The 124,684-nt window shown below is 45.9% G+C and overlaps 1 protein-coding gene across 1 annotated transcript; it reads left to right on the forward strand.

Moving 5' to 3' along the window:
- The first annotated feature begins 55,655 nt into the window (after window positions 1-55,655).
- LOC115458288 (TSC22 domain family protein 1-like) lies at window positions 55,656-121,637 on the forward strand. The gene is made up of 4 exons (XM_030188151.1): window positions 55,656-55,778; window positions 58,198-59,494; window positions 114,949-115,118; window positions 121,280-121,637. The coding sequence occupies exons 2-4, from the start codon at window positions 58,223-58,225 to the stop codon at window positions 121,635-121,637; spliced, it is 1,800 nt and encodes a 599-aa protein (XP_030044011.1). The 5' UTR covers window positions 55,656-55,778; window positions 58,198-58,222.
- The last annotated feature ends 3,047 nt before the right edge of the window (window positions 121,638-124,684 follow it).

Genomic DNA, 124,684 nt, shown 5'->3' on the forward strand with positions numbered 1-124,684 from the left:
ATCGAAGCCCCTTAAAATGTACACTCCAGCCCATCCCTATCTATTCAGTCACAATCAGGGCATAGACTGTAGAAGTCTGCCCAGCTCCCATTTTGTTCCCCAATTACCGGCGTCGCCACCCAATCTCTGTTAAGATTCCGCGGAACCATTCCCTCTAAACAGGATTCCTTTGTGTTTATCCCACGCATGTTTGAATTCCATTACCGTTTTCATCTCCACCACCTCCCACAGGAGGGAATTCCATATATCCATCACCCTCTCCGTGAAAAAATACTTCCTGACATTAATCCTGAGTCTGCTCCTCTTCAACCTCAATTCATGTCCTCTAGCCTTCATTGGTCTCCTTCTTTGGGCCAGCCCTAGACTATCTGACACCCTAGATTAACTTTTAGCTGTGCATCTCCCTCCCTCCCTCCCTACCACCACCACATGGCAGCTCATGGGTCAAGACCCTGCTCCCTACCATAGTGTCCAGCATCTCTCTCCTTTCCCTTCCCTAACTCTACCCCAGCAGTAGCCAGCATGTCTCTTCTTCCCTTCCTTCTCTCCTCCCCCTGCAGCAACCAACATGTCTCTATTTCCCTAACGTCTCCCTTCCCCTGCAGTGTCCAGTATCTCTTTCTTTCCCTACTTTCCTTCTGCCCCTCTAGCATCTGTCTCTTCCCCCCCCCCCCCCCCCCCACCTCCCACTATGGTCTCCAGCATCTCCTTCCTTCCTTCCACCTCCCATCTCCCTGTAAGATATTCAGAAGCTTATCTCCCTTCCTCCAAGGTGATGATGCAGCAGTCAACATCTACAGAAGATGCATCACAGCCTTCCAAACTTCAGAGGGGGCAGGAGCCGGCAGGCCTTCAGCATACGTGGATACTCAAGATCCAGCCCCAGCTGCAATGCATCTTCTATAGATGCTGACTACCACAATGCTTCCCTAGCGGAAGGGACTTACGACGCTGAAGATCTTGGGGGTGGAGGAAGGAAAAAAGAAGAGAGATGCTGGAGACCATGGGAAGTGGGGAGAAGTGGGGGAGTGTTGGTGCCATCCTTCCTGCCCCCTAATTGTGCCACCCTTTGTAGCTGCCTAGTTCGCTTAATAAATAGGCTAGCCCTGCTGCTTGCAGAAACCAGGTCATGAAGCAGTTGTGGGCTACAGAATAATCTGAAGGAGTGAAGCAAAAGGACTTAAATGTTTACAGTTTAAGCAGCTGTACTACTGTTTAAGAAAGGTTGGGGGAATAGTCAGTGGGGTTCTAGATCAAGGCAACTCAAAGCCAGCCAGAGAAAGTTACAACTGACCTTGAGCCACAGAAAACCCTGGAGAGACAAAAACATAAATATTTCCCTTAATACATACAGAGATAAAATTAAATTAGAAGGCTCTCAATGCCACAGGGAGAAAGTAGGAGCCCAGATGTGAAAGGGAAGATCTGCCTTCCAGTAGTATAGGTGTGCCCTCTAGTGATAAACAGGAATCATTGCAGTCTGTGGCTCATGTAATCCCTGTCCATATGTACTGTATTCCCAGCTAGGGATGTACATGGCCAAAAACAAGTTCAGTTAGTCTTTGTTTTAAACAACGTTTTTAGTGATCTTCATGTGTTTTTATTTCCTGTTTTTCCACACATTTGTGTTTTTTTAATGCATTGTATGCACGTAAATTCTTTTTTTTTGCACACACAAATCAATTTTACACATTAGTTTGTATTTCTACACATACTCAAGTGATTTGCATGCTCTTAAATTTCTAGATGCCCATACAACCAGAATGGGTGCTCATAAATGTACACCCTTATTCCCTGCAGTACAATAGAGGGAGATAAGCAAGATAGACACATTGGAAATGGTCTGTCGTTTTTATAGTGAGAGAGAAAGGATAGAGGTAACATAGTAACATAGTAAATGACGGCAGAAAAAGACCTGCATGGTCCATCCAGTCTGCCCAACAAGATAAACTCATATGTGCTACTTTTTGTGTATACCTTACCTTGATTTGTACCTGTGTTCTTCAGGGCACAGACCGTATAAGTCTGCCCAGCACTATCCCCGCCTCCCGCCTTGTGGAAGATCTTTATTCTCTACATAAGAACATATAACATGCTGTGATGACGTGATCAATGGACAGACATGGACAGACATGGAAACCTCACAGGCAGAGTTCAGTATAAAGTCAAAAGAAAACGTAATTGGTGAAAAATAATTAAAGCAAGACAATCTGTTCTTTTCACAGGCTCACTTTCTCCTTGGCAACAATCATAATTACTCCCTTCTCTCTTAACACTTCTGGCTTCTTCAGTATAGTTCCAACTACTCGTGCATGGGTTCAGGCCTGGCTCCAGCTAGGACACTCAGGACCTGGGGTCTTCACAGCAAATAAAGACACACTTTTACCTTTTGCAGTCTTCGGGTCCTCTTTCCTGAACTTCCTGGCCTTCTACAGGGGGGCAAACTTCTGAGCTATGGCCACTTTCCTGGGACTTTCCCCAACAGGTACTTCAGCGCAGCCATACTTACATAAGTACATAAGTACCGCCATACTGGGAAAAGACCAAGGGTCCATCAAGCCCAGCATCCTGTCTCCGACAGTGGCCAATCCAGGCTTCAAGAACCCAGCAACCCCCCCCCCCCCCTGCAAAAAAAAAAAAAATTTAATAATGTTCAATGGACTTTTCCCTCAGGAATCTGTCCAAACCCCCTTTAAATTCCGTAAGGCCAGCTGCTGTCACTACATTCTCCGGCAACGAGTTCCAGAGTCTAACTACACGCTGAGTAAAGAAAAACTTTCTCCTATTTGTTTTAAATCTACCATATTCTAGCTTCATCTTGTGTCCCCTGGTTTTGTTGTTGTTTGAAAGTGTAAACAAATGCTTCACAACTGTCCGCTCTAATCCGCTCATTATCTTGTAGACTTCTATCATATCACCCCTCGGCCGCCTTTTCTCCAAGCTGAAGAGCCCTAACCTTCTCAGCTTTTCCTCATAGGGAAGTCGTTCCATTCCCTTTATCATTTTTGTCGCCCTTCTCTTCACCTTCTCTAATTCCTTTATATCTTTTTTGAGATGTGGTGACCAGAATTGGACACAATATTCGAGGTGCGGTCGCACCATGGAGCGATACAATGGCATTATAACATCCTTGTGTTTGTTTTCCATCCCTTTCCTAATAATACTCAACATTCTGTGTGCTTTCTTAGCCGCTGCAGCACACTGAGCAGAAGTTTTTAACGTCTTATCAACGATGACTCCCAGATCCCTTTCTAGGTCCGTGACTCCTAACACAGAACCTTGCATGACATAGCTGTAATTCGGGTTCCTCTTACCCACATGCATCACTTTGCACTTGTTAACATTGAACTTCATCTGCCAATTGCACGCCCAATCCCCCAGTCTCGCGAGGTCCTCCTGTAATCTTTCACACTCCTCCTGCGACTTGACGACCCTGAATAACTTTGTGTCATCTGCGAATTTAATTAGCTCACTAGTTACTCCCATCTCTAGGTCATTTATAAATATGTTATAAAGCAGCTGTCCCAGCACAGACCCCTGAGGGACCCCACTAACTACCCTTCTCCACTGAGAATACTGACCATTCAACCCTACTCTATGCTTCCTATCTTTCAACCAGTTCTTAATCAATAGTAATACCCTACCTCCGATCCCATGACTCTCCAGTTTCCTCAGGAGTCTTTCATGAGGCACTTTGTCAAACGCCTTTTGAAAATCCAGATACACAATATCCACCGGCTCCCCATTGTCCACATGTTTGTTCACCCCCTCAAAAAAATGCAATAGATTGGTAAGGCAAGACTTCCCTTCACTAAATCCTTGCTGACATTGTCTCATCAGCCCATGTTTTTGTATGTGATCAGTAATTTTATTCTTAATAATAGCCTCTACCATTTTGCCCGGTACCGACGTCAGACTCACCGGTCTATAATTTCCCAGATCTCCTCTGGAACCTTTTTTAAAAATCGGCGTTACATTGGCTACCCTCCAGTCCTCCGGTACCACACTCGATTTTAGGGATAGATTGCATATTACTAACAGTAGCTCTACAAGTTCATTTTTCAGTTCTATTAATACTCTGGGATGAATACCATCAGGTCCTGGTGATTTACTACTCTTCAGTTTGCAGAACTGACCCATTACATCCTCCAAGTTTACAGAGAATTCGTTTAGTTTCTCCAACTCGCCTGCTTCAAATACGCTTTCCGGCACTGGTGTCCCTCCCAAATTCTCAGTGAAGACCGAAGCAAAGAATTCATTTAATTTCTCTGCTACGGCTTGGTCTTCCCTGATCGCCCCTTTAACACCATTTTCATCCAGTGGCCCAACCGATTCTTTAGCCGGCTTCCTGCTTTTAATGTATCTAAAAACATTTTTACTATGTATTTTCGCTTCTAACGTTAACTTTTTTTCAAAGTCCTTTTTTGCCCTCCTTATCTCCGCTTTGCATTTGGCTTGGCATTCCTTATGTTTCATCTTGTTACTTTCAGTCGGTTCTCTTCTCCACTTTCTGAAGGATTGTGTTTTGGTTCTAATAACTTATTTATTATTTATTTTGTTGCATTTGTATCCCACATTTTCCCACCTATTTGCGGGTTCAGTGTGGCTTACAATACATTGTAAATGATGGAATTACGATTTGTTACAACTCAGTTATGGATTACATTATGAGAAGTTATGCTGAGACAAAGTCAAAGTATCATTAAGGGAATAGGACAGAGGAAAAGAACAATGGAACAGTGGAAAGAGACAGCGGGAAACTGATAGGGTAATAGTACATTAGCAAAAGAACATTTGGTATAACATTTTCTGTGAGTAACGGTATAGATGTGATAAAATTATGGGGAATGAGAATTCAGAAGAGAATGTATTGGTGTATTTCTGAAACAGTGAGTGTGGACTTCGTGTGTTTTAATCCTTAGAATAAATTTTTCTTTACTTCCTTTACTTTACTGTTCCTTCCCTTGGAGCCTCCCTCCAGAAGATCTGTGCTCTTGGAATCTCTCTCTCCTGAAGACCTTTGTCAGGGCCTTGCTCTTGGAGACCTCTTGCCTCAGAGCCTCTCCCTCTTTTTCTCCCTGCAGGGCATTTAACCACCTCCCGGCCTGAGCTCCACCCCTCTGACTCAGCCTCTGACATAGCAGGTTTAGCGCCACCTGCCATAAGGTGGCTAACCTGCAACTTCAGTGAGGGAGTGTTCTTAGGGACACCTGCTGCTATACCACGCTTTCACATACCCTCCCCCTCAGCTCAACCATATCAGATTGAGCACCTGCCATTATCTAGGCCACCTTGCCTGGGAGGTGAGAGCTATCACACACTAGGGCACCAGGAATTCCTGAGACTGCCCCGGGGACACAACCATCCTAGTCACACCATGCCCTTTGCACCCGCAAATGAACAGGTCAAGGTAACCAGAACAACCACTGGGCCCCATCACACTAATGGTCACAAACTGTCCAAATCTCCTTCATAGGGACATTCAGTCTAGTAGAAAATAGCTGGATTGGAACTCCATCCATCCACAGGCTGCACCACAGTCCTCCTATTCAGCAGGCACCAGCAAACCTTCTTCTTGGAACTGGTTATCATCTTCAGAAGTCAGCATTTCCTCCAACACAGGTGCCTGCCCTCTCCATTCCAACACTGGATCAGTCTTCATCACTTGAGATTTTCTCCTCTGCAAGAGGCTGATACTTTCCTCTTGGGTCTCTGACAACTCCCACAACCGGGTCCCCACAAGCGACTGGGCTTAACTCCAGGATCACTTGATCTCTTGACACTGTCACGACTCTGGTCGTGACTCCACTTTCAGTCTCACCTTGTCTTCCGGTGGTTAGCTTCAGAGGTGGCTCCAATCTGTTCTTTTCCTTTGCATTGTTGCCCCTGCTGCCACTTCCTGTGTGTTCCAAGCCTCTGGTGTTCAGTGTGTATCCTGCCTCTGTCCTGTATTTGTGACATCATCAGTGAGGGCCTTTATAAGGAAGTTGAGGACATTCATTCAGGGCCTTTGCAAAGCCAAAGGTCTCCAGGTTTGCCGGTGTGCTTGTTAGCACTTCTGCCCTGTTTCCCAGTTGGTGTGCTGGTATAGCACTTCTGTCCTGTTTCCTAGTTAGTGTGCCTGTGTGGCACTTCAGTTTTAGTTTTTCTGTTTGTCTGTGTGCTAGGGTTAGCCCTTCTGCTTAGTTCTTCTGTCTGTCTGTGTGCTAGGGTTAGCCCTTCTGCTTAGTTCTTCTGTCTGTCTGTGTGCTAGGGTTAGCCCTTCTGCTTAGTTCTTCTGTCTGTCTGTCTGTCTGTGTGCTAGGGTTAGCATTTCTGCTTCAGTTCTTCTGTTTGTCTGTGTGCAAGGCTTAGCACTCCTGCCTTAGTTCTTCTGCTTGTCTGTGTGTTGGTGTTAGCACTTCTGTCTTGGTTTGCCTATTTGTTCTCTTGTGTGTTTGTGTGGCCTTGTGGCCGAGCCTTGAGCTCTGCCTAGTCTGTCTCTAGTCTGTCCAGCCTTGAGCTCTGCCTAGTCTGTCTCACCTTGAACTCTGCCTAGTCTGTCCAGCCTTGAGCTCAGCCTAGTCTGCCTTGCCTAGAGCTTGTTCCAGTCCTGCCTGCCCTCAGCTTCAACTCCAGTCCTGCTTATTCCTGTCCTGCCTGCCCTCAGCTTCAGCTCCAGTCCTGTTGTTCCAGTCCTGCCTGCCTCCAGCTTCAGCTCCAGTCCTGTTGTTCCAGTCCTGGTTGTTCCAGTCCTGCCTGCCTACAGCTTCAGCTCCAATCCTATTGTTCCAGTCCTGCTTGCCTTCAGTTTCAGTGCCAGTCCTGCTTTTCCAGTCTTGCTTCTTTAGTCCAGTCCTGGTTGGAGAGTTTTGCCTGCTGCTGCCGCTCATCGACAGCAGCCCAAGAGCTCACGTTTTTCCTGAGACCGTGACAGTTTGCTTAGAGCTTAGACCATGACAGACAAATCCACAACTGGGAATAGGAAGAAGAATGTAAGCCTCCAAAGACCTCTTGGACTACCCTGCTTCCCTTTGAGGCGTTCCCATCTTGACAACTTCCATATCCATGGCACTCTACTCTAGGCTTCCTCCTTTGAGTGACCTTACCACATGCTGGGCATCCCTTATTTAAAGTACTGTCGATGTTAACGAGGGAAAGGCCTTGGCAGGTCAACTGATGTTTGTTTCTGATGTTACTGTCCCCCTGACGTGGGGACTATACTTGATAGCACCTCTGTAGTTCTGACAGATGGGTTCCCATTTTCTCATCCTTGTACCCCATTCTTCCTTCAGTACTTTCTTTCAGGCTACTTGCTTCTTCTCATGAAACTCATGTTCCTTCAGCCACTAATTTCATTTATTTTTATTTTATTTTTGTTACATTTGTACCCCGCGCTTTCCCACTCAAGGCAGGCTCAATGCGGCTTACATGGGGCAATGGAGTTACTTCCATAGTCCCTAGACATGGACTCCTCATCTTTGTCCTGTGTACTTGCACCCTGGTTCTTAGGTGCAGGGTAAAACTGAACCACAAAACACAATGAGCAGCCACTGTGAGAATTCCACCATGGTGCTCTTCACCACCCTCTCAGTGGTGGCATTGTATTTTTGTATCAAATCCTACTGCAACTCTGGGTGTCAGATAAATTACCCTCCTTGGTATTGGCCAGTCTTTCCCCCTCATAGCCGTACCTCCCCTTCAGCCCCACCAGGGCATCCTTATGCTGCTTCTCCAAAGCTAGGGTACGTTCCTTCATGGAACCACTAAGCCGGCTAGCCAGTTCCTCCCTCTGTCTCCTTCAGTCAGTCTTCCAGTGTGTGCAGGTTGCCTGCAACCTCAGTGAGGGACTGTTCTTAGGGACACTGCCACTGTACCACTCACTCCCTCACACATGTCATACTGGATCATTAGCCTATTGAGCTCAGCATCCTGTATCCAATAGTGGCTAGCCAGGTCACTTGGAAGACGTACCCAATAGATCCTAAAAGGGTGATCCATTACTTTTTGTTCATGCTCAACTGCCAGCAGTAAGGAGGTGGTTCCCCATGACTACCTAGCTAAGAGATGCTTGCTGCTGAAATGCTGTTTGTCCTGTACAGTAGCAGCAGCCCTGGCCCCTACTCCAAACCCCTGCCTTGACAGGCAAACAGGTTCTGCAGTGGTCCCTCCCTATGAATGGGTTGCCATGGTAACAAGAAGCCCATGCAGGAGGAGAGTGTGGCATGCTGAAGCCCGCCTGCATGTGAGGGCTTGCAAACCCACATTGAATATTCTTCCTGGAGTGGCTGTACATTAGAAGTGGCCAGGGCCACCAAGAGACTGAACCGAGCCCGGGGAAGGGCCACTGCACCCCCCCCCCCCCAACTCTGCCGCAACACAGGATTGAAGTACCTTGGCTGGCGGGGATCCTGAGGCCCCACCACAGAAGATGTCTTCCTCCAGCACTGACTGCTTGCTCCTGTGGCTGCTTTTCCTCTCAGGGCATGCTCGGTTTCAAAACCGAGCACGCGCGCCTGAGAGGAAAAGCAGCCACTCAACAATGGGCAGAAGAGCAGTGCTGGAGGAAGCTCTGGGTCCTCCCTAGCCTCCATGGAGGGCCCGGTGCCGGAGTTTTCTCATCATCATGAGCTGTGCTTGCCATTTTCAGGGCATTTACCATAGACGTCTGGGCTTTAAAAAAAAGGTCTGGGCAAATTCCTTCAGGAAAAGTCCATAACCCATTATTAAGTTAGACCCGGGGAGAGCCACCATTCGTTCCCGGGGTTAAATAACATGGAATCTTGTTATATTTTGGGATTTTAGCAGGTACTTGTGATTTCAACTGACCACTGCTAGAAACAGGATACTGGTCGAGACAAGTCCTTGGTCTGACAGTAGGGCTACTCTTATCTTCTTTTGAAGCGGCACCGGCACATGGCCTAAAGTTAGAGGGAACAGGCTCCTCTTTGGCCTGGGTATTTGGAGCCTTCAAAAATTGGTGTGCTAGGCAGCTGCCTATAATGCATATGCCTATATTTGGACTTGGGGATATGGGGGAATAGGGGTCAGGGACCATATAGGAGTTTTTACATACATCGTCCCAAAGTAGACAAATCACTGCAGGGCAGGCTAGATGGATTACTGTGGCCTTTAGCTGCCGTCATTTAGAATTACTATAAAGAGTAAAGGATCATGGATTTGATATACCGCCTTTCTGTGGTATAACCAAAGCAGTTTACATATATTATATGCAGGTATTTTCCCTGTCCCTACTGGGCTCACAATCTAAGGGGCCATTTTACGAAGCCCTACCGCCAGTTCTGGCTTCCAGCGTGCCTGGTTACCGCTGGGCTTCCACCGGAGCAGAAATGGCCACATGCTAATGCCTTGGCTTAGCACACGTCCATTTCCTTCTGGAATAAAAACTCCTTTTACCGCCAGCAGTAAAAGGGGGCCTCAGTATGTGCATTTGCCTTTTTTTTCACCATTTGGCAAAAGGACCGCTAAGTTTTTGTACCTTATAAAATTATTATTTTCTTTCACCATTTTCCTTCCTTTGGTTTTCCCTGCGGTTGGTCATCTCTTTCTTGTGTGATTCTATTTAAATCTACATGTGCTAAGACTAGGAGAAGCTGCTCTACCATCTCAAAATAGCTGTGGACATAATAATATATTTACAACCCAACAAAGAATTTTCAAGCTGAAAAAGCATGGAGTGCAGGAATAGTCTAGTGGTTAGAAGCACTCGGCTGACAACCAGAGGCCCACTTCAAATCCAGCTGCTGCTCCTTGTGATTTTTGGGCAAATCACTTAACCCTCCATTGCCTCAGGTACAAATTTAGGGGTCCTTTTACTAAAGATTAGCACCTGCTAACGGACATTAGCATGCATTAAATGCTACATGGTCCATAGGCATAACATAGGATCTTTGTCCTAGAAAGAGCTGGAGTTAGAGGTGAGTTTCGCGTTAGGTGGGGAAGCTCCTTGAGACAGCCAGTAGGCAAAACATGGTACATGTTGGACAAATATTCCCCTGGCCGATTTAGACATTTTTTCATTAAGATATGTGAAATGCTTGATTGAGAGGGCGAAGTACTACTACTACTACTACTACTTATTTCTATAGCGCTACTGGATGTACGCAGCGCTGTACATAAAGCTTAGGGTTATGAGAGGACTGAGCCCTGAGTGGTGTTGCTGAGTCATCAAAAGTTGTTATGCAGGGGCGTAGCCAGACCTTGAGGTGGGAAGGGGCCAGAGCCCAAGTTGGGGGGGGGGGCATTTTGGGCCCCTGGTTGACTGGCAGGGGTCCCCAATCCCCAGCAGCTGAAGACTTCATCCAGCGCTGGCCTCCGGCGCTGCCGCATTGCCTGCCCTGCTCTCTCTTCTCCTCATGTCTGGCACACTCCTTTTAGTGAAACTCTCAATTTCACTAAAAGGAGCGTGCTCGACTTGAGGGGAAGAGAGAGCAGAGCAGGCAATGCGGCGCCACCGCCACAGATCAGCGCTGGACAAAGTTTTCAGCTGGTGGGGTTAGGGACCCCTGCCAGTCAACCAGGGGCCCAGAGCAAATTTTGGGGGACCAAGGCCCCCGTGGTCCCAAGCTAGCTACAATTGGATGCAGTATTTAGGGCCTGCTAATGTTCATTAGCACATGCTAATCTTTAGTAAAAGACCTCTAAAAATACAAATAAAAGGGCTCTTTAGATTGTAAGCCCCCAGGGACAGAGAAATATCTAGAATACCTGAATGTAACTTGCCTTGAGTTACTACTGAAAATGGCGTGAGCTAAAGCCCTTCACCTCGGCACACACTCCTATCTTTCTTCCTGAATTATTCCTTACAGCTCCAATCGTTATCTTAGATCTTCAGATGCAAGCCGCCTGACTCTTCCATCACCTTGAATTTATTTATTTATTTGTTTATTTATTTTCAGTGTTTATATACCGCCTAGAACTAAGTGCTGTCTCTAATGGGCTCACAATCTAAGTAGTATATTATATCTGGGGCAATGGAGGGCTAAGTGACTTGCCTAGGGTCATTTATTTATTATTTATTTTATTCATCAAATTTATGTCCCACCTATCCAACATATCTAAGTGGGTTACAACATACACTCATAAAAATAATACATAGACCAAATGAAAACATACTATACAATAAAACATACGTCATCCCCAAAAATGACAGCAGAACACAGCATAGAATTATGTCACATCATCAACAAAATACCTCACCAAACAAAAAAGGCTTCAACTGTTTTTTAAACTTCATCAGTGAGGTAATTTGACGAATCTTCAATGGCAGTGTTTTCCACATACAGTGGGGGAAATAAGTATTTGATCCCTTGCTGATTTTGTAAGTTTGCCCACTGACAAAGACATGAGCAGCCCATAATTGAAGGGTAGGTTATTGCTAACAGTGAGAGATAGCACATCACAAATTAAATCCGGAAAATCACATTGTGGAAAGTATATGAATTTATTTGCATTCTGCAGAGGGAAATAAGTATTTAATCCCTCTGGCAAACAAGACCTAATACTTGGTGGCAAAACCCTTGTTGGCAAGCACAGCGGTCAGACGTCTTCTGTAGTTGATGATGAGGTTTGCACACATGTCAGGAGGAATTTTGGTCCACTCCTCTTTGCAGATCATCTCTAAATCATTAAGAGTTCTGGGCTGTCGCTTGGCAACTCGCAGCTTCAGCTCCCTCCATAAGTTTTCAATGGGATTAAGGTCTGGTGACTGGCTAGGCCACTCCATGACCCTAATGTGCTTCTTCCTGAGCCACTCCTTTGTTGCCTTGGCTGTATGTTTTGGGTCATTGTCGTGCTGGAAGACCCAGCCACGACCCATTTTTAAGGCCCTGGCGGAGGGAAGGAGGTTGTCACTCAGAATTGTACGGTACATGGCCCCATCCATTCTCCCATTGATGCGGTGAAGTAGTCCTGTGCCCTTAGCAGAGAAACACCCCCAAAACATAACATTTCCACCTCCATGCTTGACAGTGGGGACGGTGTTCTTTGGGTCATAGGCAGCATTTCTCTTCCTCCAAACACGGCGAGTTGAGTTCATGCCAAAGAGCTCAATTTTTGTCTCATCTGACCACAGCACCTTCTCCCAATCACTCTCGGCATCATCCAGGTGTTCACTGGCAAACTTCAGACGGGCCGTCACATGTGCCTTCCGGAGCAGGGGGACCTTGCGGGCACTGCAGGATTGCAATCCGTTATGTCGTAATGTGTTACCAATGGTTTTCGTGGTGACAGTGGTCCCAGCTGCCTTGAGATCATTGACAAGTTCCCCCCTTGTAGTTGTAGGCTGATTTCTAACCTTCCTCATGATCAAGGATACCCCACGAGGTGAGATTTTGCGTGGAGCCCCAGATCTTTGTCGATTGACAGTCATTTTGTATTTCTTCCATTTTCTTACTATGGCACCAACAGTTGTCTCCTTCTCGCCCAGCGTCTTACTGATGGTTTTGTAGCCCATTCCAGCCTTGTGCAGGTGTATGATCTTGTCCCTGACATCCTTAGACAGCTCCTTGCTCTTGGCCATTTTGTAGAGGTTAGAGTCTGACTGATTCACTGAGTCTGTGGACAGGTGTCTTTCATACAGGTGACCATTGCCGACAGCTGTCTGTCATGCAGGTAACGAGTTGATTTGGAGCATCTACCTGGTCTGTAGGGGCCAGATCTCTTACTGGTTGGTGGGGGATCAAATACTTATTTCCCTCTGCAGAATGCAAATAAATTCATATACTTTCCACAATGTGATTTTCCGGATTTAATTTGTGATGTGCTATCTCTCACTGTTAGCAATAACCTACCCTTCAATTATGGGCTGCTCATGTCTTTGTCAGTGGGCAAACTTACAAAATCAGCAAGGGATCAAATACTTATTTCCCCCACTGTAACTGGCCCCGCTGCAGAGGGAATTGAACCTGATTCCTCAACCTGTTGTCCATTAGTGATTAAAAAAAAACACAGAAAGTGGAAAGAACACAAAAGATCCCACAGGGTGGCTAAAATAAAAAAAAATCAAAAAGAGAGAACTGGATGAGTCTGTTTTTGAGAGCCTGATCCAGTTCCCACTCTTTGCACTAACCATTAGGCCACTCCTCCATTACAAGATCACACATTCTCCAGCTTTTTTTCTTTACGGCCCCAAAGCTCTGGACTGACCTACCACCGCCAATCAGAATTGAGGCTTCCTTCCCAAATTTAAGCAACTCTTGAAAACTAATTTCTTCCATCTGGCCTTTGGGCACCCATCCCCCCCTTGCCCAATGGGCCCGGACCTGTTTTCACTGGACCAAGCACCCTGCCTTGTTTCCTTACCCCTTCCCTGAGTGAATGACTCCGTCCTATTGAAATTGGCATTCCTTTCCTTTTCTTTTATTGTGATTTGTATTTTCTTAACCACTTTGACCAACTCGGTTGCTATAGCAGTATATCACGTTCCCAAATAAACTATTAATAAGCGAGAAATCAATCAAAGAAGCAGAACAGGAATATTTTCCACGCGTCCATTTCCACACTTCCCTGAGGCGGACTATCACCAAGTGAAGCGCAGCTAAAGATGTGAGGTGTAGTAGTTTCTCTCAAGGGATTGAATATGTTAACACTTGTACCTGTATTAGTCATGAGTGCTGGGGGCATCAGGGTGAACAGTGGCAGCACCTCCCACCTGGCCAAGCAGTAGATGGTGTAAAATCCAGCCTGACTCCCACATGGCTTGCAAAAGAGAGAAAGGTGTGGTCCCCTGAGTCCTGCTTCCCACAGCTCCACCCCATTCCCTCCTAGTGCCCCATGATGATGTGTGTAAAGCTCCGCTTTCTGAGGATGCTCATCCTCTGTGGAGAAATCACAGAGTAAGAATGGAGAAAGTGGTGGGATTTGATTCTGGATCTGAAGGTGCCGCTGCTCTGTGCCGGCAACACTGTAACACAATAAGATTAGGGAAAGTGTTGGGATTTGAATCAGGATCTGCAGGTGCCGCTGCTCTGTGCTGGCAACACGGGGTCACACAGTAAGATTGGGGAAAGTGGTGGGATTTGATTCAGGATCTGCAGGTGCCGCTGCTCTGTGCTGGCAACACGGGGTCACACAGTAAGATTAGGGAAAGTGGTGGGATTTGATTCGGGATCTGCAGGTGCTGTTGCTCTGTGCTGGCAACATGGGGTCACACAGTAAGATTGGGGAAAGTGGTGGGATTTGATTCAGGATCTGCAGGTGCCACTGCTCTGTGCTGGCAACATGGGGTCACACAGTAAGATTAGGGAAAGTGGTGGGATTTGATTCAGGATCTGCAGGTGCCGCTGCTCTGTGCTGGCAACATGGGGTCACACAGTAAGAATAGTGACAAAAATCTGCAGGTGTCACAGCTATGTGTTCCCAACACTGGGATACACAGCAAGGTTGGAGGGAACAGTGCACCTGGGTGAGATCTACACTCTCAGGGGCCAATACAGAAAGCCGCATGATACAGCTGTGTGCCAATGGCTGAGTGCGTGGCTTCTCCCATTCAATAACAATAGTCCACGGCAATCCTAGTAGCCAATGAGATGGAAATTTCAAGTATGAAAACCTTGTGCACTGCTGGGGTGGGTGGGGGGGAGATCTGCCGGACACATGCACTCAAAAGTTCTGTGGTGAGGGCATCTTCACTGTGCACATGTCCAAAGAAAGCAAAAGTGCCATCACATATCTGCACATGACCCAGAATGCTGTTCTGCGCATAAATATTAGCCTCACATGAATTTCTTGCACATACAATTTGTGTGAGGCAGATATTTATCCACAGAATAACATTCCGATTCATGCACGGATGTGTGATGGCACTTCTGTTTTTATCTGGACACAGGCGCAGAGCTGTTACCTCCTGTGTTTTTCTTTTAAAGTTACAGGAAAAAGAAAAATGAGGTGTTTAAATCCCAAAAACTGGCATTAAATATTGTACCTCCAGTAAAAGGCACAGCGTCACTGAAATACTGAGCACCAAAAAAATTAATGTAAAAATATTTAATAATATAGAAAGTAATAATTATGTGTTAAAATTGTGGGTTTAAATAGCGTATGAAAACATAAGTAGGTTCTTAATCCCAAAATATGTTCACACCTCAATATTTTTACTAATTAAATATTGCTGACCATTTCTATGCTGCCCTGGCTCTGAAATCCCTGGTTTACTTCTGAGTTGTACACACCCATGTGTACTGCTGGGTAAACCCCTTTCTGCATCCAGGGCCAGCCATACCAATTGCGGGGCCCTATATGGACCAGTTTGGGGTCCTTCCCCTGGTGGTTTGGTATGTCCCCCTGTCTCCGAACCCCCCTTCCCCCATCTTAAAACTGCATTTCTGCATAGGGGGCTCAGCAGCAACCCCATCTGCTGCCAGCCTGCTCTCTGCTGTGTCCCACCCTGGTGGAAGCAGGAAGTTATGTCAGAAGGAGGCAGGATACAGCAGAGAGAAGGCTCTGTGGTTGGTGGCAGATAGAGAATGACACAGGGACAAAGTCCCCACTCCATCCCCGTGAGTTCTCTCTGTCCGCATACCGTCCCCATGGGCCCTGTCTCCACCCCCACCCCATCCCCGCATGTTCTGTCCCTGTCCCTGCCCCATCCCCATGGGCTCTGTCCTCATCTGCAGAAGCCTCGAACACTTACGATTTTATATTTAAATCTTTTTATTAAAGTATAAAAAGGAACAATATGCTGTGTAACTGTTGTTTATTTATTTATTATTAAAACCAGAATTGTCTTACAACATTTGCTTGTTACACTACTATCATGTTTTATCATTGTCATGTTACCCAAGATCCTTCTGTAATACTAAATGTCTATTTTCTCATATATTTCCACCATTCATGATGTATTGTAAGCCACATTGAGCCTGCAAAGAGGTGGGAAAATGTGGGATACAAATGCAATAAATAAATAATAAAATAATCAGAAATAGAAAACAATAATAAAAACGAGCATCTTGTCTTCTTAGTAGATGTGCTGGTAGCAGGAATGTATAGGATCCTCAATGCAAATTTTGCCGGCTGTGGCCAGCATGTTTGCTTGTTTTTCCAAAAAATCAAAATATCATTGTCTGCATCACTCAAACATAAATAACAGTCCAGTTCATTAACAGGTTTCAAAGTACAAAATGACACGGGGACAAAGTTTGTCCCCATCGCCACGGGTTCTATCCCCATCCCCGTGGGATCTGTCCCTGCAGACGCTGTCCCCGTCCCATCCCTGTGGCCTCTGACCCCACCCCCGTCCCCGTCGTTACCATGGGTCTCCGCCTCCGTGTCATTCTCTACTGGCAGATAGCCTGTGTGAATCACGACCATTGCCCTGAGCCCTCTATGGAGAACCCACGTTTTAAAGTATGTGTGTGTGTGTGTGTGTAGGGGAGGGTATTTGGAGACAGGGGGATATGCTGGGGCCCCTAGAAGCGCGGGGCCCTGTGCGGCCACCCATGATGTCACTGCTTAAGGCCAGCCCTGCCTGCATCATTCAGCTAGTAATGTGTACACTCAACACTCTTTAACCGCACGCTTCTGCCCGTGGTAGCCTCTCAGTCAGAACTAGGAATATAATTGCCATCCATAGCAGTGCATTAACGCAATATTGGTGCAACACTACTTCCTACCAGTCAAAAGAAAAGAAAAACATTAAATGAGACACATGACTACAGGCTGCCTAGCAATTGCAAATCCATTCAGAGCAACACCTTAAGTGCTGATTTCAAAAGGAATTAATTCATTTCAGTCACCACCCTGTCAGCCTACTTGTTAAAATCCAGACCTGCAAGTACTGAGGCCCTGACGCTCACAAGCAAATGCGGGTACTACAGGCCATTAGATGTGGACTAGCACAGAATGCACAGAGGGCGCTAGCGCAGGGAACGACGAGCGCGCCAAAGGATACCGCAAATTGCATGCTAAAATAACATTTAAATTAGGTGATTTCCTATTCCCTTCGATGCTCAACGAAAAGCGCCCTGCCAATGGCGCCCTTACCACCGGGAACATTGTGCCAGCTCGGAGCTGGTGTTAGATGTCTGAAGAGGCCAAGAAGCGACTGCTCCTTTCTTCCATCTTGATGGACGTTTACCTCACACTCGTCAGGAAAGACAGATTTGAGCAGCTCAAGCGTAGTCAGTTTTAGAAAGCAGTTATGAGGCTGGTTCAGAGGAATTTGCTGTGACTCAGTACTAGAAAGGTAAAAATCCCCCCCCCCCCCTTTTTTAATGATAAAGGATAATTCTGAAGTAGCAACATCACCTGTGCTTGATGGGAAGCCAACGCAGAGCTGCTGCCACCTCCCTCTAGCCATGCAGGGTTCCCGCATGAGCACTAGCTGGCAACTGGCACCTCTTCCTCATCCTTCCCTCCTCCCCTCTGGCATTCTGGGCATGCGCTGAAGGCCTGTGCTTTACGCAGAACTCTTGAGCGTATGCGCCAGGCGCCATCCTCTCCTAACTTCTAAACAACTCCCTCATGCTCTACGTTGTGAGCACTCCTATATTTGCATCTCATTAGCATTAGGGAGGTGTTCAGATGTGCTGTTCCGGCTCTGGTGCTGTTCAGTACAGCGCCGGAGTTTTGCGCATCGGGGCCTACAAAAAACCCAACAAAAGTGGAGAAACTAGATCCGCTACGTGGATAAAAATAAAAGAACAGCAAAAAAAAGTAGCGAGATCAACACGACATTTCCAAGACACCGTGGAGGCGAGTAATCAAAATGCTGTATTAAATGAAAGTTAATAAACATCGGGGCCTGACAGACAAGCCATCCAGCTTCCTGCAGAGAGTTCTACCACTCAAACTGGGGAGTGCCGCTAGACACCAGGGATTCAGTATTTGTAAAGTTGGGGGAGGGGGAGTCGGGCAGGGAGAGGTAGGGGGCCACAAGACTGCCAGGGAACCATGCAGAAAGCTATCAGGGGCAGGGGGTTCGGGTTGGGGCTCTCTCCCTAACTCTTCTCCATTGCCTCACACCCTGGTGGTAGATTTCTTGCACTGTAGACATCAGTACACAAGTTAGAAGCTTCTCTGCATTGCTGCTGATTAGCTAATAACTTGTTTATCATGCATTTTAATATGCTGTGCGCTGATGTCTACCACGCGAGTTAATTTGATTGCTGAACTCCTTTCTGAATCGTGCAGCCCATACGAGCAAATAGACTGCTCATTAACTGCATGCTCGCTACATCAGCCCCTGGGTATTGTTGAGGAGGGGAGAGGAAGAGACAAAAGAGAGATAGGAGGTGAAGTGTGATGGAGGCAGGACTCAGGAGACAAGGCAGGAGACAGGGAGGCATGGGTTAGGTGGACCCTGCTCAAAATATCTATAACCTGCCTGCAAAACTTTCTTCATTTATTTTACTTCATGGAGTTCTCACTGGGTCTGCTCAGTCACGGCCGGTCTTAGCAATTGTGGGGCCCTGTGCAGACCAGTTCAGTGGGCACCCCCCCCCCCCCCCGCCCCACCTGCCCCTCCGCTCTGCCTGCCTCCCACCCCACCCGCCACCTGTCAGCTGCTGTGAGCCCAGATCCTCCTCACTGCTGCATCCTGCCCTTGCAGAAGCAGGAAGTGACATCAAAAGGGGGTGGGACACAGCAGTGAGGAGGCTCTGGACTCGGCAGCTGATGGGATATGAAAATCGCTGCCACTTCCTGATGCTTCCCACTGAAATGTGGATGCAAATTAAGGTGTTCCAAGACAGGAGGACAGATGTGCCAGAGATGGGGGGGGGGGGGGGCCCTTGGAGCGCAGGGTCCTGTGCAACCGTCCCTGTTGCCCCTGCCTAAGACCATCCCTGTGGTCAGTCATGCCATAGAAAGAAAGGTATGCCAGTGACTCCAGCAGAACAGTGACCTGTCATGTTTTCATTGCATATAGTGAAGGCATGCTTTATTGCAAACCTATCTCATGCATATTCATTATGGACACCCTTGATAACCAGGCCGGTTAGGTTAGCCTCCAATACAACTCTCAGTATTTCCCAAGCTCCTCCCTCTGAGCCACACCCAGGTCAACAAAATGTAACCTCCAATCACTATTAAAAACGAAATTAAGGTCAACAGGAACCTTCCATGCCCAAAGAGGTGGGATTCACTTGGAGAAGGAGCTGGCTTTTGACAAGTAGAGAGCACACACCTCTTCTTCTCATAAAACAAAAAAAACTGACTATCTGTGGAGAAAAGAAGTAAGGGTCGTCAGAATAAGATGCAGAAATCCTGTGTAAGATGAAAATTCAGCTTTTAGGGAGGTGAAAGAACAAACTCGTTTCCCTGTAGCGGCTCCTCATCCCTCTGAGGTAGCCCCGTTGCCTCCACACAGTCCTGAACACCAGAGCTGGTGTTAGCCATGATTGAGCCCAGGTCAGAAATGTCAACAGGGCCCCAAAAACCACCAGCAGAATGTATCTCTCAGCTTTAAGCAGCCCTCGGTGCCCCCTGTGGTATGGGGTCCAGAGCAAATATCCTGGTTACAGCTCTTCTAGCGCTGCTCTGCTGTATACAGTCTGCCAGATCTCTGATGGATCTTTATCCTAGGTGGGAGGGTGCAGGAGGGATTGTTCCCCAAGGTTGCATGGTGTCATGGCATGCAGAGACCTGTAGCTCTGCAGATCTGGGACGGCAAGAGTCTACATGCAAAATGGACAAAGGCAAGACCGGTTCCTCTGGGTATCTGGTCTGTCAAAGTAGACTGACAACTGTTCACCAGCTGCTAATTTCTAGAAGACAGGCTTATCCAGCTCTGGTTTTACCCCGTGTCTATGTGACTCTATTTAGAAGTTAATTAGAAGCATACAGGATTTGTATCCTTGTTTTCTATCCCTTCGGATATTACATGTCCTGGAGCTGTGCAAGCTTGAAAATAATATATTTGGGGTACCCTTCCTGCTTTACAATCTCTGTTTTCTGCCAAAATGTGCAGGCCACAGCTTCCTTCCCTGACAGGATTAAAACAATATTTCTAAACAACATTCCAGCCTGAGCTGTGGCAGGGCGTGTATGAATCCCACATCAAAGTGTGAAATCTCTGGAGGAATAGGGCTGGTTCCATCTCTCCCAGTAGCGTGTGGTGAGATCCATTATAGGGGATTTGGCTTCCCTATTTCTATGCTCTCTCTCTCCAGCTATCCCCATAATTTCATCTCATGCTCTACACCCTACCACCCCATCATTCCCTTCCCTCTCATTAGCTCTATTTCATTGTCTACCCATCACTCCATCACACTCTACTAACCCTCCCCCACTCCCTTCCTAGAGATGCCTCCCATGGTTCAGGTTAACCAAACAGTCCAGATTTGACTCCAGTATATGCATGGTGTGTTTGCCATGGTAGTCCACTCAAATGTGTGAAAACTGGAAACAAAGGTCAAACAAAAATACAAGGTGACACCTTTCTTTTGGACTAAAGTTCTGACTAGCTTTCTGAACTGTTCCCTTCATCAGCTCAAAAACAGAATTAGCAAGTGAAAGCAAAAGATGGCAGTGCTTCAACATATAAGCAAGTGACAGATTATATTACAATGGTGGTGTGAAAGAGGTGGGGTAGGTGTGGATTCCTGCCTTGGCAGATAACGGGAAGGTGAATAAGAGGCAGCAGAATTATGCCTGATCGTGAGTTAATGGAGGATGGGAAGTTAAAATTCCAAAACTACCGCTGGCGTTAACATGCGGTTTATGCCGGATTTGCTTGCATGTTATAAGCGCCCAATGTTCAGAGGACTTGAGCGCTGGTGTTAATGTGGGCACGAAAGACCACCACAAATTGCACTAAAATTTATTTGGATGTTAATGAGGTCAGGAGATATTTCCAATGCATGCACAGAAGCAAATGATGGCCTATAAAGCCGAAAACGTACCGCCAGAGGTCACATAGAAGGGTTTTGAGGACAGGATGTCTTGGCAAAATCTTACATGGAACTGCAGGTTTTGTCTTGTTTCAGAAGCCAAAGGAAAACCATGGAAGTTTGAAGTGCAGGTACATAAGTACATAAGTAATGCCACACTGGGAAAAGACCAAGGTTCCATTGAGCCCAGCATCCTGTCCATGACAGCGGCCAATCCAGGCCAAGGGCACCTGGCAAGCTTCCCAAACGTACAAACATTCTATACATGTTATTCCTGGAATTGTGGATTTTTCCCAAGTCCATTTAGTAGTGGTTTATGGACTTGTCATTTAGGAAACCGTCTAACCCCTTTTTAAACTCTGCCAAGCTAACCGCCTTCACCACGTTTTCCAGCAACGAATTCCAGAGTTTAATTATGCGTTGGGTGAAGAAACATTTTCTCCGATTTGTTTTAAATTTACTACACTGTAGTTTCATTGCATGCCCCCTAGTCCTAGTATTTTTGGAAAGCGTGAACAGACGCTTCACATCCACCTGTTCCACTCCACTCATTATTTTATATACCTCTATCATGTCTCCCCTCAGCCGTCTCTTCTCCAAGCTGAAAAGCCCTAGCCTCCTTAGTGTTTCTTCATAGGGAAGTCGTCCCATCCCCGCTATCATTTTAGTCGCCCTTCACTGCACCTTTTCCAATTCTACTATATCTTTCTTGAGATGCGGCGACCAGAATTGAACACAATACTCAAGGTGCGGTCGCACCATGGAGCGATACAACGGCATTATAACATCCTCACACCTGTTTTCCATACCTTTCCTAATAATACCCAACATTCTATTCGCTTTCCTAGCCGCAGCAGCACACTGAGCAGGTTTCAGTGTATTATCAACGACGACGACACCCAGATCCCTTTCTTGGTCCATAACTCCTAACGTGGAACCTTGCATGACGTAGCTATAATTCGGGTTCTTTTTTCCCACATGCATCACCTTGCACTTGCTCACATTAAACATCATCTGCCATTTAGCCGCCCAGTCTCCCAGTCTCGTAAGGTCCTTCTGTAATTTTTCACAATCCTGTCACGAGTTAACGACTTTGAATAACTTTGTGTCATCAGCAAATTTAATTACCTCACTAGTTACTCCCATCTCTAAATCATTTATAAATATATTAAAAAGCAGCTTTTTACAAAGCCGTGCTAGCGATTCCCGCACAGAAAAAGAGAGGGAAGCCCATAGGAATTGATTGGGCTTCCTCTCATTTGCCGCACTGAGAATTAGTAGCGCGGCTTTGTAAAAGACCCCTTTAGTGAGATACAAACGTGTGCGTGTGTCCGATCAAAACTGAAAGTGAAAGCACGCATCGGTGCCTGTTTTTCTGCGCCTAAATATGAGCCATTTTCAAAAATTTAAAGTGCAATTTTTAAAAGGCTGAGATATTAAAACCTCAGAAGAACAGCATTGATGTGTACTTGCTCGTTTTTTGTCTGAGCGTGCACACAAGAGCTGTGCTTACCGCTAAAGCTTTCTGAGCATGTGCCAGGCACGTTCCCCCTCCTGCTTTCAGTTTGCTAGCGCAAATTCACCTCGCATCTCATATCTTGATTATTGTAACTCTGTATTGTTAGGCTTCCGTAAACATTTAATGCAAGCCTTACAGATTGCTCAGAATTCAGCAGCCAGATTACTTACTGGACTTCCTTGATCATGTGCTATTTCTCTGGTTTTGAAGGAGCTTCATTGGCTCCCGATGTGTTATTGTGTTTAGTTCAGTCTTGCTTTTAATTCATAAAAATTTTGAATAATGAGGCTCCTTTAGCCCTAGCGACTGCACTAAAAAAATATTGCCCAAGTCGCAGTCTGAGGTCTGCTGATAAACTATTATTGGATGTCTCCAATTTTTGGCATGTTAGACCAGAGACTGACCGAGCCAAGGACAGGGCCGCCGCTGCCGCCCCCCCCCCCCCTCCGCCACGTAGCCAGACCATAAAAATTGGGGGGGGGGGGGGGAGCCGGAGCCCAAATTGGGGTGGGGGGATATTTTGCCCCACCTCCTTGCCTCACGCTGCAACTCTATACACCTTGGCTGGTGCCTGCCCTGCGGCTGCTTTTCCCCTCACTTCACGCAGCAGTCACAGACCAGCCAATGCGGTGGAGAACAGCTCTCGAGGAAAGCTTCTGCTTGTGGGGCTTGGGGACCCCCACCAGCCAAACCAGAGGCCCCAAAACCCTATGTCTGCTCCTCCTAAACGTCTAAGGGGTCCTGGTGCCGCAGTTTTCTCTCTCCTGCTGCTGTCAGGACACGATTACCCAGGTCCCGTCAGGATCAGGCGAGAGACAGACCCCAGCACCAGGCCCCCCCTTGGAGGCCAGGCCTGGGGTAATCTTGCCCCCCCTGCCCCCCTCTCGGCTGCCCTGTGTTAGGCTAGATATATATCGCTCCAGAATGGTCCAGATTGAAGAGGCCCATCTTTGGAACACTCTCCCTTACGAGATCAGAAGTATAAACTCAATCTTATAGTTCAGGAAGCAACTTATGAGTCTCTTATTTGCACAAGTTCATGGACTGTGGTTATATATTTTATATTTGATTGTTTTATTCTTATGTATGCTAAATTTGTTTTTTATTATGTTTTAAAATGTTTCTCTTTTGATTTTGTGTATGTTGGTTTGTCCACTGCCTAGACTTTGCACATAGTGCAGTTTATAAATATTTTAAATAAAATAAATACATCATTTGCATATGTTTTCCTTTGAGTATCACTTACCTATTTTTTGTGCTGTTCTTGCATTATGGGCTGTTGTGTTGTGGGCATTAGCGTCTGGCTTTGAGCATCAGCAACCAAGTCTCTCCTAAGTAGTTAATCAATTAATCAATCAAGTCCCTTTACCTTTATTTTTAAATGTTTTATTATTTTACTTTCCTCAATATTCTTGATTTCCCTTTTAGTATCCTGATCATAAGGTTATTGAGGAGCTCAAGGCATTCTGCTCCTGTATTAGGCAAAAGATAAAATCCTCCCCCCCCCCCAGGCACCAAATAGGGAAGAGTCGTCAGATTCAGAAAGCTGGCCAGGTGGCTGCCCCAAGAAAAAAAATGCAATTTATATTCCCAGGATAGATTAAAAAAAAAAAAAGAAAGAAAGAAAAGAAAACTTTGAAATTGCTGTCTATACTTAGAAAAAAAAGGTTCTGGTAGCCATTTTGAGTCCAGAGCCAGCATGCGCAAGAGTTGCTCCATGCCAAAAGACCATCAGGCTGCCAGGAAAGATGAAGGTAGGCCCAGGCAGGAGGTGGAGGTGCTTTTGGAAGAGATTATGTTCTTTGGGGGGATGTATTTATTTATTGCATTTGTATCCCACATTTTCCCACCTATTTGCAGGCTCAATGTGGCTTACAATACATCATGAATGGTGGAAATATATTAGAAAATAGACATTTAGTGTTGCAGGAGAATCTTGTGTAACATGATAATGATAAAACATGATAGTAATATAACAAGCAGATATTATAAGACAGTTCTGAATATATGTGGAGGAGTTGTGTATGTTCACATTTGTTGATCTTTGTGGTATGCCTTATTAAAGAGATGAGTCTTCAGTAGTTTGCGGAAGTTGGTTAGTTCGTAGATTGTTTTTAAGTTGCACGGCAGTGCGTTCCATAACTGTGTACTCAAGTAGGTGAAGTTTGACGCATGCATTAGTTTGTATTTTAGACCTTTGCAGTTGGGGAAGTGCAGTTGGGATCTGGGAGCAGGTCATGTTCTTTCAGGGGAGTCTGGGAGGAGTCAATGTTTGGGAAGGGAGGAGTCAGAAGAAAGCCATGTTCTTTGCGGGGAGGCTGGGAGGAGGCAGTGTTCTTTGGGAGAGGGGTCAAGGAGGAGGTGATATTCTTTGTGGGGGGGGGGGGGGGAGGCTAAGGAAAGAACACAGGAATCTGCTGGATGTGACCCAGAAGCTATGCATATGCCGGTCGAACCCAGGTTACCAGGATCAAAGCCCGCTGCACTAACCATTAGGCCACTGCTCCATTCCATAACATAATGGGTATAATGTAGCTTAGCATGTTTATGCTGAAAATGCAGCAGCATTTCTGCCAATTAGAACTGAATTAAATTCTGCACTGATGTACAAGATCAACTGTTTAGGCCTATTGCTTGTGGGCTTAGGCAAATAAGCTTGCACTGCATCCCAAGAAGACTGAAGTTACCTTGATATATTGTGATCCTTGAAAATCAATCCCCAAATATTTACTTGGAGATGGGATACTTATACTAATTAACTCAGTGGAACTGGCTACCCTTGAAATCACAGGTTGTGGCCGAGGCAGTCTGCTTTTATAGGTTGCACTTACATCAGCAGAAAACTGTACTTACCACCTACTGATTTTCGAATAATAGAGCAAAACTTGTTTGTGTCCTTGCTGGATGATTATAATTCTTTATAGATGGGTCTTCCGTGCTCTTATCTGAAGGTTTTACAGCCTGTTCAGAACACCACTGGCTAGACGGTCTGTTTTCAGGAAAGAAGTAGCCTAAAGGTTAAAGCAGGGCTGAAAACTGGGGCCCCTTTGCTTAGAACCTAATGCCGGCGTTAAAGGCAATTGGTGCCGGCATTAGAGTGCGCAGAATGTTCAGAGGGCACTAGCGCAGGAAACAACGGGTGTGCGAAGATGGCCCCCACGCTTACACAGTGGAAATCATTACGTATCACTCAGGTGTCCTTAAAAATGATGAGAATTTACATATCTGGACACAAGGCTGGGGAAAAGGTTCTGTACTGTTTGGGAACCCTTTTGGAACACGCCGGGAGCATAGCCAGACCTTGCAGTGGGGGGGGGGGGGGGGGGGGCAGAACCCAAGGTGGGGGGCACTTTTAGAGGGGCATAATCGAAAGGGGCACCCAAGTTTTCCTGAGGACGTCCTCGCAGGACGTCCCGGCGAAGGGGCAGAGAAACCTGTATTATCGAAACAAGATGGGCGTCCATCTTTCCTTTCGATAATACGGTTGGGGACGCCCAAATCTTGACATTTAGGTCATCCTTAGAGATGGTCATCCTTAGACTTGGTCGTTTCTGATTTTCAGCGATAATAGAAACTAAAGACGCCAATCTCAGAAACGACCAAATGCAAGCCCCTCGGTCAGGGGAGGAGCCATCATTCGTAGTGCACTGGTCCCCCTGACATGCCAGGACACCAACCGGGCACCATAGGGGGCACTGCAGTGTACTTCAGAAAAAGCTCCCAGGTACATAGCTCCCTTACCTTGTGTGCTGAGCCCCCCAAAACCCACTTCCCAGAACTGTACACCACTACCATAGCCCTTATGGGTGAAGGGGGGCACCTAGATGTGGGTACAGTGGGTTTCTGGTGGGTTTTGGAGGGCTCACATTTACCACCACAAGTGTAACAGGTAGGGGGGATGGGCCTGGGTCCGACTTCCTGAAGTGCACTGCACCCACAAAAACTGCTCCAGGGATCTGCATACTACTGCGATGTACCTGAGTATGACATTTGAGGCTGGCACAAAATATTTTTAAAGTTCTTTTCTGAGGGTGGGAGGGGGTTAGTGACCACTGGGGAAATAAGGGGAGGTCATCCCCGATTCCCTCTGCTGGTCATCTGGTCAGTTCGGGCACCTTTTGTGCCTTGGTCATAAGAAAAACTGGACCAGGTAAAGTCATCCAAATGCTCATCAGGGACGCCCTTTTTTTTCTATTATGGGTCGAGGATGCCCATGTATTAGGCACGCCCAAGTCCCGCCTTCGCTACACCTCCAACACGCCCCCGGGAACTTTGGTCGCCCGCGCGACGGAAAGCAGTTGGGGACGCCCAAAATTGGCTTTCAATTATGTCAATCTGGACGACCCTGTGAGAAGGATTTGTGTCGAAAGAAGGGCGTCTTTCTCTTTCGAAAATAAGCCTGTTAGTCTGTCGCCCCGCCCCCGCCGCCCTGCCACTTCACATCCACTGCCGCAGCAAATACCTTGACTGGTGGGGGTCCCCAACCCCCACCATCTTAAGTGTTGTCCAGCGCCGGTTTCCGGCGCCACTGTTTTGCCTGCCCTGCTCCGTCTTCCCCTCACGTCCGCCACGCTCCTTTTAGTGAAATTGAGCATGCTCAGTTTCACTAAAAGGAGCACGAAGAACGTAAGGGGAAGATAGAGCAGAGCAGGCAACACGGCGGCAACAGAGACCGGTGCTGGACAACGCTTCAGCTGGCGGAGGTTGGGGACCCCTGCCAGTAAAACCAGGGGCCCACTGGAAATTTTTTTTTGGGGGGGGGGTTAGTCACCTGCTTAATATGTGAGACAGAGGGGCTGTTGTTATTCATAATTCATTTGGTAGGTGTTCTCCAGCTTGGCAGCTGGATGGAATTTTGAAGACTTTCCTCCGTTCTGGTGCTGCTGCTGGGCCTAGAAATCATAATTTCATATCAGAAGCATCAACTGACTTCCCTGTTCTGCTTCTACCCCCCTCCCCCCCCCCCCCCCCCCCCCCCCCAACCATTGTGATCTAATTGGACTGGATTGTTAACTTTGCAGAACAAGGACTCTGTCTGACAGCATTATGTATCCCTGGCAGCCCTTTAGCAAGGGTAAGTTGTATCAGTAGATCTAGAAGCCTGGCTGCTTGCCTCTGGCATACTCACTTTTCTCTCTGCAGCCTCTGGAGTCAGAGAGGGTGAGGACATTTTTTAAGCAGTGCTGCCCAGCCAGGACCGGTCTTAGCAATCGCAGGGCCCTGTGCAGACCAGTTCAGTGGAGGCCCCCCGCCTACGCCCACCCCCCATCGGCGCCCACGCCTGTGCCCTCCTGCCCCCCGCCCACATCCGCCACTATAAGCCATAATTTATCAGAATTTAAAAGGAGGTTTAGAGCTCTCGGAACCCCACCTCACCCCATAACTTGGTGTGCATCCAGCACGTATCAGTAAAGAGCAGCAGGCAGCGGCAGCGAGTTTCATATCCTGTCAGCTGCTGAGCCCAGAGCCTCCTCGCTGCTTCGTCCCATCAAAATGGGCGGGACGCAGCAGCGAGGAGGATCTGGGCTCGGCTGCTGATGGGATATGAAAATTGCTGCCGCAGCCTGGTACTCTCTACTGAAATGTGGATGAACATTAAGGTACGGAGCAGGGAGGTGTTCCGAGACAGGAGGACAGACGTACATAAGTACATAAGTACATAAGTAGTGCCATACTGGGAAAGACCAAAGGTCCATCTAGCCCAGCATCCTGTCACCGACAGTGGCCAATCCAGGTCAAGGGCACCTGGCACGCTCCCCAAACGTAAAAACATTCCAGACAAGTTATACCTAAAAATGCGGAATTTTTCCAAGTCCATTTAATAGCGGTCTATGGACTTGTCCTTTAGGAATCTATCTAACCCCTTTTTAAACTCCGTCAAGCTAACCGCCCGTACCACGTTCTCCGGCAACGAATTCCAGAGTCTAATTACACGTTGGGTGAAGAAACATTTTCTCCGATTCGTTTTAAATTTACCACACTGTAGCTTCAACTCATGCCCTCTAGTCCTAGTATTTTTGGATAGCGTGAACAGTCGCTTCACATCCACCCGATCCATTCCACTCATTATTTTATACACTTCTATCATATCTCCCCTCAGCCGTCTCTTCTCCAAGCTAAAAAGCCCTAGCCTTCTCAGCCTCTCTTCATAGGAAAGTCGTCCCATCCCCACTATCATTTTCGTCGCCCTTCGCTGTACCTTTTCCAATTCTACTATATCTTTTTTGAGATACGGAGACCAGTACTGAACACAATACTCCAGGTGCGGTCGCACCATGGAGCGATACAACGGCATTATAACATCCGCACACCTGGACTCCATACCCTTCCTAATAACACCCAACATTCTATTCGCTTTCCTAGCCGCAGCAGCACACTGAGCAGAAGGTTTCAGCGTATCATCGACGACGACACCCAGATCCCTTTCTTGATCCGTAACTCCTAACGCGGAACCTTGCAAGACGTAGCTATAATTCGGGTTCCTCTTACCCACATGCATCACTTTGCACTTGTCAACATTGAACTTCATCTGCCACTTGCACGCCCAATCTCCCAGTCTCGCAAGGTCCTCCTGTAATCGTTCACATTCCTCCTGCGACTTGACGACCCTGAATAATTTTGTGTCATCGGCGAATTTAATTACCTCACTAGTTATTCCCATCTCTAGGTCATTTATAAATACATTAAAAAGCAACGGACCCAGCACAGACCCCTGCGGGACCCCACTAACTACCCTCCTCCACTGAGAATACTGTCCACGCAATCCTACTCTCTGCTTCCTATCTTTCAACCAGTTCTTAATCCATAATAATACCCTACCTCCGATTCCATGACTCTGCAATTTCTTCAGGAGTCTTTCGTGCGGCACTTTGTCAAACGCCTTCTGAAAATCCAGATATACAATATCAACCGGCTCCCCATTGTCCACATGTTTGCTTACCCCCTCAAAAAAATGCATTAGATTGGTGAGGCAAGACTTCCCTTCACTAAATCCGTGCTGACTTTGTCTCATCAGTCCATGTTTTTGTATATGCTCTGCAATTTTATTCTTAATAATAGCCTCCACCATCTTGCCCGGCACCGACGTCAGACTCACCGGTCTATAATTTCCCGGATCTCCTCTGGAACCCTTCTTAAAAATCGGAGTAACATTGGCTACCCTCCAGTCTTCCGGTACTACACTCGATTTTAGGGACAGATTGCATATTTCTAACAGTAGCTCCGCAAGTTCATTTTTTAGTTCTATTAATACTCTGGGATGAATACCATCAGGTCCCGGTGATTTACTACTCTTCAGCTTGCTGAACTGACCCATTACATCCTCCAAGGTTACAGAGAATTCGTTTAGTTTCTCCGACTCCCCCGCTTCAAATATTCTTTCCGGCACCGGTGTCCCCCCCAAATCCTCCTCGGTGAAGACCGAAGCAAAGAATTCATTTAATTTCTCCGCTACGGCTTTGTCCTCCCTGATCGCCCCTTTAACACCATTTTCGTCCAGTGGCCCAACCGACTCTTTGGCCGGTTTCCTGCTTTTAATGTATCTAAAAAAATTTTTACTATGTATTTTTGCTTCCAACGCTAATTTCTTCTCAAAGTCCTTTTTTGCCCTCCTTATCTCCGCTTTGCATTTGGCTTGGCATTCATTATGATCTATCCTGTTACTTTCAGTTGGTTCTCTTCTCCACTTTCTGAAGGATTGTTTTTTGGCTCTAATGACTTCCTTTATCTTACTGTTTAGCCACGCCGGCTGACGTTTAGTCTTTTTTCCCTTTTTTCTAATACGTGGAATATATTTGTCCTGAACCTCCAGGATGGTGTTTTTAAACAGCATCCACGCCTGACGCAAGTTTTTTACTCTGCGAGCTGCTCCTTTCAGTCTTTTTTTCACCATTTTTCTCATTTTGTCGTAATCACCTTTTCTATAGTTAAACGCTAGCGTACTTGATTTCCTAGTTTCACTTCCTTCAATGCCAATATCAAAACCGATCATATTATGATCACTGTTGTCAAGCGGCCCTCGTACCGTTACCCCCTGCACTAGATCATGAGCACCACTAAGGACTAAGTCTAGTATTTTTCCTTCTCTTGTCGGCTCCTGAACTAGCTGTTCCATGAAGCTGTCCTTGATTTCATCAAGAAATCTTATGTCCCTTGCGTGTACAGATGTTACATTAACCCAGTCTATATGCGGGTAATTGAAATCCCCCATTATTATTGTGTTGCCCAGTTTGTTTGCGTCCCTGATTTCCTTTAACATTTCCGCATCCGTCTGTTCGTCCTGGCCAGGCGGACGGTAGTACACTCCTATCACTATCCTTTTCCCCTTTGCACATGGAATTTCAATCCACAGTGATTCCAAGGAGTGTTTTGTTTCCTGCAGAATTTTCAATCTATTTGATTCAAGGCTCTCGTTAATATACAATGCTACCCCTCCACCAATCCGATTCACCCTATCACTACGATATAATTTGTACCCCGGTATGACAGTGTCCCACTGGTTATCCTCCTTCCACCAGGTCTCAGAGATGCCTATTATATCTAATTTTTCATTTAGTGCAATATATTCTAACTCCCCCATCTTATTTCTTAGGCTCCTGGCATTCGCATATAGACATTTCAAACTATGTTTGTTGTTCCTAAGTACATCATGCTTAGTACTTGACAGTATTAATTGGCAATCTTTTGTCTGATTTTTATTGTTATTTAAGGATACCCGATCTACTACAATCTCTTTTGCAACCTCACTATCAGGATACTCTATCTTCCCTGTTATGGTGATATCTTTGAAAGATACCTTATCCCGAACCATGCTCTTTTGAGCGACTGTCGGCCTTCCCCCCATTTCTAGTTTAAAAGCTGCTCTATCTCCTTCTTAAACGCCGATGCCAGCAGCCTGGTCCCACTCTGGTTAAGATGGAGCCCATCCTTTCGGAATAGGCTCCCCCTTCCCCAGAATGTTGCCCAGTTCCTAACAAATCTAAAGCCCTCCTCCCTGCACCATCGTCTCATCCACGCATTGAGACTCTGGAGCTCTGCCTGTCTCTTGGGCCCTGCGCGTGGCACAGGTAGCATTTCAGAAAATGCTACCCTGGAGGATCTGGATTTCAGCTTTCTACCTAAGAGCCTAAATTTTGCTTCCAGAACCTCTCTCCCACATTTTCCTATGTCATTAGTACCCACATGTACCAAGACAGCCGTCTCCTCCCCAGAGATGTGGGGCTCCTAGGAGCGCCAGGCCTTGTGCGACCGCCCCTGTCACCCCTGCCTAAGACCGGTCCTGTGCCCAGCTATTTCTCAGAGCCCTCTCTCTACTAGTTGTCTCTTACTATTTATTTAGCTCACACTGTTCCAGTGGTAGCTTAAGGTGAGTTACATTCAGGTATTTCCCTGTCCCCAGAGGGCTTACAATCTAAGATTGCATGTGAGGCATTGGAGGGCCCTTTCACTAAGCTGCGAAAGGCCTACCGCATAGGTAGTGCGTGCCAAATAGACCCAACCACTGGGGTAGCGCGGGCACCTAGAGGTAGTTCTGAATTTGGCATGCGTAGTTTCCCACAGCAGGTGTCCCTGACAGTAAGCGGCAGCGCGGCCATATTGCCGCACACTGCCTGATTACTGCATGAGTAGCGCATGAGCCTATACCACCAAGGAAATAGGTGGCAGTAAATAGGCTGCACGCTACTTTTAATATTAGTGCATAGCCATTTACTGCCCTATTTTTATGTTTAAATGATTTTTATTGATGCCACTCAGCATACAAACATGTTTATATATACCATAATACAAATTACAGGCCTTCACATATACGCAGGCAAAACAAATCATCATCATTATTCTTATATTATTATATCCCATCCCCCCCCGGTAGTCAATTGAGAAGAACAATTGCAACAATCTATCTACCCTCCCCCCCCCCCCCCCCCCCCCCCGTCCCATCGATACTGAAAATATTCCTCTGCAATATCGCATCCTAATTAAAAGTTCAGCAAAAAGCTTCTTCCTTTAGAGGGAAAAGTAACCCATAATGGTTCCCACATTGCCCAGAACATAATACCTGGAACACTCTCAAAATCCGAAACCCCACATTAGTCCAGGCGCATCTGGGATATTGACCTCCATACTTGTAATGAGGGTCCTAAAGTAGACCGCCACACTCTCAGAATAGAAGTACATCCCCCAAAATATGGCCACCTTAATAAAACCCTTAAATCCCTCAGGAGGATCCGACGTGAATTTGTAACTATGAAAAAGTAATAAAGGATCATTTACTAAAGTACAGTCCCACAAATGTTCCACGCCCTGTAACAGATCCTTCCAAAATCGCTGTATAAATACTGCCTGCTGCTCTAACCACTAGACAACGAAACAAAGAGGATAATATTAATAATCTTTGCTAGCCTATAATAGCTAAAAGACAGGCAAAGAACAATATATAGTAACATAGTAACATAGTAGATGACGGCAGAAAAAGACCTACAAGGTCCATCCAGTCTGCCCAACAAGATAAACTCACATGTGCCATTTTTTGTGTATACCTTACCTTGATTTGTACCTGTCTTTTTCAGGGCACAGACCGTATAAGTCTGCCCAGCACTATCCCTGCCTCCCAACCACCCTCCCCGCCTCCCACCACCTGCTCTGGCATAGACCGTGTAAGTCTGCCCAGCACTATCCCCACCTCCTAACCACCAGCCCCGCCTCCCACCACCGGCTCTGGCACAGACCGTATAAGTCTGCCCAGCACTATCCCCACCTCCCAACCATCAGCCCTGCCTCCCACCGCTGGCTAAGCTTCTGGGGATCCCTTCCTTCTGAGGAGGATTCCTTTATGTCTATCCCACGCATGTTTGAATTCCGTTACCGTTTTCCTCTCCATCACCTCCCGCGGGAGGGCATTCCAAGCATCCACCACTCTCTCCGTGAAAAAATACTTCCTGACATTTTTCTTGAGTCTGCCCCCCTTCAATCTCATTTCATGTCCTCTAGTTCTACTGCCTTCCCATCTCCGGAAAAGGTTCGTTTGCGGATTAATACCTTTCAAATATTTGAACGTCTGTATCATATCACCCCTGTTTCTCCTTTCCTCCAGGGTATACATGTTTAGGTCAACAAGTCTCTCCTCATACGTCTTGCAATGCAAATCCCATACCATTCTCATAGCTTTTCTTTGCACCGCTTCCATTTTTTTAACATTCTTTGCAAGATACGGCCTCCAAAATTGAACACAATACTCCAGGTGGGGCCTCACCAACGTCTTATACAGGGGTATTAAAACCTCTTTTCTTCTGCTGGTCACACCTCTCTCTATACAGCCTAGCAATCTTCTAGCTACGGCCACCGAAAGGATGGGCTCCATCTTAACCAGAGTGGGACCAGGCTGCTGGCATCGGCGTTTAAGAAGGAGATAGAGCAGCTTTTAAACTAGAAATGGGGGGAAGGCCGACAGTCGCTCAAAAGAGCATGGTTCGGGATAAGGTATCTTTCAAAGATATCACCATAACAGGGAAGATAGAGTATCCTGATAGTGAGGTTGCAAAAGAGATTGTAGTAGATCGGGTATCTTTAAATAACAATAAAAATCAGACAAAAGATTGCCAATTAATACTGTCAAGTACTAAGCATGATGTACTTAGGAACAACAAACATAGTTTGAAATGTCTATATGCGAATGCCAGGAGCCTAAGAAATAAGATGGGGGAGTTAGAATATATTGCACTAAATGAAAAATTAGATATAATAGGCATCTCTGAGACCTGGTGGAAGGAGGATAACCAGTGGGACACTGTCATACCGGGGTACAAATTATATCGTAGTGATAGGGTGAATCGGATTGGTGGAGGGGTAGCATTGTATATTAACGAGAGCCTTGAATCAAATAGATTGAAAATTCTGCAGGAAGCAAAACACTCCTTGGAATCACTGTGGATTGAAATTCCATGTGCAAAGGGGAAAAGGATAGTGATAGGAGTGTACTACCGTCCGCCTGGCCAGGACGAACAGACGGATGCGGAAATGTTAAAGGAAATCAGGGACGCAAACAAACTGGGCAACACAATAATAATGGGGGATTTCAATTACCCGCATATAGACTGGGGTAATGTAACATCTGTACACGCAAGGGACATAAGATTTCTTGATGAAATCAAGGACAGCTTCATGGAACAGCTAGTTCAGGAGCCGACAAGAGAAGGAAAAATACTAGACTTAGTCCTTAGTGGTGCTCATGATCTAGTGCAGGGGGTAACGATACGAGGGCCGCTTGATAACAGTGATCATAATATGATCGGTTTTGATATTGGCATTGAAGGAAGTGAAACTAGGAAATCAAGTACGCTAGCGTTTAACTATAGAAAAGGTGATTACGACAAAATGAGAAAAATGGTGAAAAAAAGACTGAAAGGAGCAGCTCGCAGAGTAAAAAACTTGCATCAGGCGTGGATGCTGTTTAAAAACGCCATCCTGGAGGTTCAGGACAAATATATTCCACGTATTAGAAAAAAGGGAAAAAAGACTAAACGTCAGCCGGCGTGGCTAAACAGTAAGATAAAGGAAATCATTAGAGCCAAAAAACAATCCTTCAGAAAGTGGAGAAGAGAACCAACTGAAAGTAACAGGATAGATCATAAGGAATGCCAAGCCAAATGCAAAGCGGAGATAAGGAGGGCAAAAAAGGACTTTGAGAAGAAATTAGCGTTGGAAGCAAAAATACATAGTAAAAACTTTTTTAGATACATTAAAAGCAGGAAACCGGCCAAAGAGTCGGTTGGGCCGCTGGACGAAAATGGTGTTAAAGGGGCGATCAAGGAGGACAAAGCCGTAGCGGAGAAATTAAACGAATTCTTTGCTTCGGTCTTCACCGAGGAGGATTTGGGGGGGACACCGGTGCCGGAAAGAATATTTGAAGCGGGGGAATCGGAGAAACTAAACAAATTCTCTGTAACCTTGGAGGATGTAATGGGTCAGTTCAGCAAGCTGAAGAGTAGTAAATCACCGGGACCTGATGGTATTCATCCCAGAGTATTAATAGAACTAAAAAATGAACTTGCGGAGCTACTGTTAGAAATATGCAATCTGTCCCTAAAATCGAGTGTAATACCGGAAGACTGGAGGGTAGCCAATGTTACTCCGATTTTTAAGAAGGGTTCCAGAGGAGATCCGGGAAATTATAGACCGGTGAGTCTGACGTCGGTGCCGGGCAAGATGGTGGAGGCTATTATTAAGAATAAAATTGCAGAGCATATACAAAAACATGGACTGATGAGACAAAGTCAGCACGGATTTAGTGAAGGGAAGTCTTGCCTCACCAATCTAATGCATTTTTTTGAGGGGGTAAGCAAACATGTGGACAATGGGGAGCCGGTTGATATTGTATATCTGGATTTTCAGAAGGCGTTTGACAAAGTGCCGCACGAAAGACTCCTGAAGAAATTGCAGAGTCATGGAATCGGAGGTAGGGTATTATTATGGATTAAGAACTGGTTGAAAGATAGGAAGCAGAGAGTAGGATTGCGTGGCCAGTATTCTCAGTGGAGGAGGGTAGTTAGTGGGGTCCCGCAGGGGTCTGTGCTGGGTCCGTTGCTTTTTAATGTATTTATAAATGACCTAGAGATGGGAATAACTAGTGAGGTAATTAAATTCGCCGATGACACAAAATTATTCAGGGTCGTCAAGTCGCAGGAGGAATGTGAACGATTACAGGAGGACCTTGCGAGACTGGGAGAATGGGCGTGCAAGTGGCAGATGAAGTTCAATGTTGACAAGTGCAAAGTGATGCATGTGGGTAAGAGGAACCCGAATTATAGCTACGTCTTGCAAGGTTCCGCGTTAGGAGTTACGGATCAAGAAAGGGATCTGGGTGTCGTCGTCGATGATACGCTGAAACCTTCTGCTCAGTGTGCTGCTGCGGCTAGGAAAGCGAATAGAATGTTGGGTGTTATTAAGAAGGGTATGGAGTCCAGGTGTGCGGATGTTATAATGCCGTTGTATCGCTCCATGGTGCGACCGCACCTGGAGTATTGTGTTCAGTACTGGTCTCCGTATCTCAAAAAAGATATAGTAGAATTGGAAAAGGTACAGCGAAGGGCGACGAAAATGATAGTGGGGATGGGACGACTTTCCTATGAAGAGAGGCTGAGAAGGCTAGGGCTTTTCAGCTTGGAGAAGAGACGGCTGAGGGGAGATATGATAGAAGTGTATAAAATAATGAGTGGAATGGATCGGGTGGATGTGAAGCGACTGTTCACGCTATCCAAAATACTAGGACTAGAGGGCATGAGTTGAAGCTACAGTGTGGTAAATTTAAAACGAATCGGAGAAAATTTTTCTTCACCCAACGTGTAATTAGACTCTGGAATTCATTGCCGGAGAACGTGGTACGGGCGGTTAGCTTGACGGAGTTTAAAAAGGGGTTAGATAGATTCCTAAAGGACAAGTCCATAGACCGCTATTAAATGGACTGGAAAAATTCCTCATTTTTAGGTACAACTTGTCTGGAATGTTTTTACGTTTGGGGAGCGTGCCAGGTGCCCTTGACCTGGATTGGCCACTGTCGGTGACAGGATGCTGGGCTAGATGGACCTTTGGTCTTTCCCAGTATGGCACTACTTATGTACTTATGTACACTGTTTCGTCGCCTTCAGGTCCTCAGATACTATCACCCCAAGATCCCTCTCCCCGTCCGTACCTATCAGACTCTCACCGCCTAACACATACGTCTCCCGTGGATTTCTACTCACTTTGCATTTCTTCGCATTGAATTTTAATTGCTAAACGTTAGACCAATAAGGGGCCCTTTCACAAAGGCACGCTGAAAACTAAGTACATAAGTATTGCCATACTGGGAAAGACCAAAGGTCCATCAAGCCCAGCATCTTGTTTCCAACAGTGGCCAATCCAGGTCACAAATACCTGGCAAGATCCCAAAATAGTACAAAACATTTTATACTGCTTATCCCAGAAATAGTGGATTTTCCCCAAGTCCATTTAATAACGGTCTATGGACTTTTCCTTTAGGAAGCCGTACAAACCTTTTTAAAACTCCGCTAAGCTAACCGCCTTTACCACATTCTGTGGCAACAAATTCCAGAGTTTAATTACACGTTGAGTGAAGAAAAAATTTCTCCACTTCGTTTTAAATTTGCTACATTGTAGCTTCATCGCATGCCCCCTAGTCCTAGTATTTTTGGAAAGCATGAACAGACACTTCACATCTACCCTTTCAACTCCACTCATTATTTTATAGACCTCTATCATATCTCCCCTCAGCTGCCTTTCCTCCAAGCTGAAGAGCCCTAGCCGCTTTAGCCTTTCCTCTTAGGTAAGTCATCCCATCCCCTTTATCATTTTCGTCGCCCTTCTTTGCACCTTTTCTAATTCCACTATATCTTTTTTGAGATACGGCGACCAGAATTGAACAAAATATTTGAGGTGCAGTCGCACCATGGAGCGATACAAAGGCATTATAACATCCTCATTTTTGTTTTCCATTTCTTTCCTAATAATACCTAACATTCTATTTGCTTTCTTAGCCGCAGCAGCACACTGAGCAGAAGGTTTCAACATATCATCAACGATGACACCTAGATCCCTTTCTTGGTCCGTGACTCCTAACATGGAACCTTGCATGACGTAGCTATAATTTGGGTTCCTCTTTCCCACATGCATGACCTGCGGTAGTGTAGATGCGTGTTTTGGGCACTCATAGAATCATTTTCAGCTAGGGTTACCATATTTTGTCCCCCAAAAAGGAGGACACATGTCCTGCCCCCTTTCACACCCCACCCGCCCCCTTTCACACCCTCGCTCCGCCCCATCACATTTTCCCCTCCCCCCTGTCACACACCCCATCACGTCCCCTCCCCGTCACCCCCCTCCCCTTACCTTACTACTGCCCTGGTGGTCTAGTGACCTCTTTGGGGCAGGAAAGAGCCCCCTCTTTCCTGCCCGGAGCGCTGTCCTGCATGCATCCTTCCTGTTCATGATCTCGGCACTGATTCAAAATGGCCGCAGAGAGTTGAAGTCTCGCAAGGTCATTTCAACTCTCGGCAGCCATTTTGAATCGACGCCAAGATCACAAACAGGAAGGATGCATGCAGGGCAGCGCTCCGGGCAGGAAAGAGGGGGCTCTTTCCTGCCCCGAAGGCGGAAGAGGTCACTAGACCACCAGGGCAGTAGTAAGTAAGGGGAAGGGAGGCTAGCAATCTGCCCATTTGTCCAGAAATCTGGACAAATGGGCAGACTGGCAAAGCCCACCCGGTTGTCTGGACATGTCCTCAAAAAGAGGACATGTCCGGGTAAATCCGGACATATGGTAACCCTATTTTCAGCGCACCTGTAGAAAATGCCTTTTTGCCGAAAATGAACGTGCAGCAAAATTAAAATTGCTGCGCGTCCATTTTGGATCTGAGACCTTACCGCCAGCCATTGACCTAGCGGTAAATTTTCACGCCGTAACTGGGTGGTAACGACCTACACGCGCCCGATACATGCGGCAGAAAAGCCAATTATTTTGGGGCTGCGCCTATCGGACGTGCGCCAAAAATGAAACTACCACAAGAGCCACGCGGTAGCCACACAGTAACCATTTTGGCACGCATTGGGCGCGCGCAGACGCTTACTTGCTGAGCCCCCTTTTACCACAGCGGGCAAAAGGCTGTCCATTTTTGGGAAAATAAATGGCTGTTCAGTAAGTGAACCACTTACCGCTCGGCCATTTCGGTAGGGAGCCCTTACCGCCACCCATTGAGATGGCAGTAAGGGATCCCCGGCGGTAACCCAATTAACACCAGTTAAGTTCCAGCGCTACAAAAATGGGACATTTTTTTGTAGCACCAGAAATGGCACCAGCTAGGGGTGGGAACTATCGCCGGGCTCCTTTGGTAACCCACTGATAGTTCCAGATTGGTGCTGCTTAGTAAAGGGGCCCCTTGGTGAGTAAATGTTGACACTTACACATGCAAATTGCTATGTTTTCTCCCTTCAGATTTTCAGATTATCTTTGCTGCATGAGCAGGTAAAAGCACATTCACTCCTGCAGGCACTTTAGAAAAGGCTCTGCATCAGCAGATCCTTTTTCTAAAATAATAGCAGAATTGAAATGCCCTGACCTGCACGTATCAAATTTCTACATCTTGTCAAAAATGGGGCAGCATATCTCTGTCTGACAGGCAGTGTGTTTTTTTCTAGCAAAAAAGGTGCAGGTACTCAAATGCTAGGCCACCCTTCAGGAGTGGGATGATCACTGAGGGACCCACCCACCCCATAATAGCCATGCCCCCTGCAACCAGTCACAGAAACCTGAGCTCTATCATTAAAACTTGGGGTCCATGGGTCAATTTTAGCAGACAATGGAAAAGGTGCTGGTACTCAGTACCCCCTCAAAAAAAGCCCTGCTGATAGGGGAGTTCAGTTCATTTCCAAGTTCAGGAGGGATTTTTGCAGGTAGTTACGGGTGAAACTGTCCTTTTCTTCAGGTTACCACCCACAATGGAAAGGTCAAACTGAAAGGACCATTCAGGCACTGGAACAATTTCTGCGCTGTTATATTTTGGACCATTAGGATAATCAGGCACAATTGCTTCCTTGGGCGGAGTTCACTTGCAATAATGCTCTCATTCATCCACAAACTTTACGCCCTTTTTTGTGTGTGTATGGGAGACACCCTAAAGCCTTGTATCACGCTCCTGTCTCCACTAAGGTGCCAGCAGCAGACAAGCTTGTCCATCACATGAAGGAGATTTGGCAGGCTGTACAGTCTACTGTACTTTCTGCCACAAAAGACAGAAGCAATTCGCTGGTAGACCAACCATGAAGTACAAATTAGGAAACAAGGTGTGGCTGATCATTAAAAACATCCGGTTTTTAAGATATCTTCTGCCAAGCTATGACCTGGTCAGGCCTGTTTCTAAATGACTTAAGTTTACTTAACTCCATACATATCCCCAAATGTGTTAAATGTATCTCTGCTGAGAAGCCTACACATGAATCTGCAACAGTGGGTTCCCCTCCAGCCCCTGTTATTGTGGATGGGGAGCCAGAATATGAAATTCTCCAGGGGGAAAACTACAATATTTAATTCAAGGTCTTGGGTGGCTGCCTCACATGTCCATGCCCCCCACCTTCTCCAGCAGTTCTATGCTTGGTATCCTTTCAAACCCAGTCCAAGGGGACCTGGAGCCCCTCTAGATGGGGTGGGTATTATCATGTATTTATCGCCCTCAGGATGTCCCGCCCTCCTTGCATAGAAAGTGAACTTCAACTACTTCCTGTCTTTTATGCTGTCGGTAATCACACTTTGATCAGATGGCCTGTTCCAGGTTGACCTCCCCTTACACTTGTCTTTTAAGTTGTTGGCGTTGGGGGCAATTTTATATGCTTTTGATTTCTGCATTGTTCAGATGGAAATTAAGTGGGTGTTATGTTATGTACTTTTTACCTGCATCGTGTCTTACTGTAGTCATGTACCTTATATGTCCTTTTTCTCAGTCATTACCTCCTTTTTTTGATTCATGGCATTCCATAGGTTCGTCTTTCCTTTTTTACATTTTTAAAGAAGATATTTATGTTCTAGGTTTTGGACTTCTGCTTTATATACTTTGTATTTCTTTTCTCTTACATAAACAGGAGGTATCTTGTCTACTTGAGATATTGGATATTCTATTTATTATTATACAACCTATACCATAAGGTCAGCAATATTTGATATCTTTATTTTCTTTTATTGAATTATTTGTATGTTTGCTTTATGTACTCTAATGTACTGTCCATTATTATTTTAAAGCCATTTGTAGCATTATTATTATTTTAACATTGTTTGTACTGTTATACTTTTTTATTGATTGTTTTTATATTGATATTTTGTTTATTTATATTATGATTTATATGTTTATACTACCTTTATATGTTTTACAGACTCCTGAGACAGGTGTATTTGGAGCCGAAACACGGCAGCTGTGTTGAGCCCTTTTGATTTTTAATAAAGAACATTCTCTTGAGTGAAAATTATCCTTGGTTTCCTTTGGAACAGCCAATCTACCCTACTCTTTGGACTTCTGTCTTGTTGACACTCGTAGGGATTGTGTGCTCCTCCACCTTTGAGTGGTTGTCTCCTGCTCCAGGTTGGCATCTGATGATGCGCCTTGTCCCAACTGGTCCTCTGAGAATGAATCTTCTCAGTTTGGTCTCCTGTACTTATTTTAATCTGGGAACTCTACCTCACCCTTGAAGAGTTCTCAGGGGCAGTGTATCTAAATGGGTTATTTTGTACATACCATGACAAGAATGAGCCTCATTCCTAAACCAGGGTATGTGGGGTATGTTCGGATACCCTAAAAATTCTTGGAGTCACCATCGATCGACACCTAACACTCGAGAGCCACGCAAAAAAAAAACACAACCAAGAAGATGTTCCACTCAATGTAGAAATTAAAAAGAGTAAGACCTTTCTTCTCAAGGACTGTTTTCCGTAACCTGGTACAATCAATGGTGCTCAGTCATCTAGACTACTGCAACGCGCTCTATGCCGGCTGCAAAGAGCAAATAATCAAGAACCTCAGACAGCCCAGAACACTACAGCTAGACTCATATTCGGGAAAACAAAATATGAAAGTGCTAAACCCCTACGAGAAAAATTACACTGGCTCCCACTTAAAGAACGCATCACGTTCAAAATATGCTCCCTAGTCCACAAAATCATTCACGGAGATGCACCAGCCTACATGTCAGACCTGATAGACTTACCACCCAGAAATGCCAAAAAATCATCCCGCACATTCCTCAATCTGCACTTCCCTAACTGCAAAGGTCTACAATACAAACTAATGCACGCATCAAACTTTACCTACTTGAGCACAGTTATGGAATGCATTGCCGCGCAACTTAAAAAAGATCTACGAACTAACAAACTTCCGCAAACTACTGAAGACCTATCTCTTCAACAAGGCATACCACAAAGATCTACCAATGTGAATATACGGAACTCCTCCATATATATTCAGAACTGTCTTACAATTTCTGCTCGTTATACTACTATCATGTTTTTTTCATCATCATGTTGCCCAAAATCCTTCTGAAACACTAAATGTCTAATTTCTAATATATTTTCACCATTCATGATGTATTGTAAGCCACATTGAGCCTGCAAAGAGGTGGGAAAATGTGGGATACAAATGCAATAAATAAATAAATAATTATTATTAGCATTAGCATTTGTATAGCGCTACCAGACGCACGCAGCGTTCTCACATGTGAGTTCCTGAGTGGCTTATTTTCTTCTGTTGTTGACCTTGACTTGTCTGTTGGTTCTGCTCCTGTTCTGTTTGCCCTGATTTGTGCTTCTTTTTTGACCGTGTTCCTGCTTGTCGTTGGTTTTGTTCCTATCTGTTGGTACTGCCTTGGTGAGACTATGTTCTGGAGCAGTTCTCCTGTGTATTCTCAGCCTCCTATGACTACTTGACTAGAGTTTACACATCTCTTTAGGGAACACCTCAGGATGGTTCAACCTGAAGGAAAAAGGGGCTGTTATAGATGAGCACACATGACCTAGGCTTAGGGTCTCCAGGGCTGCCAAGAGACTGGGCTGGGCCCGGGGCAAGGCCGCCCCCCGAGGCTGCCGTGCCGCAGTCCCCAGTCTCCACCCATCTACCCCCAGCCCCGTCGACAGCCCCCCTCCATCCGCCACCAGGCCCCCTGCATTCAAATCACAACACCTCACCTCCATGTGAAAGCACAGCGGCAGATCGCCTCCCTTCGGGCCTTTCCCCCTGAGGGACACAAATGCAATATTTCAGGACTATTATGGTCCACAAGCAGGTTTAAAAAAAAAAAAAAAAGCAAACCCTAGGTCAGAAGAAGCTTTCAAATCATTAAGCAATAATAATTTGTTCACAACTGGCCCTGTAGAACTTAAGCTAAGTACTGTGTTATTAGATGCTTTTAAGTGTTTTGTTCATGATCATTTTTGAATATTTTTGTCAAATTATTTGACTCACTAATTGAGGTACACTTAAATAATTTTTTGCTTGCATGTTTTCAAAAAAAGGGAGTTTTGTGGAGACCGTTGAAAGAAACCTAAAACCAGCATGGTATTCACAAGGTTGGTTATGTCCATGGTTTATTTCATAGGAACATCTGAGGTCTCCTTTTTTCCTTAAAAATCAAATGTTTTAACTTTGAAACATATGAGATTGATAGGTGTTTATATTAAGTTTGGTATAATTTCAAGCCGCACCTCTGAGCTTCCCAGCGTGAAGTTCTTCTAGCTTGTTTTAGGCAACAGGTAAATAGTGTCTCACAATTTAAAGCTGATCGGACGCAAGTCTGCTATAAAGAAAATCCCCTCAACACACATCAGGTCCTGCAAAATATTCTAAAATCCTGTCTGATGTTATGACAAACTAAAATTATACTATAATTTCAATGTCACCTAAGTAAGACTTACACACAATACCTCTACTGAAAAACACTATGCGCAAACTTAACAAAAACACACTCGGAACCTTATCACACCACAACAGTACTCAAAAAGCAACAACCTTATCTGTTGCCAGAGAATGTAGTAAAAGCAGTTAGCTTAGCAGGGTTTAAAAAAGGTTTGGCTAGCTTCCTAAAAGAAAAGTTCATAAGCCATTATTAAAATGACTTGGGGAAAATCCACTGTTTATTTCTAGGATAAGCAGCATAAAATGTATTGTACTGTTTTGGGATCTTGCCAGGTACTTGTGACCTGGATTGCCCACTGTTGGAGACAGGATGCTGGGCTTGATGGACCTTTGGTCTGTCCAAGTTTGGCAATACTTATGTACTTATAAAGCTGAACTGCCAGCCAAAACAGCACCTCAATTTTGGGAGGCTCAAACTCAAATTTGAGGGAACTCAGCCCCCCCCCCCCCATGGCTATGCCACTGGTGCAGAAGGTATTGTGTTGCTTCCTGCCCTTTTGTCCATCTTCCTTGCCTTTTTCTCTTGCCTTCCCTTTCTGTCTGCCTCTATCATAGAAGCCAATTCTATGGGTGCAGTGGGTGGTAAGCACCCCTAATATTTAGAAAGCTCCTTCTCTGTGCACAGGGAATGGTAATTTATGATGTGTTTAGCTCCTGTGGCCCCTATTACTATTAGTACTGCTTATTTTTATAATGCTACTAGACATACATAGCATTGTACACAAACACAGAAGAGGCAATTCCTGCTTAACAGAGCTTACAATCCTACCCTCCTTTCTCTCTCTCTCTCTCTCTCCCTCAGGTCTTCTTCTCTAAAACGGTTTAAAAAAAACAAACAAACAAACCATTTGGCTGATCATGCTTTGCGTGGCACTGACATCATCCCTCATGCTGAAGGTACTTCTGCAAATTTTCGGAAGCTCAGAGGAGAACCACGACCATAAAGGAAGGAGAAGAGGTGAGGCACCACAGAGACAGTAAACCAACCCAGTCAATCAGCTGAGCCCCTGCCTCCGGCTCACAGGATTTATTCCACTAACTGTCCTTCTCTCTTTGGTGGCTGCTGGGAGGTCCTGCCAGCTTTTGAAATAATATAAGTGAAAAATATTTTAAAAAATTAACACAGTACTTGTCAATCTTTTTCTGGCTGTGACCCCTAATCACGGGCAAATAAAATTGTGTAACCCCTTCAGAAGTGCAGAATGGGAAGCCTACCCACCTCACCCTTTACTTGTCCCGTCTCTTAGTGTCCTGCCCCTGAAGAAGCCACTAGACCACTAGGCAGGGGCATAGCCAGACAACAGATTTTGGGTTGGCCTAGGCAAGAAGTGGGTGGGCACTAAGTGTTCTCTCCCCCCACCACCAAAAAAATGATCTCAGCTGGTGGAAAAATGCTTCTTTCCACCTTGGCAATCTGCAGCAGGCATGCGCTGAAAACTGAGCATGTGCAGGTGCTGGTAACGTGGAGAGTGGTGTTTTCGTTACCACCAGGGGGAAGTTTTCAGCTGGCAGAGCTTGGGATCCCCACCAGCTACCGCTAAACGTGTGCTACTGTTAGGTGGGCTTGAGCCCTAAGTGGGTGGACCCCGGCCCACCCAGGCCCACCTGTGGCTACACCACTGCCACCAGGCCCTTCAAGGTAAGACCAGGGAGGACGGTGGCAGTGGCTGGTAGGGGGACCCCAATGACCTTTACTGCCTGGGGACTCTGACCATTGTTAGTCTGCTCCTGCATACAGTTAGGGGCAAGCATGTAGATCAACTCTGAGCTGGCATAAGCGCTCGAACCTAAAGTTAGGCATGTCAATGCAGACTTACGCGCTTGGAACTGCAGTTAAACAATTGAAGCTTAGCACCCAAATGTTTGGCGTCTAACTTTAAGCGACCTTCTCCCTAAGGGGCCCTTTTACTGAAGGGTCGGTGTGTGGCAATGGACTTGCCACGTACCAATTCGGAACTTCCACCAGCCCAACGTGGGTGCCGGCGGTAATTCTGCCCCCAGCGCATGCCATTTCCGGCACTAGCAGTAATTAGGGAAGGGGTTTTGCGCTTTCAAATTGCGTTTTTCCGAAGATGAGTCTTGCAGCCGTGTTTTGTGCGGTTTGAAGTTTCTTTAGAATTTGCTCTTTGCATCCTGCGTAGATTCCATTGCAGTAGTCGATATGGCTCAGTACCGTCGATTGAATCAGGTTGCGGAATATTTCCCTCGGGAAGTATTGTTTCACGCGTTTGAGTTTCCTCATTGAGTAGAACATTTTCTTTGTTGTGGATTTTACTTGGCTTTCTAGTGTAAGGTTTCGGTCTAGTGTGACACTGAAGAAACATTTGCATACAGTGGAGATAATGCATGCAAATTTATGTGTGGAGGAGTAGCCTAGTGATGAGTGCAGCAGATTTTGATCCTGGGGAACTGGGTTCAATTCCCACTGCAGCTCCTTCTGACTCTGGTCAAGTCACTTAACCCTCCATTGCCCCAGGTACAAAATAAGTACCTGGATATAATATGTAAACTACTTTGAATGTAGTTGCAAAAACCACAGAAAGGTGGTATATCAAGTCCCATTTCCCTTTCCCCTTATGACATCACAATATCAGAAGTGAGCCAAGTATCAGGCAATCAAGCCATTGTGACATCACTGATGAGGTTGGCTCTTATTGGGGGAATGAGTGGAGGAATAGCCTAGTGGTTAGTGCAGTGGACTTTGATCCTGGGGAACTGAGTTCCATTCCCACTGCAGCTCCTTGTGACTCTGGGCAAGTCACTTAACCCTCCATTGCCCCTGGTACAAATAAGTGCCTGTAAACCGCTTTGAATGTAGTTGGAAAAACCACAGAAAGGCGATATATCAAGTCTCATTTCCCTTTCCCCCTTTCCCTTATTACATCACAATATCAGAAGTGAGCCAAGTGTCGGGCAATCAAGCCACTGTGACATCACTGATGAGGTTGGCTCTTATTGGTGGAATGAGTGGAGGAGTAGCCTAGTGGTTAGTGCAGCAGACTTTGATCCTGGGGAACTGGGTTCAATTCCCACTGCAGCTCCTTCTGACTCTGGGCAAGTCACTTAACCCTCCATTGCCCCAGGTACAAAATAAGTACCTGGATATAATATGTAAACTACTTTGAATGTAGTTGCAAAAACCACAGAAAGGTGGTATATCAAGTCCCATTCCCATCTATAAGAAAACAAATCTGTATGGTTTTGGGGCCTCCAGTTTTTCCTTCTATCTGTGCAGGATGTCAGAAAACTTATATTAAGAAAATCCAAACCATTCAGAACACGGCAGCTGGTTTGATTTTTTTCAGCCCACGGATATGAAAGGATGGACTCCTCTGCTAGTAAAATTGTATTGGCTGCCTTTTGAGGCACAGATTCATTTTAAGGTTTATGTAGTGGTTTTTAAGATCTTATATGAGCGATCTGGTGCGGGTACAAATACTATTCTTGAGATCTTTTAATGCTTCTCTTTCCAAGTCCTAAAGGTCTGAAATATAGAGCTAGTTTTTCTGTTAATTTTATTTATCAAGTACCTTCTATTTGGAACAAGCTTCCTCTAAGCATTAGATCTATACAAAACTATCCTCTGTCTAGGAAAATTAAAAACAAACAAACAATTGTTTAAAGACATCTTTGACTATTTAGATGTTATATTTTGAAGGAAGTTTTAAAAGAATGTATCTGAAATTTTTGATCATGTTATTTGCTATATTAGATTGTTATACACCAGAGATTACTGGTTATCTTATGAGATGTGGAGGGACATAATCGAAAGGGACGCCCAAGTTTTGCTGAGGACGTCCTCACAAAACGTCCCGGTGGAGGGGTGGGGAAACCCATATTATCGAAACAAGATGGACGTCCATCTTTCGTTTCGATAATACTGTCGGGGATGTCCAAATAACATTTAGGTTGTCCTTACAGATGGTCGTCCCTAGACTTGGTCGTTTCTGATTTTCGGCGATAATGGAAACCAAGGACGTCCATCTCAGAAACGACCAAATGCAAGCCCTTTGGTCGTGGGAGGAGCTAGCATTCGTAGTACACTGGTCCCCCTGACATGCCAGGACACCAACCGGGCACCCTAGGGGGCACTGAAGTGGACTTCATAAATTGCTCCCAGGTACACAGCTCCCTTACCTTGTGTGCTGAGCCCCCCAAACCCCCTACCCACAACTTTACACCACTACCATCGCCCTTACGGGTAAAGGGGGCCACCTAGTTGTGGGTACAGTGGGTTTCTGGTGGGTTTTGGAGGGCTCACATTTACCACCACAAGTGTAACAGGTAGGGGGGGATGGGCCTGGGTCCGTCTGCCTGAAGTGCACTGCACCCACTAAAACTGCTCCAGGGACCTGCATACTGCTATGATGGACCTGAGTATGACATTTGAGGCTGGCACAAAATATTTTTATAGATGTTTTTTGAGGGTGGGAGGGGGTTAGTGACCACTGGGGGAGTAAGGGGAGGTGATCCCCGATTCTCTCCGGTGGTCATCTGGTCAGTTCGGGCACCTTTTTGTGGCTTGGTCGTAAGAAAAACAGGACTAGGTAAAGTTGTCCAAGTGCTCGTCAGGCACGCCCTTTTTTTCCATTATGTGTCGAGGACGTTCATGTGTTAGGCACGCCCATGTCCTGCCTTCGCTATGCCTCCAACATGCCCCTGTGAACTTTGGCCATCCCTGCAACGGAAAGCAGTTGGGGACACCCAAAATTGGCTTTGGATTATACCGATTTGTGTCGAAAGATGGGGCGTCCTTCTCTTTCGAAAATGAGCCTGATAATGTGCATAACATTGCAAGGTATTGCAAAATATAAGAACAATTGTAAATACATTCCTGTGTTGTACACCGCCTAGGGCAATTGGACAGAGTGATTTATAAATATTTTTTTAATTAATAAATAAAGCTATCCTGAAACCTGACTGGCTAGGTGTGTCCTGAGGACTGGATGGAGAACCCCGCTTCATATGTATGAGAGTGATTCTGCATGGGGCTCTGGAGAAGATCTTCATTTCACTTGTCTGTGCTGTGTGCATGTATTACATGTATCGTTGTGATATTACCATGGTGCTATGATAATCTGCTCTCTAGCTATTCATACTTCATTTGTGCTTTACATGTATCAGTGTGATACCTGTACATGGGATTCTGATGAAGATCTGCTCTTCAGCTCTCCATGCCTTATCCCTCAGTGTGATAGCCGGATGGGGTGGGGGTGGGGGAAGGAAGGAATCTAATGATCAGGCCAAGAGTGCCTCTAATTTACTTGACTTCATAATGGTAGGAAAAGTTGGTTTTCTTCTTCTTTTTTTTGGAAGTCTGCACCTGCCTTACGACTACTGCTTTCCTGTGGTATTTTGAAGTTCTGTTCTGTGTTTTATCTTATACTATTTCATTGTAAACCACCCTGCCACTGCCTGTTCAGTAAGGGCGGTGTATCAAATTTGAATAAACATAAACATAAGTTTGTTTTTGTTAAAAATTCTATAAAGAGACATAATTAAATCAAGTTTTAAGGAAGATTTTGTAGTCTTTTTCTGAGTGCTGCCAGATTAGCACCTGGCAATTTTCCTGAGGCTTTTTCCTTCCTTTTTTTTTAAATTTTTTATTTATAACCATTTAAGTTTTTACAAGCGATAAAACAACTTGCCAGAAATACAGAGAAAGTAATATATAGGAATTATTTCAGTCAGGTAATTCTATTCTCTTCCTTAGATCACTAAATAGGGAGAGTGAAACAAGACAAGGAGATCAATGAAACAGTAAACAGAAAAAACCCCCGTGGTATTAACCTGATTATCCCCAGATATTACTCGTCTAACTCATTATTCCACATTGATCATCTGGTTGGCTTCTTCAAGGCCAATACGGTGTATAGTCAAATCATTTCATTGAAAACATACTTATTGTCCAATATTAGTTAGAAATAATACATCTGATTACATTCTTTCTCTTTTAAAAACCAGAAGTTATTTAACAATACATATACTTAAGTCTCTAATTCAAATTAAAGTAATCCCAGTTTTCACAGGCTTCACTCCTTTTAAAGTAATAATTGAGGCTTCCTTTTTTGTTTAATCGCTTTCTTGGTTTTGATTCTTTCTAAATATTTGAGTGTTATATTGTTTTTGGTTTTGTTTGTACACTCAACTCACCTCCTTTATATTGGTTGTCGTTTTCAGCCATTCCACAGGACGTGCTCAGGTGTCCCGGTAGTTCTGGGATCAGCGTGCGCCGATCCCGTGCTACAAAATAGAACAGATTTTTTAGCGCAGGGGCATAATTGGAAGCAGGCGTGCCCTGCGCTAATCAGGTACTGTGGGTAAATCGCCGCGTGCTGCCTGATCAGTGCAGGGTTAAACGTGGGAGCCCTTAACACCTAGTAAATTTGTGTCGATAAGGGGCTCATGCTGTAATGATCACACGCTAATTGGGGGGGGGGTCCTTTTACTTTTTTGACGCACGCTGAGGCCTCCTTTTACCGCAGCGGGTAGAATGCTGTCTTTTTCTGAAGAAAAGAAATGGCCGTGCGGTAAGTGAAACACTTACCATGCGGCCATTTTGGGGGGGGGAGCCCTTACTGCCGCCCATTGAGATGGCGGTAAGGGCTCCTGCGCAAACCCGGCGGTAACCAGGCAGCACACAGCGTTGCCCGATTACCGCCAGTTACATTCCGGTGCTAGAAAAATAGGATGTAGTTTTGAAGCGCCAGAGGAGGAGTGGCCTAGTGGTTAGGGTGGTGGACTTTGGTCCTGGGGAACTGAGGAAGTGAGTTTGATTCCCAGCAACAGTGGAGGAGTGGCCTAGTGGTTAGGGTGGTGGACTTTGGTCCTGGGGAACTGAGGAAGTGAGTTTGATTCCCACTTCAGGCACAGGCAGCTCCTTGTGACTCTGGGCAAGTCACTTAACCCTCCATTGCCCCATGTAAGCCGCATTTGAGCCTGCCATGAGTGGGAAAGCGCAGGGTACAAATGTAACAAAAATAAAATAGATACTATTGGAGATTCTACATGGAATGTTGCTACTATTGGAGATTCTACATGGAATGTTGCTATTCCACTAGAAGTCGGCCCTTGCAGATCACCAATGTGGTCGCGCAGGCTTCTGCTTCTGTGAGTCTGACGTCCTGCACGTACACGTAGGACATCAGACTCACAGAAGCAGAAGCCTGCGCGGCCACATTGGTGATCTGCAAGGGCCGACTCCAATATGTAGAATCTCCAATAGTAGCAACAGTGGAGGAGTGGCCTAGTGGTTAGGGTGGTGGACTTTGGTCCTGGGGAACTGAGTTCGATTCCCACTTCAGGCACAGGCAGCTCCTTGTGAGTCTGGGCAAGTCACTTAACCCCTCCATTGCCCCATGCAAGCCGCATTGAGCCTTGAGTGGGAAAGTGCGGGGTACAAATGTAACAACAAAAAAAAAATGGCACATGCTAGGGGTGTGAGCTGCCGCTGGGCTTCTGTGGTGAGCTTACCGCTGCTTAGTAAAAGGGCCTCTGGGAAATTAGCGCATGGCCATGAATTGAAAAATAGAAGCCGTAGCCATTTTACTGCTATGCTACAAGTGGCCTCAGACAGTACAGCTGAGGTCCAGGCTGATAAGCAGCAATCAGACAAATTGTATCAGAAGCTTACTTAAATGTGAGCAAGACGGAGCTCTCATATCACCGGTTCTTATAATCCTGTGGATTCTCTCACAACCACATTTCTCAGAAATAGCAGGCAATATTATGTTTAAATCTTTTTATTGGTAATCCATAACATAAATTGCAAGTACATATCTCAACACAGAAACAACACATATGTGCTTCAAGATGTCACACACTTAAAGATTACAACAAAATTTGCATTTTCCCATTTTCTCCCTCCCGCCCCCCCTCCCCTGTACCGTCAACTCAGCCTACTAAGATTAGAACAGGACATCTGCCATGTTATCTATCCAGCCGATAATTACACAGTATCCTGGCTTCCATGCCCTCATAGCAGGCAATATTATAAGTTTTGAGGTTCCATCTTAAAATGGCCACTAGGATGTATCTCATATGTTTTTGTTTTGTTTTTTTTTCTATCTATAGTCAAGGCCTCTCCTTATGCAGTGTGGAACACGAACTTGTATTGACTCAGCATTAATAATGGGGGAAAAGGTCTGAATAGAGAGGGGTAGGAAGGAAGGATGTTGCAAAAAAAACATGGGGCCAAAAATGCAGAAGGAAATCATCTTTTGTATAATCCTACATCTTCAAATCAAACAATGTGACCGTGTTCCTTTAATGACTTGTGTGATACTGTGTAGTTATCACCTGTCATGTGTTTTAATACCTCTCACCTGTCATGTGTTATCTTACCTCTTGGCGAGAGTCACTGTAGGCAGTGTGCTGCTGCCTTGTGTGGCTGCCATCTCCCGGGTTCGCTGGGGATAGAATTGATCCATGAGCCTGAAGAAAAAATTGTTATGGACCTATGAACTGTGGGGTTGATGGGGACAAATGTTCAGGCCTGCGTATCTGTTATTAGAAGAAAAAAAATAATCCCAAAGAATAGTGGGACAGTCATCACAGCAACAGAGGAAAACCTGAGGAGAAAGTGGGCCACAGTGAACTTCGATGGTCTGTGTGGGATTTTTTAAGTGTCATGTGATGTAATGAGCGAGACCCCATGCAAAGTCATAACCTGCAAGGATAGCATAACCAGTTTAGGAATCCTGGTAGCTCTTTTACCAAGCTGTGCTAAAATTGGGCCTGCAGTAGCGTCAGTGTGTTTTTCTGCCATGTGCAGAGGCCCCCATTTACCGCAGCGTGTAAAAGGCTGGATTTTTTAAAAAGGAAATGGCCCTGCGCTAATCACAGGGATTTGCACACGGCCATTTCCGGAGGGGGGGGGAGGAGCCCTTACCACCACCTATTTAGGGGGACTCTTTTACAAAGCAGCAGTAAGCCCAACGCGGGTTTACCGCACGCTATCCCAGAACTACTGCTGGCCCAACGTAGCGACCGGTGGTATTTCTGGCTCATCGCTTTACTGCCAGGTTACCACGGGAGCCCTTACCGCCATTTCAGTGGGTTGTGGTAAGAAGGGGCATAGCTAGGTGGGGCCACAGGGGCATGGGCCCCCACAGATTTAGCCCAGGCCCCCTCTATTTTTGACCCCCACCTCGCTACGCAGACCCTCTCCCGCCACCTTCGATCCCCCCTTCCGCTGCCACCTTTGCTGATCTGTTTCTGTGAGTCCTGACTCCTAACGTCCTGCGTGCGCACGCAGGACATCAGGACTCACAGAAACAGATCAGCGAAGGCACCGGAGAACGGCGCTGAAGAAGAGTTCAGCTAGCGGAGGTTGGGGACCCCCGCCAACAAAGGTACCAGGCAACGGTGGCAGTGGGAGGGGGGTCACAAGTGGCGGGGGAGGGTCATCTGCAGCGGGGGGAGTCGGTGGCTGGGGAGGCAGGCTAAACTGTGCCCCCCCCCCACCTCGGGCTCTGGACCCCCTTCCAGCCAAGGTCTGGCAATGCCCTTGGTGGTAAGTGCTCCCTGCAGCATGGCCATGCTGTAAGATTTATCTTACGGCTTGTCCATTTTTGGTTATTTTTAAACCTACTGTGGTAAAAAGGGCCCTGGCACATGGGGAAAACAGCCCTGCCGCTACTGCAGGGCCCTTATTCCCACAGCTTAGTAAAAGGACCCCTAGGTGAGGGTAACGGCTTCTGTGCTAACCTGGAGGTACCGGGCAGCACACAGGGGATGGGAAGTAGCACTGGGCTCCTCAGGGGCATACCTAGGTGGGGCCACGGGGGCATGGGCCCCCACAGATTCAGCCCTGGCCCCTGCCACTGACCCTCCCCACCACTTTCGATCCCCCCTTCCGCCGCCGCTGCCTGGTACCTTTGCTGGCGGGGGTCCCCGACCCCCACCAGCCAGTCTTCTTCAGCTGGCAGGGGTTGGGAATCCCCGCCAGCAAAGGTACCAGGCAATGGTGGTGGGGGAGGGTTGGGGGGAGGGGAATCAAAGGTGGCATGGGAGAGGCGTGGCTGGGGGAGGCAAGCTAAACTGTGCCCCCTCCCACCTTGGGCTCTAGACCCCCTCCCGCTGATGTCTGGCTACGCCCCTGCCGTGCCCCGTACCCTATGGAGAAAGCAACCAGTTACCTTAAGTGTCATACAATTCAGGGCTTAAGGGATTACATCATGCCAGAAGGCTCATTTCGCAAGGGGTTTAGAGGAGTGGGGATCAGGCAGCTGTGGAGTTACGTGACATCCAGAACGTAGTCTGACACCTGAGGACTTAAACTGCAAAAAAAATAAAAGCAGTCCAGTACCTCAGCAGTTAACCAGCCCAGTAAAACCGATCCAATATGGGCCAGGCAAGAACAAATCCCAACCAGACACAGAAAAACGTGATTTCCTGGCACTGTGCCCTCAAGAGCAAAGAAGAGGGAGTGAAAGTTACAGGCCAGCGGTGGGAGGGCAAAAAGGCAGAACTTCCTGCTGTCAACCTTGTCAACAGCCCGAGAGACGGAGAGAGGAGGCACAAAAAAAAAAAGCAACAGAAAAGAGAGATTATTAAAGAGTCAGAGAGGAGGAGAACACAGATCAGGGTGAAGGAAGGGGATTTAAAGCTGTGTCACAGCTCCAGCCTCCGAAGTCTCCTCCTGCCTTCAAGTTAGAAAGCCAGAAAATCAACTTCTTGTGGATTGGCAACATGTTGCTGGTGCCCCCTTGCCACGGTTCCCCCCCTCCCTGTGGTCCTGAACCTCACCCTGCCCGATCTGAGCCCCCTTTTCACCACCTTCCATCAGGTGGTACTGGATTCCTGCACACCACAGAAATTTCTTCTTCAGACCTGGGCTGGGCTTAAAATAAAAACATTAAAAAAAAAAAAGAAAACAATTCCGAAGAAGATCATTTTCTTTTCTCAACGCTTCGCCTTTCATGATTTTTTTTTTTTTTGCATCCAATTGCTCTCTTGAACGATCCCTTCTACGTTACGAGACGAGGGCGAACAGCAAAGATTTTACCATGGTGGCAAAACAGAGGAATGTGAAACTTTGAAAGACTATTTTCTTTCCTTTTGAATTCTTATGTTTTCGTGATTATTATTTTCTTTTAAAAGTTGGTGGCTCTGATGGAAGGAAGCTAGAGAGAAATAACTTTGACTGGAGAAAGCAGCATTTTCACGGAAGAAGGGTTAACAGACCGGAGAAAGCACAGAATGCTGTAAAGGACCTGCCATGGTAATAATGTGCTCTCTTAATATATGCTTGTGTCATCATGATTTTTCTGTGTCTGTCTTTTAGTGTTCATCCGTATGCGCCTCTCTGTCTTTCTGCCTAGTAGTTTGTGGGTGTCTCATCCTGCCAAGATTTCTGTTTCTTTCTGTGTGACCCTTTTTTATGTTTTATGCCTAGATCTGCGGGCAGATGTGTCTCCTTCACCCCCCAGTTTCTCTCTGCCTATGTGTCTCTCTCCCCTCCCCACCTCTTCTTTTCTCTTCTCTCTCACTCGCACACACACTTTGCCTAGATATGTGTGAGTTTATCTTGTTGGGTAGACTGGATGGACCGTACGGGTCTTTTTCTGCCGTCACTTACTATGTGTGTTTGTTGTGTGTCTCTTGCTTTCTGCCTAAGTCCGTGTATATGTCTCTCTCCCCGCCCCCTTATTTATCTGTGTTCTCGTTCTGTCTGTCTGCCTGTCTCTCTGCCTAGACCTGTATATGTCTCTTTCCCCGCCCCTTTTTTTCTCTCTTTCTCTCTGCCTAGATCTGTGTATGTCTCTCCCCTCCCACGTCTCTCTATCTAGATTTATGTGTGTTTATGTCTCTCTCCCTGCCCCTTCTCTCTCTCTCTCTCTCTCTCTCTCTCTCTTTCTGTCTCTCTCTCTCTGCCTAGATCTATGTGTGTATATGTGTTTCTCTGGGTTTCCCAGTGCCCCCTTTTTTGTCAGTGCACCCTCTGCCTGGGTCTGTGTGTGCACTGGAACTTGTTCGTGAAGCAGAATAAAGGTATATTTAAAGGATTTTTGCACTTTTAATTATGCTGGTCTGTACCAGGGAGATAGGTGGATCTGCAGCACAATTCTAATAAAGATAACAAACCACCATTTGGAAGTTGCAAGAAGCGTGGAAGGCTCAGAATTTAGGGGGTGTGGTTGGATGTTGGGAAGAAGTATAGAGGAGGAGGATTGTCAGTGCATGCGTATGCGTGTGCTTAGGGAGCTGGAGGGGCTGTCCAGGCCAGGGATTTGGTGTTGGCTTGTATGTTTGAAAGATGGCAAGAGATATCAGAGTATATGGGTATTTGAGGGTGGGAAAAGTTGTCAGTGTGTGTGTTTAGGGGGGGGGGGGGCGGATTATATGTATGTTTGGAAGTGGGAGAGGGTGTCAGGGTATGTTTTTTGTTAAGTTGTATTTTGGAGTGGACAGCAATGTGTCTGTGAGGGGTGCAAAGGGATGTCAGGTAGCTTGTGTGTTTGGGTGTTGGATGAGGTGTAGTGTGTGTGTATTTGGAGGTAGTGTGTTCTTGGATAAAGAAGGGGTGTCTGTGCATGTTTATTTATTTATTACATTTGTATCCCATATTTTCCCGCATAGGCTCAATGTGGCTTACAGGTTCCGGAGAGGAGAGTACCAACTCCGGGAATATATACAGAGTGGAAAATAGAGTAACAGTAGGTGCAAGGAAGCTTATAAGGTTCCGGAAAAGAGAATACAACTCTGGGACAAATATATAGTAGCATATAGAGAGAAATAATCCCAATGAGGCTGATAAGTCTCCGGGGATGGGACTACAGCTTCTAGTGAGCAATACAGAGTAGGATAAGGGTAGAAGTACACTTAAATAGAATTTGTACAGTTTGAAGTAATAGGATTATGTGGAATGGGTATTGTTCATTTCTTAGTTCGATAGATGTGATGCATTGTTCATGAATTAGTTCAGGTCTGCTGGGTAGGCTTTCCGGAAGAGGTGAGTCTTGAGGTCTTTTCGGAATTTTAGATGGGTGTTCACAGTTCTAATGTTTCTAGGTAATGCGTTCCAGAGCTGGGTGCAAATGTAGGAAAAGCTGGATGCAAATGTTGATTTGTATTTTAGTCCTTTACAGTTTGGGTAATGCAGGTTTACAAATGTTCTTGATAATTCGATGATGTTTCTAGTTGGTAAGTCGATAAGTTCGGTCATGTAGGTTGGGGCCAGACCATGGATTGTTTTGTGGACCAGAGTGCAAATTTTGAAGGCTATTTGTTCCTTGATTGGTAGCCAGTGTAGTATTTCACTTAGGGGTTTAGCACTTTCGAATCTTGTCTTTCCGAAAATGAGTCTAGCTGCCGTGTTCTGCGCAGTCTGGAGTTTTCTTAAGATCTGTTCTTTGCATCCCGCATATACAGCGTTACAGTAGTCAACATGTGATAGTACCATTGTTTGAATTATGTTACGGAAAGTTTCCCTTGGGAAGAATTGTTTGATCCGTTTGAGTTTCCACATTGCATGGAACATTTTCTTCGTGGTGGCAGAGGCTTGGCTCTCCAGGGTTAGGTTGGTATCAATAATAATTCCAAGGATCTTCAGTTTGTCTGATATTGGGAGAGTATGTTCCGGGGTTTTTATGGATGAAGGGAGGTTTGTTTTATGGTGAGAAGAGAGAATAAGGCAGTGAGTTTTTTCCTTGTTGAGTTTGAGTTTGAATGCTGATGCCCAGGCATCCATTAAGCTGAAGGAGGAGGAAGGGGAGTTGCAGTGTGTTTTGTTGGAGATATAAGAAAGGGTGTTGGGATGTGTGGAGGGTAAGTCTGTGTTGTTGAGGGTGGAAAGGAGCATTGGAGGTGTTTGGGAAGGAATGTCTGTGTGTGTTCAGGTGTAAAAAGAAATATCAGTGTTTGTTGTAGTGTGTGCATATTTGAGACATCTAGAAATTGTGGGTATGTATTGGCGTGGTTAAAAGCTATGTCAGGATATGCTAGTTGGAAACATGTCGAGAAGCAAGGGTGTTTGGGGAGGATGAGAAGGGATATCGGGGGGTGTTTGGGGAGGATGAGAAGAGATATTGGGGGGGGTGTTTGGGGAGGATGAGAAGGGATATCGGGAGGGTGGGGAGTGATGTCCAGACTTCTGTACTTGAGTGATAGTGGGTTTCTCTGCTTTATCAGAAGAAGGTGGAGTTGAGGCATGGCACAAATTACAGGTAACTGCCCAGTCAGGAGATGGGTGGGAGGGAGCAGAGTGATGTCTTGTAATTTGAAGCAACAGACCAGAAGAACAGCATATATCAAGGAGTTGAAACTGTTTACAGAGCATTTATTCACCCATGCACAACCCGGTCTCCTCACTTAAGACTGAAACCAGTCATTTAGTTAACATTTAATTAAAAATGAAGGTCTGCTACGGTGCACTCATTAGTTCCATCTGTTCTCTCTCTTCCTTTTCAAGCTCTAATTTTAGGAAAAAGATAAATATGAGTGGTGGGAAGAAGAAGAGTGGGTTCCAGATCACCAGCGTGACCTCTGACTACAATCAAGGAGGAAGTGAGGGCAGAAAAGAAACCCTCAGCAGTGATGGGGGCATCTCCAATTTACCCCACCTGACCAATGGAGGCCAGACTTACCCTAGCAAGTCTCCCCATAGCTCCCCACCACTCTCCTCCAGTGCACACCCTTTGGTCAGCAGAGAAGATGGTGAGGTCTACGCTACTGATGAAGCCAAATCAGGCTCAATGATGGGGCCTTCTCCAATTTCTTCCTCTTCCAGCTCAGAAATACCAAAGATCCTTCCCCCTGCTTCAACTCATCTTCAGGCTATGCAAGTACCCAGTAGAGGCCCATCTCCTAGTTCCATTGTGGCTGATATGCTAAACAGTCAACAAGCACTGGCCAGTGGAAACACTTCAGCCACTGACATTAAGCCTAGTGGCCCTGGCGGGGCAGTTCCCCAAAATGGACCCATGCCACCCACCCCAAATTCCCCTATGGGTCACCAAGGCCCCATGGCTTCCTGCAGTTCTCGGTTCAGGGTGGTAAAACTGGATCAAGGATCAGGAGAACCTTACAAAAGGGGCCGGTGGACCTGTGTAGATTTCTATGACCGGGATGTAGACAGCCACAACATCAGCAAGATTCTGGATAGTATGCGACATGCTCATTCCTTGGACTCCCAACTGGAGGTGTCCAGCCTCTGCCTTAAGCCTGTGACTCAGTTTTCCCTTCAGGGACAGGGCAAGGGCCATGGCCCAACTTTTGTCCACTCTCAGGGGACATCCCACCTAGTACTTCAGAATGCCAGTCTAAATGTATCCAACCATCACCACCGCCAACAACATGCAAGATCACTCAGTGGCATACCACTGATCAGTCTGGAACGAGGACAGGGAGATGCCTCACTGAGGAGTCCCGTCAATGCAATATCTCCATCAGCAGAGGCTCCTTATCCCATCTTGCCACATTCTCCATCATTAGGTCCACAATGGAATAATGTGGCAAAAGGGTCTCTCCTGTCCAGCTTGGGCCAAGAGGTCCGTGGTCTGTCAGTCTGTGACTCTAGAACACTGGGAATGGCGGGGACTAAAGAGCAGCAGCAGCTCAGGAGTCACCTGGTATGTGGTTCCACTAGCCATGGCTCTCAGAGGTTGCAGACCTTGCCTATTGTTGTGGTAGATGAACCTGGATCTACTCACCTGAAGTCAAAGAGCATGATTCAGCTGACAGAGAGGGAGGCGGACGAGAGGCAGAAGGTAAGGCCTTATTAAAGTCACTCTCTCACAGGCAAGTGATTTAGAGTTAGAAGGAGGAAAGGTGGATTCTAGAAATCATCTGATCTGCACTTAACATTGTCTTGTCAAGATGGACCTGTACCTGATACATCACATGGTTGACAGGTCCCTTCCCCAAGCAGTTAAAGGGAAATCTCAGCTTTAAGGATTCTGAAGCTGACGTTTGGGTTTACCCCATTGCATGCAGGGATTTGTAGTCTTGCTTTTCTTAAGAACTTCAGTAGAGAAATCAGAACTACATGTCCCTTAATGCAGTAGGGGAAATCCAAGGCCGAATCAACCCTGTCAGGCAAATCAGAAGCCATTTACTGTTAGTCCTGGATTTACCCCATTGCATGCAGGGACTTGTAGTTCTGATTTCCCAATTGTATTCCCTAAGAAAAACAAAGACTACAAGGTCCTGCGTGCAATGGAGTAAACCCAAGACTGGATCAACTCTGTTGGGCAAATCTGGATCCTATTGGCAACCCTAGGTTTGTGGTGTAGATGAGCTAGCAGGAGGCCCAGAGATGGCTTTCTAGCTGTGAAGGAGAGATGTGGGCCTAAGACATCACAACACAGACAGGGATAAATACTAGGGCACCGTTTCTCAACTTTCTCCTGGAGACACACCTAGCCAATCAAGTTCTCAGGATTAACAGAATGAATATGCATGAGATAGATTTGCAAATATCATGTCTCCAGTATATTTAAATTCATCTCGTGCATATTCGTTGTGGTAATCCTGAAAACCTGAGTGGCCAGGAGAGGATGGAGAAGCATTAGTCTTTAATATTCAGAAATGGCTTCCTGAGGACTGTTACCTTTTCTATGAAGCCAGGGAACCCCAAGAAACCATGTGACCAGGAATGGTTACAGGAGGAGGAGCAACATGGGAACTATAAATGGCATTTAACATGTCATTTCGTGTCATTTTCTGCCCAAAATAACAGTAAAACAACCCCCCCCCCCTTTTGGACCTTTTTTCCATGTAGTTTTACTAGGGCGTATCCTTCTGAAAGTGGCACATTACCAACAATGCTGCTCCTGTAACAAAAATAATTGAAGAAAAACATGTAAAATAACACAGAAGTGACACGGGAAGTGACAGGAAACCAAACTTGTTGAGCTGCACATGCCTAGCAAGTACAGCTTCATTTATAACATTTGGTTCTGCTTCTGTAGGACCCTCTACTCACCCCAACCCTGACGTATCTTCATCTTTTACAAGGACATCTAAACTTGATAAGGAACTTCCTGAGAAATGGAGTCAGGCCAGCTCAGCAGTGTTTGGTGCTCTGGGCGGGAGTCATCAAACCACCCCTCCCTGGCTGGTCCCTGCCCCTAGTCTTTGCAGTGGACTTAGAGGGGGGTGAGTGAGGTGCATGCAGGCTTTCTTTGCTCCCCTCCAGATTGGTGAGGGGCAGGTGGGCTGGACTTGCTTCTCTCTCTCTCTCTCCTCCCTTCCCAGCACTACTCAGTTATAGGAATGGATCAGAGCTGCAACAGATCTGGCATGGTGCACCCAAGCACTGCCAGGTCTGTACTATTGCAGAGGCCAAGTTACCCAGTTCCAGGCTAGAGATTTTGGAATAGTCCTGGTGAACTTACATCCCAAAGCAGTGTGGAATTTGTAGTGTCTGATTCCGCTCATTGGAATCAATGCTGCACGTCCCAAAATGCACCAGGATGGGGTGGTCAGAAATCCAAGACTGACCCAAAAATCTCCAGCCTGGAACTGGGTAACTTGGTATCTCTGCTATTGGCCATACAGTCATTCGCTTGAGGGGGAGGGTGGACACAGACGTACCCCATTTTTTTCTCCAGGCAGAGGGTAAGTTTCTCTCCCTTGAAGAAGGCTCTTTTTCTGGCAGGAAGTGGCTTCTTCTGGGGCTCTGTCGCCCCCATCTGGTAGTGGCTGACTGCCCTTTTCTCCCTTCCCCTAAAGCCAGTGCTCAAAAGCTCTTATAACCAGTCTCTCCAGGACTCTTGGGGAGCTGTAAAAAAAAATGTTCTTATAAAAGGAATTACTTCCACAAGAAGGGACATGCTTGGGGACTATGAGAAGATGTTCTACACGGATTAAGTAGCTAATTATTATTATCATCTAGCTTTAATTACACATATTTCCAAGACAATTTACTTTCAGATACAGTGGGTATTTCCCAGCCCTAGAGGGCTAAATTTATTAGGTATTAACTTAGTAACACATGTTAATGCAAGTTATGTGCGTTAGATTAGTAAATAAAACCCACAGAGATGAATGAGGTTTCCATTAAATAACATGCATTAAATTGTGTTAGTTTGTACCAGAAGCCATAGAAAGTGGTGTTATTTGCCCAGGGTCACAAAGAGCAGTCTGATTTGAGCACTAACTTCCTTGATTGCTGTAAAGCCCTAGGCTACTCCTCTGTTCAGTATTTCCCAGTGCATTTTTTTCTAGCAGAAAAGGTGCCCGTACTCAAATGCCAGGCCACCCTTCAGGGGTGGGGTGATCACTGAGGGACCCACCCCACAATAGCCAGGCCCCCTGCAACCAGTCACAGAATCTATGACAAGGCGGAATTGGTGTGTAGAGCCTGAGCTCTTTCATTAAAACTCGGGGACCATGGGTCAATTTTAGCAGACAATGGAAAAGGTGCCTGTACTCAGTACCCCCAAGTACCCCCTCAAAAAAAGCCCTGGTATTTCCACTCACTTAGTGTACAGTCTTAAACCCTGTTAATATTCAGTTGAGGGAACCTGGTACTGCTATTAAAGGGAAGTGATTGGTTACATGCACACTTCTTCCCTGACCGTTTTCAAATATTCATGTCCTGTCATTTCTTTCACACAAGTGAACACATGGTCTCCACTCGTTGCCTTTCTTCACAGCGATCTGGCATTGCAGCGTCTAAGGGGATGCTGTGGTTTCCTCTTTCTGCCTTGCCAGCACAGGCAGAGATGAGGGGTTGAGGAGGATACAGCCAGCAATATGCACATCACTGTGTACAAACACCACACAGCAAGACATCAGCAGAGTTTGTCACTCTGGCAGGGAAAATTCTTTCATCTACGCTGACCCTGAATTTAGCAGGTGCACTAAAGTATCCTTATTGATGATTAGCTGTGGGCTGAAATCTAGGGAAGCCAGGATTCGAATCCCACTGACCTAACATCTCTCACTTTGAGCAAGTCACGTCATCCTCCATTGCCTCAATTATAGCTTTAATCTCTAAATCCGCTTGGGCAAAGAAATGCCTACTGCACCTGAATCATAACCCACCTTGGTTTGGAAAGGCAAATAATCAAAACCTGCATGAGTTGAAGAAAATGTTTCCACAACTCTCTCCTCAAGGTAATGACCTCCAGTGGGTTTGTTATGCATCTACCATGCCAGGATTGAATCCCATTCATAAGCCAGAGTATGATCTCCAGTCTCTTCACTCTACTGCTAGTGCTGTTCTTATGTTTCAACAGTTTTTTTTTTATTGATGACAGTACCAACAGTAAAGGCAAATAATGTGTGGAATATACAGAAAATCAATGAGCTAATACATGCCTAAAAATAGCTGACATATAAGTTTGTAAGTACATAAGTATTGCAATACTGAGACAAACCAAAGGTCCATCAAGCCCAGCATCCTGTTTCCAACAGTGGCCAATCCAGGTCACAAATACCTGGCAAGATCCCGAAAAAGTACAAAACATTTTATGCTGCTTATCCCAGAAATAAGCAGTGGATTTTCCCCAAGTCCATTTTGATAATGGTCTATGAAAATCTCCTTTAGGAAGCCATCCAAACCTTTTTTTAAATCCTGCTAAGCTAACTGCTTTTACCACAGTCTCTGGCAACTAATTTCAGAGTTTAATTGCATGTTGAGTGAAGATATATTTTCTCCGATTCATTTTAAATTTACTACTTTGTAGCTTCATTGCGTGCCCTCTAGTCCTAGTATTTTTGGAAAGAGTAAACAAGCGATTCACATCTACCAGTTCCACTCCACTCATTATTTTAGAGACCTCTATCATATCTCCCCTCAGCCACCTTTTCTCCAAGCTGAAAAGCCCTAGCCGCTTTAGCCTTTCCTCATAGGAAAGTCGTCCCATCCCTTTATCATTTTTGGCGCCCGTCTCTGCACCTTTTCTAATTCCACTATATCTTTTTTGAGATGCGGTGACCAGAATTGAACACAATATTCGAGGTGCAGTCGCACCATGGAGCGATACAAAGGCATTGTAACGTCCTCATTTTTGTTTTCCATTCCTTTCCTAATAATACCTAATATTGTGTTTGCTTTCTTAGCTGCTGCTGCCGCCGCCACACACTAAGCAGAGGGTTTCAACATATGATCAACGAGGAAGCCTAGATTCCTTTCCTGGTTGGCGACTCCTAATTTGGAACCTTGCATTATGTAGCTATAATTCGGGTTCCTCTTTCCCACATGCATCACTTTGCACTTGCTCACGTTAAATGTCATCTGCCATTTAGACGCCCAGTCAACCAGTCTCGTAAGGTCCTCTTGTAATTTTTCACAATCCTCTTGTGATTTAACAACTGTTTGTAATCTTTATGTGCAACATCTGGCTACCCACTCAACCTCCCCCAAACCCCCCCCTATATCCCCTCAAATCCCCATAGTAAAACCTAGCAAGGACCGTTGACCAGGATCTGGGGCTTTGAAAGACCCCAGCCAAACCATCTGCCAAGAACTATCCCAAAAATCCCTCCTCCTCACTCAATGAATCCCCATAAACCCCCTCCCAACCCCCTCCCCTTTTGATAGGTAGGTGCACTGAGTAGTATCTACCACCTAGTACTAAATGGTTCAAAACATGACTATGAGCCTTGTGAGAAATTGTATGTAGATATGGCTCCCAAATGAGCATGTGTTTTTTGTCTCCTAGGTGACCTCGGACACCATAAGATTCCCACATCATTAGCTCATGTAATTTATTACGCCAGTGCCAGAAATTTGGTGCGTGATCTCCCAGCCAGTGATTGAGAATGCATTTTTCTCCGAGGACAGGCAGGTTGCTTGTTCTCACAAGTGGGTCGACGTCCGCGTCGGCCCAGGAAGCGGCAAAATTTTTCCAGCAAAAATATAAAACTTTGCCAGAGTCTTCTGGCATGCGAGCACATGCATGGATGACTTCCCACCCGTCGCGAGCGTGTCTCCTCAGTTCTTTTTTGTCCAGACGAGGTGACAGCATTTTTTTCTGCTCTCCTCGTTTTTTGGCCCAGGAACAAGAGTCTGACGATTTTTTTCTCTATTTTTTCTTTTTCTTTTTAATTTTTTACTCCTGTAGTTTCCTTTAGTGTTTTTTGGCCTATTTTTAAGTTTACTTTCTTTTCCACACGGCCAGCCTTTAGGCCGTGCGGTCGTTTTTCCCCCTTTTTGTGCCCTTCACTTTTTTGGCACAATCGTGTCATTTGATTTCGCCGAAGCCGTTTTTCCTTTTCGTGTCATCGAGGACACCCAGTGGCTTCAAACATTGTACTTGGTGCAACTGGACCATCTCAGGTACCGATACCCATGCCTGGTGTATCCAGTGCCTTGGGCCCGACCATAGCCCAGCCGCTTGTAGTCTGTGTCTTCGTATGAAGAAACGGACTCAAGCGTCTCGAGAAGCCCAGTGAGAAAAGCTTTTTGGGGCTCAGTCTGGTCCCTTGACGTCGACAACGACTTCGGTACCAAGGTCAGCGGCGTCGACGTGGAGAGGAGCATCGACGTCGGAAGGAGAGGTAATGGCTGCCCCAAGACCAACTCATGCTGGGAGCAGTGAAGCGTCAAGTGGGTCTCCACCTGCCTCGAGGCCTCCTTTTATGCAGGCCCCCCAGGATCAACCTTCGTCGGACCCGGCCCTGAGGATACGTGAGAATTCCATGTCCTCATCGGTACCGAGGAGTCTCGATGATGGGCGTTGAGCGAAGGCTAAGAAGCACCGTCATCGTTCTCCTTCGACACACGGTGCTGGGAGCTCCGGGGCGTCAAGAGAGTTAGCACCCAAGAAGCGTTGGTGTCGAGAGGTCCGCTCCCCCTCTATACAGGAGGTGCCGATGCGTCACTCTCTTGGCAGCCCGATACCTCCTTCCGAGCCTCGACAGATTCTGCAACCGGCTGCTCCACCGACCCTGCAGCCTTCACCGATGGCGGCTCTCGACGAACGCATCCGGGCCCTGCTTCCAGAGTATTTTACCCACGGTTTCTGAGGGCTTTTTCTTCATTTTTTGTACAAGCACACAAGTTGTCACTAGAGCTTTATTTCTTTGAATGTAGTGACAGCAGCTGGCCTTACGGAGTTTAAGGGGGGTTTGGACAGATTCCTGAAGGAAAAGTCCATTGAACATTATTAAAAAAAAAATTGGGGGGGGTGGGGGTTGCCGGGTTCTTGAAGCCTGGATTGGCCGCTGTCGGAGACAGGATGCTGGGCTTGATGGACTCCCCCACTCACACCACTCTCCCACTCGCACCAGCCCCCCACCACTCACACCGCCGCTCCCACCCTCCCTTACCTTTCTGTCTTTGCTTCCAAGGGAGGGCCCAGGTCTGACTTCCTGCGTGCCTGCTCCCACGGTCTGGCCTCCTGCTCCTGTCCGTGCTGGGAGTCAGGACCCAGATGATTGCATTAACGCGATATCGCGCTAATGCAATCATCTGGGTCCTGGGCAGCACGCAGGAGCAGGGGTGGACTGACCCAGGAGCAGGCAGCAAGAAGAAGCTTGCTGTTGTCGAATCCGGGCCAGAGGCCGGGCCTGGGGAATTTTGCCCCTCTTCCGCCCCCTCTCGGCGGCCCTGCCCTCGAATGAAGACAAAGGGGGTGACCAAGCACTGATTGAATATATCTGTACATTGCCACAGCTCATGCTGCAGTGAGGAAGTGCTGGATGTACATTTGCTAGTTCTGTTCTTAATAAACACATTGTACCAGGGAGAGCTGCCTTCTGGAGTTCATAGGGTGTAATATTTATTTATTTTGAGTTGATATTCTGCCATTTCATAAAAGTCTAAGGCAGAGCACATAAAGAAATATCACTCCCATAAACATACAACAGAGACAGATCACCCCACCCCCCCTCCATTTCAAATATGTTATTAAAATACTGCCACAACAAAATCTTGTTATTAATCTCTTACTGCAGTCCTTCATCTTGGATAAATGGTGTGGTAGTCTCGTTAGTCCACTTTTAAAGGTAATAAATAGAACTAAAACAGAGCAAAGAAAAAAGAAGAAAAGATTTCTGAGCTGAAGAAGAAGGGTTACCTTCGAAAGCTAATCAGAAAATGTATTTAGTCCAATAAAAAGGTATCATCTTATTATTTTTTTGTTTTGGTTTGGTTCTATTTATTATCTTTATTGCAGTCCAAAACTCTTTAACTGGCAACAGTGACAACAAATAAATCCGCCTATTTTTCGCACTATGGGGGCCTTTTACTAGGGTTACCATATTTTGGCCCCCAAAAAGGAGGACACATGCCCCACCCCCACCACACACCCACCCCACCCCCCTGTCACGCCCTCGCTTCGCTCCCTGTCTCACACCCCGTCACCTCCCTCCCCTTACTACTGCCCTGGTGGTCTAGTGACCTCTTCAGGGCAGGAAAGAGCCCCCTCTTTCCTGCCCGGAGCTCTGCCCTGCATGCATCCTTCCTGTTGCTGATCTCGGTGCCGATTCAAAATGGCCGCCAAGAGTTGAAGTCTCGCGAGGTCACTTCAACTCTCTGCGGCCATTTTGAATCGGTGCCGAGATCAGGAACACGAAGGATGCATGCAGGGCAGCGCTCCGGGCAGGAAAGAGGGGGCTCTTTCCTGCCCCGAAGGTGGAAGAGGTCACTAGACCACCAGGGCAGTAGTAAGTAAGGGGAGGGGAGGCTAGCAATCTGCCTGTTTGTCCAGATTTCTTGACAAACATGCCCGTTTGTCCAGAAATCCGGACAACTGGGCAGATTGGCAAAACCCACCCAGTTGCCCGGACATGTCCTCAAAAAGAGGACATGTCCGGGTAAATCCGGACATATGGTAACCCTACCTTTTACTAAGGTGCGTTAGCTGGTGCTAAACGCTGAGACGCCCATAGGAATACAATAGGCATCTTAGCATTTAACGCACCTTAGGAAAAGACCCCCTATGTCAGCGCAGTTGTGTTGGGTGTGAGAGCAATAAAGTTGTTATTTGGAGCTGCAGAAGGTAATGGACCAAGTCTCATGAAGCAGGGGTTTACAGTGGGGGTATCAATGTTTGTATTGTTGTTTCTTTTTTTTGCACCATTTCAATTTGTTTCCTTGTTGGTATTCAGCTTTGCAGCTTGGAGGGTGGGGGTCGCTAGTATTATTTAAATGGGATAAGAGATGTTGGGGAGATACTGTACACTGTCTACTAGCTGGTTGCGCTTCATTCTATGGTCTGTGGCCTGAGAAAGGCAAGGACAAATCAAACTCGGGTATACATATAAAGTATCACATACCATGTAAAATGAGTTTATCTTGTTGGGCAGACTGGATGGACCATTCAGGTCTTTATCTGCCGTCATTTACTATGTTACTATCTCTACCTCTCTCCCTACCTCTCCTCTCCCCCCTTTCCCTATTTTGGTGGATGGCACTCTCATTCTCCCTGTCTCATCAGCTCGTAACCTTGGGGTCATCTTTGACTCCTCTCTCTCCTTCTCTGCTCACATTCAGCAGATTGCCAAAACCTGTGGTTTCTTTCTCTATAACATCAGTAAAATCCGTCCCTTCATCTCTGAGCACTCTACCAGAACCCTTATCCACACTCTTATCACCTCTCATCTTGATTATTGTAACCTACTTCTCACCAGCCTCCCTCTCAGCCATCTCTCTCCTCTTCAATCAATCCAAAACTCTGCTGCACAACTCATTTTCCGCCAAAGTTGCTATGCCCACATTAGCCCTCTCCTTAAGTCACTTCACTGGCTCCCTATCCGTTTCCATATTCAATTCCAACTTCTCCTATTGACCTATAAGTGCATTCACTCTGCCGCTCCCCAGTACCTCTCCACTTTTGTCTCTCCCTGCGTCCCCCCTCGAGTACTCCGTAGATAAATCTCTCTTATCTTTCCCTTTCTCCTCTACTGCTAATTCAAGACTCCGTTCCTTTTATCTCGCTGCACCTGACGCCTGGAATAGACTTCCCGAGCCTGTACGTCTAGCCCCGTCTTTGGCCGTTTTCAAGTCCAAACTCAAAACTCACCTCTTTACCACTGCTTTTGACTCCTAACTCACTTGCCCTGTCCTTTATCCTCACCGCTTTATTCCCTGACCCTTAATTGTTCTGTCTGTTTTCCTGTCTTATCTAGATTATAAGCTCTTTGAGCAGGGACTGTCTTTGTGTATGGTGTACAGCGCTGCGTATGCATTGTAGCGCTATTGAAATGATAAGTAGTAGTAGGGCGGTGGGGTTGTTTGAACATCTTTGGCTTCCTGTCAACGGTCTTTAGTGTGGAGTTGTGGGGTTTACTGCGCCTCGTATTTTTTTTCTGCTTTGTGATGTTCAGAAAAACTAAGGGGTCTTTTTAATAAGGTGCGCTGAAAAATGGCCTGCGGTAGTGTAGGCAGGGGTTTTGGGCGCACACAGAATCATTTTTCAGCGCACCTGTAAAAAAGGCCTTTAAAACAAAATTTTTGCCGAAAATTGACTTGCGGCAAAATCATAATTGCCGCGCCCCCCATTTTGGGTCTGAGACATTACCGCCAGCCATTGAGCTAGCGGTAAAGTCTCATGCAGTAACGGGGCGGTAATGACCTACGCGCACCAAATGCCACTTGGCGCGCGTCCGATACGTGCGGCAGAAAATAGAACTTATTTTTCAGACATGCATATTGGTCACACGCCAGAAATGAAATTACCACAAGAGCCATGCGGTAACTCCATTTTGGTGCGAGTAGACGCTTATGGGTCTTAGTAAAAGGGCCCCTAAATAAAGAGTTACAAAACTTTAACTGAAAGCATGGCCAAATATGCGCTTGATATGCTTTTTTTAAATCAGGTCACTTTCATGCAATACAGCTGTCACTATTTCTATATTTTTGGTCAATATTTGCCTGTCTTGCTACTTGAAGATTTGTCTCTCTGTGTTACTCCTGGGGGAATTCTGCGCAGGCACTGCTATCGGCACCAGAAGAGGTGGTGCACGGTGCACATCGGGCTGTGTCTTCCTCCTCTGCCGTTTTAGACCTGACTTGCTTATTTTGAACCATGTGGGCCTCCATACATAGTTCAAATGAACATTCAGGCCTAGGATGATAGCTGAGGAGGAGGAGGACATGGGGATTTGCACTCGCTAACCTCCTCCTCCTCCTCCTCCACATGATCAGGGTAGGGAGGAAATATAGACCAAGCTGGGAGGGATAACTGATGGGTGGGGGTGTGGAAGGGGGGGCTCTGGAGCAGGCTGGAGGGAAGAGCATGCTTAGGAGTGTACCATGTGGGTGGTGGGCATAACAAGCTTGGGAGTAAAGGGAATTAGGTGGGGGTGGAGGCCCAAGAAGCCTGACAGTGTGCCATGGGGGTGAGAGGGAGCTAGTGGGTGGGGGAGAGGCAGAAAAAAGATGAGGTGGGATATATGCCTGGGGAGGAAGAAGGACAGGTGTGGGTTTGTGCATGTTGGGTAGGATAGGAGTATGTGTCGGGGAGGGGGAGAAAAACAGAGAGGTGTAGATATGTGTTTGGGTGGGGGAAACCTTGGGGATACACAGAATTAGGGGACATGCTGAGAATTAGAAGGATAGAAAAGGGGGGCAAGGAGGGAGAACTGCAGTTGGAGCTGGAGAGAGAGAGAGAGCTGGGGAGATCGGAACCTGAGAAGGGAAAAGATGGTGATGGGAGTATTTAAGGCCTAAGGGAGTAGTCAGGCCATATGTTATGGAAACTGCACAAAAAATTACAAATAACCTATGCGGAATTTTAAACTATTTTTATACAGAATTTAAAATATTTTTTGCACAGAATCCCCCACAGAGTACCATGTGTAATACAGAACAGTGGTTTGGTACTGACGCTTGTATTACCAGTGTTATTCTTGTTTTTGTTTTTTGCTGCAATGTCTGGCTTTCTTGCTTCTAGTTTTTATCAGTGAGGATGGGAATGTCTCACATGATCAGAACGTCTTCATTCTCTACAATTGTGTCAGGGTCATGAATCTAATGTTACAGCGTGCAGGAGTCATGCTGGATCTTTTCCCCCTTTTCCTTACTTACAAATGCAACCCAGACCCGCACACTAGCTCTGGCCCTGGGCCACAAATTATGTCAGTTCAGTTCAGATTAGTTTAGTTTCACATTCAGGGCCACTCTCACCTTACTCATCCATTCCAGTTTTTCCTGTAGTCGAGTTTGGGAGTGGGTCTATGGTCCGGAATAGCGATCCAGGAGTTTGGGAGACACTTGTACCCTCGTGCCAAAAGAAACGCTGTAGATACAGCTTATGCAAATTCAAGTTTATTTCTTCCAACTCTGCAACAGGCAGCAGGGGCATAACCAGACCTCATGGTGGGAGGGGGCCAGAGCCCGAGGTGGGGGGCACATTTTGGTCTGCCGCCTCACTACCCTGCCACTCCCCACTCACTGCTGCAGTAAATACCGTGGCTGGCAGGGGTCCCCCACCCCCATCAGCTGAAGCCTTGTCCGGCGCCAGCAGCTTTACCTGTCCTGCTCTGTCTTCCCTTCATGTCCTGCATGCTCCTTTTAGTGAAATTTCAGTTTCACTAAAAGGAGCGTGCTGGACGTGAGGGGAAGACAGAGCAGGGCAGGCAACGTGGCGGCGCTGGAGACCAATGCTGGACAAGGCTTCAGCTGGTGGGGGTTGGGGACCCTGCCAGCAAAACCAGGGGCCCAGAGGAAATTTGGGGGGACCCAGGCCTTCGTGGCCCCACATAGCTACGCCACTGACAGGCAGTACTTCAAATCTTTATTAAGCAGTCCAAACAGCATATAAACTCCAATTTAGATCCAGTCCTTCCTCAGGGGACCTTCTCTACCCCTTCTTCTCTCAGGTATATTTACAAGGATACTTCTTGGGCCCCAGATAGGTACATTCATACAGTTCACCTGTCCATGCCTATCCCTGGGCAGTGCTATTCTCAGTGGTTGTTTCTTCTTCTCTCAGCACAAATTTAATCTCTGTGAGCTCAGACCCTCCTCTGGCCTGACCCTCTTCCAGCAGTGAACCCTCTCTAGGGTGCTCGGGACCGAGCTCTCCCTGGCTCCAATCCACTGCTTCCATCCCAGTTGCCACTTTCAGGAGCCACAGGCCTTCCTTTACAGCCAGTGATCACATTCCACCTTAGGATTCCCCTTTACTCCTCCTGGTCTCTTGGCAGGGACAGTGGCTTAGCTACGTGGGGCCACAGGGCCTGGGCCCCCCCAAAACCCACCAGCTAAAGCGTTGTCCAGTGCCGGTCTCCAGCGTGAGACTGGTGCTGGACAACGCTTCAGCTGGGAGGGGTTGGGGACCCCCGCCAACCAAGGTATTCACTGTGGCAGTGGGTAGGGAATGGCAGGGCAGTGGGGGGTGGGCGATGTGGCAGGGGGGGGGCAGCAGACCAAAATGTGTTCCCCTACCTCAGGCTCTGGCCCCCCTCCCACCGTGAGGTCTAGCTACGCCCCTGGGCAGGGGACCATCAAGCAACCAAAGAACTGCAGGCAACCAAAGACCACCCTAAAGAGCATAACTTTAGCTTTATCTCCTTCCAAACTCCTCCCCCTCCCCCCTCCCCATCGTCACTCTTTCAAAACTACTCCCAATGGGCTGGGCCTCCTCCCACCCATGGACATCCTCCCACTCCAGCCCTCTGGCAAGGACCTCCTTCCTTCCAGGCTGTGTTGCAGGGCTGCAGGTTTCCCGCACAATTGGCAGCTTCCCGCGACCGGCTGCGGGCAATTTTTGACGGCTGCGGGTTGCAGGAAATTGGCCGGCTTTTTCGCGGCCACGTTGCGGGTTGGGCGGTTTTTTATTGGTCCAATTTGGACCAATAGAAGCCCCGCAGAGGCGGGCTGCTGACGTCGGAGGCGAAGTCAGAGGTGGGGTTAATGACGTCGGAGGCGACATCGAAGGCGGGGTTAATGACGTCAGAGGCGGCATTGGAGGCGGGGTTAATGATGTCAGAGGCGGGGTTAATGATGTTGGAGGCGGGGTTTGACTGTGCAGTTTGGGGCAGGTTTTGGGAGGGGAAATTTTTTTTCATCTGGCAACCCTGCTTCCAGGGCTCTGAAAAAAATCTATCACTAGTAATACCCATTCCATGGGGTATTACACAAAGCTTTTCAGTTTTGATTAACAGTTTCATTACCCTCCTCCTCCCACCTCATCCCACGCCTCAATATAGGGTTGTTGTTGTTTTTTTCTGCTGGGTCATTGGCTGGTTGTTGCTGTTTTTCCAGTTTCTGGGCCAGGCACAGGTAACTTGGCACTGTGCTTGGGATTCCAGCATGGCTCCTTAAGCTGGAAATTTTCAAATGCTTTCATAAACCTTTCTTTTTTGGGCTGAAACCCAAAGCTGCTGAAAAACTCTCAGGCCTTGTCAATGCCATCTACATCCTTCTTGCTTCTTCTCTCATGTCCTCATAAAAATGTTTAAAAAATGAGATGGAAGGTTAAGAGAAGGTTTAAGTGAGCCACCCAGAAGCAGTTTGGAGCTGTGGAAACTGAACTCATACGAGAAAGAAAAAGGCTGCCATTTGTGGGGGTCAAGAACTTTCTGACTAAGGTTGTGCCACTTTGTGCACTGCAGAGACTGTGTTTATAAGCCTATAATAAGCTGAATTTCTCTGTGTACCAAGTAGGGAATGTGAAGTCCACGAAATGAGCCACAGTTTTTACATTTCATTTGCTGTTCACCCTTCATGCTTGGACTAAGGTTATCAGCCCTATTTTGCATGCTGAGGTGTGTTGTAGACTTGTACGGTCTGTGCCGGGGCGGGTGGTTGGGGGGCGGGGATAGTGCTTGGCAGACTTATACGGTCTGTGCCCTGAAAAAGACAGGTACAAATCAAGGTAAGGTACACACAAAAAATGGCACATGTGAGTTTATCTTGTTGGGCAGACTGGATGGACCGTGCAGGTCTTTTTCTGCCATCATCTGCTATGTGTTGTAGCTGGCTGTGAGAGGGTTTATACAACACTTTCCCTCACCCTTAAGCAGAGTTGCTAAGGGGTCCTGATTTTTGAGAGGGAGATTTTTACTACATGCTCCCCAGCCCCGCCCCACTCTGCCTTGGTCCCGCCTATTCTACCTCATGGCTCCACCCTCTGGCACATCTCAATCCCACTGCCATTCCAGATATTTTATTTACACCAGTGACAGCAGGGATGGGTAAGAGGGAGTGTTTCAGTTCACTCTACTGCAGCCCTAGCCAACATCTATTCTCCCCAGGGACATAACCACGAGGGGGCCTTGGCCCCCCTCACTTTGAACTTAAGCCCACTCCAGAATTGTGGCAGTGGTTGAATCGCTGGCAGAGATGCCCAAGTCCCACTAGCTGAAGAGGTCCACTGCGTGAGCCCCCTACCATGCTGTTTGAGCAGTGCATCAGTCGGCAGTGTGCTTCAGCAGCCGATGCCAGACCTCCTGCATAGGCTCATTCAGGCACTTAAAAATGGAAAATAAAATAATGCCTTTTTATTGGATTAGCCTAATACCTTTTTCAATTAGCTTTCAGAGACCAAAACCTTCTGCCTCAGGTCAGGAAAATATACTGCTGTTATGGTATCTTCTCCTGACCCGAGGAAGGAGGTGCTGGTCTCTGAATAGTCAAAAAATGTATTAAAATTTGTCCAGTGTAAAGATGTCACCTTATTTTCTAGTTTGTGTTTTATTTGTATTTATTAACCTTTATTACCACAGCTACCACATTACTTTATCCTTAATTAAAAATAAAATTATTTTCTGTACCTTTGTTGTCTGGCCATTTTACTTTTTCTAATTGTACTGGTCCCAGTCTCTTGTTTCTGATTTCCTTCATCTTCTCTTAACTCATTTGCCAGGGTTTCCTATTCATTTAGATAAAAATTAGGAGTGGGAGGTGACCAAGGATACCAAAGACTGGAAGATGTATGTTCATAAAAGAAATTATCTATGGCATTGTTCCAGATTATATGCTAGATTTAGTTGATTTACCACCCAGGATCAAATCTAATACCACCCGATCTTATTCGAACCTACACTGTCCGGACTGTTTTGGCCTCAAATACAAATCCACATATGCCTCCAACTTCCCTTTCCTGGGTACTCAACTGTGGAACGCTGTACCTAAACTAGTTAAATCAACCCAAAATTATCTAAAATTTAGAAAATTATTAAAGTCCGTACTATTCAAAAAGGTTTACCCTCCAAATTCAACATAATCAGCTTAATCTCTTTGGTTTCACATAATCCAGAAACACTTGAATCTACTTTCTTTGCCATTCTACTGCTGTATATTATACCAAACTTTAATTTACTGTTTTTACTGTTTAATATGTCATTAATACTGTATTCCTGATTTAGCTTATGTAAGCCACATTGAACCTACATCCAGTGGGAAAATGTGGGATATAAATGCTTTTAAATAAATAAATATATTCATCAATCTGCTTCAGCAGCATATCTCCTTCCTACTATTCCACAGCACTTTCCCTGATAATAATGGCTCTATTACCCTAACACCAATACCAAAAAAACAATTTAATTACCAGTAGTCTCCATTCCTTTGATGATAAGGAATAGTAGCAGCATAAACTATGGACTACCTTTCACATTTCTCCCTACTACACAAATTGCAATCAGGTTTCAGACTATGCTATAGCACCGAGACTGTCCTTACTACCCTAATACCAATCTCAGAAAAGAAATTAGTATAGGGTCTAAGATCTTAATAATGCAGTTCGATATGTCTAGTCGATGTAGTAGATCATAATAGCCTACTAAACACACTAGACAACTTTGGCATATGTGGCACAGTCCATAAATGGTTTCAAGGATTCCTGAAATCAAGATCTTACAAAGTGAAAATGAAAGGAACCTTATCCTACTACTACTACTTATCATTTCTAAAGCGCTACTAGAAGTACGCAGCGCTGTACACTTGATCATGAAGAGACAGTTCCTGCTTGACAGAGTTTACAATCTAATTAGGACAGACAAACAGGACAAACAAGAGATAAGGGAATATTAAAGTGAGGATGATAAAATAAGGGTTCTGAACAAGTGAATAAGGGTTAGGAATTAAAAGCAGCATCAAAAAGGTGGGCTTTTAGCTTAGATTTGAAGACAACCAGAGATGGAGCTTGATGTACCGGCTCAGGAAGTTTATTCCAGGCATATGGTGCAGCAAGATAAAAGGAACGGAGTCTGGAGTTAGCAGTGGAGGAGAAGGGTGCAGATAAGAGAGATTTACTCAGTGAACGGAGTTCCCGGGGAGGAATGTAGGGAGAGATGAGAGTGGAGAGGTACTGAGGAGCTGCAGAGTGAATGCACTTATAGGTCAATAAGAGGAGTTTGAACTGTATGCGGAAATGGATAGGAAGCCAGTGAAGTGATTTGAGGAGAGGGCTAATATGAGCATAACGACACTGGCAGAATATTAGTCGTGCAGCAGAATTTTGAACAGATTGAAGAGGAGAGAGATGGCTAAGTGGGAGACCTGTGAGAAGCAAGTTGCAGTAGTCTAAGCGAGAGGTGATAAGAATGTGGATGAGGGTTCTGGTAGTGTGCTCAGAAAGGAAAGGGCATCCCTCAGGGCTCTCCACTATCGCCCATACTATGATGTGACCACTAGGTAACAGAAACAGCAGGATTCAAATCATTCATATTTCTGACGATGTTACCATATACATAACCATCAAAAAGAGCATTCAAGACATCTTACTAAAGGCAAAACTTGGCTTAAATTTGGTGGAAACCTGGGCCTCAGAATCCATGCTAAAGCTAAATAAAGAAAAAAAACTAAATTCATGGTCATTACCAACCTATTTGACCAAAATGACTACAACAGTTTCACAACTGACAACACTTCATTCCCCATTGACAGTAATCTGAAAATTCTAGGTATAATTATAGACAAACATTTAACATTTGATACTCAAGTTTCCTCAGAAATCACAAAATCTTTCTGGTCTCTTTGGAAACTAAAAAGGATCAGACCCTATTTCTCATCAGAAACATTCAGACCATTGGTACAATCATTAACATTATCCCAATTTGATTATTGTAATGTCATATATGCTGGCCGTTAGGAGTACCTGTTGAAAAAATTCCAAACAGCTCAAAACACTGTAGCCAGGTTCATATACAAAATCTCTTGTTTTGAAAGTGCCTCCCCTTTACTAATCAAATTACACTGGCTTCCCATCAAAGCGAGAATCACCTTCAAATCATGTACCTTTATCTTTCAAATCCTAAATGGCACAGCTCTAGACTATATGGTACCATTAATAAACTTATCTCAAAGAAACACTAAATATGAGGCAAGAACCTATCTCAGACTACACCTCCCAACTTGCAAAAAAGTGATCTACAAAACTGTCCACTCTGCAGACTTCACTTGCCTAGGAACCAAAATGGTGGAACTCCTTACCACTCAAAATAAGAAATATACAGGAATATACTAGATTCCGCAAAATCCTCAAATCGTTCCTATTCAAACAAACCCTCACAAAGAACAACCATATCTCAAACAACTAATTATTACCTGAATTGGTTATTATTATTTATTGCATTTGTACCCCACATTATCCCACCTTTTTGCAGGCTCAATGTGGCTTACAGAGTAAGTTACTCTATTTACCATTAACATTCTCTTTGCTTCATGTACAATTTCTCATTCATAATAGATTTTCTAAATGTCAAACATCCATAGCTATCCCAGTATTTTTATGCTACTGTATTGTAAAATTGGATTCTTTCAACAAATTACTTTCTTATGCATTATTCTTTGTTATGTATCCTATACTGTTTATTGTAAGCCACATTGAACTCAAACTTGTTTGGGATAATGTGGGATATAAATGCCACAAACAGATAAATAAATGCAATGTATACCATTCTTGTCCAGCACGCAGAGTCAGGGATTAGTGATTTTTATGTTAGATTCCAAGACTGCATAATCTAACTATTACAGTTTTTGCAGAGTATAGCCAGAGATTGCAAAATGTTCATTATATAGCCTAAAATATAAGTTGCATTATTTTTTTCTGGGACAGCTGCCTCTGTGCCTCGCCACTGTTCTGAGTGAGGGGACTATCCTTTATGGATGCTTTGGAAGAGTATATCTAAACCAAACCAAACAATAATTAAACTCCATTAGATTCATGTTCAGAACTGTGACTCCTTTTTTCATACAAAAAAAAGAAAACCAATTTTTTATAATTGGAAGGGAAAAGCCTCAGGTATGCACAGGTTTCATATATTTCTAACTGCTGTTATCAGTCATTGGCTTAAAAAAAAAAAAAACCCTTCCTTAGTTTATATTGTGTCACAATCACACATAACCTCAGTGCTCAAACTCCAAACTGGGCTCTTCAAAAACTTGTTATAATCACTTAGCTTCAACTGGCTCAGATATTCTCCCTCCCCCCCAAAAAAGGTCCTTCTGACATTGGCCACCATTTCGCAAGGGCAACACTGCTGCTTCAGGGGATATCAGACTTTGTTTCAGACTTATTACCTCTGCTTTCATTAGCCTCTCTGAGCATTTTAAAATGGTAGCTCATCAGCGTTTTGAGGGTGTTAGTTAAGAGATATTACAGCCAATCAAATTCAAGCTTACATTCTATAGACTACTAAACATCGCAAATAAAGTTTTGTATTATTTATTACAAACTTTGCTTAAAATCCCCTATTACCATAAATCCACTCTGGATTTTTATTTATAATTCTTCACATTGTACGGTCTCCCTACCTATATTTAAATACATCAATTTTCAAATATTCAGCAGTATGTTATGTTGGGAGCATAGGAGCCAACTTTTCAGTATTATTGGGGGTGCTAAGCCCAATGGAAATAATCCCTTCCTGGACACATACAAGGAATTCTCTGAATATTGGGGGTGCTCAAGCACCCACAGAGCCGGCTCCTATGGTTGGGAGAACTGTAACAACAAAGACCAGGTTCTTGTAAAATCTACAGAGGGATATCACAGACTCTCCTGTGCTTATAAATCCAATGTTCAACTGTGGCAAAGCTGCGGTACCTTAATTCTTCAACTAAATATATCAACCAGAGCAGCTGTAGTCCATAAAATGACGACTCTTTGAATTAGGGATACCATATTTGCTTCCCCAAAAAAGAGGACACATGCCCTGCCCCCACCCACACCACGCCCCCATCCCGGCCCTCTTTCACCCCCACCGCCCCCCTGTCACATACCACCCCACTTCTTTCACTGCCCCCCATCACACACCCTTAAGGGTGTCCTATCCTCCACTCCCCTTACCTTACTATACTGCCCTGGTGGTCTAGTGACCTCTTCGGGGCAGGAAAGAGCCCTCTCTTTCCTGCCCAGAGCGCCTGCAATACTGTTCCTTGCTGATTCCGGTCCCAGCGCAGATTCAAAATGGCCACCGAGAGTTGAAGCGGCCTTGCGAGACTTCAACTCTCGGCGGCCATTTTGAATCAGCACCGGGACCGTTAGCAAGGAACAGTATGCAGGCGCTGGGGGCAGGAAAGAGGGGGCTCTTTCCTGCCCCAAAGAGGTCACTAGACCAAGTAGTGCTTTAGAAATGATAAGTAGTAGTAGTAGACCACCAGGGCAGTATAGTAAGGTAAGGAGAGTGGAGGATAGGACACCACTAGGCCCGCCCGCCTGCCCATGTGTCCAGAAATCCAGACGAACGGGCAGGCTAGCAAAACCCGCCCGGTTGCCCAGCCATGTCCTCAAAAAGTGGACATGTTCAGGTTAAACCGGACATATGGTAACCCTACTTTGAATGAAATAAATGTCCACAGTAGTATAACTTCCTGATGTATACAGGAGGTACAATGTGCTTAATAATGCTAAAGAATACCACATACATTCCCTAACAATCCCCCCAAAACAAATCATAAACAAAAAACAAATAATATTTTGTATTTTACCACTTCCCTTGAGGATATATCGTGCTCAAATTTGTGCTTTTAAAACCACATCCGTCCATTCATCCAGATCATTCTTGCAAACTTGCCAGCTCCATAAATGTTCCCTTTAACTCTGGCCGAGTTTCACATATCTTCTTCAGAAAGGGAAAAAAAACAAACTTTAAACTGATCACGGACACCAAACCCCGAGTGGGTTTGCGTCTGGAAGACTCCCACGCGCCAGATAAGCACATTGTACCTCCCTATGTATACATCAGGAAGTTATACTATTTAATATCTGGTTGAACTAATGGGTTACACTCTGAGCTCAGTGGTATACTAAGCAGTAGATATATTTATATACTGTGTGTAGGACAATTTGAATAAGTTCCTTTAATAAAATGAATATATAGGAGGTTCTCTGTTATAACCAGGGCTGCCGAGAGCCAGAGCTGGGCCCAGGACAAGGCCGCCCCCGGGCCCCCCCCCCCCCACCACCCGAGGTCATCGTCGTCGCTGCTGGGCCCCCCCACCCGAGGTCGCCGCCCCCCCTCCACCCGCTACCAGGCCGGGCCCTGCACTAACCTTAAACGCCTCCTTTCAGCACATTTGCAGCAGCAGGGCAGACCTCTCCTTCCTTCCATGCCCCACCCTCGCGGACGTTACGTCAGGCGAGGGCGGGACACGGAAGGAAGGAGTGGCCTGCCCTGCTGCTGCTTGCTGCGAACGTGGTGAAAGGAGGCATTTAAGGTTAGTGCTGGGAGCGACGGAGGGAGGGCGGGCGGGTCGGACTGCGGAGTCGCCGGGCCCCCTCTGGAGGCCCGGGCTCGGGGACTTTTGTCCCCCCTGTCCCCCCCTCTTGGTGGCCCTGGTTATAACCCATGATGTACGATAAAGTTTGTAGAGCAAGTTCAGATGTATGTACATACATGGTAAGGAGGCGGAACATCGAATGTGCGATGATGGTTCCATCTGTGACATTACCACATATTCCTCTTGGGGATATAATGGTTGGAATGGGTATGGTCTGAGCACATTTAAACACTTCACAATTGCATTATAAAAAGAAAAAAAATGAGAAATTTTGTATTGTTTACCCAGGGTTTAGTAGTAAGTAAATCTGTAGACTTGGTTTTCTTTATATTATGGTCTTCCGCTTATAGTTATTTATGATAATAAACCAGTGCCACAATTTTAGAGTGGGCTTAAGCTCAAAGGGAGGGGGCCAAGGCCCCCTTGTGTTATGTTCCTTGGGGGGAATAGATGCTGGATAGGGGGTGTAATAGAGTGAACGGAAACTCTCTCTCTTACCCATCCCTGCTGTCACTGGTGTAAATAAAATATTTTCTGGAATGGCCGTGGGACTGAGGCGTGCCAGGGGGTGGAGCCATGAGGTAGAGTGGGTGGAGCCAAGGAAGAATGGGGCAGGGCTGGGGGCATGTACTAAAATCTCCCTCTCAAAAATCAGGACCACATGGCAGCTCTATAATATTTACAGTGCTGCCTTTAATGCATAAGGTTGCTATTTCTGAGTCTTAGGAGTTAGTGGAATGGGACTTGATATACTGCCTTTCTGTGTTTTTTTGCAACTACATTCAAAGTGGTTTACATATATTCAGATACTTATTTTGTACCAGGGGCAATGGAGGGTTAAGTGACTTGCCCAGAGTCACAAGGAGCTGCAGTGGGAATCAAACTCAGTTCCCCAGGATCAAAGTCCACTACACTAACCACTAGGCTACTCCTTAAGGTATGGTAAGGTTCTGAATATGTGTTTTTTTTTTTTAATTTTATTTTATTTTAAGTTTTTAACATTTAAATCAAGCAATACACTTGTTTGAAAAGCAATACATTTCAACATATTTGAAGAAAAAATAAAAAGAAGAAAAGTACTGAAATTTCTTGCTCAAGTCCACATTTTTAGGGCAAGATGTTAAGAAATGGAGTATATATTATAACAAAAATTATCAATAATAGAGCAACAAATGATAACAGCCAACATTAAGCAGTGCTAACTATATTTCAAGGGTAAAGGTGTTCTAAGATCCCCTTTTTTGCCTTGAGGTGAGGAATGTTGTTAGTTGAGCCGGATCAAAAAATACATATTTATTTGATTGGTATCTCACCACACACTTGCATGGGTATCGCAAGTAAAATGTTGCACCCAGTTGAATTACAGCTGGCTTCATTAAAAGAAATAATTTCCGACGCTTTTGCGTGTCCCTGGAAATATCTGGAAAAATTTGTATTTTCTGGCCGAGAAATGTTTTATGTTTGTTCTTAAAGTACATAGACATTAACCAGTGTTTATCTGGTGCCAATGCCAATGTTACCATCAAAGTTGTAGGAATTATGTCTTCAGGATCTGTTAATTCAAGCAGTTCGGTAACATTGAGTGGTTGTTCTTGTACTTCAGTTTTTTGTTCACTACTCTCCTTAAACGGAAGATAGTACACATGGGTAAAAGGAGGAATTAATTCCTCCTTTACTCCCAAGATCTCTATTATATATTTTTTCAGCATTTCCCGGGGAGGTTTAGTAGTCTGTCTGGGAAAATTCAGCAGTCGCAAATTGTTACTTCTAACAGTATTTTCAAGAGACTCAGTCTTTCTTCTTAATGAAGTCAAATCTTTAATCATAATCTCTTGTTGAGACTGAATTCTCTTCATATCAAGATCTTTCTTTTCTTCTGCCTGTTCAAGTTTGTCTAATCTTGCCTCTATAATCTTTATTTTTTCCCCTTGTTTTCTCATATCTTGATTTAATATATTTATCTGTGGGGTAAAAGACTTCCCAAGTTCCACAATCAAGGTCCATAATGAATCCAGAGTCACTTCAATTGGTTTGTGCACTTCAAAAGAATAGAGTGGTAGTGTTACCTCTTTCTGCTGTAAAACGTCCGGATTCAAACCAGCAGCATTTCCCGCCGAAATCGCTGTTATTGTCGGCGTTTCCATCAAGGCTTTCTGCACTCCAAAAGACCGCTGTTCTGCCTCCCGACTCTGTTCGGTCTCACCACTCCTGGGGGATCCGTTCAGGGTCGTCTCTGATGGAGTGGAATAGCCCAACGGCTGAGGGGGTGGTTCCCTTGTGTCGAGGCTGAGCGTAAGCTCTAGTCCTGGAGACGCTACCGTGCCTCCATCCGCACTGGCGCGTATCAGCGGGCTGCCCCCAGACACTTCCAACACTGCTATGGATGGAACCGCAGTTGTCTGCAAAAAAGGCCGTATGTCTTGCGAGAGAGGATCCGACCGCTGGGGAGCATGGGGGGCGGACCTGCCCCGACGCTTCGGCATCTCAATAGGTAAAGCTGAGAACTGAGGAAATGCTGGCGGTTAGCAAATTCACTCGGCGGCCTGAATATGTTTTTACACAAGTTTCTGTTTAGTATTTTGTAGTGGAGGGATTATGTGTTGGCCTTACTGAGATGACACCAGACACAGGGTTTTAGAAAATGTTGCAGAATCTGTTGTGCATTGAAGTAGTTGTCTTTATAGCAGACGGGTGTGATCAAGTTTAAATCATGAGATACTGCCAGATCTGGATTTTCAGAAGGCGTTTGACAAAGTGCCGCACGAAAGACTCCTGAAGAAATTGCAGAGTCATGGAATCGGAGGTAGGGTATTATTATGGATTAAGAACTGGTTGAAAGATAGGAAGCAGAGAGTAGGATTGCGTGGCCAGTATTCTCAGTGGAGGAGGGTAGTTAGTGGGGTCCCGCAGGGGTCTGTGCTGGGTCCGTTGCTTTTTAATGTATTTATAAATGACCTAGAGATGGGAATAACTAGTGAGGTAATTAAATTCGCCGATGACACAAAATTATTCAGGGTCGTCAAGTCGCAGGAGGAATGTGAACGATTACAGGAGGACCTTGCGAGACTGGGAGAATGGGCGTGCAAGTGGCAGATGAAGTTCAATGTTGACAAGTGCAAAGTGATGCATGTGGGTAAGAGGAACCCGAATTATAGCTACGTCTTGCAAGGTTCCGCGTTAGGAGTTACGGATCAAGAAAGGGATCTGGGTGTCGTCGTCGATGATACGCTGAAACCTTCTGCTCAGTGTGCTGCTGCAGCTAGGAAAGCGAATAGAATGTTGGGTGTTATTAAGAAGGGTATGGAGTCCAGGTGTGCGGATGTTATAATGCCGTTGTATCGCTCCATGGTGCGACCGCACCTGGAGTATTGTGTTCAGTACTGGTCTCCGTATCTCAAAAAAGATATAGTAGAATTGGAAAAGGTACAGCGAAGGGCGACGAAAATGATAGTGGGGATGGGACGACTTTCCTATGAAGAGAGGCTGAGAAGGCTAGGGCTTTTCAGCTTGGAGAAGAGACGGCTGAGGGGAGATATGATAGAAGTGTATAAAATAATGAGTGGAATGGATCGGGTGGATGTAAAGCGACTGTTCACGCTATCCAAAAATACTAGAACTAGAGGGCATGAGTTGAAGCTACAGTGTGGTAAATTTAAAACGAATCGGAGAAAATTTTTCTTCACCCAACGTGTAATTAGACTCTGGAATTCATTGCCGGAGAACGTGGTACGGGCGGTTAGCTTGACGGAGTTTAAAAAGGGGTTAGATAGATTCCTAAAGGACAAGTCCATAGACCGCTATTAAATGGACTGGAAAAATTCCTCATTTTTAGGTATAACTTGTCTGGAATGTTTTTACGTTTGGGGAGCGTGCCAGGTGCCCTTGACCTGGATTGGCCACTGTCGGTGACAGGATGCTGGGCTAGATGGACCTTTGGTCTTTCCCAGTATGGCACTACTTATGTACTTATGTACTTATGAGGGATCTTTAAATATAGTTGAATTGTTTCCATAGATTTGTACATACGTACATAAGCATCACCATGCTGGGACAGACCAAGGGTCCTTCGAGCCCAGCACCCTGTCACCGACAGCGGCCAAAAGAACAAGCAATTTGTCCCACCCCTTCTATTATTCCCTCGTCAATTCAATAACATTCTATGGCTTTTTCCTCCAGGAAGCCGTCCAACCCTTTATTGAAGTCCGCTAAGTTAACCTTCCGCAAATCATTGAAGACCCACCTGTTTGAAACAATCTACGGAAAGAGCCAAAACACATAGAGTCCACACTCACTATTCATCAATGTATCACCCCCCTTAATTCCACATCACCCATACATATACTCACAGAAATATGTACTCCCAACATATGTCTTTGTGCTTTACTACTGCCCTTAAGCTTCCCATTGTCTCCTTCCAATGTTTCAATGTTGATGTCCCATTGTAATATTCCTAACGATAGTTCGATTCTCGCATAACATGTACAATGTAAGCCATAACCAAGCTGTACAACTGTATTTCCACTATTCATATCTTATTGTAAGCCACACTGAACCCGCAAAGAGGTGGGAAAATGTGGGAAATGCAATAAATAAATAAATAAACCGCCTTAACCACATTTTCCGGCAGCGAATTCCAGAGTTTAACTATGCGTTGAGTGTTATGTGTTTGAAATACTTGTGTTTAAAATATGTAACATGTCTTCCATGAAGACACCTGAAGGCATTACGTTTCAATAAGTGTAGCCAGCAGCCCTTCCTTGGGCTTCAGTCATTTCACCACCATTTCAAATTTATAGATTGAATGCAGTGCAAGAAAAAAAACTCACTCATTGGCCTTCCATTTCAGTTATTGGGGTGATGCACGTCAATTTTCTAGATGGGCCACCCTTGGCATCTCTGACCACAAGGGTAGAAAAAAGAATTTCGTTTTTGGAATGTACATCTGCCAGAAATAGTTTTAGACGTAGCTGGGGCCTTGCGAGAAAAAAACTCACTCATTAGCCTTCAGTCTCCAGCATCGCGGAAGTAAATTTCCAGCAATGGGATGGGCCACCCTTGGCGTCTCTGGGTATAGGCAGATAGTACTCTTCATATTCACACTCAAAGAGTCCCTGAGCGAGCTGGGGATTAGAAATGAGGTACAGAGAGGTAAAGTAACTCCTCTCCTCTTAGTCAGTAGCAGAGCCTGGGATTAGAACTGAGGTGCAGAGAAGAGTAACTCCCCCACTTTCACACACAGAGTGAATGGCAGAGCTGAGGATTAGATTCAGGAGTGAGGAGGGAAGCAGGTGAATCGTATTAAACAGAATAATACCAAACAGGGCTTCAGTAAAACCTGTGTAATACATACTGCTCTATAGCCAGAGAAAAGAAACTGTGGAAAGAGAGAAATTTACACTCTAAAGTCAAGCCCATGGGACGTTGACTTACAACCCCTTCTGTGCTGCTTTTACCTTTTCATCATAGCTGCCTGTGCCCCCCTCCCCCCATCCAACGGGCATAAATTAAAACCATTGGCAAGTGAGACTAGAGGTAGCAGCAACAGTGTCTCCTAAGGGGTACATGATTTCAGTGGACCTCTGCCTGCCCTCTCAGTGCCAAATCAACATGAAAAGTAAAGCCCATTCTGTTGGGCAGCTGAATCTAGGACCTGCCAGCATTAATGAGGGAAAGACATAAAGAGAGATTTGATATATCACCTTTCTGTGGTTTATATATTATAAACAGGTACTTATTTTGTACCTAAGGCAGTGAAGCATTGAGTGTCACAAGGAGCTACAGTGGGAATCAAACCCAGTTCCTCTGGTTTTTCAGGCTGCTGCGCTGCACCTCTACTCAAGCCAGGCCTCAGACAGTGTTTCTTGTGTTCCTGTGAGCAGCAGAAAGACTGAGGATAGGAACAAACACACAGACAGCATTTTTCAAACTTTCTTCCTGGGAGTTGACAACCATGTCCGGTCTTAGCAATTGCGGGGCCCTGTGCTCCCCCACCACCCGGCCCCTCCTGACTGCCACCATAAGCCATAATTTATCAAAGTTTAAAAGGAGGTTTAGAGCTCTGGGAACGCCACCTCACCCCATACTAGGGTTACCATATTTTGTCCCCCAAAAAGGAGGACACATGCCCCGCCCCCTTTCACATCCCACCCCCTTTCACACCCTCTCTCCGTCCCCTGTCACATTTTCCCCTCCCCCCTGTCACCCCATCACTCCCCCTCCTCGTCACTCCCCTCCCCTTACTACTGCCCTGGAGGTCTAGTGACCTCTTCGGGGCAGGAAAGAGCCCCCTCTTTCCTGCCCGGAGCACTGCCCTGCATGCATCCTTCCTGTTCGTGATCTCGGCGCCGATTCAAAATGGCCGCTGAGAGTTGAAGTCTCGCGAGGTCACTTCAATTCTCGGTGGCCATTTTGAATCGGCGCCGAGATCACAAACAGGAAGGATGCATGCAGGGCAGCGCTCCGGGCAGGAAAGAAGGGGCTCTTTCCTGCCCTGAAGGCGGAAGAGGTCACTAGACCACCAGGGCAGTAGTAAGTAAGGGGAGGGGAGGCTAGCAATCTGCCCGTTTGTCTGGATTTCTGGACAAACGGGCAGGCTGGCGGGCCCGCCAGCCTGCCCGTTTGTCCAGAAATCCAGACAAACAGGCAGATTGGCAAAACCCGCCCGGGTAAATCCAGACATATGGTAACCCTACCCTACCCCATACCTTGATGTGTATCCAGCATGTTTCAGTAGAGACTGGCAGCGATTTTCATATCCTGTCTGCTGCTGAGCCCAGAGCCTGCTCGCTGCTGCAGCCTGCACTTGCGGAAGCAGGAAGTGACATCAAAAGGGGGCGGGATGCAGCAGCGAGGAAGCTCTGGGCTCGGCAGCTGACGGGATATGAAAATCGCTGCTGCTGCCTGATGCTCTCTACTGAAATGTGGATGCACATTAAGGTATGGACCAAGGAGGTGTTCCGAGACAGGAAGACAGACGTGCCAGAGATGCAGGGCTCTGTGCGACCGCCCCTGTTAGCCCTGCCTAAGACCGGCTCTGTTGACAACCTTAAATTAGAGAGCTGTTGAAAGATAGTGGACTTGTAGAACGTCTCATTGTCTATCAACTGGGGACAGCCTGTGCTAACCTTTGCCGTGCCATGCTTAAGTGGTGAGCATGGAATACTTGAATGTCCCTTTCAGACTGCTTGGGGGACAAGGGAAGAGCTGTGGTTCTCTCTGAGTATTTCCACCCAGCCCTCCCCAAAATCCCTGGGGTCCACGTCCTTGGATTCCTGAATGAAATAATCTGTTTTAAATGCCAACTGAATGCGATTGGTGTTCTCCATTTCACTTCCTGTGATGAAATGATGTAATGTGTAAAGATTAGGACAGTTCCGCTTTTCCCAGTCAGACCACCAGAATAGATGTAATCAGAGCAGTACTGGGCTTTTTATTTTTAGAAATCTCTCTTAATGCTGCTGAGAGACCTCAGGGGAGGACAAAGCAGCACCCTGAGACATTCAAAAAATTAATTCAGCACAAATAGCCAAAGGGAAAGCCTGGACAGGAGACACTTGTACCCTGAGGTACCCAACATCTGAATACAGCACAAACAACTGAAGAGAACTCTCTGGGGAGCAGACAGTATTATTCTGAGATATTTAAAATGTTATATTTATACAGCATTATCAGCTGTACACAGCACTTTACAAACGTATAATACACAGGTGCTAACTGCTGTGTTAAACACCTGACATGGAAATTCCTATTAGGGGACATGAAATGGGTGTGGACAGTGCCTTCAGTTAACACGGAGACCACTAAGATGCATTACCTGCTAACACAGCAGATAATGCCAAACACAGACAAAAACAGGGGTAGAACCAGTGACAGAGCCAGATCTGCCATTTTGGGTGGGCCTAGAATAAACATGGATGGCCCCTTCCAAAACACTCCCACCCCCAGCTTTTGCCCTGCACTTCTCTCCTTCTCCTTGGCCCCCGGATTGGACATCTGCCCCTTCCCCGGCCATGGCCCAGTCCCTCTCTCTGAAACCCCCCTCCCCGCTTTACCTAAGGAGCACCGGCGGCAGCTGCGATTCACATCCACTGCCTGCGCCAGCCCCCCCCCCCCAGGCTTCCCTCTGCTGCATCCTGCCTTCATGACATCACTTTCTGTTTCCTCTCTGGTGTGACATGGCAGAGGGAAGCCTGGGGGGCTGGCGCAGGCAGTGGATGTGAATCGCTGTTGCTTCCGGCTATCCTCAGGTAGAGCAGGGAGGGGGTTCAGAGTGGTGGAGTTGCAGGGCCCTGAGCGGGGGAATAGCAGATACCTGATCTGGGGGCAGAGAAGAGGGAGATAGAGGAGTGAAGCAGCCAGTGCTGAGGTGCTCTGATTGCTTCATTAGCCACCAGACCCACCCAGGCTCACCCGTAGCTATACCAGATTGGCCCCAAAGACCCTAGTACACAGGCTTAATTCATTTTCTAGCAGGCTCACCTTGTCCCTCCCCAGGGGGTGGGACCTCCTCAGACAGGGGCTGGTGGATATGGAGGAACCAGATCCCCTCTGACTTTGGTATGGCCCTTGAGAGGTGGCACTCATATCACCCCTCTCCTCAAGTCACTTCATTGGCTTCCGATCAGGTACCGCATTCAGTTCAAGCTTCTGCTGCTAACCTACAAATGCACTCGATCTGCAGCCCCTCCTTACCTCTCTACCCTCATCTCCCCTTACGTTCCTACCCGTAACCTCCGCTCTCAAGACAAATCCCTCCTCTCAGTACCCTTCTCCACCACCGCCAACTCCAGGCTCCGCCCTTTCTGCCTCGCCTCACCCCATGCATGGAACAAACTCCCCGAGCCCATACGCCAGGCCCCCTTCCCTGCCCATCTTCAAATCCTTACTCAAAGCCCACCTCTTCAATGTCGCCTTCGGCACCTAACCACTACACCTCTCTTCAGGAAATCTAGACTGCCCCAACTTGACATTTCGTCCTTTAGATTGTAAGCTCCTTTGAGCAAGGACCATCCTTCTTTGTTAATTTGTACAGCGCTGCGTAACCCTAGTAGCGCTCTAGAAATGTTAAGTAGTAGTAGTAGTAGTAGTAGTAGTAGTAGTAGTAGTAGTAGAAGTGAGGACACTTGGCTCTCTCTTCCCATGATAGGCACAGATACCAGAGATGCTGGAATTCCTGCAGAGGAAGTTTGACCAAGGCTTGGCCCTAAACTCTCTGAAGGTCAGTGGTCTTTATCTGGCGGTGCAGTCGGACGTCTCATGGTTCATAAAGGGGGCAGGGCACACTTAGGACCCTCCCATTTGCCCCACTTACCCCAAGGAGTGGAGGAGTGGCCTAGTGGTTAGGGTGGTGGACTTTGGTCCTGAGGAACTGAATTCGATTCCCACTTCGGGCACAGGCAGCTCCTTGTGACTCTGGGCAAGTCACTTAACCCTCCATTGCCCCATGTAAGCCGCATTGAGCCTGCCATGAGTGGGAAAGCGCAGGGTACAAATGTAACAAAAATAAAATAGCACTTGAATCTTATACTGAATGTGCTGTTGGGGCTGCCTTTGAGTCACTGAAGGCAGCCTCTGTGAAAGACCTTCCATTGAAGACAGTCTTGTTTACCATTGCGTTGGCATTCAGGACCTCAGAGCTGCAGGCCTTCTCCTGCTGCAACCCATACTTGTCCTTTTCGGAGGTGTCCATCTCCATTCATGCAGTGCCATCATTCCTGCTGACAATAATTTCCCTGTTCCATGTTAACCAGGAGGTTTCCCTCCCCACATTTGTGGAACGGGGGTCAGATGTGCACTCTAAGAGGATTCATAAGTTGGATGTGCAGAGAGCATTGATCCACTACTTGCAGAAAACAAATTCCTTCTGCATCACACACCAATTTATTTGTTCTTTTCCATGGACCGCACAAAGGTCTGGCAGCTTCTAGGTCATCCATAGCTTGCTGGATCAAAGCAGATATTGAAGCAGTGTACATATCTTGGAAAAACAGGTTCTAAGATGTCTCATGGTAACATAGTAAATGATGGCAGATAAAGGCCCTCATGAGTGGTGTTGAATCGGTAGGCGTGAATTGGTTGTCTACTCTTTCCAAATATTCTAGGACCAGGGGGCATGCAATGAAGCTACAAAGTAGTAAATTTAAAACGAAACAGAGAAAATATTTATTCACTCAACGTGTAATTAAACTCTGGAATTCGTTGCCAGAGAATGTAGTAAAAGCGGTTAGCTTAGCGGGGTTTAAAAATGGTTTGGATGGTTTTCTAAAGGAAATGTCTATAGACCATTATTAAAATGGACTTGGGGAAAATCCACTGCTTATTTCTAGAATAAGCAATATAAAATATATTATACTGTTTTGGGATCTTGCCAGGTCCTTGTAACCTGGATTGGCCACTGTTGGAAACAGGATGCTGGGCTTGATGGACCTTCTATCTGTCCCAGTATGGCAATACTTATGTACTTATGATCTATCCAGTCTGCTCCAGGCAGCCAGGGCTGCACCTGCCACTCCATTCAGGCCACACTCCTTCATAATCAAACACTGGCATGACAAATAGAGCAGTCAGCAATTTGTCATAGTGCCAACCGTATGTAGGCAGTTACATCTGATACAATCTTGGAACAGTGGTTTTATAGTTTTCGTTTCAGCGTAGTCACATTGATTGTCAATACTTGGAAGTAAAATAACTGTTCACCAGGCTATATCAGTTCAGGAATTTACCAAAAAACTTTATCATTTTTCCTTCCATACTTCTTTTACTATTTGTAACTCTTACACTATTTCAGTGAAAAGTTCTCTTCTTTTAAACAGAAAAAAGGCGCGGGGACAGCTTGGTCGTTGTAATTGTCCTGGCCTGGCAACTGGAAGGAGTGCTGTGGCCTTAATGTGTCTTAAGGGAACAAGAGAACTTGTGATGTTGAGAAAAGAGAAATAAAAATGAAGAAAAAGGAGGAAAAAAGTAACCAGAGGCATTAGATTTATAGGCTATCTTTTTGTTGGCGTTGTTTGCCGGACACATTTTGGTGCGTGCGACACCCACTATCCCCAGAAGCAGGTCATTTGACCGAAACGCTGTGTTCTATATATGTTTTAGCGTCGGGCAGTGGAGAATTGTTTGATCAGCGCCGAGTCTGCTAATACAGATAAGTAGTCGCCATATACATATCTCTCTATATAATAATTTGTCAATCTGCGTCCCTGGATGGCTGGCTGGGTTCATAACCGTATGCAAATGAGCTTACGTCAGCTTGCCTCCAGCCTTCCCTTCCCTCTGTGTCCCGCCCTCCTCTGACGTCATTTTGTCTTTCCGCGAGGGCGGGACACTGAGAGGGAAGGAAAGGGAAAGCTGGAGGCGATGCGAGCCGAGCCTGCCGCTTTCACTGCCGCCGCTGCGACCTGAGGTAAAATGAAAGTTTTAAAGGCAGGGCGGCAGGAAGGAAAAGAGTGCTGTTGTGGGAGACGAGGACGGGCAGGTGAGGGCTGGGGTTGAAATCGACCTTGGGTGCTTAAAATGGGGGCAGGTGGGGGCTGTGGCGAGTCACTGGACATGAATGGGAGGGGAGGGCAGAGGACAATCGCTGAACATGGATGGGATGGGCTGGGAGGGGAGAATCGCTCGACATGGAGGGGAGGACAGGGGAGAGAGGAGAAATCGCTTAGACAAGAGTCACTGGACATGGATGGGATGGGATGGGACGGGAGGGGAGGGCAGAGGACAATCGCTGAACATGGATGGGATGGGAGGGGAGAATCGCTCGACATGGAGGGGAAGACAGGGGAAAGAGGAGAAATTGCTTAGACGAGAGTCACTGGACATGGATGGGAGGGAAGGGCAGAGGAGAATCGCTGAACATGGATGGGATGGGAGAATCGCTCAACATGGAGGGGAGGGCAGGGGAGAGAGGAGAAATCGTTTAGATGAGAGTCACTGGACTGGGATGGGAGGGGAGGGGAGGGGAGGGCAGAGGAGAATTGCTGGACATGGAGGGGAGGGCAGGGGAGAGAGAAGAAATCGCTTAGAAGATAGCCTTCCAAGGGCCCGTTTCATTTTTCGCGAAACAGACTTTTTTGCTGGTCCTGTAATATGTTGTAAGCTTTATTATAAAATTGCTATGACAATGTTCTTTTCTATATTTTTTTACATGATTTTTCGGTTTCATTAATAAAGTAGTTCTTTGGAGGTTTTGGTCCCGGATGGCAAGTGATTGATGTTATGCAGTAGGCCAGTGGTTCCCAAACCTGGTCCTGGAGGCACCCCAGCCAGTCTGGTTTTCAGGATACCCACAATGAATATTCATGAGAGAGATTTGCATGCAGTGCCTCCACTGCTTGCAAATCTATCTCATGAATATTCATTGTGGAAATACTGAAAACCTGACTGGCTGGGGTGCCTCCAGGACCAGGTTTGGGAACCACTGCAGTAGGCTCAAGGGTTTGTGATAGCTGAGTGCTATGGGAGACCTAATAGCCTGGCCACTGATATAAATCTGATGCTTCCGGTTCCTTTTTTCCTCCTTTTTCTTCATTTTTATTTCTCTTTTCTCAACATCACAAGTTCTCTTGTTCCCTTTCCACTTATGATTGTTTGTGAGGAACATTAGTTGGCATTCCTAATTAAGGATTGCTTCCCCTAATTTTTCCATTGATGGTGGCCTTAATGTGTAGCAGCTTTGTCCACAGGTAGTGGCTTATTACAATATAACCTTGTGACAACAACACTGGACTGAGTGACTCCTGACGCAGGCATCACTACCGAAACACGGCCATATCGAGTCCCCTCTTATCTTATGAGTCCGACATTTCATGGCACGTACATTTGTAGCTGAGTGGAAGTACCTTGTCCTTTTTTTGTTTAAGGACATTTGGTTCTTTGCATTTTGTTTTGGACAATAAATATCTACTCGCCTTTTTTTCTCCCTAGTGGAGTGTGTGAGGTTCTTTTTCCTTCTTCATTGTTTTTTTTTTTTCCATTAAATTGTATATGGTCATGGAAACAAGGGTTGATGAATCTTCCAAATGGGAAATGCAGAGATTAAGGGAGTGGAAGTTTGCCAGCCCTTGGCTAACCTGGCTGATTTCGTTAAGGTGGCGCTTACCGATCGTTCTGCAGCCATGACCCCAAGTTGCATGGCCCCTATGGAATGCTCACCCAGATTGCAACCCCAAACATGGATATTGCAACCACATTTGAACTTGCAACCCACAGTTTGGGAAGCTCTGTTTTAAGGGAAACTTGCAGAACCAGAAAACTAGTCAGTGTTAAGTGCTGTTTTCTGCCAACCACTGAATTCCAGATTTTCAGACTCCTCTTTCCCTCTCCCCTACCCCACTTACCTTTACACAGCAGGGTTCTCTCATCATGAAAGAAATTGGCTAGACCCATGTCAATCTGGCTTCAGACCTGGGTACAGAACAGAGACAGTTCTTGTGTCCCTTCTTGATGATCTGCACAGAAACTATGACAGAGGATCTGCCTTGATCCTAGTGTTGCTCGATTTCTCAGCAGCCTTTGACACCGAGGATCTTAATATCATGCTTACAAGACTGGCAGAAATAGGTATGAGTGGCACAGTATTTACTTGGTTCAAATCCTATCATATAGACAACAGTCTGTTCTGTTCAGCAACAGCACATCGTTACCTTGGGTATCCACAGCTCTGAGTAAATTAACTGTCTACCTAATTGCAACTCAGGAATGGGTGAACAACAACAAACTGTGCCTGAACTCAAATAAAACAGAGATTCTTTGGATACCAAACACAAGTGGACAAATACCCAATTTCAAAGTATCTTTTGGGATGTATGAACTCCCCCTAAAATCACAGGTCAGGAATCTTGGGATACTGCTTGACTCGTCACTCACTCTGATCCCACAAATTCAAACAACCTTCAAAAATTGTCCCTATCACCTATGGCAGCTACGAAACTTCTCTCCATATATTGAAAAAACGAGTCTGACCACAGTGCTCCATGCCATGATAACATCACAACTAAACTAAACATCACAAATATATTGCTGCGTCCGATTCTGTTCAGTATATTTGTGAGTGACATTGCTGAAGGGTTAGTAGGTAAAGTTTGCCTTTTTGCGGATGATACCAAGATTTGTAACAAAGTGGACACCCCAGAGGGAGTAGAAAATATGAAAAAGGATCTGCAGAAGCTAGAAGAATGGTCTAAGGTTTGGCAATTAAAATTCAATGCAAAGAAGTGCAAAGTGATGCACTTAGGGAGTAGAAATCCACGGGAGACGTATGTGTTAGGCGGTGAGAATCTGATATGCACAAGCAGGGAGAGGTATCTTGGAGTGATCGTATCTGAGGATCTGAAGGCGACAAAACAGTGTGACAAGGCGGTGACCATAACCAGAAGGATGCTAGGCTGTATAGAGAGAGGTGTAACCAGCAGAAGAAAGGAGGCGTTGATTACAAAAATAGTATGGGATTTGCATTACAAGACATACAAGGAGAAACTTTCTGACCTGAACATGTATACCCTGGAGGAAAGGAGAAACAGGGGTGATACGATACAGACGTTCAAATATTTGAAGGTATTAATCTACAAATGAACCTTTTCCGGAGATGGGAAGGAGGTAGAACTAGAGGACATGGACATAGGAGCCAACTTTTTAAAATTATTGGGGGTGCTAAGCCCAATGGAAATAACCCCTCTCTGGACACATACAAGGAATTTTCTCAATATTGGGGGTGCTCAAGCACCCACAGCACCCACAGAGTCGGCTCCAATGCACATGGATTGAGGTTGAAAGGGGGCAGACTCAGGAAAAATGTCAGGAAGTATTTTTTCACAGAAAGGGTGATGGATACATGGAATGCCCTCCCGCAGGAGGTGGTAGAGGTGAAAACGGTAACGGAATTAAAAAATGCATGGGATAAACACAAAAGAATCCTGTTCAGAAGGAATGGATCCACAGAAGCTTAGTGGAGATTGGGTGGCAACACCAGTAATTGTGAAGCAAAGCTAGTGCTGGGCAGACTTCTACGGTTTGTGCCCTGAAAATGGCAAGGACAAATCGAGGTCAGGTATACATATAAAGTAGCACATACAATGAGTTTATCTTGTTGGGCAGACTAGATGGACCGTACAGGTCTTTCTCTGCCATCATCTACTGTGTTACTATGTTACTCTGTAGACTACTGTAATGCCCTGTACACTGGCAAAACCAAAAAGAGTTTGTACCAGCTCCAGGTAATTCAGTGCTGCAACACGACTACTAGAAGGCTGCAAGTGGCGTGACCACATCACACCCTTCCTGCGAAAGCTACACTGGCTACCAGTATCTTACAGGGCTAAATTTAAAACTCAGTGTTTGATTTTCAAGTCATAGCCGCTGAGAGGGGGAGCAGGAGGGACAAAATTCCCTGAGCCTCCAAGGGGGGCCCGGCGCCGAAGTCCCACCCGCCCTCCGTCGTCGACCATCTGCCACCGAGCCGGGCACCCTGCATTGAAATCACAGCGCCTCTCCTTGTAAAAGCGCTTCAGGCAGCAGGGCAGCAGATCGCCTCCCTTAGGGCCTCCTTCCTTCCCTGTGTCCTGCCCTCGTCTGACGTAACTTCCGCGAGGGCAGTACACAAGGAGGGAAGGAGGGCCGAAGGGAGGCAATCTGGTGCCAACAGTGGCAAATCCAGGTCACAAATACCTGGCAAGATCCTAAAAAAGTACAAAACATTTTATACTGCTTATCCCAGAAATAGTGGATTTTCCTTTAGGAAGCCGTCCAAACCTTTTTAAAACTCCGCTAAGCTAACCGCCTTTACCACATTCTCTGGCAACGAATTTGAGTTTAATATCACGTTGAGTGAAGAAAAATTTTCTCCGATTCGTTTTAAATTTACTACATTGTAGCTTCATCGCATACCCCCTAGTCCTAGTATTTTTGGAAAGCGTAAACAGAGGCTTCACATCTACCCGTTCAACTCCACTCATTATTTTATAGACCTCTATCATATCTCCCCTCAGCCGCCTTTTCTCCAAGCTGAAGAGCCCTAGCCGCTTTGGCCTTTCCTCATAGGGAAGTCGTCCCATCCCCTTTATCATTTTCGTCGTCCTTCTCTGCACCTTTTCTAATTCCACTATATCTTTTTTGAGATGCGGCGACCAGAATTGAACACAATATTCGAAGTACGGTCGCACCATGGAGCGATACGAAGGCATTATAACATCCTCATTTTTGTTTTCCATTCCTTTCCTAATAATACCTAACATTCTATTTGCTTTCTTAGCTGCAGCAGCACACTGAGCAGAAGGTTTCAACGTATCATCAACGATGACACCTAGATTCCTTTCTTGGTCCGTGACGCCTAACGTGGAACCTTTCATGACGTAGCTATAATTCGGGTTCCTCTTTCCCACATGCATCACTTTGCACTTGCTCACATTAAACGTCATCTGCCATTTAGACACCCAGTCTCGTAAGGTCCTCTTGTAATTTTTCCACAATCCTCCAGTGATTTAATGACTTTGAATAACTTTGTACAAGCGTTGCTTAACGCCGAAATACGGCTCGTGTCGGGTCATTTATCAATAAAATACTCCTGTTGTCTTAGTGTTGAAGGCCCAGTGTTGCTTTTTTTGTCTTTGAATAACTGTGTCATCAGCAAATTTAATTACCTCACTAGTTACTCCCATCTCTAGGTCATTTATAAATATGTTAAAAAGCAGCAGTCCCAGCACAGACCCCTGCGGAACCCCACTAACTACCCTACTCCATTGAGAATACTGACCATTTAACCCTACTCTCTGTTTTCTATCTTTTAACCAGTTTTTAATCCAGAATAGAACACTACCTCCTATCCCATGACTCTCCAATATCCTCTGGAGGCTTTCATGAGGTACTTTGTCAAACACCTTCTGAAAATCCAGATACACAATATCAACCGGCTCACCTTTATCCAAGTTTGTTCACCCCCTCTACAGATCCATTCAGATGGGACTCAGCTACATTCCATTCCATCTATTTAGAAGATACATTTTGCTGAGACATGAGCTTGCTCTTTTTCAGTTGCAGAACAGTGAAGAACACATTAAAAATGTATTTAAGTAAAAAATGTTATTGCCTAATATAACACGTTTTAAATAAAAAGTAAAAGTACCACAACTACAATGGATGCAATTATTGTTATTATTTTTATTGCAACAAATGTATTGCTCTACAATTCAATTCACTTTGCTTTTAGGAAAACAACATTTTGAAAATGATTATTATTCCTGTGAGTGCGCTTGTGAGTCATTAATCCAGAACAGCTAAAAAAGAGTTCAACATCTGTGCTGGCAGTTCGGTCTGATAAAAAGTGCCTTCAAATCAGGTCAGGCTGCAATATTACTGATGTCTTCTGACTGGGACCCAGATGCATGAAAGAAACATAGAAGAACCGAAAATGTAACGGTCCACGTTACAAGATACCGATTATGAAAAAACGACGGATGCTCAAAAACAATCGCATGCAAATGAGCCGCACAGTAATACAAAGGTCGATGCATGAAAGTTGTGCTAACCTGTTGAAATCCACGGTAGCGGTGTAGCAAACACATGCGCACAATAGTCATTCGCTAAGCACACGGCAAGCGCTGTAGCTGTTGTACACGTGTCTAAAAAGATCACATCAAAGATGTGCGTCCTGGGTGTGTGAGATAGCCGTCACTCGTAAGCAGAGCCTTATAGGCCCCAATCCGTGTGCAATTTTTTAATCGCTCTGCAGCCGGTTGCCATGTGCTGTGCCACATTGCTTGCATCTTGGGTTTTCTTTGTGGTGCTGTCACATTTTTCGTTGATGAGTGTGAGACGTTTTTCATTTCTCAATTTCTCCTATTTTGTTCATTTTTTGCATTGGCAGAGGGTAAGGAAGGAGAGTGGTGACTGTTGTCTTTTCTGTGGGCTGCACAACTTTTTTCGAGGGGGGGTCCTAACTTCAGATAGGAATGCTGGATATGCAGGGGGATGCAGATAGATGAAGCAATGGGCAGGTGGTAAGTGTGGTTGTTCTTGCATTTTCCCTCATTTACCCTCTGGGTCTGTAGGTATCAATCAAGGGAATCTCTCTCTGAGACATTTGACTTCCATTTAGCAAAGAATGCTTTGTCATCATTATGGTCGTTATCATCTGCATTAGAAGTAGTGCTGTTTAACTCATTACTCGCATCTTCATCTTTGTTATCATCGGCATGCTGTCCAATGACAAAGACGGCTTTCACAAAGTTGAAATCACTGTTTGTTGTTGTTCTAACAAGTTGTCATCTGATGGCAAACTCTGTTTGAATGTCTTCGAGAACCGATGCAAGATGCAAGATGTGTGGGAACCCTTCGGTCTTAAGGCCAGACAAGCAGACTTCCTCTCTAAAGGCGCTATCAATCCAGTGGACAGTCATTCCAATGTAAAATTTTCCATGGGATGCCGAGCAGTCTGTTGTGATAGAGACATATGTCTGTTCACCAAGAATTGCAACCAGCTTCAGCTTCATTTCTGCTTCAAAGAGACCCAACTCATCATTGATCTGTTTGGCTGGAGACCAGTAACCAATTCAATAAACAAATCCACTGTTGTCATCAACTGTTTGTATGATGAGGTTTGCAATAGCACAGTTCTGTTCCAGGTTTTGCTGTTTCATTTGGTTTATTGAGGAATCATGCTTCTGCTTTTACTTTTTACTTTTAAGTGCAAACATCGGCTATAACTTCAGTAAAAGTGACAAAACCTTTACATAAGTACAGTAGCTAGTTACATTACTTAGGGCCCTGGCACACGGCAAAAATGGCTGCTGCCACTTGCATAGGGCCCTTTTTACCACAGCTTGTTAAAAGGACTGCTTATTTACTATACAACAGCGTCTGTGAGCTTAGGAGCCAACTCTGTGGGGGCTGCGAGTGCTTGAACATCCCCAATATTGGTAACAGCGGTTAGCATATCTGGGTTTAAAAAAAGGTTTGGACAAGTTTTTGGAGGAAAAGTCCATAGTTTGCTATTGCGACAAACATGGGGCAGCAACTGCTTGCCCCAGGATTGGTAGCATGGAATGTTGTTACTGTTTGGGATTCTGTCAGGTACTTGCGACCCGGCTTGGCCACTGTTTGGAAACAGGATACTGGGCTAGATGGACCATTGGTCTGACCCAGTGTGGCTACTCTTATGTTCTTACATAAGTACATAAGTGTTGCCATACTGGGATAGACCGAAGGTCCATCAATCCCGGTATCCTGTTTCCAACAGTGGCCAATCCAGGTCACAAGTACCTGGCAAGATCCTAAAACAGTACAATACATTTTATGCTGCTTATCCTAGAAATAAGCAGTGGATTTCCCCAAGTCCATTTTAATAATGGCTTTTGGACTTTTCTTTTAGGAAGCTAGCCAAACTTTTTTTAAACCTCGCTAAGCGAACTGCTTTTACCACATTCTCTGGCAACGAATTCCAGATTTTAATTACATGTTGAGTGAAGAAATATTTTCTCTGATTCATTTTAAATTTACTACTTTGTAGCTCCATTGCATACCCCTAATCCTAGTATTTTTAGAAACAAGTGATTCACGTCTACCCGTTCTACTCCACTCAGTATTTTATATACCTCTATCATATATCCCCCAGCCATTTTTTCTCCAAGCCAAAGAGCCCAAGCCATTTCAGTCTTTCCTCATAGGGAAGTCGTCCCATCCCCTTTATCATTGTCATCGCCCTTTGCTATACCTTTCCTAATTCCACTATATCTTTTTTTGAGATGCGGTGACCAGAATTGAACACAATATTCAAGGTGTGTTCGCACCATGGAGCGATACAAAGGCATTATAACATCCTCGGTTTTATTTTCCATTCCTTTCCTAATAATACCTAACATTCTATTTGCTTTCTTTACTGCCATAGCACACTGAACAGAGGGTTTCAAAGTATCGTCAACGATGACTCCTAGATCCTTTTCCTGGTCGGTGACTCCTAACATGGAACCTTGCGTCACGTAGCTATAGTTTGGGTTCCTCTTTCCCACATGGATCTCTTTGCACTTGCTCACGTTATCTGCCATCTGTTCTAACTGTGTCCAGGGAGGGGTAATTTCCATTGGGGTTTGGACCCCCAATCATTTTGAAAAGTTGGCTTCTCTGTCTGTAGGTTTCAGCAGACAGAGCTCCGTTTAAGAAATAGTTAAAGTCTCTTATTTACTAGAGAATTTTCATTTTGTGCAGAGTCGTGTTAGATGAGGCAACAGCCTGGAATGTTTTGCACTGATACAGACTAAACACTTATTGTTTCTTGTGAATTAGTTTGTCTTTACGCATGCTTTATTGACACCTGCTTAGATATTCCGATAGGCAGGCTAGAAATATTTTTAAATAAAATAAAATAAATATATAAGTTGTGTTCCAAGTAACTCATGTAAGCAAACATTTCAGTAAAAGAAGATGGATGAGGGCAGCTTGATGATTCCTTGCCAGTTGGTTGAAGCTGGGTGAGATCTGCTGCTCCCTGAGGTTTGGGGGGGGGGGGGAGTGTTTAGGGATGGCGGTGTTCACAGTCATTGCATTGGGAGGGTGGGGAGAGTTATATTCATTATGCAATGGTGATCTACTGGTTGGATGCCCTTGATTGCAAAGGACCAAGTCCTGGTGCTTGGTCCCTAGTCAAGGACTAGACTAAAGCAGTGATGCTAAAATCAGTGGTGTTCCAAGGTTGGCTGCCACCCAGGGGCCCCCCAGGCGCATCACCCCCCCCCCGGCCACATCAGCTCCCCCCAGTGAATCACCTCCCTCCCAAGCGCATCCTTGAGGGTGCAGGGAATTGTCACACGGCCGTCGGCTCTGTCGGTTCCCTGCCCATGAACAGGAAGTAATATCAGAGGGAGCAGGGAACCGGTGGAGCCAACAGCTGTGCGGCTGCTCCCTGCACCCTCTTGCATCGTGCACTCGGGGTGGACCGCCCCTATTGCCCCACCCTTGGTACGCCACTGGCTAAAATATGTCCCTGAGAGCCTCCTAGCCAGGTAGATTTTCATGATATTCTTAATGAACGCACCCTAGCAATGGGTAGCCCAGGTTGCTGTATTAAAACTGGAGTGACATGGGGAGGAAGTGACGTCACCGATGAGCATGGCTGCCTAAGCGCCGAGCTCCCGGTCACTCGCAACGTTTTTACGGCAATCCCCTGGCTTAAGGCGACCGAACCCTACCTGCACTGCAAGGTTGAGTTATGCTTTGTGGGGGTAATCAGAGAAGGCGATGCAGGCTCATGCAGAGGCGGTCGACCTATCCAAATTTGCATTTACGAGTAACGCAAGCAAAACGCACATGGCGGCCCAGGAGGAGGAGGCCTTGGGTGAGCGGGAAAACATCGGAGACCCGATTTTGGGAGAGGTATCTCAGACGCAAGATGTGACAGTTCCCGAGGAAGGAGTTTTTCCTGAGCTCTGCTCCTGACTACGGGAGATCCGGTCTGACCTAAAGGCGGTACACTCTGACTTGGCAGCTCTGGGTGCTGACCTGCATGGCGAGATCAAGGAGCTGGGGCACCAGGTGGAGGAGGCTGAGGGACGGATCGATGAGCAGGCAGAGGCAATGGGGTCTATGGATAGACAGATCACAGACATCCGCATTGGTCAGCAACAAATAGCTGACAAGTTAGAGGACCCAGAGAACAGGAGCCGACGCCACAATCTGCGGTTCCGCGGTGTTCCGGAGACCCCAACGTGCCAAGATAGTGAGTCAGTGGTCCAACAAGTGGTGAGCTTGCTGCTTTCTACATCAGAGGCGCCTGTTGCCCCAGATAGTGTAAAATTAGAGAGAGCCCATCAGGCTTTGGGACCCACATGGAATAATCTCCCCAAGGATATCATTGTGTGTTTTCAGGATTTCAAGCTGAAAGAACAGGTCCTAAAAGCAACACGACAAGCTACGAATTTCAAATGGGACTCCTACTCTGTGGAGATATATCAAGACTTGGCAGCAGCCACTTTGAAACGTTGGGCTGACTTAAAGCCTGTCACTGCCAGACTTCGAGACATGGGGATCCGGTACAGATGGAGATACCCTTTTGTGCTGGTTTTCTACAGAGATGGAAAGATGCACCAGGTTAAAACTGTTGCAGAAGCGCGAGAGGTCCTCCCTGAGGACGCCACACTCGCGACACCGTCAAAATCAGGGGTGCCTTGGCCGGACTCAGCTTTAAGATCTCATCCTAAGTGGCAACGTGTGGGGCACAAACGCTTGCACTCAATTATGGAATACTCTACCCAAACAAGTAAAATCTACCCAGAAGTACCTAAATTTCCGAAAATTATTGAAATCAGTATTGTTTAAGAAGGCTTATTCCCCAGGTTTAACCTAACTCGAATTAACTATTACTATAAATTCAGATCCAAGGACAATAATTACATGTCATTATCACTTGCCTTTTGATGTTTAATTGTTATTTTATATCTTATTCAATTTGTATAATTGTTTTTCTTGTACTGTAGCTTGCACTACAGACTTTGTAAGCCACTTTGAGCCTGCGATCAGTGGGAAAATGTGGGATATAAATGTAATAATAAATAAATAAAATAAATGTTGGGGGATATACTGATGTTACATAAATTTGTTATGTGTTGTTGAGTGGGGTTTGAGCTAGCTGGAAGAATGATGGGTTGTGCGTGTGAGGGCCACATTCCTTCCCTGGGGCACCTTTTTAAAACTGGAGTGACATGATCTGTTCTATGTGCATTATACAAAACTTTACTGCGGTAATTTGTAGTACTTGTGTGCTTGAGTAGCTAGTCAATTGCTTTGTCCATTAAAGGCTCAGGAGAAGAGCTAAACTTTCGCCAGCTTTCTGAAGTGGAGCTAGCCTTGTGCCGAACAACGCCTTTCAGGGAGTTCATTCCAGAGTGTGGAGGCTTCTCTGGAGAAGGATCTTCTGTGGGTGTCACGTCATATGTATGACTGTGAGTTGTTTGGTTTGTCTTTGCCTGTTTTATGTTCTAGCTATACTGTTAAGTGCTTTGTTGAAAGACAGTATAAGGAGATTTTAACAAACATAAACATACCAGTACACCAGCTAGAATAGTTGATGCAAAACTTCTTCTCTAGTAACATTGCTACAGACTTCTAGAGAACTCAGAGCCCTGTTTACTAAGCTGCGTTATATAGCATCTGGGCAAGATGGGCCATTGATCTGACCTAGTATATGGCTACTCTTATTTATTTTATTTATATTTTGCTCACACCTTTTTCAGTAGTAGCTCAAGGTGAGTTACATTTAGGTACTCTGGATATTTCTCTGTCCCTGGAGGGCTCACATTCTAATTTTGTACCTGAGGCAATGGAAGGTTAAGTGACTTGCCCAAGATCACAAGGAGCAGCAGTGGGATTTGAACTGGCCACCTCTGGATTACAAGACTGGTCCTCTAACCACTAGGCCACTCCTCCAACCACTAGGCCACTCCTCCACTCCAGAATCTTGCTATTCTTTGGGGTTCTACATGGAATGTCGCTACTCTTTGAGATTCTGTGGAATCTTGTCACTCTTTAAGATTCCAGAATTAGATTTTGCTCACACCTTTTTCAGTAGTAGCTCAAGGTGAGTTACATTCAGGTACACTGGATATTTCTCTGTCCCGGGAGGGCAATGGAGGGTTAAGTGACTTGCCCAAGATCACAAGAAGCAGCAGTGGGATTTGAACTGGCCACCTCTGGATTGCAAGACTGGTGCTCTAACCACTAGGCCACTCCTCCATGTTATGTTATGCCTTCATTCCAAGAACATAAGAACATAAGTGTTGCTATACTGGGACAGACTGAAGGATCGTGAAGCTTAGTATCCTGTTTCCAACAGTAGCCAATCCAGGTCTCAAGTATCTCGCAAAGGGTAAAACAGATGTTAAGATGCTTATCCTAGAAATAAGCAGTGGATTTTCCCAACTTCATCTTAATAATAGCCTATGGACTTTTCTTTTGGGAAATTATCCAAAACTTTTTTTAAACCTTGCTAAGCTAACTACCACATTCTCTGGTAAATGAATTCCAGAGTTTACGCATTGAGTGAAGAAATGTTTTCTCTGATTTGTTTTAAATTTACTACGTAGTAGCTTCATCGTGTGCCCCCTAGTCCTAGTATATTTGGAAAGAGTAAACAAGTGATTCACATCTACCCATTCCACTCCACTCAGTATTTCATAGACTTCTATCATATCTCCCCTCAGAGCATCTGACCATCATAGCACTTCCAATAATGATTTCTAGAATACAATACTGTTTCATGCTGCTGATTACCCACAGAAAATGTGATTACACTTGGAAATTTCAATGCTGTAGTAGACATGGGCTGGGCAGATTTAAACTCCACAATGGTGGGAAGGCACAGAGATCAGAAATACCTAGGGGGGGGTCTTTTACTACTACTACTTATCATTTCTATAGCACTACTAGACGTACACAGCACTGTACACTTGAACATGAAGAGACAGTCCCTGCTCGACAGAGCTTACAATCTAATTAGGACAGACAAACAGGACAAGCAAGAAATAAGGGAATATTAAAGTGAGGATGATAAAATAAGGGTTCTGAACAAGTGAATAAGGGTTAGGAGTTAAAAGCAGCATCAAAAAGGTGGGCTTTTAGCTTAGATTTGAAGATGGCCAGAGATGGAGCTTGACGTACTGGCTCAGGAAGTCTATTCCAGGCATATGGTGCAGCAAGATAAAAGGAACAGAGTCTGGAGTTAGCAGTGGAGGAGAAGGGTGCAGATATGAGAAATTTACCCAGTGAACGGAGTTCCCGGGGAGGAATGTAGGGAGAGAAGAGAGTGGAGAGGCATGTTAACGTTTTTAGTGCGCGCTGATGATTAGCGTTTGCTAAATGCTAGAGACGCCCATAGGAATGTATGGGCTCATCTAGCATTTAGCACACGCTTATTTTTAGCGCGCACTAAAAACATTAGCACGCCTTTGTAAAAGGACCCCCTAATGTGGTGAGTTTGTGATTGATTCAGGTCGGAAAGTGTTTTCTGCTACTCCTGTTACATAAGATTCCTTCTCCATGACGTGTGTTTCATGCACTAGTCTGGGACAATTTATACAATTGTCATCTCTCTCCTCTTCAATCTGTTCAAAATTCTGCTGTACGACTAATATTCCGCCAGGGTCGTTATGCTCATATTAGCCCTCTCCTCAAGTCACTTCACTGGCTTCCTATCCATTTCTGCATACAGTTCAAACTCCTCTTATTGACCTATAAGTGCATTCACTCTGCAGCTCCTCAGTACCTCTCCACTCTCATCTCTCCCTACATTCCTCCCCAGGAACTCCGTTCACTGGGTAAATCTCTCTTATCTGCACCCTTCTCCTCCACCGCTAACTCCAGACTCCGTTCCTTTTATCTTGCTGCACCATATGCCTGGAATAGACTTCCTGAGCCGGTACGTCAAGCTCCATCTCTGGCCGTCTTCAAATCTAAGCTAAAAGCCCACCTTTTTGATGCTGCTTTTAACTCCTAACCCTTATTCACTTGTCCAGAACCCTTATTTTATCATCCTCACTTTAATATTCCCTTATCTCTTGTTTGTCCTGTTTGTCTGTCCTGATTAGATTGTAAGCTCTGTCGAGCAGGGACTGTCTCTTCATGTTCAAGTGTACAGCGCTGCATACGGCTAGTAGTACTATAGAAATGATAAGTAGTAGTAGTAGTAGTAATGTGGTATCTTAAATCATTCACTGTTACAAATTGAAGTACTAGTTTGGAAGAAGAAATTTACTAGGTTGTGGATATTCTCTGCTTATCTACTAAATTACAAGGGAGCAGAGGTATAATTTGCACAGAATGAGTCATCTATTCCAGGTTAAAGTGATACTATGGGAAACATATAGACGTGTCCTACAGAGTTAGGTAACATCTTAACTGTCACACCAAATTAAGAATCAATTGATGGCAAATAAAAAATACTGTGACTCTCACATGCAAAATTCTTGGTATCTGGCCAAACTGTACCCAATTAAGGGGGGTAAGTTATCGATGGCGGTAATGGACAGGCTAGTCACCGCATCTCAAAAAAGATATTGTGAAATTAGAAAAGGTACAGAGAAGGGTGACGAAAATGATAAAGGGGATGGGACGACTTCCTATAAGGAAAGGCTGAAACGGCTACGTAATGCAAGGTTCCACGTTAGGAATCACCGACCAAGAAAGGGATCTCGGCGTCGTTGTTGATGATACATTGAAATCCTCTGCTTAGTTGTTCTGCGGCAGCTAAGAAAGCAAATAGAAAGTCAGGTATTATTAGGAAAGGAATGGAAAACAAAAGTGAGGATGTTATAATGCTTTTGTATCGGTCCATGGTGTGACCGCACCTCAAATATTGTAACAAGTAACATAGTAGATGACGGCAGAAAAAGACCTGCATGGTCAATCCAGTCTGCCCAACAAGATAAACTCATATGTGCTACTTTTTGTGTATACCTTACCTTGATTTGTACCTGTCCTTTTCAGGGCACAGACTGTGTAAGTCTGCCCAGCACTATCCCCGCCTCCCAACCACCAGCCCCGCCTCCCACCACTGGCTCTGGCACAGACCGTATAAGTCTGTCCAGCACTATCTCCGCCTCCCGCCACCGGCTCTGCCACCCAATCTCGGCTAAGCTCCTTAGGATCCATTCCTTCTGAACAGGATTCCTTTATGTTTGTCCCACGCGTGTTTGAATTCTGTTACCGTTTTCATTTCCACCACCTCCCGCGGGAGGGCATTCCAAGCATCCATTACTCTCTCCGTGAAAAAATACTTCCTGACATTTTTCTTGAGCCTGCCCCCCTTCAATCTCATTTCATGTCCTCTAGTTCTACCTCCTTCGCACCTCCGGAAAAGGTTTGTTTGCGGATTAATACTTTTCAAATATTTGAAGGTCTGTATCATATCACCCCTGTTTCTCCTTTCTTCCAGAGTATACATGTTCAGGTCATCAAGTCTCTCCTCATACGTCTTGTAACGCAAATCCCTTATTCTCGTAGCTTTTCTTTGCACCGCTTCAATTCTTTTTACATCCTTCGCAAGGTACGGTCTCCAAAACTGAACACAATACTCTAGGTGGGGCCTCACCAACGTCTTATACAGGGGCATCAACACCCCCTTTCTTCTGCTGGTCACACCTCTCTCTATACAGCCTAACAACCTTCTAGCTATGGCCACCGCCTTGTCACACTGTTTCGTCGCCTTCAGATCCTCAGATACTATCACCCCAAGATCCCTCTCCCCATCCGTACCTATCAGATTCTCCCCACCTAACACATACGTCTAATTCTTGTCAATTCTTGTCGCCGCATCTCAAAAAAGATATAGTGGAATTAGAAAAGGTACAGAGAAGGGAGATGAAAATGATAAAAGGGATGGGACAAATTCCCTATGAGGAAAGGCTGAAGCATTTAGGGCTCTTCAGCTTGGAGAAAAGGCGGCTGAGAGGAGATATGATAGAGATCTATAAAATAATGAGTGAAGTGGAACAGGTAGATGTGAATCGTTTGTTTACTGTTTCCAAAAATACTAGGACTAGGGAGCATGCGATGAAACTACAAAGTAGTAAATTTGAAACAAATCGGAGAAAATTTTTCTTCATTCAACATGTAATTAAACTCTGGAATTCGTTGCCAGAGAATGTGGTAAAGGCAGTTAACTTAGCAGGGTTTTAAAAAGGTTTGGCCAGCTTCCTAAAGGAAAAGTCCATAGACCGTTATTAAATGGACTTGGGGAAAATCCACTATTTCTGGGATAAGCAGTATAAAATGTTTTGTACTTTTTTGGGATCTTGCCAGGTATTTGTGACCTCGATTGGCCACTGTTGGAAACAGGATGCTGGGCTTGATGGACCTTTGGTCTGTCCCAATATGGCAATACTTATGTACTTTTGACAATGATTTGTCATAATTACATTATTACGTTCTCATATTTGTTTTCCATTCCTTTCCTAATAATACCTAAGGTTGTTGACTTGAATGGAAAATGAATAATGCTGCTAGTGAGCTACCTTGCAAACAGCATTATTCCAGTAGTCCGAAACCATTGGAATTTCAAAGCCATGGCCTGAAATGCTGAGCTAGAGCCTGCAGGGCCTGTGCCATTCCCCCACTCCAATCACATCCCCAAAACCCCAATCACAGCCCCAAATACTCCTCATCAAGGTCCCCCACAATCCAAAGGGACCCCCATCCCCTGACAGGGCCTACCATTAGGTTCATTGGTGGTTTAGAGGCCATTGGGTAGGAACGATCCCCAGTTGTTTCTGCCTTGGCTGACCTGTTTCTGTATGACCCACTAATGGTAGGTAGTCTAAGACTACTGTTGGGGGTGTCATTTTGGAGACAGGAGCGATTGAGGATCACTAATGAATCTAATGGTAGACCATTTCAGGGGGTGGAGGGCCTTGAACAGGGGTGGATTTTGGGGGCTGTGATTGAGGAGGTTTGGGATGTAATAAGAGGTGTGACTATGATCGGGGGGGGGGGTAGGGTCGGGGATTTAATCATGAGGTTAGGGATGTGATGAGGGAGGGTTGTGGATTTAATCAGAGGGTTAGGTATATGATAGGGGAGGGGGGAATAGCACAGGCCTTGCAGGCTCTGGCCCAGGAGCATCGGGCCACAGTTTTGAGGCCTGATGCTCCTGATACGGTACAATAACCCCAGCTTTTGGCTGGGATTATTTTACCCTGAATTTCTGCACACCCCAAGTTGCGTTTTGGATTTTACGCAGTAACGAGCTGCTTCACATGCATTTACATATTTTGCATCCATTATACTACATAAGCTGCACTGACCTAAACATCACCACAGTAAAGAAAGTCTAGCTGAATTATAGCCCGTTAAGGAGCAAATAACACGACTTAAAGCCCTAATGCATCTTGAGAACTTTATGTGGTATCCTGGCTGCAGATATAGCCAGGCTGAGTTATTCAGTTAACATTATCTAGTCGATTTGAGCCTGCAATATTCATCAGTGCTGAGATAAACCAGATATCTGGCTGAAAACCTCTTTAAAAATAATCAAATAAGTCATCCAGTTATCTTTAAGCAAATTCAGTCTCTTTAAATATTGACCTCAGTGTTTATAGTGCTGATAAGGGGTATGTTAACATTTTAGCCACTGTTTGCACACAGGCCTGTTAGTTCATCTGGACTAATCGGTATTTATTCTGCAAAGGAGTACCACTGGGACCAACACAGAAAGATCTCAAATACTGTAGGAGCTGCTGAACAGTTTTTGAAGGCTTTTGAGATTGTTTCTGTAGATACCACAAAGGTGTTTCACCCTGAGCCCCTGCACATCTTTCAGAAGAGCTATTTTTAAATATCAGATGAGAAATGTAAATGATTCGATTTGATTCTTGGAAAATCTGTGGGCAGAAAGAGCACAGCCAATCCAGCTAGATTCTTTGCCAGATCACTTTTTTTGAGCTTAGCCTTACAGGCTTATTAATTGCAAAACTAAGGTTCTCTGTACTTGGGACATGCTCGCAGTCAAGCTGATATGATTATAAATGTTAATTTGGTGTGAGAGTTCTGTGTGCTTGCTCTCTCCTTTACTTTTATGGCTCTCCTTTTCTGAAATGATAATTTTATTGTTAATCCGCTTTGATTTGCTTTTGTGAAAAAAGCAGATTTATCAAATTTAATAAATGAGAAACTTTTTATTGTGGGTTGTACTAGGGCCGTTTTAACAAACTTGTGACAAGCCCCCAACCCAATTCCTGAGTCTCATTCTCCCTTCCCCAAGCCTCTCTTTCTCACCCCAGTTTCTGCTCTCCCCTCCACACCTGGGACCACTTTCTCTCCCCTTCAGTTCCTCAGTTCCCTTTATCTATCACTGGAACCTTAAGTTCCTGTTCTGTCTCCCTCCCCCAATGCTTTCCCTCTCTCCCTAAGTTTACACTCTCCCCTTCAGTCCCCTGGTCCTTGCACCTCCTCCCCACCTAATTCCCTAGGCATTTATCTCCCCCTCCCCATCACATAGTAACATAGCAAATGACGGCAGATAAGACCTGAACGGGTCCATCCAGTGTGCCCAACAAGATTAACTCATTTTACATGGTATGTAATACTTTATATGTATATCCAAGTTTGATTTGTCCCTGCCTTTCTCAGGGCACAGAAGTCCGCCCTGCGCCGGTTTTATTCTCCAAATACCAGCGTCGCCACCCAATCTCCGTTAAGATGCCATAGATCCATTCCTTCTAAACAGGATTCCTTTGTGTTTATCCCACGCATGTTTGAATTCCATTACCGTTTTCATCTCCACCACCTCCTGCGGGAGGGCATTCCATATATCCACCACCCTCTCTGTGAAAAAATACTTCCTGACATTAGTCCTGAGTCTGCCCCCCTTCAACCTCAATTCATATCTTCTACCACCTTCCTGTCTCCGAAAAAGGTTCATTTGCGGATTAATACCTTTCAAATATTTGAACATCTGTGTCATGTCACCGCTGTTTCTCCTTTCCTCCAAGGTATACATCTTCAGGTCTTCATGTCTCTCCTCGTACAGTTTGCAACACAAATCCCATACCATTTTCGTAGCTTTTCTTTGCACCGCTTCCAGTCTTTTTACATCTTTAGCCAGATACGGCCTCCAAAACTGAACTCAATACTCCAGTTTCTGTCTCTCCTCCTTTCCCTATTCTCCCCCCCCCCTCCCCCAGAAAGTTTGGAGCAGACATTGGCCAAGAGAACCTCTACCTGCACCAAAAATAGGTTCTCTCATTTCTCATCTATAATGAGTTCCGCTATTACTGTCTGGTTGATGGTCCATTCTGTTTTAGGTGAAGCAGGATCCCACATTAAGAACCCTTTAATGGAACAATAACAGGTTTCCAGATCAATGTGTGCTCTCAGGTTTCAGTTATTGGAAACTGATGGGAACTTGCAGTGCTGAGTGAACCTAGGTAGAGCGAGTGCTGTTTATAGATTGACTCATTTTGAGAAGGTTTTGAGAATTCCTAAGTGGTTTTCTGGTACCTATGTTGTATGGGATGTTGGGGGCTTTAAAGCGAGTGCATGCTGCAAAATTTAAAATAGAAAAGCGTACTGAATGGTGTGGTATTGCTGGAATAAGCTTGGGACAAGATATACAGTACAGTCAATTGTCTGATATAAATGGGACCGACTTGTTGTCGGATAAGGGAAAAGTCAGATAATACGGAAAACGCTGCATAAACCCCTCAAACGGTGCATGAACCAAGACATGGAGTTCCCGATTTTCAAAACTCGTTCTAAAACAGATTTTTAATAGAAATAAATGCAATGATGTCACTGGGGGGGAGGGGCTGTCAGATATGCTGGATGGTCGGATTAGCAAAAGTCAAATAAACAAGCAGTCTGCTCCCAAATCGGCATCTATTGAGTTCTGATTTTCCGTTAACTCACTTCAGTTTCACACTTCAGAAAGATGGTTGACTCAGAATCTTCCATGTGTGAGGAAACGTAAGGCGGGACCATTGATGCATACGGCAGTGTGGAGGTGGGGCTGCCCTGACAATTAGGCAGGACTAGGCATCTGCCTAGGGCAGCAACTTATAGGGCCACCAAAGTGCTGCTACAGTCAAAGCAAAGCAATACTCCTGACTTCCACACAAATTAAAAGAAACAACGGGGCAGGAAGCAGCTACTGGAGTGGTGTTGGGATAATCATGATTGTGAGGAGCCTCAGGGGCCAGAGTTAATTGTCAGGGTGCAAGGCAGAAGCAGGGGCATAGCTACGGGGGGCATGGGGGCCTGGGCCCCCATAAATTTTGTCCGGGCCCCTGGTTTGGCTGGCAGGGGTCCCCAACCCCTGCCAGCTGAAACCTTCAGCGCCGGTCTCCGGCGCAGCTGCGTTCACTGCCTGCCCCTGCTCTTCTTTCTTCTTGCTCCTCCTGTGCATGCTGACGCTCAGCGTCAGCATGCACAGGAGGAGCAAGAAGAAAGAAGAGCAGGGGGCAGGCAGCAAATGTGGCTGCGCCAGAGACCGCTGAGCGTCAGCGTACACAAGAGGAGCAAGAAGAAAGAAGAGCAGGGGGCAGGCAGCGAACGCGGCTGCACCGGAGACTGCGCTGAATAAGGCTTTGGCTGGCAGGGGTTGGGGACCCCCGCCAGCAAAGGTATTTGTTTGTGAGGGGGCGAGGTGAGGCGGTGGGGGGGCGAGGAAGTGAGGCATTGGGGGGGCGAGGTGGCGTGGCGGTGGGGGGCGCAGTGGGGTGGCACTCAAAGTGTGCCCTCAACCTCAGGCTCTGGCCCCCTCTCACCGTGAGGTCTGGCTACGCCCCTGGAGAAGGTTTGCCTAGGGCGCTGTGTAGAGGGGAAACATTCTTATCGGGGGAGGTGATTGTCACATTGAATAATGTGATGGGAGTACTGCCCCCTTTACACCCAGTAGAGGGTGAAGAAGGTGCCTCCCTTGGGTTGCAGAAGGATGCAGGAATTATTACACTAGGAGTGAAACTAGGTAAATTCAAGGCAAGCCACCTGGTTCTTCCCTACCTTTATGTCCTGTGTTCCTGTCTGTGCTAGTGCCACAAAAATGCAGTATCTGTGACCAGAATTATACACTGAATATTTGAAAATTGTGGTCTCATTACTTTCAGCTTTTCAACATTTTCTCAGGGTGGATTTTCTCCTGGGGATGTCTATTGTAAATGAGACATTTGACTATATGGTATGAATAACAGAAATCTGGTTACTGGGGACACGTGACACTTTATGAAGGTTGTTTAAAGCTGTTTATTGTATTTTTACTGTAACATGAAAATTTCAGGAAAAGAATTTGATTTTACAAAGCACGTGAGAAACCTCAAGGGAGGAGTTGGCAGTATTTCAAAGACCCTCAAAGTGAATACAGCACAAATAGCTGAAGAAAGACCTTAAGAGAGGAGTCAGCTGAGACACCCAAAGTCTGAATGCAGGGCAGATAACAGCGTGAGCAGTGTTGCCAGATGGAAAAAAAATTTCCACGCCCAAAACCAGCCCCCAAACCGCACAAAGCATTTGCATATGAATGACATCATTAATGAATATTAATGAGGCTATTTGCATACAAATGACATCATTAAGCCGCCTCCGTGGGGCTTCTATTGGCCGCAGCCGCGGGAAAACCAGCCAACCCACAGCTGTGCAAAAAAACTGCGGCCGGCGAAAAAATCACAGCGGGGCAAAAAAAAAGTCACCCAAAATTCCGCAACCCGCACATGGCGTGAAAAAGCTGCAGCGGGTCGCGGAAAGGAGCCCAATTGGCAGGGAAACCTGCAGCCCTGGCAACTTTGAGCGTGAGACTAATCTCAGCGAGGGAGTTACTATTCTGAGACAGGCAAAGTCTTGAATAAAGTCTCAGGTTTAACCTGGGTTTGTCTCAGTGTGTGACCTTGGGTCTTCTCGGTTGACTCATGTTACTGATTCCAAGTTAGGAGCCAAATCCAGGAATGGGACCCTTGTCTTCTGCTTCCCACCTCCGATCACTACCCTTTCTGCACCACGATGTAAAAGAGCCTTATGAAATGAGACACAGAGCTCTTTCTCGCTCCCAGCTCTTCCAGGAACAACTCCTGCATTTCTTAGAAGTGTTTTGAGGGCTTGCGGTAGTTTTCATTGCTTACATACATGGCAGGGCACAGGAACTAGTCTGTTGCTGCTGTCCCTCACTCCTACTTTGGCCTTACTCTTTCACACACCCTTGGCCCTCCTTTCCCTACCCTCCCTCTGATCTGAGCCCCCCACTCCAGGCCTGGGTAGATTGTGTATACAAAATGTTTTGGGTTAATAGTGACTTTTCAAGTTTGCAGTGTTGGTTTCTGAGCCCTAAAGCTATTCTGAGGTTTATGAACACTGGTTGTAGAGATTTGGGGAGGTGCAAGTGATATTTTCATAGGTGTCAGTAGATTTGTATGAACAAAAGCAGATCTCTGTGTTCATAGTGGTAAAGAGGGCGAATGCAGGGGTGGCTCAGCCTAACCCTCATGACCTAGAGCCAGCTGGTAACTGCAATAAGTGGAAATCAGTAAATATTGAATCCCCCAACTAGCCCCCCACCCACCTCCCAGTCTCCCTCGCAGTCATCAGCCAGAAATGTACTGCCAAACATTGCATCCCAGTAATGGCTGCATACATTTATGATGTCTGATGGTTATAAAGCAGGTTAGAAATAATTTATCACTGGGGAAAATCTCAGGTCAGCTTCTGTGATTTTATCTGCCACATTCCTATTGTTCTACAGTGTATACATGTATACATCAGAAGATCGATTTTGCAGTTGTTCGTGCTGTATTCTTGCTTCATAGTATCACTGTGACAGCTGCATGAAGCTCTGATGAAGAGCCACTGGTCAGCAGTCTGTGCTGTATTTCTGCTTAACATACATCAATGTGGTGCCTGTGTAAGGCTAATATTACGGTAAGCACAGAGTACCCCTGCCCCACTTAGTTCACTTAATTTCCCTCACATCAGATGATTTTCAGAGCAGGACCTTGTAATTGCAAGGTTCTTGTATGGGGCTGTGTACATAATAAACATTGTATCTGTATCCTTGTTTCCAATACAGATTTTAAAACCTGATAGCAGCATTTTGATTTACTTATGTGTCTTTTTTTTTTTTCTTTCTCTGATTAACTACCTCAGGCTGTATCAAGAAAATCGCGCTCCCGGTCTTCTTCTCCGGCCCCACCCTTGTTCCGGGACAGCAGTCCCAGTCGGATACTATCAGATCCCTTCAGTGCCCACTCTTCCCACCTGAGCCTGGCCCGGTCAATGCTAGCCATAGGAGGACACCACGACAATGATGACGACAGGTACGCCACACTTCTGTTACTTGAGAAACTATGAGCAGACGTGAATCTTGCTGTATTTGAGCTATGACAAAGCTGGCAAACGACCCAGTGCAAAGAGGGAGTCTTTGGAGCCAGTCTTACTTTTGGAACTTATATCCCAGTGCTGCAGGTAGGATAGTGTAAAATCTCTCACTTAGCAGTTATGGGAATACGTGTCAGCAGGCCTTTCTGTCCAGCAGGGCCGCAGAGAGACTGAGCCGGGCCACCCCACCCCGCCCAATCGCTACTGCTGTTGCCTCCCTCTCCTGCTCCCAGGCTGCCGGTTCCACAGTCCCCGGTCTCCACCTGCCTACCCTCAGCTCCCTCGACAGCCCCCTTCTGTCTGCCACCGGGCCCCCTGCATTTAAAGAAAAAAATCTCTAATCGGCAGCACAGCGCCTCACGTCTATATGAAAGCGGCAGGTTGCCTCGGGCCTTCCCTCACTGTGCCCCATCCTCGCGGGAATAGGAAGTTACATCAGACGAGGGCGGGACACACTGAGGGAAGGGCCAAGGCGATCTGCCGCTTTCACACAGATGTGAGGCGCTGTGCTGCCGATTAGAGATTTTTTTTTTTAATGCAGGGGGCCTGGTAGCAGACAGAAGGGGGCTGTCGAGGGAGCTGAGGGTAGGCAGGTGCAGACTGGGGACTGCGGCGCCGGCTGCCTGGGAGCAGGAGAGGGAGAGAGACCCCAGCGCCAGGCCCCCCCTTGGAGGCCCGGACCCGGGGAATTTCCCCCCCCCCCCTCCTCTTGGCAGCCCTGCTGTCCAGAAGAGATTATATATAGGGTAGGAGTAATATTCATTAATGTCATGAAGGAGTGTAACATGCATGGAGCGGTGGGTGCAGCTCTGGTCATCTTATTGGTTACTACGTTATGTCATGGAATGTGCAAAATTGACCCACTTGGAGACATTGCCAGGGCGTACCAAGGGTGAGGCGGTGTGGGTGGTCCACCCCCGGTGCAGGCAGCAAGGGGGTGCGCTGAGCAGTTGTGCGGCTGTCGGCTCTGCCGATCTCCTGCCCCCTCTGACATCAACTTCCTGTTCCAGGGCAGGGGACCGGCAGAGCCAATAGTCATTCGACTGCTCAGTGGTGTACCTAGCTTGGCTGCCGTCCAGGACAAAACACCCCCCTCCTCCTGCTTGGAGGAGGAGAGGGTGATGCAGGCCAAGCTAGGTACGCCACTGGCAGGGCTGGTCTTCAGCCTACCCTTGAGGCAGTTTTGGGGATACCCTGTAGTATGGGAACCCCCTAATGCCGACCCTGGCCACTGGACATTCCCGCCCTGATACATAAAAGAAAACCCATAGCATAGTAAATGACGGCAGCATGGGCCCTTCGGTCTGCACAGTAAGGTAATTAGGGATGTAACTACACCTTTGTGCAGGTTATCCAACTCCATGTCTTTGTTTGGGGTTGTACCTTCTGCTCCATGCAGGTTGTCTGCTCCCACCTGCCTTTTTCCCCTAATGGGGGACTGATAAGTTAATGGCATTTCCTTAAGAATGGTGCTTGTAACAGTAGCAAGTGCTGAGAAATCACAAGGAAGAATTCGGCCTGCAATACTGAAGAAAGCCAGATAGGATTAAGGAAGAGTCCTCACAGGGGCATGATCCCTGATGAGAGCCGGAGAGAATGGCGACAACGAAGTGTGGAAACTTGTCCGTACGTCTGTGTTTCTGTGGCTCTGATGGAACAAGATTCCAGCAAGCAAGTCTCCCTGTGGAGCGTCAGCCTTACGACAGGTCTCTTGGCATCTGACACTACACTAAACAGTGTAAGCTTTCGCTGGCCCCCAGCCCAGAAGAGACACTCAGAGCTGGGCCTGGAATGGGTGCAATACTTGTCTTTCATACTTCTTTCTCCCTGCTGTCTTGCGAAAGGGATTTTCTGCATGAAAGGTGCCGTGTTGTCCTTCCTCAATCAATTTCCACATCTGAAAAAAAAAAAACACCCAAGAAAACTGATTTGTTTATATGGATTTGGGGGCGGGGGAAGGGGTCTTAGCAGTGGAATAACAATGTGTGGTGGGGCAGGAACCGGAGGGGGGTGTGGAGAGAAAAGGGGGATGAGCGTCTGAATAATGGGGCAACATAGAGGAGCTACATGAACTGCCAGGGCGGGCTTGGGGGGGGGTGGGGGGTGGGAGGGTGAGTGTACAGCACATCTGAGGTTGTCTATATGTGTGTGTTTATTGGGAGTGTAGGACAGTTTGCCCTTCCCCTCCTGAGCTTATTAAGAAGCCCACCTGCTCTGTGAGGATCTTTGTAAATCTGCTTTCAGAGTTATTTCTGTTACAGGGCCAGATGCACTAAACTTAATGAGCCAGCAATGTGGTTTTTAAACCAGTTCTTGCCAGTCTAGTGAACAAGTAGTAAAAACAAGACATGCACAAAAGGGTTCTCCGAGCCATTTTCCTGTCATGGTAGCAGCTAACGAAAACGGAATGCAAATGATCTACAGGTTATTATAATGAGCTAATTAGTATCATAATGCGCATGCAAGGCAGATGCACAGCCGTTTTCCGACCCCATGGGAGGTCTGCACCTCTTGTTGGGGCTGCGTGGGACCCATGCAGAGGAGGACGGCCATCGCAAAAATCGGAAGAAAAAAAGCCAAACCGTCCAAGTGCTCGTCAGGAACATCCTTTCAAGTGCCTAACACTTGGACGTCCTTCACTCAAAAAAAAAAAAAAAAGGACGTCCCTGACGAACATTTGGACATTTTTTTTCTTCAGATTTTGTGATGGGCGTCCTTCTCTTGGACGTGTTTTTCTTACGTGCCCGAAATGACCACCGCCAAGAATCAGGGATTGGGACATGCGAGGACACCCAAATCAAAACTATTTGGACATCCCTTTCGATTATGGCCCTCCAGGTCTCTCTCAGCCAATCACAGCGTGTTTAGCTGACACCAGTGACAGCTAAACGCGCTGTGATTGGCTGAGAGAGACCTGGAGGGTCATAATCGAAAGGGACGTCCAAATAGTTTTGATTTGGGCGTCCTCGCATATCCCGATCCCCGATTCTTTCCGGCGTGGTCATTTCGGGCACGTAAGAAAAACACGTCCAAGAGAAGGACGCCCATCACAAAATCTGAAGAAAAAAATGTCCACGTGCTCGTCAGGGACGTCCTTTTTTTTCCGTCTTTGGCATGCGCAGAGCAGCCAGCATAATGCTTGGCTGCTCTGCGCATGCTCAGCTGGCCGACTGGCTTCCCCGCCTTAGGAAGGAAATCGCGTGCAAATGAGCTAACAGCGAGCAGCTCGTTTGCATGCGATTTCCTTCATGCATGCCCATTTTTTACCGATTCACTAAGGGATCAGTAAAGGAAGGGCTCTTTCCGTTCAGTTAGTGCATCTGGCTGACAGTTGGGAACTAATGAAGGGATAAATCTTCGTGGCTCTGACACTTGGCAATGCGCTTTGCTCTCACTGGCACAAAGCAGCGACCTAGAGCCACAGTCTTAAGGGCTGGCTGCAGAGACAGTCTCAACACATAGAGAACTCACAAACTTCTCTAAAACCCCATATTCCTCCCTCTGGTGTCCTAGGTGGGTGTGTGAAGGGAGAGAAGCTGTTGGAGAGGGTTTTTGCTAGTCACAACTAGTATTTCTCCTCTCAACCTTGGCTGTAGACCTAATGTGGGTGTATGTGGAAGTGATTTTATAAGCCTGAAGTGTTTATCAGACACACAGTGTATACACAGTTATCCTATCAATAAAGATAGGAGGGCAGGAATACACCCAAGATAAACACACAGTCACCAGGACCTTTGCATATTTCAGTGCTGTAACTAGTGCTTCTGATCTTAGGTGTTTATAAAATGTCAATTTAGGGGTTCTTTGATGGTGTTAAAAATTAGTGTCTTTTACTTGTGAAGCTTTTCTTGCTTCACTGCCAGCAGGTCCCTCTTTCCAGTCTGCCCCCAGCCTCTTCAGCTAATCAATCCTACTCAGGGCAGGGGAGATGGGGGGGGTGGAGGTGGTGGCGAAGGGGCTCCAGTTTGTGCAAGACCTTCCCCCCTGTCCAGCCTGCTGCTTCCACCTCCTACCTCCTCCCACATGGGTCCTGAGAAGTGTAAGCACAGGCTGTACTGAAGTGCTGCCTTGTCCCATCCTCCACTGAGGCGTATTTCCTGCTGCATGGAGGCAGGTCACTGTAGTGCTTCAGCACAAGCCCTTTAGTCACAGGCCCGTGAAACATTCCCTTTTATTTATTTATGTACTACATTATGTAAGGTCGGGGATGCCTAGGAGGAGGTAGGGAGGGTATCAGCAGCAGCCTGGAAGGGGAGGGGGAAGAAGGATAGAAAAGGGGGGAGATGCTGGCCACCTGGGGGGGGATGCTGACATCTTTAGGGAGGAGGGGTAGAGGGGAGAAACTGACTAATGGGGAGGGGAAATGCTTGAGTTGCTCCTGGGAGGGGAGCTGCATGACTGAAAGTTCGGCTAGGGTGTCCGATACCCTAGTCAGCCCCGATAGAACCCCTGCTTCATAAGAAAAGGTCTGTGGGGAGTTGAGGGGAAGGAGAACGGCAGCAATGCAGTTGTGGAGGAAAAGATAGGAGCTCTGGAAGGGTGGGAGAGCATGTTAAGTTGGAGGATGCTGCTAGTCGGTGGAATGCCAACAACTACATTGCCTATTTAAAAGTCCTGCTGGCCATTGGCCTCCCATAATCCAAATTGGCCAGGTCAGTCCTAACCACCAGGCTTAACACAAACTCCTGCAAAAAGCACACTCCCAGTTCTCAAACAGAAAAGGCCTGACTGGTGAAAACGCAGCATTGGAAGTATGACACTGGCCAGCTGATGTACTAAAGGCTGCTTTTACCATTGAGTCTATGGGATAAGACCTGGATGAATTAGGCTCCAACTCCTAGAACCCCAATTGTGTTTCTCAACTCTGTCCTGGTAACACTCACCCAGCAGGACTGTCAGGGGGGCCCAGTTTGGAGAGGGAGATTTCAGGACACACCCTCAGCTCTTCTTCACGCAGCCCTGCCCTACCCCCCACCCACCCCATCTCCTGCCTCCACCCCCTGACACACCTCAATTCCACAGCTGTGACACCAACAAGCTGCCTTCCCCTCTGGGGGCAGGAGACACCAGTCTCGCGATAAGAGTTGTGAGATTTTGTAGCTTTTATTATGAGCCTGGTCTTGCGTCAGCAGGAGTTTCCATCATATTAATGCCATCTCCTGCTGCCAATGGAGTTCAAGGGTGCTGAGTGGGAATTCTTGGCTCCCCAGCAGAAGTGGTTTATGGTTTATTCAGATTTGTTGAATCGCCTTTTTTTTTTTTTTACCAGTTCTTTCAAGGCATTGTACAGTAAAATCAAGCTATGGAAAGGAACTCCAATATGTTTATAGGAAAATATACCAGTAATAAAAGAAATAATCATACATCCTGGCAATGACCAACAACATCATACCAGTGTTCTGGCAGGGTAAACACCAAGTCAAAGGCCTCATTACATAAATTGTTTTAAAGATTCAATTTCAGAACTGCCAAGTCTCCCGCTTTTGCGAGTTATCTCCCGCCGGAGTTCTGGGATCTCCCGCTGAACAGCTCCGTTTCTGCTTTCCAGGGACAGTAGGAAATGCCTTCATTAAACGTCATCTCCTGCTGACGCTGGTCTCGCAGCAGCAGGAAATGATGGTTTACAAGGTGTCTCCTGCTGTTGCTGGAAAGGAAGGCTGTGCCGGGGCAGAACTGTGGTGGTTCTGGGCGGAGCTGTGGGCAGTTCTGAGCGGAGCTGTGGGCGGTTCAGGGCAGAGCTATGGGCAGGCTGGTGGAGCTATGGGCAGGTTGGGGCGGAGCTATTTGGCGGGTCCTAAAGCTCCCACTCGGGAGGCTGACCCCCTTGGCAACTCTGCAATTTAAAGTTTTTCAGGGATAATTTGGCTTGAATCCCAAGGGGAAGATTATTCCAAAGGAATGAAGCCACAAAGTAAAAGGCACCTTTTCTTGTTTCATGCAGGAGATGACCCGCAAAAGCAGTCTCCCACTGAATGTGCGAGACTTGGCAGACCTGACCTAACCAGTCTGGTTTTCAGGATTACCACAAATTCATGAGATAATTTTGCCTAGATTTTACATAGATTAGAAGTAAGACCTGTTGATACTCAAATATTATCAGTTTCAGGGTTTCCGCCGGAGTTCTGGGATCTCCCGCTGAACAGCTCCGTTTCTGCTTTCCAGGGACAGTAGGAAATGCCTTCATTAAACGTCATCTCCTGCTGACGCTGGTCTCGCAGCAGCAGGAAATGATGGTTTACAAGGTGTCTCCTGCTGTTGCTGGAAAGGAAGGCTGTGCCGGGGCAGAACTGTGGTGGTTCTGGGCGGAGCTGTGGGCAGTTCTGAGCGGAGCTGTGGGCGGTTCAGGGCAGAGCTATGGGCAGGCTGGTGGAGCTATGGGCAGGTTGGGGCGGAGCTATTTGGCGGGTCCTAAAGCTCCCACTCGGGAGGCTGACCCCCTTGGCAACTCTGCAATTTAAAGTTTTTCAGGGATAATTTGGCTTGAATCCCAAGGGGAAGATTATTCCAAAGGAATGAAGCCACAAAGTAAAAGGCACCTTTTCTTGTTTCATGCAGGAGATGACCCGCAAAAGCAGTCTCCCACTGAATGTGCGAGACTTGGCAGACCTGACCTAACCAGTCTGGTTTTCAGGATTACCACAAATTCATGAGATAATTTTGCCTAGATTTTACATAGATTAGAAGTAAGACCTGTTGATACTCAAATATTATCAGTTTCAGGGTTTCCGCCGGAAGTTCTGGGATCTCCCGCTGAACAGCTCCGTTTCTGCTTTCCAGGGACAGTAGGAAATGCCTTCATTAAACGTCATCTCCTGCTGACGCTGGTCTCGCAGCAGCAGGAAATGATGGTTTACAAGGTGTCTCCTGCTGTTGCTGGAAAGGAAGGCTGTGCCGGGGCAGAACTGTGGTGGTTCTGGGCGGAGCTGTGGGCAGTTCTGAGCGGAGCTGTGGGCGGTTCAGGGCAGAGCTATGGGCAGGCTGGTGGAGCTATGGGCAGGTTGGGGCGGAGCTATTTGGCGGGTCCTAAAGCTCCCACTCGGGAGGCTGACCCCCTTGGCAACTCTGCAATTTAAAGTTTTTCAGGGATAATTTGGCTTGAATCCCAAGGGGAAGATTATTCCAAAGGAATGAAGCCACAAAGTAAAAGGCACCTTTTCTTGTTTCATGCAGGAGATGACCCGCAAAAGCAGTCTCCCACTGAATGTGCGAGACTTGGCAGACCTGACCTAACCAGTCTGGTTTTCAGGATTACCACAAATTCATGAGATAATTTTGCCTAGATTTTACATAGATTAGAAGTAAGACCTGTTGATACTCAAATATTATCAGTTTCAGGGTTTCCGGTTCCATTCAATACATCAATAGTTAACATACTAACATATACAAATGTATTAATAAAAAGTGCAAAAAAAGGAGGAAAAGACCTCAGCAACATCTGTTTGACAAAGTACCTCATGAAAGACTCCAGAGGAAATTGGAGAGTCATGGGATAGGAGGTGGTGTTCTATTGTGGATTAAAAACTGGTTAAAAGATAGAAAACAGAGAGTAGGGTTAAATGGTCAGTATTCTCAATGGAGAAGGGTAGTTAGTGGGGTTCCACAGGGGTCTGTGTTGGGACTGCTGCTTTTTAACATATTTATCAATAGAAATCAAACAAAATAAAACATGGAAAAGAAAATAAGATACCTTTTTTATTGGACAAAACTTAATACATTTCTTGATTAGCTTTCGAAGGTTGCCCTTCTTCGTCTTCCGATCTGACTAACACGGCTACCACACTCCTCTACTTAACATATTTATAAATGATCTAGAAATGGGAATAACTAGTGAGGTAATTAAATTTGCCGATGGCACAAAGTTATTCAAAGTTGTTAAATCGCAAGAGGATAGTGAAAAATTGCAAGACCACCTTACGAGACTGGGAGACCACCTTACGAGTCTAAATGGCAGATGACGTTTAATGTGAGCAATAGCAAAGTGATGAATGTGAGAAAAAGGAACCCGAACTATAGCTACGTAATGCAAGGTTCTGTGTTTGGAGTCACTGACCAGGAAAAAGATCTAAGAGTCATTGTTGACGATACTTTGAAACCATCTGCTCAGTGTGCTGTGGCGGCAAAGAAAACAAATAGAATGTTAGGTATTATTAGGAAAAGAATGGAAAATAAAAACGAGGATGTTATAATTCCTTTATATCACTCCATGTTGTGCAATTCTGGTCACTGCATCTCAAGTACCTGGCAAGATTCCCCCCACAAAAAAAGTACAATACATTTTATGCTGCTTATCCTAGAAATAAGCAGTAGATTTTCCCCAAGTCCATTTTATGTTTCAACGGTTTTTATTGATGAATCAAAAGACAACAAAAAACAAAAATGTAAATCCACCTTCACACATTAATATCAACACAACATTGCAACATTCGCGGTGGCAACATAACAGATATACCCCTCTGCTTACAGTCATCATACTTTCAACATTTCTATCCCCCCTCCCTCGATTATACTTTATATTCATGTTTCAACAGCTTTTACTGATATTATACAAGTAACAATTATCTTCGATGTTTTAATAATAAAACACTTCCCTCCCTCCCTGTCAACCTTCTAACATAGTATATTTTAAAACTTATATGTTCCCCCATTCCACATCAAAATCCACCATTCTTGAAATGTTCGTGAGGAACAGAATATTACCAAACACAAAAAAAAAGGTGCTGAACTGTAAATCAAACAGTAGAATCCCTCCCTCCCCCCCCCCTCTACCCCCCACCCCTTGTTGAGAGATATTCAGACTTCCAATTTATTATCACAGAGGATGGTCTGAGTTCAGTATATGTCTAGAGCGAGTTCACCACTAAACTGCGCCCCTTAGGAGACAGACTGTGAATATATGGCCCCCAAACCTCCAAGAATCGCCGCCGCCGCCCAGGGAGCCTCCCACCCCTCTTCTCTCAAACAACACAAACTCGTGTAACTTGTTGCGCCAGTGCCAGAAATCCGGAGGGGTCTCTGCCACCCATTGGCTCATCACCAGCCTCTTACCAATCAAAAAGGCCTTCCGAACCAATTGACGGGCCGATCCCTTCTGCAAAAGAAAAGCTTCATGTTTGTCTAACAAAATTCCCATCGGAGAGCACATGATTCCCAAGTCCATTTTAATAATGGTCTTTGGTTTCCTTTAGGAAGTCATCCAAACCTATTTTAAACCCTGCTAAGCTAACTGCTTTTACTACAAATTCCACAGTTTAATTACACGTTGAGTGAAGAAAACGTTTCTTCGATTCGTTTTAAATTTACTTCTTTGTAGGTTCATTGCATGCCCCCTAGCCTTAGTATTTTTGGAAAGAGTAAACAAGTGATTCACGTCCACCCGTTCCACTCCACTCATTATTTTATAGACCTCTATGATATCTCCCCTCAGTTATCTTTTCTCCAAGCTGAAGAGCCCTAGCCGCTTCAGCCTTTCCTCATAGGGAAATCTTCCCATCCCCTTTATCATTTT

This window comes from Microcaecilia unicolor, chromosome 14 (genome assembly GCF_901765095.1).
Source record: "Microcaecilia unicolor chromosome 14, aMicUni1.1, whole genome shotgun sequence".
Lineage (NCBI taxonomy): Eukaryota > Metazoa > Chordata > Amphibia > Gymnophiona > Siphonopidae > Microcaecilia > Microcaecilia unicolor.

Coding starts and splice junctions, on each gene's coding strand:
- LOC115458288 (XM_030188151.1), top strand. CDS start 58,223: ATGAGTGGTGGGAAGAAGAAGAGTGGGTTCCAGATCACCAGCGTGACC. Junction 59,495..114,948: donor AGGCGGACGAGAGGCAGAAG/GTAAGGCCTTAT, acceptor TAACTACCTCAG/GCTGTATCAAGAAAATCGCG. Junction 115,119..121,279: donor CACGACAATGATGACGACAG/GTACGCCACACT, acceptor AAATATTATCAG/TTTCAGGGTTTCCGCCGGAG.